Raw genomic sequence first — 116,155 nt, 5'->3', positions numbered from 1 at the left:
AGTTCACTCTGTGCATTGATTTCAGCCACGACTCCTTTCTTTCATAGAACAATGGCATGAACGGAGTGAAGCCTTCTCTCTGTAATGCAGTCATGGTGAGTAGAGGCGGAAGCGCTAGCATACACACAGAGTGCAACATAATAGAAATTATTAGTAGATTGCATACAGATTTTTTTCTATACAGATTTTGAGCACCAACACTCACCAGTGTTGTAGAGATGATTAAGTGATTTAAAGTTATGTAGGAGCATTACAAGTCACAGTTACACCCAGATCAGTGGATTGCCTAACATGAACACTTCTGATGTGCCATTAAGCTAATTTTGTCATGTAAACATAATTTGTAAAGGATATAAAACTAATGGAAAAAACAATTCAGTACTTAAGTATTTATTATTTGAAAAGACTGATTTTAATCATGGTGTGAGTTGAAGTCTTTTATTGTTAATGCCTCCAAAGAATGGCTTTAAAGTCAATAACCAAATCACATGATATTGTGGAAACTCAAATGTAGACCAGTCCAGTATGTCAAATATGATTTGGATTTTATATACACTCCAGTCAGTTTCAAAATTCAATATCTTTATATGTATTTGATATGTAGGTATGTATGTATCTGATCTATGTATTTGATTCTATCCATCCTGACTGACTTATTTCTCCTCAACTTGAAGTTTCAGCGCTAACCAGGAGTCTCTGTGCAGTCGCTCATTCAGTTCCACCTCTTGAACACTGGGTGGTGCTGTTACTTGCATATGCACAGGCAGGTGTGTGAACTCCTCTTCATTAACGTCATAGTTTGTCATCTTGAAGTCCAGAACCCACCAGTGGCCAGCAAAGCCTACATCCAATACCCGTCCAGGTAGGTTTCTCCAAAGTACTGACAAACTAGAACACTGAACTTCATAAAGTGTGCTGTCAAGGTCGTAGTCGGTAGAATAAACAATAGAGAGTATGCCCAGGTTGATGTGTTGCAAACGGCCCTCATTGCGAAGCTTAAGCAGATTCTGCACATGTTTATCGGCAGTTGCACTGCGGATCCATGATGACAGCAGGCCCAGCTGACCAGAGCGCTCCAGCAGGGCGGCCTCAAAGGACGACTTGTCAGGTTTTGAGAGGAAACAGGTCAATGCTCCACCAAGGAGGGTAACATACACAGATGCTTTGACAGGATGCTCATAGATGCCAACAACCATTTCCCGACACGCCTCTTTGTAGTCAGAGGCCAGACTGCGACTCCACACACCTAAACCATGCAAAAAGACGAGGAACAAACTTACTGTAACTTACTGTACATCAATAACAGGAACACAGTGGAAAGTAAAAAAAATATTGAGACCTTGTCGAAATGAAGTTCATGAATATAAATTAATAAATTACCAACATGAATTTTAACTCAGTATCAAATCAGAAAAAGAAATCCGTGGTATCATGTTGTAAGCGAGGCGCTGTGTCACTCCACCAGGAAAATAATTATTTGGCGTTATCTCCTACAATAACAATGTTACTGTAGCTTGGTTAATATGCAGGTCATGGTATGTAAATGCAACACTGTTGACGTTTTGGAGGGAGGTTTGTTTAGAGGGCAGAATAGGTGTGTACCTTTAAATGTATTGTTAGCTACCAAATGCTAGCCCTTTTCCTTCCCTTACAATGTCTGTAATAAACAATAGGATGTAAAAGTGAGTAGCTCCATTTTCTTTTGAAGACTCGTGCCAGCCGCTCTATAATACTGTGAAATGTTAGACTTTAAGTCTTAAAAGACGGATTGTCGTCTGGCCTGACTTACCTTTTGTCCTATTAAGTTACAGCATATCATGCATGTGTTTGGGGGGTTTGTGTGCGTTTTTTGGCATTGGCAGCATTTTCTTGACGTTGACAAACCACCCATCATGAACGAAGTTTATGACTAAAATGTGCAGTTTCTCACCTGCTTTGCTGTTTTTCAGTTTTTCCCAGCGACTTTGTGAGTGAAGAAAGCTTGCTGATTCCCTCATGGCACAAAACATCCTCCTGGTTGTCAAACGCGACGCCATATCTCATATAAATGTGTTTTAATGTTGGTCAATGCGGTCAGTCACTTTCAGGAAACAAACTGCCAGCAATCCACATTGCGCACGCGCCATTTGGCCGCCATCTTAAAAACATTTACGGTATGTCGCTGGTGACAAAATAGCGTACATTTTGGCTAAGGCTTAATCAATAAGTACATTTAAATGAATATTATTTTAAATATACCATCCTCAAAGGGGCTCTTGCAATTATATGTGACCGTCACTCACATAACTGCGGTAAAATTCGAAACATTCACATTCAACTTCCGACCTTAATAGCTCCCACACGAATGTTTGTTACATAGCAAACCATACCCCTGTCCTTCTATTGGTTATTTTGCATATGATATCGAAAGAGATGTACGAAAAAACATGCTCACGTTGGACATGTAAAAAGAGCGTCAAAACACCTTAGTTGTGTTTAGAACTACAAATCATAATAATGGCTATACGAAGCAACAGGTTTATGAAATTATCCCTTTACATAACTTGTATTAGGTTATTAATACATTCATTTCAGTATAATGTAGAACCGCAATATTCACATCACTGAACTTATACGTTCAATAGCTTTTTTTGAGGGGGGGGGGATATATGAAACATTACAGTGCATTTCTTACATCAATCAAAATATAAATTTCCATTATTTACATTTGTATTCAGCTTTCTGATCACAAGGCCAAAAGGTGTAGGCTGAAGCAAAAGCTTATAAATGCCTACCCCTTTTTGCAAGATATAATGATGTTCATGCCACTGTCTTGTTTTCCGTTATTATCATTGTAATATTATTGTTATCATTATCATTGTTATAATTTTTATCATTATGACCATCATTATAATCATCATTAATATTACCATTTCCATCATATAGTTAACAATTTTGGGGTATTTTTTCTTTTTTTTTATTATTAGCTTCACCAAAAAGTTTGGGAATATATGCTTTTAAATAATTTTGGAGAATTTTCATGATAGTAATATAATGTTAAATTAAAGGAGATTCAAGATTGGGGAAGACCTGAGTGCGATTCTCCGCTTGGGCATCTCAGTATGGAGTTTGCATTTCCTCGTGCGTGCGTGGGTTTCTCCGATTACTCCAGTTTCCACCAACATTCCAAAAACATGCAGGTTAATTAGCAACTCTATTTTTGCCCTGCGATTGGCTGGTGAACAGGCTCGAGCATACCCGTGTGACCCTATGAGGATAAACGGCGTAGAATGTATTAATTTTATCAGAATAACGTAAAATCATCAAGAGAAAAAAGTTGTATTCTAAACAAAACAAGAAAATTTTACAATAAATGCTTGTAATATCATGAGGAAAAATTATGTAATTTTAGTAGCATAGAGTAGACATAGAAAAAAGAAAAACATTTATTAAAAAAATATGAGAACTTGTCATTAATAAAGTTAAAATATGAGAAAAAATGTACCCAGACTATGAAAAAAGCTGAAATATTTGGAAATGTGACAAAAAACGACATTTGTGTATCGTTCCAAAATATCAAAGTAGCACTTTTTTTTTTTTTACAATATGGCTCTTACTGGAAAAAGTTTGGACACCCCTGACCCCTGGTCCAAAGGGCATTTAAAAAAAAATCATAACGTGGGAAAAGTGAAGTCCCATTCACCAGAATTCCAGAGTTTCTACAGCCAAGAGCAGCAAGCGCCTGTTGGGCTCACTTTTGCCCACCTTCAGTTGGGCAGTTGGCCTTCGCCGTGGTTTGGTCCAATAGGGAGACTAATATGTCACAAACATTCCTCAGCAATCTTACCGAGAATGTATCATAAAGGCTTCTACACACACAGAGACAGATCAATTGTGTTTGAACAGGAAATTTAGCCATAATTTTGAATAGAAATTATGTTAATTTTTGGAATCAAAATTATTTTATTTTTATTCCTCTTACTTTTCCAATTGGTATGATCTGGTCACACAAAGTAATGCAATTTACTGTGTAAATGTACTTTGTGTGATGCAGTACTTTGTGTAAAAGAAAGCCCAGTCAAAAATGAACGTACTCAGAAGAAGATTTTTATGTATTATTCTTTTCCTGGTTAAATCGGAAAATGTAACACCAAAACCAGACTTAACATTTTTAATTTGCATGTAATGAGTCTAGAGTATATGTAGCTTTCACTTGATAGGTGAAAAATACTGAACCTGTCCAAGCTTATTCAAGCCTGCTGACAAATGGTTACTCTCCAGACCTATAATACTGCAGCGCATTAAAGTACTCTCACTTTAACGAGTTTGATTTTCTCTAAAAAAAAGAAGTTTTATTGGATTTGCATTGAACATGTGCAGCATCACCGTTTCCTCTAACACCTAACCCATCAAATAACAAAAACAAAAATAATGCAGTTGAAGTATTTAACCAAGTCTATGGTAGCAGGCTTATAACCTCTCCTTGTTTAACCCTGTCAAGCATGTATAAAACATCTTGTACAGTTCAGCATGTCTGATGAGGCAGATTAAGACCTGCTGAAAAAGTGAGATCATTAACTGATCAATACTGCCTACTAAACACAGGTAAAGTTCAAGTAAATCCAGTATAAAAAAATTTAGATGACTGAGTTAAAGACAAAAACGCACACATACAAAGGGGCAAATCATGGTGAACCCCCGCTGATTTTGATTGTTAACCATATTACAAAGAAACAACCAAATCTATCATCATTATGGTAGCTTTATTTTAACAGAGACAGTATTTCAAAACAAAATCTGTCAAAATATTTTGATCATTTGTATTTGGTTGAGTGAAATTTGTAATAAGTTGTGTATTTGACTGGTTATGTGTCCATGAACTGGCCATCTGGCCCCAGTTTTCCTCATAGTCTCGGGTATCGTACAACATTACACGCAACAAACAAGTCCATTTGCCCAAAACTGTATCATTCCTTGGATTTGAACTCCCAAACGAAGCACCCAACACATTACTGGCTCACTGTGTGTATTTGCCTGACTACTAATGACCTGCCATGGGGCCATGTAAAGTTGCAAATGCCAGCAATTTCATAAAGAAGTCGACAACCCCAAAGTACAAGTATGGTGTCTGCCAGGATGTATGGAAAGTCTGCATATACAAGAAGTTCCATCCTGGTGAAGAAATCCATCGAGGAAGCTAATGTTGTGAAAGGGGTAAAGATAACAAAACAGAGGTAAAAAAAAAAAGACAGAAACTGTTAAGTTGTTGGTTTGGATTCCCTCCCCTCTTATTGCTCCTTGCCGTCTTTGCCAACAAGTCTTCAATAAACTGTAAAAGTGATGTTGAAAGTTGATTAATCTATTTCCTTCATCATGTATAATTATTTCAGTTTTCCTACATTATATTTCCCATGGCAAAATTTTCTCAGGTTTTCTTATGACTGGTGAAGGAGACAGGTTGTCAGTTAGTGTTTAGGCTAAATGGGTGTAGAGGGGCATTGGTTACAAGTGGGTGTGCGTGCTTACGCACACAGAAGCCGAGGTCCCACTGTACATCATATACAGAGTGTAAACTAAAAAAAAAAAAAAAAGAACAATTCTATGAGCTTTTTAATAATGAAAAAAACAATGATCAAACAATTTACTGAGATGCCTTGAGATCCTTAGGGTGCCTTACAAACTCGTCTATGCTGTTCACAAACAAAGTGTTTCTGAGACTCCGAGGCAATGGTTCTCAGTTGGAAAAGGGTGGATTGCAACCTCCGGGTTGGGGGTGAGATGTTGCCCCATGTGGAGAAGCTCAAGTATCTTGGGGTCTTGATCACAAGTGAGGGAAGGTTGGAACATGAGGTCGACAGGCAGACTGGATTGGCGTCTGCAGAAATGCGGTCGTTAAGAGAAGTTAAAGCTCTCGATTTAAAATATATTCCCACCCTCACCTATGGTCATACGCTTTGGGTCACGACCAAAGAACAAGATTGTGGCTACAAGCCACAGAAACTAGTTTTCTCCATAACGTGGCTGTATTTGCCCCAAGAGGTAGGGAAAGGAGCTCAGTTATCCATCCACATCAAGAAAAGCCAGTTGAGGTGGCTGGGGGACTTAAAGATCACTGAATAAAGTTCTAAATATCACCACTTGACGAAAACACTTATCGGTCAAGCATTAAGACATGTAAACATGTAAAAACTGTGGGCTGCCTGACAGTGGTGCATTTATGCTGTACATTTTAGCCTATATTATCATGTATTTAGAAATTATGAATGAATTAGTGAGAGAGTGAAAAATCTAAATAAAAAAAAGAATTTGACCACATACCAAACTCCAGAATTTGTGGGGCTGTGAATGTTCAATGGCAAGTGTCATCCACTGCATCTGTCAAGAGGAGTGTAGGAGGTATGGGCTTGCCAACAAGGGTTTCTGCACAAAACATGTTTTTGCTTGGGGAGCTCACATGTATTTCACTCAAATACAAATTTAATTATGAACTTAATATTTTCTGCATTTTAAAAAATATTTTGTCTCTGTTAACATAACGCTACCAAAAATGAACTCTTTATAAGGGGGTAATCAGCAGAGGATGAAATAATGATTCCTCCCACTGTCACTGTGCCGATGAAGGCTTCACTTGAATTTTTGTTAATTGTCAAACCAAAGAAGCAATTTCCTCAAGAATTTCTGGAAAGCACATTTTGATGCCACATCCATCTGGGATGAATGAAGCCTTATAAAGACTATCCAACCACTTGGTATTTTTTGAGAATAGTTAAATCCACAGTGTCTCAATATTTCTGCACTGACAATGGATCAAATTAATAACGTTTGTGAATGAATGAATGAATTCCAAATTCAGTACAGGATATTGCAAAGAGGGATTTCAATCCCTTAAAACAACATCCTTGAATGGAGCTTGCATTCAGTCAGAGGGGTGCTAAGCATAAGAACACAATCTACAGCAGACAAAAAGACAATAGTAGGTGCATATTTATGTCATGGCTCAGCATCGACGTTAAGCAACGTCTGATGTATTGTGGGGTACATCAAAAATTAATGAAGGATTGCAAATTTAAACACATGGGGAACCTAACATTCAGTAACGAGCAGAATATAAACCTCAGATTGCCAAGAAGCAAGTCTGTTACACTTCAGGATACGCTTCCATGTATATGAATATACAGACGCTGTGAGTGTCTTTATTTAGGATTTTTTTTGCCTGTCATGGCTTAGGTGATATGATATTAAAAGCAGAGGCAGAACAAAATGGCTGTTGATCATGATCCAATATAGAACTGCCTCTGGCAGCTGGTGTGTTCACTATTGATAACATGATCATGGGAGACACAAGAGACAAGTTGTGACCCCAAAGAAAGGAGAAATTGTTAAGTTAACTGGCAAAAACAAAATGCTGCACTTAAACAGTGCATCGGTGTGCAACGGCCTGAAGGACTCGTGAAGACAGGGACGTTTAGGCCATTTTTAAAATGAGTCTGGACGGATATGAGTGCTTGCATGTTCGTGTACAATAAAGGATAGACAAAATTAGATGGAAGATGTTGAAACAAGGAGCTAAGTGCCAAGAAAGCACTAGTTTTGGTATTGGCTGTGGTCCATGGGTCAACTATGGTGTAGGAGAGGTGGGGCCTAAGTTTTTTTTTGTTTTTGTTTTTTACAGGCAATTGTTTGTCATGCAGAGGTGGGCAAGTTAAAGGGGTCTTTGCAAAGTCTTCATCTTAACTGCCATAATGCATGGTGTTGCTGGGTATGACCATTGGGGACGCCATTGAGATTGCAGCACCCCCCATGGTGAACTGGTTGGTGACTGGATAGTAAGTACCACTGCTACTGGGACCTGACTGGCCTGCTGTGGCTCCTGAAAAACACATTAAAGCATTACATTCAAGATTCTCTCTGACTTTGCATGGTAATTTGATGCTGCTTACCAATATGGCTTTCTGTACTGAGTTGATTATTAACTGGACATACCCTGGACAATTCCTGTGCTCATGATGGAGCCCATCCTGGAGTGGGTGTGGTTCACAATACCTGTGTTGACTGGAAGCAAACAAAGAAAAGTATTGTCAAGTATGTACCACTAAATGACATTATTTAACTGTCATATGAAAATGTTGTATAACACCAGCAATCAAAACAGGACAGTGCCAATCAGACACACACACACACACACACACACACACACACATATATATACACATAGTACACACATACACATATATACATACAAATACACACACATATATATATATATATACACACACACACAGACAAAATTGTTGGTAGCCCTCAGCTAAAGAAAGAAAATCCCACAATTCTCATTGAAATCACTTGAAATTTACAAAAGTAACAATAAATAAACATTTATTCAAATGTATTCAAATTATCAAAATCAGCCATGACTTTTGAATGGTTCATTAACATAATTACTAAAAAAAAATGAGAAAACTAATGAAACAGGCCTGGACAAAAATGATGGTACCTCTTCAAAAGATTGAAAACAATTTGCCCAGAGTCACATGATTATCTCTGGTGTGTCCTTTGATTGACATTGTAGGTGTCTTCAAACTCATAATCAGTCAGTCTGCCTACTTAAAGGGTGAAAAATAGTCACTGTGCTGTTTGGTGACAAGGTGTGTACCACGCTGAACATGGACAACAGAAAGCGGTGGCAAGAATTGTCCCAGGACATTCGAGAGAAAATTATACACAAACATCTGAAAGGTAAAGGCTATAACACCATCTCTAAGTAGCTTGGAAGTTCCTGTGACAAGAATGGGACATATTATTCCGCAGTTTAAGGTCCACGGGACAGTAGCCAACCTCCCTGGACGTGGCCGCAAGAGAAAAACTCATGACACACATCTGAAAGGTAAAGGCTTTAAGACCATCTCTAAGCAGCTTGGAAGTTCCTGTAACAAGAATGGGACATATTATTCCGAAGTTTAAGGTCCACGGGACTGTAGCCAACCTCCCTGGATGTGGCGCAAGAGGAAAATTGATGACACATTGAAGAGATGGATAGTTGGAATTGCATCCAAAGAGCCCAGAACAACCTCCAAAGAAATCAAAGGTGAACTCCAAGGCATCAATGTCAGTACATCAATGTCAGATCGCACCATTGGTTGTTGTTTGAGTCAAAGTGGACTTCATGGGAGATGACCGAGGAGGACACCACTGTTGAAAGCTAGCCTGGAATTTGCGAAAATGCATGTTGACAAGCCACAGAGCTTCTGGGAGAATGTTTTGTGGACAGATGAGTCAAAACTGGAGCTTTTTGGTAGGGCACATCAACTGTATCTTCATAGACTGAAAAATCAAGCCTACGAAGAAAAGAACACTGTCCCTACTGTGAAACATGGAGGAGGCTCAGTTATGTTTTGGGGCCGCTTTGCTGCATCTGGCACAGGGTGTCCTGAAGTTGTGCAGAGTACAATTAAATCTCAAGACTATCAAGGCATACTGGAGAGAAATGTGCTGCCTAGTGTCAGAAAGCTTGGTCTCAGTTGCAGGTCATGGGTCTTTCAACAGGACAACAATCCAAAACACAGCCAAAAGCACCCAAGAATGGCTAAGAGAAAAGCACTGGACTATTCTGAAGTGGCCCTCCATGAGCCCAGAGCTGAATCCCATGAACATGTTTAATTCTCAACAAATTTTTATTTATTGTTACTTTTGTAAGTTTCAAGTGATTTCAGTGAGAATTGATTGATTTTCTTTCTTTAACTGAGTGGTACCAACAATTTTGTCCACATGTGTATATACACACACACACACACACACACACACACATACATACATACATATATAAATACAGTAAAGTCTCGTTATATCGATATTCTCGGGAGTCGGAAAAAATATCGATATTACCGGACTATCGATATATACGATTCTGCGCCGAACTGCATTAAAAGTCAACATTTGTTATTTTCATAACGCACTCTTGCAATAGTGACTCTGAGTAAATATTCAATAATGCACTCAACATTGTTCTATACCAGGGGTGGGCAAACTTTTTGACTGGCGGGCTGCATTGATTTAACAAAATTAACGGGGGGTGGGGGGGGGGCACACTCGATATTTTACACGAAACAGTCCAGCTGGAATTATTGTATCTGTAAAAGTGTCATGCAATCTGCTTTATGGGCACTTTGAGATCATTTATTTCATGTAAAGTGCATTATAAATTTATAATAATAGATGTATTATTATTTATATTATTATTATTTGTATTATTATTATTATTATATGGTTGTGTCCCTTTTTTCAGGAGCACTTTGTAAACAACAGACCACATCAAATAACGAAATTATTAAATCTGTAAAAGTGTTATGTAATCTGCTATGTGTGCACTTTAAGATAATTTATTTGATGTAAAGTGCGTTATAAATTTAAAATCTGTAAAAGTGTCATGCAATCTGCTATATGTGCACTTTGAGATAATTTATTTGATGTAAAGTGTGTTATAAATTTATAATAAGAATATTTTTTTATTATGTTATATTATTATTATTATTTGTTATTATTATTATTATGTGCCTGTGTCCCTTTTTTCAGGAGCACTTTGCAAATAACAGACCGCATCAAATAACGAAATTATTAAATCTGTAAAAGTGTTATGTAATCTGCTATGTGTGCACTTTAAGATAATTTATTTGATGTAAAGTGCGTTATAAATTTATAATAATAAGAATACATTTATTATTGTTTGATATTATTTGTTATTATTTGATATTATTTTTATTATTTTAATTATTATTATTTAGTAAAGTGTGTTATAAATTTATAAGAAGAAGAACAAATTTAGTATTATTTTATATTATTTGTTGTTATTATTTTATATTATTATTTGTTTGTTATTGTTTGTTTGTTATTATTATGATTATTATGTGCCTGTGTCCCTTTTTTCAGGAGCACTTTGTAAACAACAGACCGCATCAAATAACGAAATTATTGTATCTGTAAAAGTGTCATGCAATCTGCTATGTGTGCACTTTGAGATCATTTATTTGATGTAAAGTACGTTATAAATTTATAATAGAAGAAGAATACATTTATTTATTATTATTATTATTATTATTATTATTATGTGCTTGTCTCCCTTTTTTCACTTTGTAAACAACAGACTGCATCAAATAACGAAATTGATAAAAACCGCCAAACCATGAAAATGTCGGCTCACGCCATGATGCCAGCTTGTATGTTGACTTTAAATGAAATACTTTGGAAAGAACGGGCTTGGCGGGCCGGATGTGGCCCCCGGGCCGTAGTTTGCCCACTCCTATAGAATCTATACACATGAGAGAAACCACGAACGGCAGCATGTACATATGAAAAACAGTGATTATTGCAAGCGATAAAAAGATATCTGAATACAACACAATTAAATACATGTATGGAAAACAAAAACTGCAACGTTTACATTACTTATTCTGCAATACTTTAAAAAAATCTCACTTCACAACTCCAATTTATACCTGCTTTCATCCCTTTTGATGTTTACTAGTATTGTAGATTTACTTATCATGTTAATATTTAACCCTTTCATGCATGACCCATGATAAACTGAGTTAAAAAATAAAAAAGTGTTTTTATGTGTCTTTAGACATAAAAATAAGAACTGATCTGGTTCTGTTTTTATACACCAAATTTTCAAGAACATGTCCACATAGGTGGACAGCATGCGTTTGTGGATTTTGACAAAACGAGACAAACAGCAGTGATTCAATTGACAAAACTCATCTAACTGCAGAGCTTCAACTGACAAACTACACAAACTATAGTGCATCAACTGACAACCTCACAAAGTTAGGGATAGGCCACAGATGAGGTGGTACAACCCTGCTACAATGCTGCATGCTTATGCTTATGTACTTATGTAGTCGATTAGTACTGAGATACAGTACGAGATCGAGTATGAGGTCTTGTGTGAAAAATTGCCATGCACCCAGGGCACACAGCTACATTGCAACACATGCAGCTGCACTTTGTTTTTCGTGTGCACGCAGGGTCTTGGCATCTTTGGGCATTTTTTATGTTGTTCAGCTGGGGCAAGAGGTTTCCAGGACCAGGCCTGACCTCCCAGGGTACCTTGGATGCAGGTTTGCACTTCACAGGAATAGGAGGTGGGGAAGTGTCACTTGGTCTCCCCCTTTTGCGGACAGTGCCTGAATTTATCAATGAATGAGCCACAGATGCCTTGAAAGGCAGAAGACCACCCTCCTGCAATCCAGAGAATCTGAGGAGATGCCAGGCATTCACAACGGTTACATCGAGGAAGTGGAAGAACATTTTGATGTACCAGTGTTTGGTCTTGCATCCGTGAGGATACATTGCCACCATTTTGTCCATCAGGTCAAACACTCCCATATAATTGCTGTTGACCTTCACTACAAATGGCCTGTCAATGGTGATGATCTTCTTATCTTTCTTGGACCATCTCTGTGCAACATCCGTCAGGTGCTTGCCAAGACAGGAAGAGGCCAAGTGTCAAGCCAATGTTTGACAGTGAGATCTTCACCATTGGTGACAACAGAGATAGGTCCTCTTCCTCCTTCTTTGAGTTCTGTTGCACTCCTGAGTTTTGTTTGTGCCCCCTGAAGCCTGTTGACCGGCATGTGCCAGTGACATAGATGCCCTGTTCCTTCAAGACAGTAATTAGTGGAATGCCACAAAAGTAGCTATCAAAAAACACCTTGTGGTTCTTGAATTGGATGTCATCACAGAGGCGCAAGATGACGTCTGCAGCCATTCCCAATTCGTTGACTGCACCTGTGCTGACTGCACCCCTGTACACTTCAAAGTGGTACATGTATCCTGAAGCCCCTGATCTTGCCCAAATTTTCACACCCCAGGGTTTTAATTTTTTGGGGATGTATTGCTTGATAGACAATTTGCCTTTGAAGAGCAATATCTCATCTATGGCTTGAAACTCCTCAGGATCCACAGCAGAGAGCAAATTTGCTGGAAAAGTACCTGTTACTCATAATGAATAATGAAAAAATGTACATATTGATATATACAATGCAGCTTACAATCTAATAGCATAAAATGTTGATTTATACAAAAGAAAACTACTTCAGATAAAACATTGTCAAGAGTAATATACTGTTCAGTAATTGCATGTAATTGCATGCAGTCCACTTTGGTGGACATCTGAAAAATTGCAATTTCCTCCCAATCTAAAATCAATACATTGAAATTTTCACAACTATGGTGATTATTAGGTGTTACTTGATGTAGAAATATTTTTTTTACCTGCAGGAGTCTCCTACTCTAGAAGGATTGAGCAGAAATCCCACAGGTGCTAGGCATGTTTTAATTTCTGGCAGCCATCTTCAATGTTGACACAATTATTCTGCAGTTACAATGATTGACCACACAAAGCAGTGTTGGGTGGATTCTCAGGCGTCCACTCTAGAGGCTTATAAGCAACACTGCCATCAAAACCTATTTTCATAATTGAAAATGACGTTTTAATAGCTGTCCACTGCAGTGACTGTCATGCGTGAAAGGGTTAAGATACAAGTGTATTGATTTATTTCAAACAAGAGATTGCTTCTTTGATCAAGCAATACCATAAGTTTACTTTCATAATTTATCAGTAAAGCTAGTGCCAAGAATATTGAACACATCTGAAAACACTAAGTCTATTCACTGAATCTTCCCTCTAAATTATACAAATATTTACTCCTTTACTTCAAAAGATTGTTTAATACTTACCTCATATTAATTACCTGTAATCCTCTAATTACCGTCCGTCGGTGGAAAAGCCGAAACGGTGTTAGCCGAAAATCAAACAATACGCCGTTTACAGATTTCGTTAATGGTGGTATTGAAATCCTTAAGCAAATATTGATTCAGCTTTAAGCTGCTCTTGTATTGATAAAAGCAGACCAAATTGGCTGGCGGGAGATGAAAAGGGCATCGTAGTAACCGGATTATCGTAATAACCGGAACTAATTATATCATAAAAGACTAGAAATTTGCCGGGAAATGAAAATAGCATCGTAATAAGCAGTACTATCGATATAACTGATATCGATATAACGAGACTTTACTGTAAATATAAACACACACATACACACAAGTAGATCACAAGTACAGAAGCCCATCAAATGTGTCACACAACAGCATACCAGTTTTACATTGTCATATAACAAAGCTGTAGGGTGCGACGGGAAAATTTATATTTCACAGGTATAACATAGGTTACACATTGTGTGAATTACTTTACGGCCTTTTGCAGCGCTTCAAATCTTGCACCCGATCAAAGCTCCCCCTTCACAGGACAGGGGACATCAGGAGGTCCCACCAAATGGTTTACCTTAGGTGGTTATCTAGCATGGGTGTGACAAACCGTGCCAGAAGAATGGGTGTGTAGACTAACCCCCATACATGAGGGTGGCATCGGGGGAGTGACAAGAATGTCTCCTTTATCTTGTAATGTAATTAATTTGCATGCTTTGGAGTATAAAAGTTCCCGCCAAGAGGCCACTCTTGGCCAGACACCTACAGACCGCCATATATACTGTGTGTTGTCTGACCCCTTTGTTTTGCAAAGGTAATAAAAACTGCCAAAGTTCTGTATTTATTTCAGGCATTCTCTATCCTACTTAGGATGATAGAATTTTTTTCCACAACAGGGGGTAGCTGTGTATTCAGCTTTTATACTACACTACATAATGTGTAACGTCTGAAATCAAACAATTTCAAACAATTCAGTCACCCAAAACATTTTTTTTTTTGGGTGACGGAGCCTCGACCATCATCATCTTACGAAATTTAAGCAATGACAGAAATAATCTGTCAGTCTTCATTCATTCATTCATTTTCTACCGCTTTTCCTGGTACAAGCTCCAGCACCCCCTGCGACCCTCGTCTTGTTCACTGTATTTTTCTAAAAACACAGCATTCATTAGGACAAGCAAAGTTTTCCAACCAACTATACATCACCAGCCAAATTAGATGTAAGCAGACAAAAAAACAGAAAACAATGGCAGCGACACAATGAGCCGTTTCCAGCTGCTTTCCTGACCAGTTTAAAGCCATAAAAACGAGCACAAGATGGCACATCAAATAGTTATTAATTTCCAAGATATTGTCCAACAATGTAGTGACTCGCAGAAAAAAACAACTTCTTCCACATCCTTGACTTCCATCAAGGCAGGAAGTTAGAATGTGGAAGATTCCCAAGAAACAGATACTATGTGACATGCGAACATCCCCCTTAGCTGGATGCTGGATGTTAGAAAATTGCCTCCCGCCGACATCCTTGGTTCAAATAAAATTCGTTACTCACGACGGGATGCATGGAAATCAGGGAACCTATGCTCTGACACACATAGGTAGATACATTGTGGTTTGAAGGTATTTGTCACGAAAAAGAAAACTCTTAATGTGGTTCCAAAAGCTTGGAACGTGACCACAATCACTTTGGTAAGGACCCACGCCTTGAGGAGGTCCATATTTTGTTCCAATATTTGACAATGTGTGGGGAAATTGCCATGAAACATGAAATTAATGTAATATGACCACAAAAGGTCAGAGCATAGTGGATAAATGTATATTTGCATCGTGTACTTGGATCAGCACACCTCGCTGATTGTGTTTACCTCTGCAAGTCACGATAATAGATAAATGGATTAATCTAAAAATAAAAATAGGTCAATAATGCTGTCAGCCTCTGTCCCAGCAGGTGGAGGTGGGGCTGCTATTGAGTGGATTACTAACAGTTAGCAAGCAAACACTAATATGAATGAAAGCATAAAAGTGCTAACTTCTTAGCCGAATGCCACAGCTCCCGTGTGAATGTGCAGCAGAGCTTTCGTCCCGACACTTTTGATCACCACGTTTGATCGGTGAGGTGACTATAAAACAAAATGCAAGAAAGTGCAAAATGGGGAGCGCTCACAGAGGGTGCCGCTCGCAACATTGCCAAAGAAATGCAACCTTTCAATACAGTTGAAAAGCCAACATATCGGAAAATGTTAGAAATGTTTGACAGACAGTATGAATTGCCTGGTAGAACGTACATGCACGTCACACTCAACAATTCCTGAACTGTATAACTGAGATAAAGAAGTCGTGTTGAAGGACATCAGCAACGTTGAATTTTACTCCACCACTACAGATATGTGGTCCAGACCCCTATATTTTATACAAACATACACTACCCCTTCCATTAGTTTAACAATACACTACAGATACAGATTCATATAGTGGTGGACTCGCTCATCCCTACTATACAGGCAACTTCTGTGTCAAGTTAAACTTACCACTCGTACCGCCGAGTGTGAATGAAGGCACAAATGTGTATTACCCCTCTCATGGCAATAATTAATGAAGAAATTGTCTCCAAAAATGTCAATATTAGTGATTATTGATGATTTAGTTATAAATAATTTTAGTTTAGTTATATTTAGTTAGTTATAATTTGTAGCACAAACTTCCATGATTATTAACATGGTTAGCAGTGTGGAGAGTGTCAGTGACTGGTGTGAGTTGTGACCATCGGGAGTCTCTCCTTAACCACAAACAGTGGCATTAGAGTAGTATTGTACTGTTCCCGATGTATCAGTAACACTACACTGATGAGACAATAGCCACAGCAGGAAGTACGCTGTCAAACGTACGAGTCTATATTATGTATTAATTATGTCTAATGTCTAACGTATGTACTTATTGTCAATTACGACGTATGCCTACTATTGGGTAATATGGATGTAAAAGTGACTATAAGAGGGTTATTTCATGTCTAGAGGGTTCTAATAATGATAAACACCATAAATAGAAACAGGTTTTCTAACTACAAAAATATCCTATTTATAAATAAGGAATCCTACTTCATGGAAATTCCCTTATCATGGTTGGATCTAGAACCAATTAACCATGATAAACGAGTTAGCAGTATTTGTACTATACACATGTAACAAAGAAAGGCTTTTTTTCAAAATACTTTTTCTTGGAAATAAAAAGGAAAAAAACATTGAGAAAGACGTACCCAGAGGGATAAGGTTGTTGTGAGAGACTGATGGGCCACTGCCGATGACTGTACTAAGGTCATAAGCTGCCGGCATTCCTGTATAGGATGATAAGAAAGACAGCAATCACCAATATTCTCTTCAAGAAAAACACCAATTTTATCAATGGCGCCAATGACATCACATTCTTTGATGTGCATGCTGTGTTTGTTTAGAATAAAATTATGGATAACAGTTGGTATTTTTTAAGTGTTCTTACTAGTGCAGAGAATGCGCAACACATGTCTATCATTTCACTCATATCCATCACATCAGTTATTGTGCATTCCTCTTGATTTGAAGCCAAGTCTTCAATGCACATGCACTCCACAAGGTATAAACACAATTTTTTTTTTCTCTTGACTGCTTCTTCCCTCACTAAAGGTCTTGTTCTATAACAGCCTATAAAGCATGTAGCTGTAGAAAGATCTCAAGGATGATCAGTGGAAAAAAGATGCACCTGAGCTCAATTTTGAGCTTCATGGCAAAGGCTGTGAATACTTATGTAAATGTGATTTTTTTGTTTTCTATTTTTAATAAATTCAAAACTTTTTCACATTGTCATAATGGAGTATTTTGTGTAGAATTTTGAGGTAAGAGATTAATTTAATACAAATTGGAATGAGGCTGTAACATGACAAAATGTGGAAAAAGTGAAGCGATGTGAATACTTTCCGGATGCACTGTAACTACCCCAACTACATGACATCTAGCACAATGTAATAAAATGTAAAAACAAAAATCAGCCTTTACAAAAGTAATTTTCAATTGTGATTGACACAGTCAAGCGGAATTAATTTAACAATAGGTCCATTAATGTGGTCTCATATTTCGGCTCTCCCATGTAGTAAGAGCTCCAGTCAAAAACTGTTTGGGAAACAGCATTAATTCAATCAAAAATTTAACAAAATCTGTGTGACATTTTTCTGAGCACTAAATATCACGTTACAACGTTTAACACATGCAGCTGAAAGACAGGTGTGGCCTGTACAAAGGTTTTTTTTCTATTTAAGTTTAGTGGGTGTGGATAATATACCTCTGATAATCCGGAAATTATGGTAATTAGACTTGCGATGTTTATTGCCAACGCACAGATTTGTTTGGCTGGTCAGCAGTAAAACAATGTGTAAAAAAATTGGTGCAGATTGATTTTCATTGTTGATGACACCTACTAAATAGACTAATCACATCAGCATGAGTTAGTTAATACATTTTTAAAGCCCTTTCAAAATAATATTTAAGACGCTTCATTAGATTTTAAAATGATTTTTTACATTTTAAGGCCTTAAATTGAAATTATGAGATTTTACACTTTGACTTCTCTGTTTTTAAATTAAATGTTTCCCGAGGTTCTAGTTTTCTTTATTTAAATATTTGTAATTTTAGGAAAAGAGGGTTTGTATGATCCATACAGTATAACCAGTGTTCTGTATTATCATAACTAACTTTTTTGCATTATGGCAAAAACATTTTTTTTTAATTATCATTCATAATCAGGAAAAACAAACAAAAATTTCCCATATTTCAACAAAATAATTCAAATGTGGTAACGCCAGTAAGTAAAGAATATGCTCTTAAACATTAGATGTATGTAGCAGCCATCAAAGAACTGGCTGAGAAGGCAGAGAAGGGTATGGTAAAATGTGGGGTTCAGCTGGTTTAGTATAAAGTATGAAGTTTATGATTTTGGTCTTAGTGTGCCTTGCGGTACCATTGGATGTGAATTGGCTTTTATTCACTTTACATAACTAGAACAGTGTTGGGCAGTATCTGCTCCCTAAATTTAACGCAAAATGTTTTCCATGATGTCAACATCCTCTTTCTCATACATTGTCTGCACCACTGTTGAATTTCTCCTTTCATATTTGATGATAACGGTGTATTGTATTGTATTGTGTATTGTCACACTATTTCCTACTTTCCATCGACCATTACCAGTTCACTTACAAAGCTAAAAGGTCAACAGAGGACACCATGGTCACAAGCCCCCCCCACACAGCAACGACCCACCTGGAACGTAAGGGAGGTATACAAGGGAGCTCTTCACTGAATTCCAGACTACCAATCACAACTTAAATTACTGGACTTTGGACTGTGACAGACCATCTGTTACTTTTTGGTGAGACTTGCTGTCGGAGTCAAAGTAGTTTCCAACCTCTCCACAGCCATCACTCTTAGCACCAGCTCTCTGTAGGAGGTACTGAGAACTCAAACTACATACACTACATACACTTGATGGTACCACGGTACACCCAAACAACAAAATTATTACATTTGCAGGCGACAGCTGCAGGAGGTCTAATTTTTAAACATGAAACTGCCGTTGTATACTGGTTTCCCCCTTCAGCGCTTCAACACTTTACAGATTCAACTTACTAAATAACTCATGTGGAACTACAAGGGAAAAAACAAAACATGCTCCACATTCTCTCATTGAATAAAACAAAAAATACACAAGAACAATTTTGGGATATTTGGGCTTTTTGACGAAATTTCAGGATGAACTTAAAATGCACCTTCTATAAACTTCTGAATGCGCATTAACTGTTTTAATGTTGCAGTACGTTTTGCACATCTTCTCTAACACGGAGCAAAACAGCAAAATTCACAGGTGGGTTTTTTATGATTTTAACAGAAAGGCATCCAGTCACTTGGTATCTGTACTGCAACCTGCTGATGAGACACTAAGATAGCCGCTTGAAGCTGCGAACATGCAGGACATACCGCAATAATCCATGGTTAAAAAAGGTGTTTAGCATGGCCAGATTTTGATAAAATGAGTAAAATAAGTACTAGTAAACAAATAAGTACGCTGCTACATACTACAACCAATATCTGTGTTTGTGTCCATTGTTTCCTGCTTGATAGTTCTAATTTAGAGGGTTTTATATATCAAATCTACAGGTGTCCAAAAATATCAGCCACCCATAATTATTGGCTGGATATCAGCCTAAAAATCTGATATCGGGATCTTCCCGTTAATGATAACAAATGTAGAGCATGTAGCACAAACACTGTATTTGCAAAGATTGCAATTTTTTAAACCTAAGGGGAGCCACACAAAATATTGACACTATGGACACAATTTGGACATATTCCTTAGTTAATCACTATTGTTGCCAGCGGTTTCAACAATAATTGTTGTGTGTTGATTTATTTGGAGGAGACAGCAAATTTACATTGCTACGCATGCTGTATATTGACTACATTATATCAAAGTGTCAGTTTTTTGTGTTATTCAAGATATAATAAAATACTAGCAAACATGTGCGGGATGTACTCATGTATGTGGCATACTGTATTTTGTCAGCTAATGATTGCAGTTTAACAAGGTTTAACAACTTTAGCTATCATTGAATGTCTGATGCCTATCACAACAACAACAACGTGAATGAAACTTGTTGATACGCTCTCTGGGACCACTAATGGATATTGTTAGCATGCTATTTCATGCACTGCTTATAGCTGAGATGTTGTGTTGCTGTGCATTTGTTTATGTTGCCAAAGGCTGGCTTTAAAAGCATTGCAGTAGATGGCATTGCATGTAGATGAATATCCTTAATTATTCACAATAACATATAGATAAAGGCAGAGTGATTATTTGAGAAGTGTGTGTGTTAAACTGGTAACCCTTTGCATTCATCAGGACCCAAGAAGTAACTCTGTTTCAAGGTTGGTGACCCTGGTCTAAAGCTAAAATGCAAATAGTGGATATTCTTGACACCCCTTTTGGAACCCTTAATGTTCAGTACATTTTACAACATTTAATGAAGCTGGGAAATCCCATAAAATTCACTCAAAACATGCGAATTCACCTTTTTTTGAACACAACACCTCATTGCTCATTATAAGACAGTTCAAGTCAATAATCTGCTATTAAAGGAACCATACATCCATCTTCTGTGCGTATCTTCACTACGGTTGCGGGGGTATGCTGGAGCCTATCCAGGCTGACTTCAGGCAAGAATTAAATAAAGCAGTGCTTGGTAAATACATTTTTAGACATTTGTGCCATCTCTTAAAAGCACCAAATTAAGTGATACATACAAATATATATATATATACGTATATATATATATATATATATATATATATACACACACACACACACACAAATATATATATATACATACAAATATATATATATACATATACATATATATACACAAATATACATATATATATACACATATATATACGAATATATATATATATACACAAATATATATATACACACAAATATATATATACACACACACACACAAATATATATATATATATATATATATATATATATATATATATATATATATATATATACACACACACACAAATATATATATAATATAAATAATATCCTGGCCTATAATTTGTCTTTCAATGAAAATACGGTAAAACGGGCATATTTCAGACATAGTGACACATGGTGATTAATTATGATTAATTAATTTGAAAACCATGATTAATCTGATTAAAAGTGTTAATCATTTGACAGCCCTATTTTTTTGTTTCCAAAGCAATGGAATTGGTAGTATTGGTAGTATACACCTTCAATAACAGAACACAACTTTCACTGCTCATGTACAGTGCATCCGGAAAGTATTCATTCACAGCGCTTCACTTTTTCTACATTTTGTCATGTTACAGCCTCATTCCAAACTGTGTTAAATTAATCTCTTACCTCAAAATTCTCAAAATACGTTTCTTTTTTACCTGACACAGACATCCCTTGACTCATGCTGTAGCCTACACCTGTGTTCCAAATATTCTCCGATGGGGAGGTGTAATGTGACCCAGGAGGTGGGTTAGGGCTGGTACCCGTGTACCTGTAAACACAAATATACACATTTGATATGAGTGAAAAACAGTGCTCCCTACTTTTGCCGGCGGTGCAATGGTGCATGATACAGCCTAATATATGCTCCACAACAGTTGGACGCGAGAGTCTCCCATCACAGCTGTCTCCATCCGTGCATGTAAACATTGAGGAACACACACAATAGTGGACAGGCGAGAGCGGTTCAGTTGCCCAACGTTTGAGAACAGAGGTCATGCCTGTGGTTTCAGCACATCGAAGTCCAGTTCCAACGGCTGTTTCCACATAGTGGCCGTACGAGACCTCCACTTTCTCTCATACCACGCAAATGGTATGACAGACAATATTGGCAACTAGTGTATGCTTAGGGCATTGCCTCCCCCCCACAGAGACAAAGTTCTTCCTGTAGAAGTTGCACTCTGTTTGCCGTTTAATATATGTATGAAGTGTATGAAGCGCCTAGGTGAGTCTAGAGTGAATCCTCTTCTAGCCTGTTTGGAGGCAAAGTATGGAGACCGGCAAAATTATCAAGTTAATTTTACATTATTGTGTGATGACACTTTTTTTTAAACGACAAATCTTGTCACACTTTAATATCCGACACTCCTAGTGACCACCTTACCTGAAAAAGGGGTTCTTTAAATCCAAGAGGTTGCTGGACTTTGAACCAGTCTGGTCCACCTGGGCAACAATACTGATGTCGTAACTTTGTCTGTTGAGAAGGAGTTCAGATATTTGTTTTTCAGCATCTTTCAGTAACAGTTTCACCCTCAAAAGAAATTCAGCAGCATTAAATGAAATCAGATTGGTTAGAAACTGCAAAATCATGAAAAACATGTTTATAAAAAATACAGCTCACCAGTAATCCTCCATCTGTTTATGATAAGTCCATTTGGCAGTTGGTTTGTTGTAAAATATCGATGCAATGCTTTAATTACTGTTAACATTGTGGAAACATCTACATTTTAGCTGGCTACCAATCATCAAAATCAGTTGCCAGCTGTATTTCCAGTAAATGATTCCTGTGCATTCTCAATTATAGTATTAAAAAAAACTACTGGTTTAAAATAAGAGACCAGGGAAAAAAAATGTGGAAAGCAGATATTCACATAAAAGTATTCATAGCTAAGTCAACTACAAAACTACCATTGTAATTTATTTTTGCATCAAATAATACCAAATTAAAATAAAATAACAATATTCAGGCTTAGAGATAACACTGGCGTTTAAATGTGAGTTAACTTATTAAAAAAACAATCATACCGTTTATTGGCCACTAATAGTGCAGTGCCAGACAGTGTATCCCCAGCCTTGGTGAAGAGAGGAGACTGCAGCAAACAGCGTACCTGGTACCAGTGAGTAAGCGGCTCTGTAGGTGCAGTGGACAGCCACACTGTCATACTGTAGAAAAGTTTGGAAAGAGTGGGGGGAGTAGATATTGGACAAGTTAAAGGCAGAATTGTCCTGTTTGTGGGTAATAAAATTACAGTAGATGACGCCAGTCTGAGCAATATGTGACTTACGCTGATCCCATAAATGCCACATCAAACCAGAAGGCCAGACCATGCACAAGACCTGAGTGCAACATGTGGAACTTAAAGGGGATCTCTATCCTAAAGACAAGTAGGGGAAAAAGTCATAAAAATAAACATATTTATATAAAACGCATTTTTATAATATTGAACTTCTGACAAATGTGAATGCAAACTTACCTGTAAAGATCCTCCTCTTTGGCCTCTAGGAAGTTGACTGTGTATTTCACCGACTTTGCCATGAGGATACGGATATCAAATGTGTCCTGTGAAAGGAGATTTCAAGTCATACCATTTGGAAAGGTGCAAGATTCTCAGAAGAAACTTTCAGGTGCTTAAAAAAACTTTTAAGCAATAAAAATAGTATAATGTACAATACTATAATGTGTAGCTGACAAACAAAATGTATATTGACTATTCACTGGAATTTTATGAAAAAATTTCAATTAATCACAGTTATTACCCATTTTTTAGTAATTGCAACTTACAAAACAAAATGATATTATATGTTTGATAAAATATAATATCTTGATATTTAACTGGTCTACAGTTTTCACCACACAGTGAGAGGAAAAAACACAACTTCAGAAAAATACTAAAACTAGGGCTCGACGATATGGACCAAAATTCACATCCCGATACATCCCATCCGATTATGGACACACATAAATTTTTCCCAAACTGAGTTTATACAAAAGTCAAAAGCCAAATACGCATGCAAAGTTTTACAAAAACGTTATGAATCGTATAGAAAATTAGCCGCTGAAGTAAAATAGTATATTCACTTTTGAAATAAATGTAGAAAAAGTTCAATATCATGCTGCAATCTGTTGCTGTTCACTCCCGCTATGCAGCCTCTCCTCGTCCGTATCTCCGCAGAGATCTTGGCGTAGCGAACAGCTGTTCCAGAGTGTAAACAATGGAACAAGTGGCAAGCTACAAACGTAACAAGATGAACATCCATAGCTGCACACTTGCTTAAGGCGCCGGTAAGGGGCAAGAAAAACAATGATAAAGTAATAAATAAAGCCATATTAAACACTAATAATGCCGTAGAAAATACAGAGCTGCCATAACTAGCTTGTACTTGGAGGGCGTGAGCTACAGAGGAATCCCAGCCTAGTGTATTCTGTGTGTATTGAGGTAGTTTAAGCTGTAGGTACTTTGGTTTAAAAAAAATCCTTTCTGCTGAGTGTGCAAACTACAGTGTTTTTTGTCCACCGACTTCGAACTGCGAGGGTCAATATACTGTTTACAATTGTCCATCTTGATCGAGTTGGACGTCAATAGCACTGGAGAACCAATCGCCACGAGTTAGTAGAATTGCAGGAGTTTGAATCACTGCATGTTAGATTTCTTTGGTGTTGTGTGAGAAAGTGTTTGACATACCACAATGGGCTGGCGAAAATACTCATCGACTGCTGCTCCTCGCAAGGCAGAGAGGTCTACACCATGGAAGGAAGGCTGGTACCTGGAGGAACCAGAAAGATTGTAATTATCATCCAACACTTTGATAGTTATAACCTCTTTATATGCAATATGCAGAAAACAAGGATGGAAACCTAAAAACACAGAGGTGGCTGTGAGCTATTTGCTACACAAACATTTGTCACTTTCCTTAGATAAACGAATAAATGGAATGTCAAGTCTCTATCTGGCAATCCCTGTCAGTGGCCACACATATCAATTATATTCCTTCAATTCAAATTTGAATTGCAATTCTACTTAATATTTGCAATCTCAAATTAAATTCATGGAATTAAACTTGAATTTGTAAGACATTCTCAATTCAGTTTTTGCCTGGTTTGAACGCCGACTACTGCATAGGGCTTGGCGATATGACCCATAAGTCCTATTCTGGTACTTTTTGGGCTGAATAGCGATACAGGATATACTGTATTTTCTGGACTATAAGTCGCTCCGGAGTATAAGTCACACAAGGCCAAAAATGCATAATTCGGTTGAAAAAATATACATAAGTTGCACAGGAATATAAGTCACATTTTTAGCGGGTAATTTATTTTACAAACTACTTGACCAAAACAGACATTATGGCCTCTTGGAAGGCAAGTTCTAACAATCAAAGAATAGAACAGGCTGAATAGGTGTAAGATATGCTAACACAATGCTTATTCAGCGACACCAAAAATAAACTTGAACAGAAAAGGTGTCCAGTGTTTATGTAACATAAACAGTTTTTTCCATTTATAAGTCGCTCTGGAGTATAAGTCGCAGGAACAGCCAACCTATGAAAAAAGGGCGACTTACAGTCCGGAAAATGTGGTACTGTAGGCTGTAGGCCCGATACACTCTCTGCCCTTCCCCAGGTTCCCCTAAGCTTTGCTTCTCTGTTTACGAGGCAAGCCCAGGCAGAAGTTATTGGAGCAAGAGAAAAATATTTTCATCCGTTGACAGCATTTCACACGGGACTGACAATGAAAATGTGAAAACGTGAAATAGCCGCCAAACTGTTAGAACCGTTCTCTCGCTGGGAAAGGTGCATTAATGTCAGGCGCGCTGTCCACACGGCACCCACACGGCACCCTCACGGCACCCTCACGGCACCCTCACGGCACCCTCACGGCACCCTCACGGCACCCTCACGGCACCCTCACGGCACCCTCACGGCACTCTCACATCTGGCTTCTGAGCTCAATGGTATATGGTTATCGCTTCAAATCACTTTCTGTGTGTCATGCCCTTCCAAGTGATGGCATCATCTCTGGTACCGCTTTTAGCAGAATGACCCCTTTAAGAGGTTTAAGAGGCACTCTAAGTGGACGGTTCTTATCACCGTGATGCAAAACATTGCAGCAAGCAGTGTCACCAGCCCCAATTGCTAAATTAATTCCTTCCATGTATTCCATTCAGCTACATCATTTCTTGCCTCTTTCTTTCTCCTCACCAGAAGTTGGCTTTTGTGAATTGTTCCATGTACAGCTGCTCGTCTGTGAAGGGGGCGAGGTGCACATCCCCAAGTGTAGGGAACATTTTACCTAAAACACAAGCAACCATAAAATAATACACACCAACACACATACAATAAACAATATACCAACAGAGGGAATTGACATTTCACAAACTCCTAAATAAATCTAAGAAAATAACTCTTACAGTGTGAATATGTATTTTAAATAAACATTTTTTTACCATTGGGTTTGAGGAACTTCTTGGCATGCAAGTAGCTCTCCAGCATGCGTTCATTGAACAGCATGTAGCCCATGGGCTCCGATATGATGATGTCAACCTGTTCAGGGAGTGTCACCTCCTCTACCTTTCCTGGGATAACTACTACATGCTCCCCAAGACGGTTACTGTTGACCAACACCTGCAGGGGATTACATACGTCTAATGAGTGTGTGAATCATATTATTAATCAAAGGTAAGCTATACTGTATTTTGTATGTACCTCAGCATGCTGAGCCATTGTGCTTGCCTCCACAGCATAGACCTTTCTGGCTCCAGCCTGGGCTGCAAAAAAAGACAGTATCCCAGAGCCACAGCCAACATCGAGCACAATCTGGAAATACAATGAAAGCCATGTAATTATTTCCTCCATCATTTCTTTGTAGAGAATAACCATTGAGTGACCGTCAGTACAATACTAGTGTCTACTTGTTATACACTGTGTTTGTTTTTATACGTTGAGCTCCATTTTGCATTTGAGGTGCTGTATCAAAAAGAATGTTTGATAAACAAAAATTTACGAAAGCAAAAGCATATAATAAAGCAAACATATAATCCAGTGTCATGTTGATAGGTGTCTTAAAAAGTTTTAAATCAGTATCTTTCAAAGGTATCTTTATTCATTCATTCATTTTCTACCGCTTTTTCCTCATGAGGGTCGCGGGGGGTGCTGGAGCCTATCCCAGCTGTCTTCGGGCGAGAGGCGGGGCACACCCTGGACTGGTCGCCAGCCAATCACAGGGTACATATAGACAAACAACCATTCACACTCACATTCATACCTATGGACAATTTGGAGTCGCCAATTAACCTAGCATGTTTATTATTCTATTATATTGTTTAAATATATTAATAAATAAATTGGGCAGTTTTACTACAATAATGCATGATAAAGCCCCAACTACTAATATCTTTGCCATCTGCCACTGCTTTCCCAACTGTCCCACATTACTTTGAATGAAATACAGGTATAATGCACGTAAAAGCATTAATGTGCTTTGGGTGGTTATGACACACTTGAAATGCAAAGTGTTATACACACTTTGCATTTCATGTTCATTTGCTCTACATCATCTTTGTGGAACCCTAAATAAATCTCCCTAGCACTACGGTCCACAAATACAAATGTATAGTACATACCCTGGCATACAATACATGCTGTAAACACATGCTGTAACATGACAAAACATCACGTCACATGCAATTAAATTACTAATGGCCACTTATCACATTGCACAAGAACAATGGCGTTGCACCCCAACCTACCACAACCATGTCAGGTAATATCCAGCCTGAGACACGCTTCACACTACACTTCACACATGCAAGCTGCACTAGCTAAACTCAGCTAATCCAGCTAGCTCACATTCATGCTCGTAACAGATGAGGTTTTTGCTGCCATTTCAGCATGTTAAGTAGTGTACCTAGTATAATCCAGCACAGGTTAGAGCAGTACTTCCCATGTAAGGTCCCCACACCATGACACAGCAGTCACGGCATGTGTATATACAGTATATAGAAAAACTTTGAAACAGTCTGTTACCTTGTCTTTGAAGTCTGTGTGGTTCTGCAAAATAGCCCGTTGGTAGGTCCCTGTACGCACATAGTCCTGCATCATGTTTTGCTGTTGTGAGAGGTAGCCATAAAACTGTAAGAAAAAGAGTCACATTAATTAAGTTCAAACTCAACTTAACTTTTTGCAAGTCAAGTCATCAAGTTTTTCAAAATGATTGTTTTGTTTCTGGCCACATGTACACCTTGTCATGAGGACTACATTTTTGATACACCATATGTAATAAATGACAGAAAAACAAAACATCATGAGCCGCATTTATAAATTACTATTTTTCGACTCAGACCAGTATACAGAGTCTGTTTTCAGGCAATTCGTTAGTATTTTCACTGTATTGGTTGGTAACAAAAGTCAAAAACAGTGTCCACAATGGTGGTAGATAGAAACCGTTACATAAGTCACATCACTATATTAGCCAGCCCCATTAGGAAGATTTTGAAGAAAAAAGGAATATAAGATGCATTGGTGCATAAGTTGCACGTGTCCACATCATAAAATGGCAACGTAGGACATGCAAGTCTATGATGACCAGCAGCTCTTTATTTGACAATCATCAAAAAACACACAACAAGCTTGTCAACTCATTGCAAGTTGCAGGAGGTCATTATAACAGTCTGACTCAGAGTGTCATCTTACAAACATCAAACCCATCACACAGCAACTTAACACTAAAATGGTACATTTCATAAATATGCAAACATACTAATACGACTTTAAAATTAAACAAAAAACAGTTTTTCTAGCAACACGTTGTGTTAATCGAGATAAAAGTTTATCATGTTAGTTGCTACAATAATATCACTGTAGCTTAGTCACTTAGGTCCATGGAACACTGTTGGTGGTTTTTTGTGAGGGCTTTAGCGTCAAAATAGGTATTTTCCATGACACCCATTGCTAGCTAGATTATATTAACTTCTTTGATTGCACTAGAATGCACAGAAAGGGGAAATAAATTTGTTCATGTTTCACAAAAGGATTGTGAATGATGGGCAAAATTCCCCAAAAAGTGTAGTTCCTCTTTAATATACTTTTTGCTTGTTTCTTTCTTTCTTTCAGTTTTTTCCTGATTGCGGAGTCGCCACAGCATATGCTACTTAATCAATTAACATGTAGTCAAAGGGTTCTGATTTTCTTTACATACACTTCAAACATATTTTTCAAGTTCAAAAGGTAAATCGTAGTATGATCAGTTTTCAAATATTGAATCTAATCTCTCTCCAATTATGGCATGTTTCCAATTAATACTCTGCCTTTGCAGTTTCGGCAAAGAAGCTCTACGGCCATAATTAGAGTATATAGGAATGCCTAGCATCTAGTGAATGTGTAGTTCTGCTCACCTGGAAATACTGCACAGCAGATGATTCCTCTGTTCTGTCGCTGAAGACTGAGTGCTCACTAAGATGCCCACGACAGTTCTTCAAGAGGTTATAAAAGGATTGAAAGTCTGACGAACATCAAACAGACCAGAAAACAGTAGTTACTTCATGTCAAGGAGCCATTATACGGTATTACATAGCCCTCACATTTTTGCTAACATTGTAGTATATCTTTACATGGCGCAACTCCAAAGAAACAACATTGATTCAGTCGTCAGTGTACAGCTCGTAAAACTGTAAATTTACTGTCCACACAGCCATTAATGTCTAAACAACTGGCAGCAGAAGTGAGTACAAGCCTAAATGAAAATGTCCAAATGGTGCTCAATCTGTTAATACTCAGTGTGAATACCATTATTGGAATCACAGTTCTCGCAGCCAGAGAGGATGCTCCCCGCAGTGCCTGCTGGTTTTGTGTCTGAGTGGTACTTTGCGGCAAGACGGATAGGACCAGGACCACTGCCGCGACGGATCCAGCGTGAACATATGTGCCAGTGGTTATCTTGTCAAAATCAGACCCAATTGGAAAACCATTTTTATATGCGGTCAAAAATGGACACCAGTGTATCCATTTTTTTGGATACACTGATAGTATTGGACAGTATAGCCTTCATGTTCACGTGTTCATTTTGACACAAGCAGTTCTCTGCACTGTTTCTCCCCCAACTCATACTGATGTGCAAATGTGAATAAAATAAGTCCCTCTAAATTATCCACATAATCAAACTTGTGTGTGGATTTCAAAATACCTCCAGGTGAGGAAAACTGAATCAGGACGCTGTTGCACCCCAGTGTGATGATGAACGACTGCTTCCCCACTCTGCTGCACTCCGTCTCCCGAGATACCGAACACTTGAAAACACTCGCCTCCTCATCTGAAAAGGAATGGATCAAGAGGCATCATACAACACATTTTAAACCAGTAGATTAAAACATTTAGGTAATCTAAATGGGTGGACTCCCAGATGACAATCATCTGTACAGTTCAGGTGGGGAAACACTTGTCAATACGCATTTGCTTTTGTGTATACACTGTTTTCACCAGATGGTTAACATAAGCTAAATCGCATTGTGTTTTGCATTCCGATTAGGAAACACTGGCACACTGGCTTCTGGTCCTCCACTTAACTTTATGAAAATGTTGCAGTTGGCACTCCAAGTAGTTTGAATCTTTCCCTGCTTTCTCAGGTCACGTGCTTTCATCGCGATTTCAGCATTACGTTTGGTCAGATGGTCATTCACGTAGACATTTGTACCTTTCAGCTTCTTTCGTTGTTTTAGTACAGTGGTCTTGGATTTCCTGTTACTGAACTTGACGACGACGACGGGTGTGGTTCTGTTCCTGCCATACAGTGGGATGCAAGTGTCGATGGATTCGATGTCAACATCTACCTCTTTAGATGTTAAGAAATCCACTACTTGTTGCTCCGTTGAGGCGACGTCCATTTCGTCTGCTTCCTCACTGTTCCTGACTGCCCTGGCATAAGACCTGTGTTTGATCTTCAGCCCCGTCACTATTATGTCATTCATCCTTGTATTCTGAGCCATGTCGTTGATTGTATTTTTCAGCTCCTGAATTATTTTGTTTTTCTCCTCATTATCTTTTTTGATGTTGGTATGACTCTCTTCTACTTTTTTCTATGCGTCTTTCGAATCTATCATCTCCTTCATTAGGGTTTGAACATGCTCATCCATCTTCTGTTCCGATTTTTCCAACTTCAGAGTCAGTTGCAGTTCATTGCCGTTTTTTCTTAATTTCTTATCCATGTGATCCGTCCTCCGGGTTAAGTAATCCACCTTATTTAGCAGCTTTGATAGCATCTCTAGTATGCTACTCTCCGTTAGTGGCTGCAGCATCAGGGGGAGATCGCTTCTGGTGGATCTTTGAAGACTTCCTCCGTGTCTATAATTGTGTCCGGAGTGCTTCGGCTCGTGCTACATGAGCTCCCAGGTACACTTCGATCCGAGTTACTTGGGCTGAGCGGTTCACCATTTTGTCCACGGGGTGAACCCTTCCCCTTGGATGGCCGTATAGTTGTGGTTGCTCAGCAACGCCTTGTCAACAACGACTGTTAGCCTGTTCACTTGCTTTTATGACTGTCTTAGATATTTAGTGTTCGTTGTTATAGCGAATATAGTCTCCCACCACTCGATGTTACAGCCCAAGGTTCCGAGAGGTTATGGGGGATAAAAGCTGCCACCAGCTAGCTAGCCACTAGCTAGCTAGCTAGCCTTGTAACGGCTGTCGACTCCTTACAGCTCGCTGATGTGGTGAGTTCAGACCTCCCTTGTCCTGAATTAAGACAGAGTTCTCTGCAGAGTAATTTGAGGTGCTGACACGAGTTATGGTAACAAAAACTTAAAAACATTAATTACTCCGGCAGCAAAGCCGGAGCTCATGCCGCCCATGTCCATCCTTGTCAACAGGAAGTGATGTTTCAAAATGATCAAAACAACACAAATGCCATCACCTGTGTATCACTTCACATTTTTGTTGACAAAAAATGCTGCAAAGCAAGGGACACTTTAAAACTGTGCCTAGTTTTTATCATTCTCTTATTCCGAGATGGTGTATAGTATATGTATGTCTTTGCACGCTAAGTGCACATGGGTGTGCATGAGCAGTGGGTGACAAAACAGCCCCCGTTTCCATCCGAACTATAACTCTCATTCAGTTTAACGTGCAAATGTCAGGAATATACATTTTTAACAGTCCGTTATCTGAAACCACTATCTATTGGTGTGTGTGTGTGTATATATATATATATATATATACACACACACACACACACACACACAGTAAACCTCCGATATATCGGATTCAATTGTTCCCACTGGTTTTGTCCGATATAAGCGAAATCCGTTATATGCGTATACCGGAAAATGTCCGTTTTACGCATATATCGGATTTATATCCGGTATATGCGTAAATCGGATTTTATCCGTTATAAAAAGGCACTTCCTTGACTATGTTTCCAATGTACCTGGACGCGCAGGCAACGCTGCAAACGACGTCGTATAGCGGCCTGTCACGATTTGGCGAATCGGAGCGCCACGATGCGGCCATCCGATATATGCGAGGGAAATTTAATGGAAATGCATTGGAACGGGACTGGAGATTTTGTCCGAAATAGGCGAAATCCGTTATAAAAAATCCGATATATGCAATGATTTTTTATTGGAAATGCATTACAGAAAAATTGGTTCTTTTTTATCTGTCCGTTGTGAGCGAATTTCCGATATATCCGAGGTTTACTGTATATATATATAAACATATACAGTGCATCCGGAAAGTATTCACAGCGCTTCACTTTTTCCACATTTTGTCATGTTACAGCCTCATTCCAAATTGTATTAATTTAATCTCTTACCTCAAAATTCTACATAAAATACTCCATTATGACAATGTGAAAAAGTTTTTTTTATACTTTTTTTTAATTTATTAAAAATAGAAAACTAAGAAATCACATTTACATAAGTATTCACAGCCTTTGCCATGAAGCTCAAAATTGAGCTCAGGTGCATCTTTTTTCCACTGATCATCCTTGAGATCTTTCTACAGCTTAATTGGAGTCCACCTGCAGTAAATTCAGTTGATTGGACATGATTTGGAAAGGCACACACCTGTCTACATAAGGTCCCACAGTTGACTGTGCATGTCAGAGCACAAACACCAAGCATGAAGTCAAAAGAACTGTCTGTAGACCTGCGAGACAGGATTGTCTTGAGGCACAAATCTGGGGAAGGATACAGAAAACTTTCTGCTGCTTTGAAGGTCCCAATGAGCACAGTGGCCTCCATTATTCGTAAATGGAAGACGTTTGGAACCACCAGGACTCTTCCTAGAGCTGGCCGGCCTTCTAAACTGAGCGATCGGGGAAGAAGGGCCTTAGTCAGGGAGGTGACCAAGGCCCCGATGGTCACTCTGTCAGAGCTCCAGCGTTCCTCTGTGGAGAGAGGAGAGCCTTCCAGAAGGACAACCACCTCTGCAGCAATCCACCAATCAGGTCTGTATGGTAGAGTGGCCAGACGAAAGCCACTCCTTAGTAAAAGGAACATAGCAGCCCGTCTGGAATTTGCCAAAAAGCACCTGAATGACTCTCAGACCATGAGAAACAAAATTCTCTGGTCTGATGAGACAAAGATTGAACTCTTTGGTGTGAATGCCAGGCGCCATGTTTGGAGGAAACCAGGCACTGCTCATCACCAGGCCAATACCATCCCTACAGTGAAGCATGGTGGTGGCAGCATCATGCTGTGGGGATGTTTTTCAGCAGCAGGAACTGGCAGACTAGTCAGGATAGAAGGAAAATGAATGCAGCAATATATAGAGATATCCTGGATGAAAACCTGCTCCAGAGCGCTCTTGACCTCAGTAGACTGGTCATGTACCTTGACTATATAGACAGTAGACATTAGCACACAGCCAAGATCTCAAAAGATTGGCTTCAGAACCACTCCGTGAATGTCCTGGAGTGGCCCAGCCAGAGTCCAGACTTGAATCCGATCAAACATCAGGGCTCTACATTAAAAACCAAAATGACTTGCCCATGGGGAATCCTTAAGGTGAGAACTACTTGCCCGAACTTGCCCCATGTAAAATAAAAAGACTGCCATAATGATATCATGTAATTTTTTGTGGCATCACATGAGAATCTCAAATAAATAAAATAATAAAATAAATAATACTGTAGCGTTGCGTGTGTGTTGTATTCCGGGCTGTAGTTTTATGCATGGACGCTGGGGGGCAGTCATGTTCAGCTCGCGGTCTTGGAGCGGGCGTTTTGGGACCAAAGAAGAGGAACGAGAGGGAAAAAAGGAGAAGTTCGGTTGCCGTGCGCCCAGCTAGTTAGTTAAGTCTGCAACAGGCCAGTAAGTTGTTTTTCATGCTGCCTTGGAAATAAAAACCATGCAACGATAGAGGTTCATCACTTTTTGCTGTTTCCTTCAGAATTAGACGATGTTGGCAGCGACGCCATGATGGATGTTTTCGTAGTCAAACGATCGCTGATTGGTTGATCGCGAACAACGGGTGTGGGTAAAACGCGGACTATGGATTACAGACCGCGGTCTAAATAAACGATTCTGATTGGTCCATTGCAAGGATTGCTTTGCAAATTACCACCGGAATTACGCAGTCCGTGTTTTACCAACACCCAACAAGAACCGCTTTAAAAAAAAACTCTTGGCAGTAATGGCATGCCAAAGTGCACTTGCCCGACGGGAATATCACTGATTAGATTTACTTGCCCGAATTTTGTTTTAACTTGCCCCGGGCCATCGGTACATCGTTACTGTCGAGCCCTGAACATCTCTGGAGAGATCTGAAAATGGCTGTGCACAGACGTCTCCCATCCAACCTGATGGAGCTTGAGACTTATTGCAAAGAAGAATGGGCAAAACTGCCTAAAGATAGGTGTGCTAAACTTGTGGGATCATATTCAAAAAGACTTGAGGCTGTAATTGCTGCCAAAGGTGGATCAACAAAGTATTAAGCAAAGGCTGTGAATACTTATGTAAATGTGATTTTTTTGTTTTCTATTTTTAATAAATTCAAAACATGTAAAAAAAAACTTTTTTCACATTGTCATAATGGAGTATTTTGTGTAGAATTTTGAGGTAAGAGATTAATTTAATACAGTTTGGAATGAGGCTGTAACATGACAAAATGTAGAAAAAGTGAAGCGCTGTGAATACTTTCCGGATGCACTGTATGTATATATATATATATATATATATATATATATATATATATATATATATATATATATAAAAATAAACAGAGAAACGGAAACGGGGGAGTGGCGTTCATGGCTGTATGTACATATATATATATATATACACATATACATATATACACACACAGAAATATATATATATATACACATATACACACATATATACATACTTACACACATACATATATATATATTTTAAATAATAATTTTGAGCCAACTCTGTTGTTGTTAGTTAGGCCTATGGACATGCTTTTACATGCAGCACAGATGACCTATTTGGAGAAGTCTATACTTTGTCCCCATCTGGTGTGCTTACGTTATAACTACAGCTTTCTGTTGTGTTATACCCAACTGCAAAATATAAAATTCCTTCCCATTTCCACTGAATTGCTCAGTTGCCCCTGAGCAAAAAGGTACGTAGATTAGCTGTCACAGGTTCAATAAGCATCAGTGTTGGGTTACCTGTTCTATTCTATCATTTCCACACGTTGACACCACTTTTAATGAGTGTTCATACTCAAGAGGACCAGCAAATAAAAAAAAGGGTGGACACTACTGATGTCACAAGATCTTGCGAGATTAAACCATGAAAAGATTTCTCGTTCAGAAAAAAAAGTGTCCCGTGGGCACAAGGCCTGGGACAATACAAGATTTATTACATAACAAATGAAAACCAACTCAATAATTTTGCCAGCCTCAATACATTGCTGGATGGAGTTAAAATCTCATCTCACTGCAATTGCACGCAATTTTGTGTCTCGTCACACATGCTTATCTGCAACAACTTTCCAGAACCAACATCTGTAATATACAGCAGAGCCTTGCTATTCATTGGGTTACATTCAGACCACCTTTGAAAAGCAAAAAAAAATTGAGAAACTGATTTAAATGTCAGCCTCGACCATCTCTGTGTGCTGTTTGCATGTTCTCCTTGTGCATGCGTTTCCTCCCACATTCCAAAAACATGCTAGGTTAATTGGCGACTCCAAATTGTCCATAGGTATGAGTGTGAATGGTTGGTTGTCTATGATTGGCTGGTGACCAGTCCAGGGTGTACCCCGCCTCTCGCCCAAAGACAGCTGGGATAGGCTCCAGCACCCCCGCGACCCTCGTGAGGATAAGCGGTAGAAAATGAATGAAAGAAAATAAATTTAAATGTCTACTTTTGACGCTCTAAAAAAGCCTTCATTATGCCTCTGCATCAGGGTGCCACCGTGTGCTGCGCCCACTCCCTATTCCCTCAAACACTCCTAGCTTCATGTTGTTCTCCTCCAATTTCAGATCACCATTTGCAATAAAAGGTGATAGTAGTAATTATTAGATTTCGCTTTAGAACCTTTCTTGTCTCTCTTCAATAGTTCACTCGTAATAAAGGAAGCTAACCAGCTAAATGAATAGCACATTCCAGGTTTAAGCCCTGAATATGCCTCACATCCCTATTTATGCTTATTTTTATTTTAAATTATAAAATGTATAGGTACTCACCACTAATGAATAATAATGCAAGATCATTGATTGAAGAATCGGGAGTCACAGGCCTTTCGCCTGGCTAGCGCTACAACCGTAGTCTGCTGTGGCGGTGCCTCCATCTCCCCCTAAAGCAGCTAGCGGTGGTACGCTGCTCCGCAGGCCACTGGCTGTCCCGGCTAGCTGTCAGAGAAGGAGTTTCTCCAAGCCGGGTCTACATAATCCACACTGCTTGCCTGTTGTAATTCCAGTAACCAGTTACAATCATATATTAACTTGTGTTCAGGGCACTGCAACTTTTGTAAGAAAGATTGTAAGAAAGCTAACGGTAGGAGCTCGGGCTCCACCATCCTGCACTGACTGTTACATTGATATTTATGTGCGTTACACTAATGGCATCATGAAATCAGCTTTATTTTTTAATGGTTTAGAATTATGTTTGGATTTTTTTTCTATTTACACTTATTTTAACACCATTCTGTGTGTGTTTTTTAAATGAAAAATGTCAGTTAATTAAATGCTAAATTCCTTAAATTAATTAATGCAATACCTCATTGGACAATATTGGCCTGAATTTCAGAAACGGCTGTAGCCACGCTAACTTTTCTAATAGGATGTCAGCATCTGCACGCATTACTTTATGTCTGTGCTTGTGCTTAAGGAAGTCACAGACGCAATTCCAATCACTTTATTAACAAACGGTAAAATAAGACAGTAGAAATATATCCATACTGCCTGAGTCACACACACACGCACACATGTTCATGTGCTGCTAAACTAAGCTAACCCTGCCAGCTTCCACCCACGCTCTATGACGAGTAAGAGATACCTGCAAAGTATTTTAGCTGACTTGGTCAGTGTTTTCAGGTGGCCACTTCAACATATGTTTACTTCAAGAGGGAGCAGGTTAGTGTTTTCTACTAACCGGATTCTACATTTTACAGTGAACTGTTTTTATTAGCCAATTCCACAATTCTGTCCACAATTACATAAATTATAGGGCCCTATGCTATATTATTATGCCAATATTTGTTTGTATGTTGTATTGTCATGTATTTGCATATTTTTGTATTCACAATTTTAACTCAACTTACGACAAATGGCATGTGTTTTCTGCAGAATATGATAAAATATATTTCTAACTATTTTTAATTCAAAATATAATTCAAAAATAATTTCAATATTATTTTGTTTAATCTGCAAATTTGCAAGAATGCAAATGTGGAATTACAAATATGGGGGTTAGGGTGCATCAAATTTGAATGGGAAATTTTAAATTTGGCTGGCATTCCATTTTTTTTCTAATGAACATAAAAATGTCTTTTGCAAAGTTTTGAGGAAATCCATTGAGATTTAGGGGTGCTATCTCACACATAAACTTTTGTAAACTTTCAGAAAATGTGCAATTTCTAGTGTAATTGCCAAAACGTTGACCTGGAAATGTTGGGTACAATGAACTTCTATACAGCATCATTTTCTATAGGGTTATCAAAGGGGGCCCACACCAAAGACCAAGCTGAGACTGCTAGTCTGAAAGGAACTAGTTGTTGAGGGCAGCATCTTAGGAGAACTGGTGGGTTGTGCTGCACAGTGCCTAAAATAATAAATGGACAAGTGTATATCAGATTATGTAGGACTACAGTACTACTCAATAAATATGAAGCATCAGCAATACTGCCTACTCTATATTACTGTTGTTGATGTTATGCTTGCTCAGCTATTAGCTAACTGTCATTAGCAAACTGTAGCTAGCTAATGTTAGCTACCGTAGAGGCAATGAGCACTAAATACCTATAAATATGACTACAAATCATTCAAATTACAAAGACAAAACCACAAATTTGTTAGTAATATGTAATAGGAGTATAAATACCAACAAATACATAAAGATCACCTCAGCGTTCTTGAGCTGCTGACCTCAAATCTCCATGGCGACCATTGAACTGTTCACCACTTTATTCCACAAAAACAGATGTATGGTGGCACCCCTAAATAATCATGTATTGGAAAAATATTTTGTATGTGTTGGAACACTTTTAGTACCCAGCCATATCAAAATTCAATAATTGTGTTTTTTGATGCACCCTAATGGGGGTATACACAGTATCAATATTGTCAGAAAAATCAATAATACAACAAAATATTGATATATCTTAAAAACATGATATACTGCCCACTCTACCCAACAAAATCTTCCATGCTGAATCGTACTTTTAAATAACTAAAGATCTTTTAAGTTGAAAGATTAGAAAATAATCACAAATCTGACATTTTCATTATTTGCCAATTAATTACACTATTGTTGGGTACAAACATTTTGAACCGCATCATCCTAATACTATCTTTTAGGAGGGAAGGAGAGACTGCTATTGTTACAATGAGAACAAAGATGAATGCATAAGTAATGATGGCCTAATATCGCTATGTCACTTACCATGCTGAGCCTACTCACCCATAACCCTTGTGGAACGTTATATTTTACGCTTTTTCATGTTTCTCAAAATCTAACAACGATTCTTGTCTTGTAATTAGACATTTGAGCAATGTATTCTATTATCCTAGCCCCCGAAGGGCAGCAGCAGGACCTGCTGGCAAGCCTTCTTCTGCTCCAAAACAACTTGGTAATTCCAACTTTAGGTCAAGCCGACAACTCACTGAAATAAAAATAAGTACTATGTACGATCTGGAATGTAATAACTTGTTAAACGACTTGGAATGAACCCTTAAGACAACCACTACATTATATTTTGACAAGGTACTGTATGCTAGTGCTTTACATTGAAGCAGCCTAGCGGCATTGTTTTGCCAACAACATACACTTTTAAACACATGTACGCTTTGTTAGCTAAATAGCCTACAAATACAATCCTTTTCGGGTCATTACAGTTTAAATTAAGTACTGGAGTGCGACAAATTGCCATTTTATTGTTACCCACAAGCTAAGCATCGAGCGAAAGATTAGCTTTGCGGTTCCCTCGTGAAACGCAGTGTTACAGACGACGTGGTCCCTCATGGGTTACCGTTAGCCAAGGCTATCAGACGAGCTGTTTAGCGTAGCATAGCATTGTATCGCATTAGCACTGGTGATTCAAATGCTCCAAATGAGTTAATGGTGAAATGCGAAACTCACCATTGGATAAGTTGATTAGCGCAGCATCTTGTGTAGTTTTGACTTCCAACCGCAAAGGCTGCTGTTCTGAGTGTCGCTGTATGTCTCCATTTGCGTCTCCGATGGACAGGAGCCGTACGCCGGGAAACACCGAGGCCGCCATTTTCAATGTGGAAGTACAGGCAAGTCTGTGCGTAGCCTGCTCCACATATTAGACATAAACACTACAATAGCGACCCCTGTTAGATTGACTGAGGTATTGCGTAAACATGACTGCTGATGTACCACATGTACTCTTTACGTTGTTTCGTTGTTTTCTCTTAGCTAAACATTTGGGGAGAAAAAAAAACAGGACAATAATAACAACCAGAGAGGCTGTAGAATTTGGGGTACAACCAGTACGATGGTATTAACAAAATACTTTTGCTACTTGTAGGCATGTAAGAAATGCTGTGAAAATAAATACTTGATGCAGACCAAATTCAACCAAATCGGTATTGTAACAGTGCTGGGCGCTTAAGCGGCAGTACTTTAAATAGTGAAACATACAGATGTTGTCCAACTACAAGCCCTACATATTTTTGTGACATACATGAATAGTACATTAAAAAAACATTACAACAGAAAAAGTTATCCGTCACCATTTCTCACCCAATAAAGGCTTTTGAAACTATATCAATCATGTAAATCAAGTTAAAACAAAAAAGGATGCATATTTAAACAAATGTTACATGTTTTTGCCTAAATCTTGCAATTTTCAAACATACAATTTGAACATAAATGAACTAAACTACAAAGAAGGCATTCACAAAACATTCAAAGAAATTGGATTATGTGTTTTATTCTTCAGTGGTCACAAGATATCAGTAATGTTGCTGTTATATTCAATGAGACACACGCACCAGACCTCATCACAGGTACAGACTTTTATTTCACGTTTGAGACACCCGATGTGACTTGCCGGTCCAAATGCCATTTCAGCAAGTCATATGAGCATGAGTTATTTATGTCGTAAATGGCTTATTTTCTTTTATTGTGTTTCACTATATTGGCTAATTCGACTGTAAAGGTGATTGGAGGTGTGTTATTTCGACCTGCGTAACGTGTGACGTCAGGGGCGTCAGTTTTAAGTTATTGAGGGCAGATGGGATGGACGCCACTATGAAGTATTATTGTTATTGAGTATTTACAGTACGTTCAATTAAAAAAAGGACAGCCGCGTGAGCTGAAATTGGACACTCAAAGCGCCCGATTCGGCTTAGACTGTAATAATGGAGTAGAAACTCTAGGAGGCAGCAACGGAGCATTTAGAATTTATTTAGGCTGCCAGTAACCCCCAAAGAAGACGAAGAAGCAGCGAAGAAGAAGTAGCAGCAGCAGCAGCAATCGACCGTCAAAAACGTCCAAGATGCTTTTCACGGTGAGTAGTACGTTTTACTATTTATTTATCCATTAACAGCAGGGCCTTTTATTGTGAAGAATGTGGAAAACTATATGTCATTGTTATTGCCTTATTGGATTATGTGTCATCAAAGTTTAAACGTCAACGCGCATGTGCATTATTGCACTATTAGTGCACTATTGCATTAAAAGAAGACGTTGCATCTATGTCAGCACATTAATATGACCATGCTATTAGTATTTCACACTTCTAGACTATATTTTATTTCAAACTAAATTTATTTGTGAAAGACGTCACATGGAGCGGCATCTGCCGTTCTATTTTTTTTGTAACGTAATTGTTTTACATATTAGATTGATATTTTTTGGTTTGCATTTTGGATAATAAGGTTCGTTAATGGTCATGGTTATGGGGAATTGTTTTATTGTGGGAGGGCCATGCTGTGGGAAATTCCAAAAAGGAAAATTCTGAGTGTGTATGATATGTGTTTTGTTGTAAACCACGGCTCAAAGTACAGGAAATATGACCCAATAGTCATATCCCGGTACTTCTTGTTAATGACCATTTTGGTCCTGGTATTTTCTTGGTAAATGTAAGTTGGGTGCGTTAAAATTTTAATTCAAAATTAGTTATTATTAATGGTAATTTTATAATAATTATTAACGTGATTGCTTCCTGATAGTTATAACCATCATCCATCATTAAAAATACTTAGAAAGACTCCCAAATCATAAGTCAAAACTGCAGATGTAATGAAGACCTGTCATATACAGTAGAGCCGTGCTTTTTGTATATTTTGTATTTTCATATTTTGTATTTCATATTTTGTATTTTTCATTCTTTTTTAATAGATGTGTATGCACCTACTATACCAAAACAAATTCCTAGTATGTGTTTGATCATACATGGCAATAAACCTTTTCTGATTCTGATTCTGATTCACTGGTAATTACATCTAGGACCAGCAGCGAATTGCAAAAAAGTAATTGATACGCCCATAAAGACAGCAGCATACCCCCGTGACCGTAATGAGGATAAGCAGCATAGAAAATGCATGGATGGGTGTATAGGTACTCTCCACAAATGAATACCAAAAAAGTCTCTTATTATGTGCCGGATATCAACATAAAAATGTCATATTTGTATGGAGATCAACATGTAGCGCATGAGGTTGCTGTGTTATGCAGGTAATACTGTGCTGCTCAAATGTTCTTTGTGAAAGAGGTGTCTCTTTTCAGAGCAAGTAGAATAACAACAGAGCTCACAGTGAACTTACCAGCTCAATTGAAATGGCTTGCAATATAAAGTGCGGAAACATCACACAGCAATGTAATAAGCAAATAACAGATAAGACACTATCAATGAATAATGCAGAATAACTATGTGAGATCTAAACATGTAACTTATTCGCAATTTACAACAACAGTACAGCAAAGCATGCTGTAATAGGTCCCCTTCAACTTAAATGCTTTTGTAGAAAGGCGCTTAATGAAAAATAAGAACTTTATTGATCAAGTAGTAATAATTCACATTAGCTATAGGGCACAAAGTAGTACCTTTAACTAAAAATAACATAACATAAATCAAGGCACAGGAAACACAAACGTTTTCCTATATAAAATATGTAATAAATTGATTATCTATTCGGAGATGCAAAGAAATGGGAAAGATATGTGTTTCACATAAGTATAGTGAATGACGGGCAACATTTAAAACATAAAGTGAAGTTTTCCTTTAACACAGATTTAACATTTTAGGATTTACATTCTTTTACATTTTCTTGTTTTCTTTGTCCTTTTTGTCTTCTTCTTTGTGATAGAGGGTGTTACAAACTGTGAGACTGGGACTGAAGTTCAACAGATCTGTCCACCACAGCCCTGCATGGAGAAGTCCTCTTATACCCATAGTCATCGAGCAAACGGTCAGTGAGATCCCCAACTTGATTGGCACACACATACCACAAAGTATCTTTTTCTGTGAATCTCATTCATTCAGGTTCACACAAAGCATCTTTCTGTGGTGTTCATAAAAATGGTGGCGGCATGTAGAGTAATCGTCCGCCAGAGGTGCACGTTGGGAAAAGTTTGAGAATAGCTGATTTGATGAAAGAATCCTGAAGAAAACTGTTGCTCTCTAGTTCCCACTTGAACACGTACAGTATGAAACATTTAAGACATTATGCAAATGAAATGTGAAAGATTCCAAAATATATGATTACTTGACATTACAGTTATGGTAAGAAGTTTACATTCTCATTATTGACCTAGATGCCTATCAAATCCGCTTTGGCTGTTTGTGCATTGTCTTTCTGCATATCTAAATCTAAGCACATATACTGATATTACCAATAACGTATTTGTTGCCTAAATGAAGTATTTTCAAGCAGAAAATGACTGAAAGAACTAAAATATAAATATGGCATTCAGAAGTTCCTAATTCCTAATGCTAACATGTGAGTCCGCATTGTGTTTTATTTTCTCTTATGTCTATTATATTAGGCATTACCAGTGTAAGGGTGATTGTTGGCGCGTAATTTCATGTGTTGCCTGCTGTAAATGTTAAAACCATATTTAGGGCATAAACAACTTGAATAACTTTAGCATAGCAGAAATAGCATAGCAGAAATTCACTTATCACAGTCAGATTTGGAATCTAATTAACTGTGATTAATGAGGAGTTTCTGTAATCAATACACATTGTTGCTTGAATATGCATGTCATTTGTTTGCACCTGTCACCATAAATGTTGCTTAATTATTTTATGAAATAATGCTTAATAGTAACTCCTTACACACTCAAATACCCAAGCTTTCCAACTTTTTCCAAGTGTTTTCAAAAAGGATTCTTTATTTGAAAATGTTTTTGTGAATACCACAGTTTAGGACCTGATACGTAACTGTTTGTGGATTGTAGATGAGAAGAATTATGCCGTTTCATTTCAGGGCAGAGGAGAAAGAGCTTATGACATCTATTCTCGCCTACTAAGAGAGAGAATCATTTGTGTAATGGGTCCTGTAAGTATCCTGCATGGTATTGATTTTTTTCCCCCATCTATTTTGTTCAATGCTTTCATGATGCTTACCGATTTTTTTCCCTACTTTATCTGAGATTGATGACTCTGTGGCCAGCTTGGTTATTGCCCAGCTGCTTTTTCTTCAGTCAGAGAGCAACAACAAGCCAATTCACATGTATATCAACAGCCCTGGTAAGCAAATAGCTCATTTCTGTTTCAATGGTCTACTACTATTTAAGAGAAAGCCTCTTAACTTGCATTCATTAATTTTCTATACCCCTCGTCCTCACTTAGGTTGTGCAGGTACACCACGTCAGCTAATCACACTCACATTAACTCACATTTTTATACTAAAATACATTGACCAAAAGCTTAAACTATGGATGTTTTATGCTGCCGATCCTGATAATCCATGAGTGCAATCGTCCGATACCAAAACCGATCAGATACCCCCCATCCATTCATTTTTTATGCCGCTTATACTCATATACAGGGGTATGCTGGAGCCTATCCCAGCTGTCTTTGGACAGTTTGTTATTGGACCTGTGTGCTAACCACAGTCTGTTCATAACAAACTCAATGTTTGAACATAAGTGGTACCAGGACACCTGAGGCCACAGGTCCACGATTGACAATATCAGACCAGCATCCACATGTTTTGGACATATGAGGGAAGAGAGGAGCTATGGATTAGAAGGCGGGGGTAAGATGTCGGACAGACCCAAGTGTATAGTAAGCATGTGCTGGGAATGTTGGGTAGAGTCTCTTGTTCGTGATTAAAAAATATGCTGTAATGTTTATATTAACAATGATTGTTTGTATTTGAAGTACAGCCTTTCAATGTTATGCACATAATAAAATATGATAAATTCCCCTAGGTGGTGTCGTGACAGCTGGCCTAGCCATTTATGACACAATGCAGTATATCCTTAATCCCATCTCCACTTGGTGTGTTGGTCAAGCAGCCAGCATGGGTAGCTTGCTGCTTGCAGCAGGGACGACAGGCATGAGGCATTCATTACCCAATGCACGCATCATGGTCCACCAGCCATCTGGAGGTGCCAGGGTAAGTCGTCCTTCTGAAATTCACTTTGTTCCCCATTTCAAATCACTATCAGGGGAAATCTGACATTTCTAAAATGAAATCAATCTTTTTTTTTCAGGGTCAGGCCACTGACATCGCCATCCAGGCTGAGGAGATCCTGAAATTAAAAAAACAAATCAACAATATCTATGCCAAACACACGGGACAACCGCTAGAAACCATTGGTGGGCTTTCTCCAAATGTTCATCGACAGCCCTTGTGTTTTGATGTTTAAACAAAAAATGTTTCTTAAAGGGGACAAAACCATTGATTTTATGATATTTTTAGTTAGACAAATGCTTTAAAATTTGGTTTTATTGGGGTGGCAGCAGCTCATCTGTACAGGCTTGCACTTTGGAACTGGAGGACCACACAACTTTATTGCCCGTATGTATTTAACCACGGATGAGCAAGAATGCGCTGGGTTCTCCTAGATTGTTTTGAGTCACCACAGACTGTTATTTCCTGTGCCTCGGATCAGCACCATAACCCCAAGAACCAAATCCGATTTATTTATTTAAACACACGTGACCAACAACATGAAAGAGTTGTGGAATGTTATGTTATCAATGGCTTTGGGAGTGATAGCTGTTAGCATGTAGCTTACTCTTCCTCCACCAACAAAACTAGACAATGACCTTCTATCTTCAGGACTATCTAGAGTGAGAAAATGGTGATTGTTTATCATTTTGTTCCGTTTTTCAGAAAATGTGATGGAAAGGGATCGTTATATGAGCCCCATGGAAGCCCAGGACTTTGGCCTTGTCGACCGGGTTCTGGTCCACCCACCTCAAGCTGGGAAAGATGAGCCTGAACTGGTTCAGAAAGAGACTGCCACAGCAGCCGGTCCAATTGCTGCCCTCCAGTCTCCAGCTCTTCAGAATGCCTCCCCTGGAACAGTGCCTCCCTCCTCGCATAAACCTGAACCATAAATGACCAAAGCAGAGTTGTGAATATTAATATTGATATTAATATTTTTAATAAATACTTTGACTGTAAACTGTTCTACGCTGATTTGCAGTAACGGGCAATGAAGTTGTTGTTCCAAGTAAAAATATATATTTTAAAAATAATTATTTTAGCATATAGATACGATCATAATGCCCCCTCTAGACCCAACACCTGTGGGGGTAAATGTAAGGGTCCTGTGGGTTTGGTGATAGTCGAGGACGTGCACCTGAGCAAGCTGGTCTTAGTCTGCCAAATCTGTTTTTAGGAAATGGAACGTCACCTCCCTGGTGGGAAGGAGCCTGATCTTGTACGTGAGGTTGAGAAGTTCTTAAGACTGATTCAGACTCACCTCGAACACAGGGCTCTGGAACCCAAAGCCAAACTCCTCGAGAAAAGATGGACCTTGTTGTACTCTGAAGTTTGTGCAGGAGAGACAGCAAGCTGGTGTGGGTTTATTACTAGCCCTCCAGCTCAGTGCCTACGTGTTGGGGGTCATCTCCAGTGAACAGAAGGGGTTACTTCCCTACAAACCTATGGGCCATGGAAATGGTTTTATGAACCAAATGACAGTTCCAAATAACCAGCCTTCTAGGGGTGCTTGGAGGGACGTGATTTGGAGGAATGGCCTCCAGGTGGTGTTATATTAGTTACCATACATGCCGTGGTAGGATGCTGGAAAGACCTGGCATACCCAAGCATACAGTGAGGGTGAGGCGTTCGTCTCTTTTGTCAAGTCTTCAACTTAAACATCCAGCTTTCACTTTGCATCCCATGGAATGACAACTGAGGTGGCACGCACTCCAAAAACAAATTATTGTATGAATTGATAAAACCAGTTTTTTTAAAACCCCTAAGACCAAACGTTTGGGGAGTGACTTAAATTGTCTCCTTCAATAACTTTGCACTTTATTTTTCATTGCCTGTTTGTATCAGTTAACATCCTTAAGCAACAGAGTTATTGAAACAGAATTTAAGTCACTACTAATTTTTAGCCCACTACTGTAATTGATTGATCGTCAGGACTTGCATGCACCAGTTTAAACAAAACTTTTAAACAAAAAGCTTTCCTTTGGTGAGTAACTGAAAAAAGTACTGGATTCAACTCTAACCAGGAGTTAGAGTAACCAAGTGTAAAAGACAGAACATTTATAAAAGATGATATAACCAGTGGTTAAGAAAACGCAGAGGAATTATTGCTCGGTGCAAAAAAATACAGATAACACAATGCCATTTATTATTTAAGTAAAGTTTATTAAGTAAAACTTCCATTTAAAATAGAAAACAATCATTTCTGAATATCCTCTAAATGACATGAAAGGAAACCCAAAGACGAATAACAATAAGATAAGCTAAAAAAAATCAACATGAAAAAAACATTCACACAAACATTGAAGGTATGGCTAAGCTAATTACAAGGCATCTTTGAATACGTATTAATGCGTATTGAATGCTGAAGCTAATGTAGGTAACTCATACAGTGATGTAGAAGCCATAAAGAACAGTTCATTTTCTGTATTTATACAATAAAGGTCACTTTAAAAAGTGAGACTATAACCAAATGTGTCAAAAGCAGATTTTCTTATGATTTATAAATTCAAGTCATGACAATCAATAAGAGAGATATCAATTATTACATGGTCTGTTGTCACATAATTGAGCAAAAAGTCTTGGGTGCAGCGGTCCAGCGCAGCCAGCTCAGTTTATCATCTCGGTATGGTGGGTAGCGTAGGCCGTTCAGTCTTTCCAAAGCCCAACCACGCAACATGCAGGCCCTCCGATGGCTGAATGTCTCAAAGCCCCAGCGGCCATGGTATGATCCCCAGCCACTGGCCCCTAAGGGTGGAAGCATGGTTGGATGTCACTATTACACCACACATTCATGTCACAGAAAAAGAGTTTCCAAGAAGCCCAAGTGAGATGACCCGCCCATAATTGCCAAGTGGGAGAATGTATTGGTGTATACAGTGGTGTGAAAATTATTTCTTATTTGCGTGTTTGTCTCACAAGTGTTTCTGATCATCAAGCAAATTTAAAAATAACTCAATGACAACACAACTGAACGGCTGAGTGGTTAGCGCGCAGGTCACTCTGCTAGGAGACGCGAGTTCAATTCCACCCTCGGCCATCTTTGTGCGGAGTTTGCATGTTCTCCCCGTGCATGCGTGGGTTTTCTCCGGGGTCTCCGGCTTCCTCACATTCCAAAAACATGCTAGGTTGATTGGCGACTCCACACTGCCCATAGCAATGAATGCGGGCTCCAGCACCCCGCAACCCTCATGAGGATAAGCAGTAGAAAATGAATGAATGAATGAATGAATGTTTAGTGCAGTTTTAAGCTGTAAAAACTGCCACAAAGTGGCAGGAGTGCATTTGATAAAAGATCAGCATGGCTCTTTTACAGGTATTGAAGCTCCACAACAAGGAGGAAATGGAAAAGCATGGAGGAGTGTGCAGAAGACTACCATTGAAGGGAAATTTTAATGCATGCACACACGCGCACATGTGCACAAACACTGTTCAGTTACAAATACTTCATGGTGGTATATTTGTAAATAAATTTGTATTTTGATGTAAAACATTTTTGTGTTGTTTATGTTGTGGCAGAGTTGTTTCAATATTTTGGCTCAATAAATATGGCTAAGTTTGTGTCAAAGTGAAAGTTATACTTGAAATCTGTCTTCACACAAAGCTGTTTTTCACCCTTTTTTTGTTGAGAACTGATATTTTGTTGAAACTTACCAATGTTGTACTGCTGATTACTAAAGAACAGAAAACAATAAAAAAAAAATTCTGAGGAAAAACGAAAGTCTAAGCTTTCTTTTGGTATGTACTGTAGCCCTAGAACGCAATATTGTATGTGCCTTGAAAGATCAGCCAAAATCCTCTAAAATAGCCGGTACCGGGGGCGGATGTCTTTTGAAAAATGTCTGGTAATGAATGAGTTAATAATAAAAGGTTTCATTTATAAACACCATCAGTTGTGTTGTCATTGACTAATATTGAAATTTGTGTGACAAACGTGCAAAGAAATCTAATCAGGAAGGGTGCATCTTTGTTACATAGGGATGTCTCGATCCGATTTCCAGGATTGAGATCGGCTTCTGATCTGCTGTATTTTTGAAAATCGAATAATATTGGCTTGCGCCACCACATTGGGCCGATACGGTTACCATATCATGTTTGGAATTGAGCCACACTGCACATGGTGGGTGCGGTAATGCGCCTCAAATCTGGTTGCCTCTCGACTCCCACAACCCACAAGAAAAAGAAAACACAACATGTCCAAGACACTTTCAGACATGTCCTGAAAGCACCATTGTTTCTGCAAGGTGAAGCTCACAACTTAAACACTGTGACTATAATTCCATCTTTCATGCATCATCTTACATTTTACATTATCATTCAATAGTGATGAGTACATACACTTTTTATCATTTAAAATGTGTGCGAGGCATATTTAAGAGAGAAGGGGAGGAATCTAAGAATTACTGTGCAACAGTCATTTTTTGTGTAAATGTTGATCCAAATGCGCTGGAGAGCATCAATGCAGCAATGGTAGCAAAAGTTTGGAGGGGAAGTAGCAGGCTGTGTGTCAATAATACGTTTACCTGTGTTATACCTGTGTATAAATTATTCAGGACTTTTCCCCATCCGCTGGTTGCCCTGAACATAACTTCCCCCAAAAGCTGGGAGCCACTGTACATTAAAAATATATATTTTTTGTCTTTTGACACTTACCTACACCCCCGAAAGGCAGTCCTGGGAGCGACATGTGGACAATTCCATCATTTGAGCAGAACCCACCACTGCTGGTTTTCTGCAGCACTGTTTTTATAACCTTCAAGAGGAAAGAACACTGAAATAAATGTGGAAACCAAAGACAAAAGATGACAATGATGTGTTCCCTTACAGAGGTTTCGTCAGAGAAAACATAGAGGGCCAATGGCTTCTCCTTGTCATTGACAAAGTCAATGGCTTTCTCCAGAGACTCAACACTAATGATGGGAAGAATGGGGCCGAAAATCTCCTTTTCCATTAGCACGTCATCTTTAGCTACATCCACCACCACTGTGGGAGCTGAAAGAAATGATACACATTTTTATTATTAGTGCCTCAGTACAAAGGGCCGTCTTGGAATCACAGTGTTATTTCTTCATTATATTATTATCGTACGTGTGAAGAAATGTATACTAAAATGTAGAAATGTAATACTATTAAGAAGAAATATAAAGGGCTAATTTTGTGGCGCAGAGCAAGGTGGCGCATGATGGCGTAGGGTGCAGCAGCCCACGAAGTGGGAATTTGGTCCAGTGCACCAGCAAATTGAGCGCAGCCAATTTGTTAGATTGGACTGCGCACATTTTCAGTTTGGCACAGTGACAGCCTGCCAAAGGTGCGGAGAAAGCTTGCCAGCTCCAACCTGGTCTATTCGGGGCGCAGGCGAAGCGCAGCCTGTTTAATGGTAAATTGGCTGACGGTGTAGACACATCACCAAAACCTCACAGGCAGAGTTTTGCACACATTTCAGTGGAGAGAGAAAAAGTGACAGCAACCACTATTTAATGTGAACAAAGCATGTATTAATTGTCCCATCACATCTGAGACTTCACGCACAAATTCAACCTGACTGTACCTCAAAGTACGATGCCAACGGGGCAGACTCAACACTGGGGCGGGGAGGGGGGGCTAAATAAATGGCTTGTGAAAAGTGAAACTCCGGTAGAAAAAAAGCACAAGACAGCTCCACTGACATCTCTGTAATTGTGCTAGAAGCACGCCAGATAGCCACTCCCATAGCGCGGACTTTGTGGAAACAGAGAGTGACCCATAAGACAACTAAAATCAAGGATTAATATAAAGTTGGTTGTTAAAATCTGGCTGTAGGATAGATTTTTTTATTGTTGAGTTTTTCTTGAGGAGGATGAGGAGGAAATCAAAGGTTCTCCCTTTTGGTGATGTAGAGCAGGAATGTTGGTGGAAAACAAGATGCTTGGATTAGCCTGATGTAACTGTCAGGAACAGATGACGTGTCTCACGAGGTGGTGTATGTGGTGAATGACATGCACGGTGGCCTCTGATGTGCAGTCCAGTCTGGCGCATTTAAAGGCAATGAAAAAATAAGAAAAAATAAGAATCTACAAAATCACTCTTTGTCTGGCCTGTCCACCTTGGACCAGTATGCCTTGGGAGACTATACCAGGGCCATATAAACCTGTCAACAAGACGCTTATGCAACAGGTAGGGCTCTAGAACCCCGTTAAGAGAGGTAGCACTTTGGCTGAAATGAAAACAGCTGTGCTCTCGCGCTAACATCAAAACCACGTTTGAAAGGAAGTTATTAGCAGATCCGCTCAGTCTATTCATGTACGTTGCCGACGCTAAAGTGTCTCTGTTAGCCCTATGGACTAGAGAAAAGTAGGACTACAGCCTACCACTCTGAAGGGTGAGAGAGATTGAGACAGTGTGAGAGATTCAATAGAACACTCCACGATCTCCTGCGTACGCTTCCATATGTAATATGGATTTTGTAAATTGAACTCGGTAAGATTGAAATTATTGCAAGACAAATTCACCAATGTATTTGTCCTCCTGGTCACTTTGTCCTCCCATGACAACCTTGGTGCTGGACTTCTTCAGTAGTTCTGTCAGATGAGTCCAGTGTCGCTGTGACACAATGCGACAAAAGTCGGGAGATGTTTGAGGCTCCTCGCCATAAAAATCCTTAAGCGTTTCACACAAGGCTGGGAGAAGGGCATCGCATGTGGCCTGGGAGCACAGTACATAGTCTGGTGCAACACAGCTCTGTCCAGCGTTAAAAAACTTGGCCCATGCTAAGCGGCGGGCAGCAGCCGCAATATTCACTCTTCCATAAATTAAGCATGGACATTTGCCACCCAGCTCCAGTGTAACTGGGGTCAAGTGAACTGAGGCTTGCTGCAGAATACTGCGGGCCACGGTCTGAGAACCTGAAAGAAGAGGAAAGTCACAGCTACTTTGAAATTAAATAATGGCCAAATGCACATGTTAAATACCGCGTTGTATAAAGTATATTGTACAGTATATACAGACACCAGAAGATTTTACCAGTATAGAAGATATGGTCAAAGCGATTCTGCAGAAGTGCCTTTGTCTCTTCTGCTCCACCACTAACCACTGCATAACAGTCCTGTGAAATGAACAATAATTAATAAGTACAAACAAATGGCTAAAGCCATGTTTTTATAATTTTAATTATAAAAGCTCCTCCAAAATATACCTAATTTACTCATGAAGAAGAGACAGACAATAAACAATAAACCTTCTGGACATTAATATATACAGCACATATAGAGCAAATATGCAGGAAACCAACTCACACTGATCAGTATCTTTTATGGACATCAGAAACAATTATTTCACAGTTACTAAGAAAAAGTAATCCAATTACTGATTACTGAATTAAAAAGTAATGTAATGGTTACCATTACTTTTTCATTCATTCATTTTTTACTGCTTTTTCCTCACAAGGGTCGTGGGGGAGCTGGAGCCTATCTCAGCTGTCTTCGGGCGAGAGGCGGGGTACACCCTGGACTGGTTGCAGCCAACCATAGACCCACGCATGCACGAGGAGAACATGCAAACTCCACACAGAGATGGCCGAGGGTGGAATTGAACCCTGGTCTCCTAGCTGTGAGGTCTGCGTGCTAACCACTCGTCCGCCGTGCAGCCCCCATTACTTTTTAATTCAGTGATTAGTAACTTTTTCTTAGTAACTTTAGAGATTACTTTATTTTGAAAGTAACAAAGTTACATTACTAGTTACTTAACAGCGGCTGCCTGCAACATCAGCAATGTTTTTAAAGTTGAACTTGAAGTTGAAAATTGGCTTTCTATTTGCTGAAAAATAGTGTAGCGTTGGGGGTGTTGTCGAAGCTGCTGTTTGTGTGGACACTAGAGGGCAAGTCGGGTTCAGGGTTAGGGTTGGAGCGGGCATTTGGAAGAAAATTGAGTAGAACAAGAGTTCTAAGGAAGTGATGCTGTGTGTTCGCATGAGTAGTCTGCCGGCAGGACAGTAAGCGCCTTATGTTGTTTTTGAAAATAAGCGGCCAACTGAATGCAGCCATTCTAACTACCGTTAATCAGCCGCCGCTACAATAGTAAGTGACTGTGGATAAGTAACATTAATCAGACTACTTGTTTTGAAATAGTAACGTGTTAGATTACTTGTTACTGAAAAAGGTTATGCAAGAGTAACGTGTTACTTAGTTATTTAGTAACACGTTACCGACATCACAGATCAGAACACCCCATCGCTCATAAACTCTCAGTAGTAAGAATGCTGTATGACAGAGTATGCGTGGTTACAGAGAAAAAAGACCAACAAGAGGAGGACAGACACATTAAAACGGTCTCAATACCCAAAACGGGCAACACAAGGAACTAAACAGCAGGCCACACAACCCCATATATCAGGAGCATCGCACAAAAAATACAGATGGCAATGAAAAAAAACCACAAAGTCAATACATTAATTGAACCACATAAAAAGTTCAGGCATTTACTGATACACCACAAGGATAAAATAGAGCCAGAACAAAGAGGCAATTGAAATTCTGAAATGTGCCCATTGAACCATAAACCGGGATGAGGGGGCGTTTGTACTGACTGTCCTCTCTCTTTGTTTGGCATATGTGATTGTTAGACCAAATTAACCTCATTGGACAATTTCTGCAAAGTAGGATTCAATATTAAAAAACTGAATATTTTCAAAAAACCTGTTTGACTTTCCAAAAACATTCTTTAACCATAATTAGAGCCCCACAGACACCCCTATAGTCACCTTTACCTGAGTATTACAGTAGTACAGTATAATAATTATTATTATATGATTCTTTGTTTACAACACATTGCTCAACTGTAATGCAGAGGCTACGGGATCACTGCAGGGACATTCGAGACATCCTCTGCTCTAAACATAGCATGCTACATACATAACTAGTTCGCCTTGAATTTATTTATTCTAAATTTAAGAAAGGATTTCAGGATCAAGGATTGGAGAAAAGAGCCAAAAACCCAAACCCTGTGTCATGTGTTACTCCATTCACCTTACTTGTGTACAATGGTGAAGTTAGTTTTTACTGACATAGTAGTTGAACACATATTGTGATAATGATTATTTCTGAGCAGTTACCCTGGGATTGCCACAATTTAAGAGAAAGGATCATCAGGAAAACCTGAAGGGCCTGTAACATCATTAGAAGACAACAGCATTGTTACCCCTCAAAAGTTTCTTTACCTGTGACAGGTATTTCGGGATGAGCTCTGCGATCAGCAGGTCTGTGGCAGCACTGACCTCAGAGGGTTTGATGATCACACAGTTTCCTGGTTGGATTCACAAAAATGAACAGTAAAAACAAAGACTCTAACACTCTAACACAATGAAGAGAAGAAAAGAACACTTATATACAATTCAGTTTATAATTATGTTTACATAATTTAGGGCATAGACCAAGATACACAATGCATCCGTAAAGTATTCACAGCGCTACACTTTTTAAACATTTTGTTACGTTATAGGCTTATTTCAAATTGGAATACTTGAAATTCATTTTTCCCCTCAAAATTCTACACACAACACCCCATAATATCAACATGAAAAACGTACTTAACACACAAGCAGTATGTATTTACAGCCTTTACTCAATACTATGCATGCACCTGTTTCCTTAAATTTGTGGGCTGCAAAGGTCTGAAAGTCAGCCACTGTCCCTTTTGGCAGACTAACAGCTAGCAATGGAGCTATCAGCTCACTGTTAGCGCTTTTGCATCTATCCATTGTCTTTGCAGCTTGTCCTTAAAGGTGCTGGAGCCTATCCCAGCTGTCTTGAGGCGAGACACGGGGTACACCCTGGACTGGTCGCCAGTCAATCACAGGGCACATATAGACAAACAACCATTCACACTAACATTCAGTTTTCACAATTTAGACTCTCCAATTGACCAAATATGCATATTTTTGGAATGTGGGTGGAAGCTAGAGTACACTGGGAAAACCTATACACGCACAGGCAGAACATGCAAACTCAAACGAAGATTCATGATTTCCTGACTGTGTGGGCAAAATGCTCAAGACCAGGCTAACCTGTTAGTGAAAAAAACAAAGCTACTATGAGGCACATTATGAAGGCCATGGCATTGGACGACCTGTTGCTTTACTTTTGGAAAGAGGCTCACATCAAGTCTGCAGTGTAACCCACTGTGTAAGTTTTGATAATTTTGTGAAAAAATTCAAAATGAACTGATGTACAGTAATTTAGTAGTTTGGACGGCAAATTTCATTATTTTTACTGTACTACCTCATGTGCAGTTACAAGAAGTTTGTAAGTTTTCACAGGTATTGTTCAATGTTTTCCACCGATTGAACCATTGAAGGTGTATGTCATCAGTTCATTCATCCATTCATTCATTCATTCATTTTCTACCGCTTAATCTCACAAGGGGGTGCTGGGCCTATCCTAGCTGTCTTCGGGCGAGTGGTCGCCAGCCAATCACGGGGCACATAGTATAACAAACAACCATTCACACTCACATTCATACCTATGGACAATTTGGAGTCACCAATTAACCTAGCATGTTTTTGGAATGTGGGAGGAAGCCGGAGTCCCCAGAGAAAACCCACGCATGCATGGGGAGAACTTGCAAATTCCACACAGAGATGGCTGAGTGTGGAATTGAACTCGGGTCTCCTAGCTGTGAGGCCCGCGCTAACCACTGGTCCGCTATGCAGTTGTTTTAGAAAACAACAATGACAAAATATAGGACCAGACAAACACACTTTTATTTAACTGAGTCCCAAAATACTGCAACTACATTTTGAAATGTTTTAAAACTTTGCATGCACAACCTTAACTGTTTGTAACACACATTGAAACAAAACCTAAACTAACAAAATTATCAACGTTAAAATAATGACAGCAGTTGGTTGTGACTTGAAGATATGGAATTGGAAACATTTCCCCACACTGACCATGAACAAAGGATTTGAAAATGGTTATAGATGCAGAACACTAATTTATTTTCCAATATTAGCAACAAATACTTTTACTACACGGAGAGACACGAGAAAATAGAAATAAAATGAATCTGAGAATGAATTGTGAATATTATATCAGACACTATGGTTCACAGTATTCTGCTTTCTCCTTAAAAGGCAACCCATTATGCTTTTTCCACTTTTCTGTGTGATAAAACTGCCCCTTTGTGATGTCACTGAGGGGCGGACTTCCTTATATGGGCGTGGCTGTACGCCACATTTGTTTGCAATGCCTAAAGACACCATCATCAGGCATTCATGTCTATTCGAGAAGAAAGAGACAAGTGCTCTTACCTCTAGAGCACGTCAATGGAGTGTCAAGACACTGCAAGTTTTCTCTCCAACCAGTTTCTGCAGCTGGTGATTTAATTCATGAGCTCCTTCGCTCAAATTGAAGGAGGTGTTAATCATTAAAATCACCTGTTTTATGACTGGCTGGAAAGAAAACCTGCCGTGTCTAGGCCCTCCATGGCATTTGGAGTTTGACACCCCTGCTCTACAGCATAGCCTTTCCATAATGTATGTGTAAATTGTAGCAATGCAGCAATTGTCATTGACCTAGTTTTGCAAAAAGGGAGGGGGAGGAGAGGAGATTACGCCGAGAGGGCAATCCCTTTTTAAAAAAATAACTACAAATAACAATGCCACAAACATGACATGATTGTGAAATTGCCACAATGCATACGGTAGATAAGTAGCAAAGAATTAAATCTTTAAAAAAAAATCTTGTCAGAAAACCCCACAAAAACATAAATTAAGAAAATGACACAAAATGAACATTATTCTGCTGCAACCACAATTTGCAAAAATACTACAAAAATAAATAAATATCAATGTTTTAGAACTAATAAACATGTACCTTGCCATTATAGAAAATTAAAACAGATACTGTGCAGTCACATCATGGAAGTGCGCCGATGTGTGCTATGTTTCACTCCCTACCGCAAAAATGCTACGGTACGTTTGAATGCCTATGTTTTGTTGTTGGAACAAGAAATGAGTGTTATGGATGTAAAATGAGACAGGCGGAGGGTGACCTGGAGTAGATGTGTATGCATTACATACGTACCTCTAAAATGACGGCGGTCTTCTCTTTAAGCTGTAAAATTCAGAGGTCTTGCACTCTTCTCTTGGTACAGTCCATCACCTTTTGTCTTTTGTGCGGTCAGTTTGTCATGTTGTGTATCTCTCTCTGGCAGCTCAAAGCTCTAATATAAACAAATCACGGTCTTGTCTCATCTAAGATGGTGGTGTAAACAAACCCGACGCTAAACAAGCGGGACAACGCAAACCGAGGCAAAATTTTAGGTAAAAGTTTGAATGTAAACTTGGACCATGCAAAGAAGTGTGAAAATAATGGAAAGAATGAACTATGTGGCTAGCAGTTGTGTTAAAGTCCTGTCTCATGTTTTACAATGTACTTGAAAGAGGGGGTGCTGTGATTTTCATTTGACCGCACAAGGTGGCAATTGACAAAAACAAAGCAAAACAAAGATTTTGTCACTATCTCTTTGGATGGAGGTTTAGGTTTTTGTGAAATTATTGTACAGTACATCATACCTGCTGCAATGGCACCAACCATGGGTAAAAGCAGTAACTGCAACGGGTAGTTCCATGTTCCAATGATAAGCACAACTCCCAATGGTTCTTTCCGCACAAAACAGTCATCTAATTTTGTGGCCTGCAATTAAACATAATATACAATATTACAATCACTTAGGGTCACTTTCAGGTTAACTGGCAACTCCAAATTGTCCATAGGTATGAATGTGAGTGTGAAAGGTTGTTTGTCTATTAGTGCCCTGCAATTGGCTGGTGACCAGTCCAGGGTGTACCCCGCCTCTCAGCCGAAGACAGCTAAGACAGGCTCCCCGCAATCCTAGTAAGGCGGACAAGCGGCATAGAAAATTGTGACTCAATGAAGAATCACTTTGGTTTGTAGAACACCTGAAGCAGCTGACAGGTACCGGCTGTTCCAGTGTGTTGGAGAAAAGGGTATGACAATTAGTCAAACCTCAGCTATTGGAGGTGCAATGTGGTTTTCATCCTGATCATGGAACACTGGGCCAGCTTGTCTTACTTCCCTACGGAAACAGCAGCCCCTGGACCCAGATATGTGAAAGAAAAAGGATGGATGGACAATCAAGTTGTGATTCACCATTGAACTGATCTTCTATATCACATATGTCAGAGTCAAGGCCCGCGGGCCACATCAGGCCCACGAGAGGGTTTTACCTGGCCCGCGTGATGATATTAATCTATTATTAGATTCGGCCCACAGATAAACTGTACTACATTTCCCACAATGCAACAGGGACGCGGGAGCATAGCGGGAGGCGGCTTAATTTATTCAGCAGTCATTCAGCATCAGTCATTAGCATAACAGCAAAAGTTAATTTACAGATACCCATCAACAATGGCAAAACGGAAGGTGGACGGTGAAAACAGGGTCTTTCAAACAAGGTGGGATTTGAGGCCTCAAATCTCGACAGAGTCTGTTCAGAAAAGCCCAGTCGAAAAAAAACTCATAACATAAATTTTATGTTATGAGTTTTTTATATAAAGGACATTTCTATTTTGTGCCTGCTGAAATTAAAAATGACTGACAGAGTCATAAGAAAATATTGCTTTATTTATCCAATCATATTGTAATATATTTGTTATGTTTTCAGTAGGTTAAATCTTGGTTTTAATGAAGATTGGACAGTCCGGCCCTCGGCTTGTGGCCAAATGTTTTATTTGGCCCTCCGTCCATTTGACTTTGACAGCCCTGTTCTATATGCTTAACCTGTTCGGGTCACAAGGAAGCTGGTACCTACAGAGGGCAAGAGGCTGGGTACACCTTGGTCAGTTGCAGAGCTCATAGGGACAATTTAAACTCACATTCACACCCACGTATACTTTAGATTAGTCAGTGTACAGCTTGCATAGCACTATAGATCAACTCAAGTACCGTAACTTCCAGACTACAGAGTGCACCACTTTTTAAGCCGCACCCACGAAATCGCTCTCTCCTTTCGTTGTTGCAACTATTGTCACCTCACCCCAAGGCACTAAATATCTAAATGATATATACAGTATCGAATTGGGAAAAAAAATCGGCGGTATCGCATATCACTAATGATGAACACTTATGAATCACTATGAGCTGCAGGGTTCAAAGCGTCAGAAAAAGTAGGGGTTTTTTACCCCGGACATTACGGTAGTGAACATACATCCATCTCCCAGGCCCTAGGAATCCAAAGTACTTCGAGAAACTGAACACATTTGAAGATGGCATCCTTTTTTTGAGTGGCTTCAGTACAAACAGCCAGGTTTGAGCATGTCTGCAACTGTCATTCACACTGAAGCACGGCACTGCCCACACCTGCTTAAACCTGTCAGAGAGCGCCTCATTGTTCAAATAGTTGGCAGGAGAACATAAAAAGTTTCCTGCTTGGAGTAACATGTCCTTGGACCAAGTTCATATTTTTAGACATGGTAGAAATGAAGACAAAGACTTACCAGAGTCTTATTGACATAGTCAGACTGCATCCAGCTTGGTAGGTTATTGATGGCATAGTGTATTTCATTGATCACGATATCAATCTCAGCCAGAATGGCCTCAAATTTAGGCTGATGGGAAAGAGAGCATTGAAGAAGTGACAAAAGAAAAAAAATCATTTTTCTCTAATCTATCAGTAGAAGTATATCATACTGGCTTAAAATAAGTACAGTAAAGTCTCGTTATATCGATATTCTCTGGAGTCGGAAAAAATACCGATATAACCGGACTATCCATATATCCGATCCTGCGCCGAACTGCATTAAAAGTGGGCGGATCTTTGATATGGCATGTAATTTTCTCCTTGAGTTCATGGATTGCGTATCTAGCATGCTTTTGTACTACAATAAATTTTGTACTACAGTAAATAAAAATAAACTTACGCTGTAGTGATTACCGGTTACCGGGACATAATTCACCCCGGAACTATCGATAGGAAAGGTGTTGCCACCCGGAGGGGTAGGCGCGAGGGACGGGTGTTTTCCGCTGTGTGTGCTGCACTCTGGTGGTGGAAGTGTGAAAAATAAAGTTGACTGGAAGCAGCCGTTCGCCGTGTTCTTTTTTGGTATTGACATCCTTAAGCAAAGATTGATTTACGCTGCTTTTGTATCGATATAAGCAGACCAAATTGGCTGGCGGGAGATGAAAAGGGCATCCTAGTAACCGGATTATCATACTAACCGTGTATCGTACTAACGGAGCTAATTATATCATAAAAGACTAGAAATTTGCCGGGAAATGAAAATAGTATCGTAATAAGTAGTAATTCGTTTTAACCGATATCGATATAACGAGACTTTACTGTATGTGGATGCATGAGTACTACGGGTATGAATCGTGAGTATTACCTTGCCAAGGTCCTTGTGCAATGCACTCAAAATATCCTTCTCGTTGTCTTTAATCATGGACATTAGTTTAGAAAGCTGTGCACAACGAAACTGCTCCGACAATGTGATGCCAGAGCGGAAAGCCAACCGCAATCTGTCCACAATTTCCCTCTGGGTGTCCATTCTTTCATGTAGAAGACCCACAGCTAAATATTGGCACAAAAAACAGTGCTTACAACAGGAAACACTGTATCACTGTAACACTGTAAAACACTTTCAGTTTGAGTTGAGTTTGCAAAACAAAACACTTGGCTTTTGCATGTTTCAAAAGAATTTATTTTTTCTTTTCTTTGTCCTTTCCTTCTTTGCCCTCCACAAGCTACGTTTGCCTCAGTTTGCCTTATTTGCTTATTCTGCATTTTATTTATTTCCTTAATCACTGCCATAAACGGTCAAGCCGTTTTTATTATTTTTTCCTCTCATTAGTAAGTATATGGTAACACTTACAGGTTTTCAAAGTCAAAACGTATATGTCAATTACATAAACTTGGCTTCTTCCTTTTCCATGTTGAATTGTTCAAGTGTAAATGTTCCTAAATGTAACGCATGTCTGCAACAAATCAACCATGACCATAATATTTTCTTATTTACAATAGGGGCGTCCTTGGTCACCTGATTTGTTGACAATCGCGTCTGAGTGACCGAACATTGACCCACTCCAGTTCACAACAGATGATAGCCGAACGCGGAAGTACTCAGTTACAGTATTTTGCTAACTTGACGAAATAGTAAAGAATTCACGTACCCGAATTGTTTGTCCCTGCAGTTTTATCCACCCTGGAGCAGCGATGAGATGATCACTGATAAGTTGTACTTTGAAGAGCTCCCACTGAGGGGGTGTGACGCTTTTCGACGGATCTTGAAAAACGTGTCTTACTGCTTGTAAAAATGGACTTCCGGTTCATGGTTACGAAATCTCGGGCAAGGATTGTAGAGTTAAGAACGGAAATGCCGACTCTACGGCCAGCGAATTGAACAGAGTGAAGTATGGCATGGAGCTGAAACTCCGCCATGATAGGGTGCCAGAGAGGTGGGCGGGGCTAGAGGACGACTGTACCTACATGTGGATGTCAATCAAAGTTGAACAGCAGTATGAAAGAAACTTTTTCCTTCTGTAATTTGTTTTTTTGCCTTCTTTTAAATGTTACCAACACTTAACAACCAACATGCAAACTCGTAATAATAAATAATCAAATAAATACATTATTTTAAAAATCTATTTGTTAAAAATCCAACCTTAGTGTTACTAGGCTTAACAAGCAACATTATTTATATAATACAGTATTTATATTGTATGCATATTAAACTGGAAGTATTTACACAATGCAACATTTATTTCAGTAAGGGCATTGTTAATACATTTGTTAATACATACATGTCTTTAATCTACAGTAAATCATCATCACTGTCTTGTCATTAATTCAGATAATCATCTAGGGAAAAATAAATTAACTTCAGGATATATTGTGTGGGAGTTTCATACAATATACACTTCTCCAATATTCTGTTTATTTACAACAACCAATGTTATAAATCTAAAACATTTTAACACACTACTTTTCTTTGTTTGGGGGGCACTTGGTAATACTCTGTAGTCTGACAAGACAAAAAAAAAACAAATGAAGACTTTGGAGTGGCCTAGTCAAAGTCCTGACCTGAATCCTATTGAGATGCTGTGGCATGTGCCAAGGCGCTTCATGCTGGAAAACCCTCTAATGTGGCTGAATGAGAACAATTCTGCAAAGATGAGTGGGACAAAATTCCTCCACAGAGCTGTAAGAGATTCGTTGCAGGTTATCACAAACGCTTGATTGCAGTTGTTGCTGCTAAGGGTGGCCCAACCAGTTATTAGGTTTAAGGGGGCAATCACTTTTTCACAAAGGGGCCATGTAGGTTTTTTCTACTTTAGTAATAAAATGTTCATGAAAAAACTGCATTTTGTGGTCAGTTGTGTTGTCATTCGCTAATATTTACATTTGTTTGATTTTAGTGGAACAAACATGCGAAAAAAGAAATCAGAAAGGGGGCAAACACTTTACACATATATGTATACTGTATATACTGTATATAAACATGTATAAGCCAGATTTTGGATTGTCATATTTATGTGTGAGGGTGCTGTCAACTCAAAATTTTATACAGTATAAAACACCTTGTAATTCGTTAATTCCATCACCATTTTATGAAGTGTTATTGATGATAATACGTAATCATGGTAATACAGCACAAACTGCTTCCCAATGCAGAAAGTGTACTCTTGTTTCTAAATACGGGATGATTAAATTTTTCCAGGGAAGGTTGGCAACCCTATTTGGGAGATATGTGTGTTATAAATAGTGATATAAACGGGGCCCTCAGGGCAATTGAATCGATTGCAACGGGACTGGTCTTAGTAAACAGGTTTTGCTACTTCATCCATGAACTCATCCACATTTTATTGTGATCTTGTCCACAACACAAAAGAAAAGCATCAAGTATTTTTTATTAATATACTTTTGATTGAAGTATAATATTAGTGTTATAGTGCTAATATAAAAGTATGAGGTAGGCATTAGTAGACAATATAGGCCCTGGTCAGGCCAAGTATTAGGATTGGGGTGGAAGGTCAGGGTTAGCATCAGCATTAGGTTTAGGGTGAACCCTAGATAGATAGTAGATACTTAACTTTGCCTGTGTACTAGTATAAAGGGTGTCAGACAGTGTGGCTGTGCAGAAGTTTTGAAACCTCACTCACTGATTGGTTTTCTATGATATCGAGCTGTTTTGCTCGATATCATTGGATGGAAACTGTGGGTATGTTGAGTAAGAATTGTGAGATATACAAATTGCCCACACTGTACACATTTAAAGTGAGGGACAGGAAGTAGTCTGCACAAAAGTGGATGAAAAGAAGAAGCATTCAGCGTTGAAGCGAAAATCTCTGTGATAATCAGTACAAAAGGAAATTTAAAGTTTTAATGTTTTGCATTTTGTTCCCATTCTCTACAGAACATGAACAGAAGCATGACCTTTCTACTGAGGTGTATACCAAACCGTGAAGATGTCATACTGTTACACCCCTGAATCAGACCCTTTCCCGTCTTAAATTTTGTTCTTGAATAATCTTGCTGGCTGCACGGTGGACAAATGGTTAGCTTGCAGACCACACAGCTCAAAGACCTGGGTTTGCTTCCACCATTGGGCATCTCTGTGTGGAGTTTGCATGTTCTCACCGTGTACTCCGGATTCCTCCCACATTCCAAAAATACTAGGTTAATTGGCGACTCCAAATTGAATGTGAGTGTGGTGTGAATGGTTGTTTGTTTTTCAAGACAATTTGTGATTGGCTGGCGACCAATCACAGGTGTACCCGCCTCTCGCCCGAAAACAGCTGGGATAGACTCCAGCATGTCCATGACCCTCGTGAAGATAAGCGGTAGAAAATGAATGAATGAATGAATAACCTTGCCGCTTCATTTCATCTACTATGTGACTCCAACACAATATGTAACAAAGTTGTCAATTGTTTTCTTAAAATATACTGGAGCAGCAGACTAACTGAGACACCCAATTTAAGTCAAACCCAACACTTTTGGCTACGGTTGTAAGTTAAGTTAGGAAAGAGGGTTTGGAGGCTGTGCAGTGAACTTCACGGGAGGAAATCATATTAACTAGGTGGAAGGAATATTTAAATTATTTTTTAAAAATGTATATTTGAACTGATTTGAACTTGATTGTTAGAGCTGTATTTCATATTCAAGCATGAAGTTGATTGCTGAGCTGTACACCACATGAGGAAGTGAAGGAACTAAAGTTCCATTCATCCATACAAAATACTGGAATTTCTTGTTTACCCTTAGCAATGAAAGTGAACCACACTGCAGCTCTTTGATTTTACAATGTCTTCACATTGAAGGACTGTCTGTTTGTTTGTCTCCTATATTTTTGTGTCTCACTCATATAACTATGCACTACATTTAATCAAGTAGAACCAAGCAGCCTCAGGCAACTCACATGACACATAATTACTTCCAGGTACATACAGCTTCGGTACTCTCCCACACATCCACACAGACACGCTTTTGACTAACTACAGATAATGGGAGAACCTGGCATCTGCAGCTGCGGCCTGCTGATAACGGCTGGCTCCACCGCTCCACCCCACCCGCCCTGAGTTGGTGAGAAGATGTCTGCCGAGGAGAGGAGGGGGGCCGCCTGTGATTCGCCAGAGATCTACCGACATTTCTTAGCATAATAAAAGCCGGGCAGGGACAGTTAGCTGTGCTCTGTTACCTGTAAGTAAAACCAACTTTGCTGTAGGTGCAGGAAAAGACTTATGAGCCTGGAGCTCCGTGTAATCTGACTGGTCTGAGAGTAAACCATATAACTGACAGGTTCATTGTCTTCTCTTGCCTCCAACACGACACCCACGGGAATCACTGACCTAAAGATCAGAACAAATTCCAACAACTGGCAGATTTCTTTTAAGTTAAAACATGTTCTCAAATAAGAAAAAGACCCAAATAGGTCTGCACTGAATATTACAGTTGAAAATACTGTACTTGTATAATTAAAGGCCTTGGCAAGATCCAAAAAAGCAGCTATGCAGACCTTTTTATTGTCCATGGCGGTGATGATGTCATCAAGACTTTGAGGACTTTGAGTTCTGAAACCTGACTGCTGATCTAGGATATGATTGGTGTCAATGAAGTGAGTTAACTGTTTGAATTACTTTTCAAAAACATTGGAAAGGCAATGTGGATGACTCAAAGTTCTGAAAAATTTGATCAAGCAACAAATACAATAAAGTAAAACACATTTTAAAATAATTTTTAATGTTATTATTTGCATAAACAAATAAAGATTATTGCTCTTTTAAATCCATCCATCTGTTTTTCTATATCGCTTATCCTCATTAGGATTGTGGGGATATGCTTGAGCCTATCCCAGCTAACTACGAGACTGGTGTACACCTTCACACATTACAGAAACAAAATGTTATAACCTACCACTAGTACACTGTTACTGATAAAATTTTGTTAAGATATTATAGCACACATTAACATCATCCACATTCCATGATGATCAGCTTTAACACAACTCAACATACCCAATTATACAAGACAATGGTACAAGACATGTCATTCAACCTGTAGGCTGCAGTAGAGCGACACATGAAACATAACAATTTGCAGACAATAATAAAAATGTTATTAAAAGCAGTGCTCATATTTGACTGCACCATGAAGGTGACAGTGACAAAAATCATCTCATTACAAACTCTTTACATTGTAAAGAGCCACATGCACATCAATTCCCTAACACCAAATGGCACATATGGGACTGAATCAAACACAAAATTTCAACTCACCTTCACCGCTATTTGATCTCCTTTTAGCCTTGTTTTTCTTCCATTCTCCTTCATTCTTCTGTCTTTTCCTTGGGTTATGTCACGATGTGGGCGTCACCCTCTCGTGACAGCTCCTTTAGTTTCCTTCCTTGCCTCTGTTCATGCCCTTATTTTGGTACTACTTCCTTTCTTGTTCCCTTCTGCTTTCTCTGACTCTTTTCACACACCTGTCTCTAATTTCCACTCTCCCTATTTAGTTCAGGTGTGTGCTCTTTCGTTTGTGGCTTCATTGTCTTTGTTTGTTGACAGGTTATTTGTTATATCAGCTAGCTCATTCATGGTAAAACTGCACTAGGATTGTATAAATTGCAGTATTTTTGCGACTTCGTATTCGATCAAAATGTACACAAAACAAAACAGGATGCGCACTGATACTGGCTTTCTGTATGTGCAGTGCCAATTGTATTCTTCTCTCTGATTGGTCAGATTATCAATAGATGGGAAACTTGGGCCAATCAGAATAAAGAAAGGGATTTAGCTCCTTTTGGTTGAAATTTGAAATGGAAATGGCGCCTTTTGGTTGAAAGCATAAATTTCATATCACTTTTTTTCATATTTTTAAAAATAATTTCAAGACCAAAATATGTGATTTGGATACACATGACAGAGATCTATTAAACTCAAATTAAATGCAACTTAGTGAAAATTGGATTTAGCGCCTTTTGGTTGCAAGCTCTTCATATGTGTACCCCGCCTCTCGCCCACTGGGATAGGCAGATAGACAGCTGGGATAGGCTCCAGGACCCCCAGCAACCCTTGTGAGGATAAGCGATAGAAAATGAATTAATGGATTTAACTTTAAATTAATGCTGCACATTTTTTAGCCAAATAACTTTAGACAGTTCATCATTTGCATAAATACATAGAGCTGTTATTTATTATTTGTTACAGCTTGTTGTTTTCTGTGTTGTATTTTGTGTGCTGCATCGATTTGAAGCTTTTTCTAAAATGGTGCATTCAGGTGCATAATGTAACACTATAACACAGACATCAATGTTAAACAAACCTTTGGACAGACACTGTCTTATTCTGATTGTTAAACTTTCCCCTTCAATTTGGTATGAAATGAGTATGCAGACTTAAAACATAGCCATCCTGAGTGGGCAAAAAAGTGAAGCTTAAATTAAGTCTATTTAAATTAAATGGATGGATGGAAAGGATGCCAACATCTGAAAGAAATAAAGGATATGTGGGATGATAACTATCTGTATGTGGGATGATAATCTATTTATCAGTGCTCATGTCAAACTTTATCCTAATTTCACCATGTAAATTACTATAAAATTAATGAATCAATGAACTATTGTCAACATTTCAAGTTAATTAACATAATAAGGTTTATGTTTTTGCCTCGCCAGGGAGGCGTCCGGGAGGCATCCGGACTAGATGCCCGAGCCACCTCAACTGACTCCTCTCGATGTGAAGGAGAAGCGGTTCTACTCTGAGCTCCTCCCGGATGGCTGAGCTCCTCACCCTATCTCTTAGGGTGAGTCCAGCTACCCTACGGAGGAAACTCATTTCAGCCGCCTGTATCCGCGATCTCATTCTTTCGGTCATGACCCAAAGCTTGTGACCATAGGTGAGGGTGGGAACATAGATCGTACAGTAAATTGAGAGCTTTGCCCTCCGGCTCAGCTCTCTTTTCACCACGACGGTCCGGTACAGCGACCGCATTACTGCCGAGGCTGCACCGATCCGTCTGTCGACCTCACGCTCCCACTTTCCCTCACTCGTGAACAAGACCCCGAGATACTTAAACTCCTCCACCTGGGACAGGACCTCATTCCCGGAGGGAGCACTCCACCCTTTTCCGACTGAGAACCATGGCCTCTGATTTGGAGGTACTGAGTCTCATCCCAGAAGCTTCACACTCAGATGCAAACCGTCCCAGTAAACGCTGAAGGTCGCAGCCCGAAGAAGCCATAAGAACCACATCATCTGCAAATAGCAGAGATGAGATTCTAAGGCCCCCGAACTGGACTCTCTCAACACCTTGGCTGCGCCTAGAAATTCTGTCCATGAAAATTGTGAACAGAATCGGTGACAAAGGGCAGCCTTGGCGGAGGCCAACGTTTACCGGAAACAGGCTCGACTTACTACTGGCAATGCGAACCAGACTCCTGCCCCGTTTGTACAAGGATCGGATAGCACATAGTAACGCGCCACCAATCCCGTACTCCCGGAGCACCCCCCAAAGGACGCCGCGAGGGACACGGTCGAATGCCTTTTCCAGGTCCACAAAGCACATGTAGACTGGTTGGGCAAACTCCCATGCACCCTCAAGCACCCTCGTGAGGGTGTAGAGCTGGTCCAGTGTTCCACGACCAGGACAAAAACCGCATTGGACCTCCTGTATCAGAGGTTCGGCCAACGGTCGTACCCTTCTCTCCAGCACCCTGGAATAGACTTTCCCAGGGAGGCTGAGGAGTGTGATCCCCCTGTAGTTGGAACACACCCTCCGGTCACCCTTCTTAAAAAGGGGGACCACCACCCCAGTCTGCCAATCCAAAGGTACTGTTCCCGACTTCCATGCAATGTTGAAGAGACGTGTCAGCCAAGACAGTCCCTCAACATCCAGAGCCTTGAGGAATTCTGGGTGGAACTCGTCCACCCCTGGAGCTTTGCCACTGAGGAGCGTCTTAACGACCCCAGATACCTCAGCCACAGTGATGGCACTGTCCACGTATGTGTCCTCAGACTCTGCTTCCTTTATGGAAGGTATGTCAGTGGGATTGAGAAGGGCCTCAAAGTATTCCTTCCACCGTCCGACTACATCCCCAGTCGAGGTCAGCAGGCCCCCGTCTCCACTGTAAACAGTGTGGACTGGGCACTGCTTCCCTTTTCTAAGGCGCCGGATGGTTTGCCAGAACCTCTTCGAGGCCGACCGAAAGTCGTGCTCCATGGCCTCACCGAATTCCTCCCAGTTTTTGCCTCGACAACCGCCGAAGCCGCAAACCGTTTGGCCTGACGGTACCTGTCAGCTGCTTCCGGAGTCCCACAAGCCATCAAGGCTCGATATGACTCCTTCTTCAGCTTGACGGCAGCCCTGACCTCAGGTGTCCACCATCGGGTTCGGGGCCTGCCGCCGCGACTGGCATCGACCGCCTTGCGGCCGCAGCTCCGTTCAGCTGCCTCAGCAATGGAGGCACGGAATATGGCCCATTCGGACTCAATATCCCGGTCCTCCCCCGGGATGCAGGTGAAGCTCTGCCGGAGGTGAGAGTTGAAGACTCGACGAACGGGAGACTCTGCCAGACGTTCCCAGCACACCCTCACTACTCGTTTGGGCCTACCAGGTCTGTCCAGCATCCTCCCCCGCCATCTAATCCAACTCACCACCAGGTGGCGATCAGTTGACAGCTCAGCCCCTCTCTTCACCCGTGTGTCCAGAACATGTGGACGCAGGTCTGATGATACGACTACAAAGTCGATCATAGACCTGCGGCCTAGGGTGTCCTGGTGCCAAGTGCACTTATGGACATCCCTATGTTCGAACATGGTGTTAGTTATGGACAAACTGTGGTTCGCACAGAAGTCCAATAACATCACACCGCACGGGTTCAGATCAGGGAGGCCGTTCCTCCCAATCACGCCCCTCCAGGTCACACTGTCATTGCCCACATGGGCGTTGAAGTCTCCCAGTAGAACGACGGAGTCACCAGCTGGGGTGCTCTCCAGCACCCCTCTGATGGACTCCAAGAAGGCCGGGTACTCCGAACTGCCATTTGGTGCGTACGCACAAATGACAGTCAGGACCCTTTCCCCAGCCCGAAGGCGTAGGGAAATGACCCTCTCGTTCACCGGGGCTGACTCCAACACAGAGGCACCAAGCCGGGGGGCTATTAATAAGCCCACACCAGCTCGCCGCCTCTCCCCTGCAGCAACTCCAGAGTAGAACAAGGTCCAGCCCCTCTCGAGGAGTTTGGTTCCGGAACCCAAACTGTGGGTCGAGGTGAGTCCGACTATGTCTAGTCGGAATGTCTCAACCTCTCGCACAAGTTCAGGTTCCTTCCCCACCAGCGAAGTGACATTCCATGTCCCAAGAACCAGATTTGGCTGCCGAAGACCAGGTTGCCTACGCACCCGCCCTTGACCGCCACCCAACACACATTGCACCGGACCCTTATGCTTGCCCCCGTAGGTGGTGGGTCTACGAGGGGGAGATCCCGTGTGGCTTCTTCGGGCTGGGCCCGGCCGGGCTCCACGGGTGAAGGCCCGACCACCAGGCGCTCGCCTGCGAGCCCCTCCCCGGGCCTGGCTCCAGGGTGAGGCCCCGGTATCCCACTTCCGGGCGAGGTACGGTTTCTCCTCTTGTTTTTAATCATATGGGTCTTCTGAATCACTCTTGGTCTGTCCCGTCACCTCGGACCTGTTTGCCTTGGGAGACCCTACCAGGGGCATATAGCCCCAGACAACATAGCTCCTCGGATCACTGGGGCACTCAAACCCCTCCACCACGATAAGGTGGTGATTCACGGAGAGGGGAAGGTTCTGTCTCATCTGAAAACACTGACCTCGGATATTGTGTTTTTACAAGAGACCCATTTAAATAATAAATCACACGGCAGATTCAGAGCAAAGTGGATAGGCGAGATTTACCATTCGACTTTTTCTTCCAAAGCAAGAGGCACAGCAATCGTAATTAGGAAAGGCACACCCTTTGTGCAGAAAAAAACAATAGCTGATAGAGAGGGATGCTATGTTATAGTGATTGGAGAGATTCGGAATACCCCATTCACTCTAGTAAATATATACGCACCTAACATAGGTAACCCGATATTCTTTCAGAAAGTCTTTGCATTAATACCAGATATTTCACAGAGTAATCTTATAATTGGAGGAGATTTTAATACCGTTTTAGATACATATCTAGATAGATCCTCAACAAAAAATCTCCCAAAAATGCTTCAAGTGAATTCCTAAACACATACATAAATAATACTAATATTCTAGACATTTGGAGGATGATGAACCCCTCAGGCCGGGATTTTTCTTTCTACTCATCGGTGCATAATTCTTATAGTAGGATAGACTACTTTCTGGTCGATGCCAAACTGGCACCTTATACAGTAGATGCTCGGTATCACAGCATTGTGATCTCAGATCACAGTCCACTCTCCTTCTCAGTCTGCTTAGACCATATAGATAAACCACACACTTCTTGGAGGCTGAATCCTTATTTGCTTACAGATAAAAAATTCTGAGATTACTTATAGGACCAAATTTCATTGTACTTTGAGATGAATGATCTCCCAGAGACATCTCCCTCTATTCTGTGGGAGGCGTTTAAAGCCTATATTAGAGGTAGCATAATTTCATTTGAAGCTTCAAGGAGAAAAGAAAACATATCCAAATTAAAAGATCTAGAAGAACAGATCAAAATGTTGGACCAGGAAAATGTGCATTCTCCATCTGCATCACTACACAGAAAAATAACAACATTAAAGTATGAATATAATCAAATTATGTCTGTGAAAATAAGCAAAGCATTCCTGTACACTAGACAAAAGTTTTTTGAATTTGGTGATAAACCACATAAATTATTAGCTCGGCGACTCCGGAAAATGGAAAGTGATAGGACAATTCATAAAGTAAAGGCCCGTGACAACACTATCCTTACAAAACCCAAAGATATTAATTACAGGTTTCTTGAATTTTATACTGATTTGTACACTTCTAAATCCATGTCAGAATTTGAAATCATGAATACATTTTTAGACGAATGTGAGCTGCCGAGGTTGACAGCTGAAGATTGTGAATCTTTAAACGCAGAACTCACAATCAAAGAGGTTCAAATTGCTATTGCCTCAAAAAAGTAATAAAACACCAGGTCCTGATGGCCTCCCTGGAGAATTATATAAAACATATAGGGAAAAGTTGTCCCCCTACTTATTAAAAGTATTCCAACACGCTCAGGAAAGCAGAGATTTACCTCCAACACAAACTGAAGCTGTGGTCACCGTAATTCATAAAAAGGGAAAGGACCCTCATGAGGTTGGTGCTTATCGCCCTATTTCACTCTTAAATGTGGACGGGAAGTTATTTGCCAAAATACTAGCAAACAGACTAGGCCCCCTGTTGGGGAGGTTAATCCACCCAGACCAAACGGGTTTAATACCAAACAGACACTCCACTTTCAATTTGAGACGCCTGTTTAATATTCTCTATACAGAGAGACTATCACACGCTAGATGCTGTTGTGGAAAAAATTTCTATCATCCTAAGTAGGATAGAGAATGCCTGAAATAAATACATAGCTCTGGCAGTTTTTATTACCTTTGCAAAACAAAGGGGTCAGACAACACACAGTATGCATGGCGGTCTGTAGGTGTCTGGCAAAGAGTGGTGTCTTGGCGGGAACTTTTATAGTCCATAGCATGCAAATGAATTACATTACAATAGAAAAGAGACATTCATGTCACTCCCCCGATGCCACCCTCATGTATGGGGGTTAGCCTACACCAAGAACATAGAAAAAAATAAATGAGCAACACAACATTTTACATCTACGTGATACATGTCAGATGTGTTCTCTACACATGACTAATCTCGCTAATCTCGAGAGCAGTAGGCAACCTAAGAGCAGTAGGCAGCCATCATGTAGTGTCTGACTGAATACTGACACTTTGTTCATATTTTGGCCATTGACGTTGATTGTAAATGAGCCTTAAAATTTTCTAATCGTCAGGAGAAAGCCTGCGTAAGCATGAGGAGAACATGAAACTCCACACAGAAAGGTTTAGACCAGGAGCCCACAGGGGTCAGGGTAGCCGGAAAGCTAACAAATTCCCATGTGCACAGCATTTAGAACACGGGTCACTGTCTAGAGAAATGGACATCTGCCGATCTTGCTCTGGTGGGTGTGGTCATGAGGGCCATGAAAAGGCACAGAAAATTCGAGCCAGATTAGCTCCACCTTCTTTTTTTTTTTTTTTTTCTTCTTGTCCCGTCTAGCCATTGGGGCAGATAGTATTGTTGATCTAAATGCCCTTACATGCTAGACAGATTTGCTCTGTCAGGAAAGGTGTTGGCTACAACTTCCCTGTACCATGAAATTTTATTTGCCGTTATTTGATGTTATTGTTATGCCATTTGGAGCGACTGGACCGGAGCAAGAAGAAAAACAGAAAAGAAGAGGAGAGAAGCTACTTACCAATGGGATTTTCAAGAATGCGCTAGCTAAGTTCCTTTTGACTGAGTGGCAGAAAAACCACTACTGGAACTTTTTTAGGGGAAAGACTGTGGTTGTCTCATTCGGTGGTGAATGCTACCAGTACATTCCTAGTGATGAGCTTGAGAACATCTCTGTGACCTGCCCAGCAAACCTTCAGGCTGACCATGAAGAGGCAGACACCCTCATTGGATTCCATATCACCAACATCAATTCTGGTAGCATCCTCATACGAGCATCAGATACGGATGTCCTGGTTATACTCATTGGTGCCCTAGGACAGCAACGCCCAGAAGTTTGATCCATGACCAAAATCATCATGGACTGTGGACAGGGGAACAATAGACGTTACATCAATGTAACCAACATCACCAACGTCCTTGAAGAATGCCGAGCGGGACTTGCGAGAGCACTCCCTGGATTCCATGCATTCACTGGGTGTGACTTAACATCTGCCTTTTTCAGGCGAGTTGACAATATATGTAATTTTGACAACTGCTAGGACTAGTTGCAACTGCAACTAGGAGAAGTCCGCCATCATAGACCTGAGTGTAGCTAAGCGGAAGCTCAGTTTCCGTTACTGGCTCTGTCTGTAATTCCTCAAGTTTATTTAACAGGGCTGACTTTGGAGTTTTGATGTGTGTGCCATCACTGTGTGCAAGTGCCAAAGGATGGGTGATGATTGGGAATGCTAGAACTTTCTTTAGATCAAATCCAGTCTTCTCTGCAATGACCACAACCATTCGAATGAATGTGTTTTGACCTATGTATAGGTTAACAAATCTTTAAGGTATTGAACTTATTTTGTCGCATTTCAGGATGACCCATTGGCAAATGTCAAACGAGTTGACTGTGCTTTGTTGCCACCTTGTCAACGTACTCTTCAGATGAAGGTTAAGAGATCGCAATATGTCACAATATTGTTGATCCAAGCAACAACCGCACATCCTGGGAATGGATTATCACCCACAGACTATGGCTGGGCTGAAAGCAACAGCCTTCTCATACCTATATGGTTCCAAGGATCCGCAACACCAGATGCTCTCTTTGATGAAGAATGCGCCGACAGAGACAGCGATGAAACTATCATTGTTGGAGAGGAGGCTGATCCTGACGTCGCCGAGGGTGAAGAACCGATTGATTCAGATGAGGCATGGAGTGAAGATTCTGATTTGGAGGACGATGAAGGCTTCGAATAATTATAATCAATGTAGAAATTCACAAGCTCATGACTGTAACAGTATTATTAGCCCCATTGATCTTGACATGGTTAATATTTAGCAAGTGGTCATATTTTGTAAGGTGGAATGGCTAGCCTAGCTGATCTGGGTCATCCAAGGGCAAGGCCATTTACATTGCATTACATTGCATCTGGCAGGGGTACCCCACCATACAAAATGTCTGGCAATGGTCATTTGGGATAAGCATTAACATGGTTAACATTTTGCAGGTGGTTTTATGTTGTTAGGTGAATAGCTGATCTGGGTTATCCAAGGGCGGGGCCTATACAATGCATCTGGCAGGGGTACCCCACCATATGAAATGTCTGGCAATGGTTATTTGAGATAGACATCATCATAGATAACATTCTGCAAGTGGTTTTATGTTGTTAGCCCACAAGCTAATCTAGGTCACCTCCGAGGGTGTGGCCCTTTCAAAGTGTCTGGCGCGGCCATCCCACCACAAAAATTATCTGGCGTTAGTGATTTTTGAAAGAGTTTGCAGTACTGAACAATTTAGCATCGGTTTCAATTTGTTAGTCACAAAGCTGATCTAGCTCAAACTTTTCTTGTCCTATTTTGGTATTGTTGGAATTTGACCACCTGTTCTTAGGTCAGTGATTCCTGTGGGTGTCGTGTTGGAGGCAAGAGATGACAACGAACTTGTCAGTTATATGGTTTACTCTCAGACCAGTCAGATTACACGGAGCTCCGGGCCCATAAGTCTTCCCCTAACACCTGCAGAGACGTAGGCTTTACTTACAGGTCAGAACAAATGAGTGCAGCTAACTGTCCCTGCCCGGCTTTTATTATGCTAAGAAATGTCGGTAGATCTCTGGCGCATCACAGGTGGCCCCCCTCCATTCCTCGGCCGACGTCTTCTCACCAACGCAGGGCGGGCGGGGTGGAGCGGTGGAGCCAGCTGGAGCGGTGGAGCCAGCTGTTATCGACAGGCCATGGCTGCCGACGTCATGCTCCCCCGTTATCTGTTGTTAGTCAAAATTGTGGATGTGTAGGAGAGCTCCGGAACTGTATGTGCCTGAAAGCGATTATGTGTCCTTTGATTTGCCCAAGGCTGCTTGGTTCTACTTGATTAAATGTAGTGCATAGTTATATGAGTGAGACACAAGAAATAGGAGACAAACATACATGAGACACAAAAAATAGGAGACACACATATATGAGACACAAAAAAATAGGAGACCAACATATATGAAATCCTTCAATCCCCCTCATGGCCTCAACAGAGGCCACAAGGTGAAATACCGGATCAGAGTTAGGGAAGAAGCACCCGGTCACCCTGTGGGGGCGGTGGATGCAGGCGGGCCAACTGATATTGACCTCGCCCATCGGCCGCCATCACCCTGGACAGGATGAGCTGGAAAAGGCACTTGGAACACGGGAGACAACAGCAAACTGACAACGAACAAACGAAAAGAACAGCCAAAACAAGAAACATTAAAACTGTAATAATAATGCCGGAGGCCAACTCTTTGCCCTTACCAAAGTAGCTCATCAACGAGTCCCACGGGCTGGTGTCCACACCGACATGTGTTTTCATGCGTTTATTCAAAGCTGTGAGACCTTCAATTGCACAAGACAAACGACCACCCGGTGCCGTAATGTTTGGGATGAAAGTGGAAAGTACATTCCGTACCAATCATTGCACACACACCATGTTTTTCTGCCAATAACATATCGAGAGCGATACGATTTTGAAAGGACATCAAAGACGTGGCCCGCAACTGTTCACTTACCGCTTTGGAGAGGCGCTGTAGATTGTAATGCACATGATTGATGCGATCAACACTTTTTATTAACGGTGATCCAAGGGATAATTGACTCAAAACCTGCCGCAATCTGATTGACTAATTTATATTCGTCTGGAACTCTCTCTTGTAACGTTTAGAAGCACTGGTGGACACCATTCCGTCTGGGACCGCCATGGCAGTTATTGGGCCTCTGACCACACCTACAGACGAAAAAAACACAGAGTGAGATAAAGAAGTATAGCTAATGACAAAAATGTCAAAACAAAGCCAGGAAGCTTATCCTAAGTGGCATGTAATATAGTTTGCCGCTTGCATGTATGTTGTGCAATATCAGTGTAATCAGGTGCTGAACTATCAGTGTGTGTGTGTGTGTGTGTGCGTTAGTTAATCCAGAAATCGCCTCAGTTGTTGGTTGGGGAGGAGGAGCCCCCAGGGCTCGGGATATCGCCAAGGGCAGCGACATCTTCACCACCTCCTCCCCTCCTCACGGGCTGCATCCAATGCAGGCCAAGGCGACCTAAGAGATGAGACATCCTCCGGGGCAGGCCGGTCTTTTGGATGAGAGTCGCGACCCCCGCGGTGTAACGAGTACACAACGGTTGTCTGCGCAGCCAAAGCAGAGGCCAGCGACTGAACTAGGGTCACGAAGGCTAGTGAAGTCCCCGAGTCCCAGTCCAGCCTGGCGTTGGCATGCTTAGAGCCCTTGGCACTCACTAACGCGCGCAAGGGTGCAGTGCGTTCCGCGTAGCAGGGGATGTACTGTCGACTGTAACCACACAGTCCCAAAAAGAACAGCATTTCACCCACCGTGGAAGGCTTAGGATGCCTGAGGATGGACGCACGATGGGCGTCCGACATGGCGTAGCCAGCAGCTGAGAGAACACGACCCAGAAAGGTGACAGTTTTCCTCCAGCATTGTAGCTTTTTGCGTGAGACTTTGAAACCCAATTCGTACAGGCACAGCAGCACGGCTTCTGTGGCCTGCAAACAACAATCAGCAGAGTCAGTGGCGAGGAGGAGATCGTCCATCCATCTGGAAGCTGCAAAACTGACAACACCTGGCGCAAATGATGATTGTACAAACCAGGGTTGTTGTTGGAACCGTTGGCCATGATAGGTGAAAGCACAAAAACCTACGTCAAATGGACCGTTGGACCACACCCCCTCCGGGATGGTGTCCAACATGGGTCCGGAGAGTTCGTGATCTGTCAGTGTTTTTAGCTTGTACCTGTCAATCAAACGATGTTGAACAACGGACACGTCTGTGCATTGGCACACCACACGATACGCCGACTCCGAGGGAGAGTGTTGTACCTGCGGTACCTCAGGGAGCGGCGTCCAGTCTTTAGCTGCCAACAACCGTTTCACCATGGGACCCAAGGACCGTTGTTCATGTCCTGGGGCCACAGCCAAAGAGATATGTGGCGCCGAATCAGGGGTGCCTTTGTACCAGGCCTGTTCCAACTTAACAAAATAGACGCTGGCCGCCACTCCCTCAGGACCTGCGAAAAGACGAGAAGAATTTAACCACTGCTCCATACCTTCCTGATATGTCATATCCTGTTGTGTGTCGTAAAACAATGTGCAATGTAACGGGGTGGTGGGAGGCATATACGTGGCCTTGGACAGGATCCATGGTTTCCACGTCTCATAGACTGACACCACACTGCTCGGTGACGAAGTCCGAGTCAGAAGGCACCAATAAATGTCGGCTGTTGTGGTTGCCGGCAGTTCTTTGAGCAGGTATTGTCCTCCTGTACTTTGGTTGTTGCAGTCCACTGTCGTGCCATCTGGCAACGTCAGGGTTAAACCAGAGTCGCCGTGCTGGTCTTGGTGGTATTGACCAGCAGGGGAGGTTGAAAAGCCGCTTGCTGTTGCTGAGGTCGGTGGAATGGGCCGACCCGCCCATGTGAGCCTCCTTGTGACTGCATGCCTTGTGGTTGATGAGCCCATGGTTGCTGCTGCTGTTGTTGTGGGAGCGACTGCGGTGGTCCTGATGGTGGCCACTGTCCAGTGCAGGTGAGGCAATCTCGTGCCCAGTGGTCAAGAGCTCCGCACACGAAACAGCCAGTGTAGCCCTGAGACGGTCCACCCCTTCTCCCACCTCGGTTAGATATGCCACCACGCCCCTGCCACATTATGTTTTTCTCTTTTTGTCTGAGGTGAATTCTCGTTCTTTAGCCGATTATAATTTCAATAGTTGTGCTGCTGAATCCTTTTGTGTTTTATCTTTTTCGTCCTCCTCCTCACGGTGCCTGCGCATGTGGTGTAACAAGATCGCTTTGTATGATTTTTCTATTTCAACTGACAGATTAGGAACATCTTTTAATTTATTAGCCACTGATGAGGGCATTCAAGCTAGCACTGCCTGAAACAGTGTGGTCACAGACAGCGGACGTCTCCCCAGGCCAAACCGAGGCCAGCTGTGAGGCGCAATACCTCGTTGATCCATGGGTCTGCTCCACGGGCTAGTGGAGGCCACTTACGACACATGCCGTCAATGTCTGTTATGGTAAAAGGTGTGTATTCTGTGTGCTGGCCCGCCACGTCAACTTTTAAAGGCATAACTGTTTTAGATCGAGCCCCTGTGTTGTCCCGTCTCACAGGGGCTGGTGAAGACGGCGTTAGGGATATGTCATCTTCCGATTGGGTATCCCGTTCTGCCGTAGGTGTCGCTGGCTGGCGCCTGCCATAATCTGTCTCAGCAGTGTATCGGCGCCTGGTACTGCCTTCTGGCAACACATTAGACATGTCAATTTGTTTTAAAATCTTAAATATGCTTTTACTGTGTCTGGCCGAATCTATAAGGGACATGTTTTGCGCCGCACCCGTGCAGGAAGTCGCACCACCAGTCTCCACTGACGGGTCGCCAACCTGTGGCACGGGGTCTGCCTATGTATGTTGGGGGATGGCGCCTTGCTTGTTGTAGGGTCGGAACGTGTCTATTTAACTCCTCACCATTAATGTCGACTTCTCCCTGGAATCTTAGAGTAGGATAGACTCCACTGGGAGGGTTTGAATTGGGCGGGGGTGCCGATGGCGTGACCACTAGGGCCCTTCTCGCCTTCGACTGATTTTCCCGCGTCATGTACGGGGCGGCCAAAGCCAAGCTTGCCATCCCCATCGAATGAATCATTCGCCTGGAATCTTCCAATTTTTTCAGCGTCTTCTTAAGTTCTGACTTCTGCCAGAATGACGCCTGCTCAATTTTCTCCTCCACCTGTCTTATTTATTTCATAATCTTTTCCTCCTCCTGTCTGAACTTACTCTGAACCTTCACAATATTATCCCAACTCTGTCCATCACACACTTCCCATGTTTTACGTACCATCTGTCTATCTTTATTCTTATCCTGACTTACCAAGCCACTCATAACCTGACCTTCCACAAGACCAAACAACTCACTTTCTGACACCCTCGGGGGACCCCCACACATTTCCCACTCCTCACATTCTCAGTTCAACTCACCTTCCATTCTATTCCCACAACAATTAAAACAAAAAAACAAATACAAAACTGATAGTTGCAAGAATGTTGAGCAATAATGAAAGTTATCAAATAGACCCTGTCTATTTAAGCATCCATGTGAAGCGTTCCCCTCACCGCCTGCTGGTGTACTGCCCTTCACAGGACCTGGAATGGAGCGTTACATTTACGGCCCTCCACCCAGTAAAATTAGCGCAATAGACCCTGTCTATTGTTAAGCATCCAAGTGAAGCGTTCCCCTCACCGCGCTTGGTGTACTGCCCTTCACTGGACCCGAATGGAGCGTTACATTTACGGCCCTCCACCCAGTTGGGTACGCCGACCCTTAGTGGTCCCGGACCACGCAGTATACTGGAACACACACCGGTTTTCTCAAAACTTCACAATAATGTCACAAAACACACACTATGTCAACACACCTGCTCGCGTAATAATATTCTCAGACACACAGACACAATGCTACCAGGTTTCCACCAAATTTGTTATTGACCAATAGCAGAATTTGAATAAACAGGTTTCTGCTTACCTTTTTATTTGTAGAGGCGCGCCTGTAGTGGAAGCCCAGAGCATCGAACTGCAGCCTAAAGTAAGACCAAACCACACAACACAACTCCCCCTCCAACCACGTTGGGCGCCATTTGTTGGAATTTGACCACCTGTTCTTAGGTCAGTGATTCCTGTGGGTGTCGTGTTGGAGGCAAGAGATGACAACGAACTTGTCAGTTATATGGTTTACTCTCAGACCAGTCAGATTACACGGAGCTCCGGGCCCATAAGTCTTCCCCTAACACCTGCAGAGACGTAGGCTTTACTTACAGGTCAGAACAAATGAGTGCAGCTAACTGTCCCTGCCCGGCTTTTATTATGCTAAGAAATGTCGGTAGATCTCTGGCGCATCACAGGTGGCCCCCCTCCATTCCTCGGCCGACGTCTTCTCACCAACGCAGGGCGGGCGGGGTGGAGCGGTGGAGCCAGCTGGAGCAGTGGAGCCAGCTGTTATCGACAGGCCATGGCTGCCGACGTCATGCTCCCCCGTTATCTGTTGTTAGTCAAAATTGTGGATGTGTAGGAGAGCTCCGGAACTGTATGTGCCTGAAAGCGATTATGTGTCCTTTGATTTGCCCAAGGCTGCTTGGTTCTACTTGATTAAATGTAGTGCATAGTTATATGAGTGAGACACAAGAAATAGGAGACAAACATACATGAGACACAAAAAATAGGAGACACACATATATGAGACACAAAAAAATAGGAGACCAACATATATGAAATCCTTCAGTATCTGCCGGGGGTAGGCCACCACCAGAAATGTCTGTCTTTGCTTATTTATCACACAATACAACATGCTGATTGAATTTCAATATGCTTCATTTTGTTAGAAGGTGGAGCTAATCTGGCTTGAATTTTCTGTGCCTTTTCACGGCCCTCATGACCACACCCACCAGAGCAAGATCGGCAGATGTCCATTTCTCTAGACAGTGACCCTTGTACTAAATGCTGTGCACATGGGAATTTGTTAGCTTTCCGGCTACCCTGACCCCTGTGGGCTCCTGCTCTAGTTCTCTAATCTTTGCCGTGAGACAGCAGTGCTAACCACTCTGCCATCATGCCACCAATATATATTTTAACTTTAATTTTAACATCCACTCTCCGCATTTAAGTTTTTGCCAAACAACACAAGGTTTCACTGAACCAATACACCGTCTGGTCTCTGCCTGAATTTGCATTGTCACACTGTAGTAGTGTTCCTTGCTCACAGCTGGAAATTTGGGTTTCAATGGACCATTTGCTCTCATTAGCATGACCATTGGCACTATGGAAGGCAAAGTACCAAAATACAGTAATATAGAAAAAACAAGATACAGTAACTTACCAAAATCTTCAGTGTGTTGTACAATCCATGTAGTGTCAATGCCACTGCTGATCACTGATCATGATCAACCTCTAATGTTAGAACTCATACTGTTGGAATTTGACCTCCTGTTCTTAGGTCAGTGATTCCTGTGGGTGTCGTGTTGGAGGCAAGAGATGACAACGAACTTGTCAGTTATATGGTTTACTCTCAGACCAGTCAGATTACACGGAGCTCCAGGCTCATAAGTCTTCCCCTAACACCTGCAGAGACGTAGGCTTTACTTACAGGTCAGAACAAATGAGTACAGCTAACTGTCCCTGCTCGGCATTTATTATGCTAAGAAATGTCGGTAGATCTCTGGCGCATCACAGGTGGCCCCCCTCTTCTCCTCGGCCGACGTCTTCTCACCAACGCAGGGCGGGGTGGAGCGGTGGAGCCAGCCATTATCGACAGGCAATGGCTGCCGACGTCATGTTATCTGTTGTTAGTCAAAATTGTGGATGTGTAGGAGAGCTCCGGAACTGTATGTGCCTGAAAGCGATTATGTGTCCTGTGATTTGCCCAAGGCTGCTTTGGTTCTACTTGATTAAATGTAGTGCATAGTTATATGAGTGAGACACAAGAAATAGGAGACACACATACATGAGACACAAAAAATAGGAGACAAACATACATGAGACACAAAGAATAGGAGACAAACATACATGAGACACAAAGAATAGGAGACAAACATACGTACATGAAATCCTTCAATACCTACCTTTGTTTCACTCACTTTGGTTTTGGAGAAACCAATTCTAGCAAAAAAAATATATCATGTCCATTTGTTAACAATGATTACTCAACAAAATCACAATCTCCCCCCTTTTACTTCCCATGTGTCAACTTTTAAAAGCATTGGCAGTTCCCTGTAAAATCAAATGATGGTTATATTTTTTATACATCTGCAACCAGTAATCTGTGAAGCTGGAGAACATCAAACAAAGTTCAACAATTCAAACTCTGGATCCTGAAGAAGTGTCCTGTGGAACAAACTGAAGTTAAAATGATGACACACCCTGCCAGGTGTGTGAATGACTTCATGTGTTACAGTGTTATTGTTAGTACATGTTAGTACTGTTAAACAGTTTTCGACAAAAAGATGTCATGTTTCGGCCACATATGACATTTGTCTTCTCCTCCAGGAGAATGTGCTTTCCTAAAGTGGAACAATGAAGGTTAGGCTGGAATAGTTCATAGTAGTTGATGTCTTTTCACAACACAATAACAACCCTGAAAGAACAATCACATTTAAATTTCAGTCTATTTAAATTTTTGTCACAGTCCACTGTCCCCCATGAAGAACCCTGCTGTCGGTGTGTCGCACTCATAGTCGTCATGTCAGGATGTCATTTGCAACACTTAAAAGGTCCAAATTCCTATGAAGGTTGGATTGTCCTAATTTACAAGGCCTTTTTCGTAATAGCTAATTTTTAGATGGTTCTGCATATTGAAGGATTTCATATATGTTTGTCTCCTATTCTTTGTGTCTCATGTATGTTTGTCTCCTATTTTTTGTGTCTCATGTATGTTTGTCTCCTATTCTTTGTGTCTCATGTAGTATGTTTGTCTCCTATTTTTTGTGTCTCATGTATGTGTGTCTTCTATTTCTTGTGTCTCACTCATATAACTATGCACTACATTTAATCAAGTAGAACCAAGCAGCCTTGGGCAAATGACAGGACACATAATCGCTTTCAGGCACATACAGTTCCAGAGCTCTCCTACACATCCACAATTGGTGAGAAGACATCGACCGAGGAAAGGAGGGGGGCCACCTGAGATGCGCCAGAGATCTACCGACATTTCTTAGCATAATAAAAGCCGGGCAGGGACAGTTAGCTGTACTCATTTGTTCTGACCTGTAAGTAAAGCCTACGTCTCTGCAGGTGTTAGGGGAAGACTTATGAGCCTGGAGCTCCGTGTAATCTGACTGGTCTGAGAGTAAACCATATAACTGACAAGTTCGTTGTCATCTCTTGCCTCCAACACGACACCCACAGGAATCACTGACCTAAGAACAGGAGGTCAAATTCCAACAACCCTAAATGAACTATCTACATTTTAGCAGATTTAATTTATGCCTATTGATGCTAAAAGAGCAGAACAACCTAATATGTTCTTTGCATGCGTCTATTAGTAAACTAATCATTGGGTTTGTTCTGTATTGCAATACATTTGTTTCCCTTTTCCAAAGTGATGGTCGGGGATGGCTTCAGCCTCACATTCACACTCACACAGACAAACAAGACAACACAACAATGAAAAACCAGCTGGACAGTTCTTTCTGAGTGTATTTTTGTTGAAAATACTTTTCAAAAAATCCAATTCCGGACTGTAATAAATTAGCAAATTGTTTGTGCATTCCCAATCGAATGTAAAATAGCATGCTTGTACAAAAAAGGCCCACATTATTCCATTTGTCACTGTGTCTCTTTTAGATAGAGTCCCGTGAGGAATGGAATCATTGACGTAAAAAAAAATGTCCTCCTTGCAGGCGGCCATTTGTTGCCACCCATGAATTCTGGTGCATGGCTTGTCCTTGCATCAAAAGTGTGATCCATCCAGTCAAAAGTGTGATCCATCCAGTTCTAATTCGGCCACATTCCGCTTTAGTGGCTGGTGATGTGATTGTTGTCACCGTGAACACCATGTCAGCAAACGTCTTTAGAACTCTTCAGTCGTCAGGGAAAGTGGGACAACTTCACTAAACACAAGCAGGGCTGTTATGGCCTCCCCGCACGCCTTCCTTACACCATTGTCCCACTCATGGTCTCCACCGTCATTCACAAGATACTTGCTAAGCATCCATTTGGGTACGAGTGACAATGCATGTCTGGAAGGGATCGTTTGCAGTTAGAACACAGCTCATGTGTTGGATCTTCTTCAGGTCTTGGTGAAGATGAAACTGGACATAATGGCATGGCTGATGATATTGGACTCATCGTGCATGTTGTTGTATCAGGATGTTGTTGTCAGGTTGTTGGCAGAGCAAGGGTGGAGGTGTGCGATCAAGATCATGGTCCACTCTGAGACACTGAGGCACTGTAGGAGAAAGAGAAGGAAGACCTATTCTGAGAAGTCTTGTCTGTTCCTTTCACGTCAGTGTGTGTTGCAGATCTTGCCTATGTAACTATCACCATTGCAAGTCTTAGTTGCAAGTCGTGCTCTCTGCCCTCAATGGTTTTTAACCTTTTTCAATTTTTTTTTATGCCCTAAACAAAATTCTTGAATGTTGTTTGATTTTCTCTCAAATAATATTTTTTCTTTTAAACAATGCAATGTGATGTTTTCCCTTATCACCATTTTTCCCAACAAAAATCTCACTTATTTTTGTTTTGCTCTATTTTGTTTAACTCACTTTCTCTTGTTCATACAAAACTCACTCCTCTTTTTCTCAAAAGTTCCCAATATTAGTGTTTTTTTTATGCATGCTTTCCATTTTTTTTTCTTTACCTACAGTGCATCCGGAAAGTATTCACAGCGCTTCACTTTTTCTACATTTTGTCATGTTACAGCCTCATTCCAAATTGTATTAATTTAATCTCTTACCTCAAAATTCTACACAAAATACTCCATTATGACAATGTGAAAAAGTTTTTTTTGACTTTTTTTGAATTTATTAAAAATAGAATACTAAGAAATCACATTTACATAAGTATTCACAGCCTTTGCCATGAAGCTCAAAATTGAGCTCAGGTGCATCTTTTTTCCACTGATCATCCTTGAGATCTTTCTACAGCTTAATTGGAGTCCACCTGCAGTAAATTCAGTTGATTGGACATGATTTGGAAATATAATAACTGTCTATATAAGGTCCCACAGTTGACTGTGCATGTCAGAGCACAAACACCAAGCATGAAGTCAAAAGAACTGTCTGTAGACCTGCGAGACAGGATTGTCTTGAGGCACAAATCTGGGGAAGGATACAGAAAAATTTCTGCTGCTTTGAAGGTCCCAATGAGCACAGTGGCCTCCATTATTCGTAAATGGAAGACGTTTGGAACCACCAGGACTCTTCCTAGAGCTGGGCGGCCTTCTAAACTGAGCGATCGGGGAAGAAGGGCCTTAGTCAGGGAGGTGACCAAGGCCCCGATGGTCACTCTGTCAGAGCTCCAGCGTTCCTCTGTGGAGAGAGGAGAGCCTTCCAGAAGGACAACCATCTCTGCAGCAATCCACCAATCAGGCCTGTATGGTAGAGGGGCCAGACGAAAGCCATCAGACCAGAGAATTTTGTTTCTCATGGTCTGAGAGTCATTCAGGTGCTTTTTGGCAAATTCCAGACGGGCTGCCATGTTCCTTTTACTAAGGAGCGGCTTTCGTCTGGCCACTCTACCATACAGGCCTGATTGGTGGATTGCTGCAGAGATGGTTGTCCTTCTGGAAGGCTCTCCTCTCTCCACAGAGGAACGCTGGAGCTCTGACAGAGTGACCATCGGGGCCTTGGTCACCTCCCTGACTAAGGCCCTTCTTCCCCGATCGCTCAGTTTAGAAGGCCGGCCAGCTCTAGGAAGAGTCCTGGTGGTTCCAAACGTCTTCCATTTACGAATAATGGAGGCCACTGTGCTCATTGGGACCTTCAAAGCAGCAGAAATTTTTCTGTATCCTTCCCCAGATTTGTGCCTCAAGACAATCCTGTCTCGCAGGTCTACAGACAGTTCTTTTGACTTCATGCTTGGTGTTTGTGCTCTGACATGCACAGTCAACTGTGGGACCTTATATAGACAGGTGTGTGCCTTTCCAAATCATGTCCAATCAACTGAATTTACTGCAGGTGGACTCCAATTAAGCTGCAGAAAGATCTCAAGGATGATCAGTGGAAAAAAGATGCACCTGAGCTCAATTTTGAGCTTCATGGCAAAGGCTGTGAATACTTATGTAAATGTGATTTTTTAGTTTTCTATTTTTAATAAATTCAAAACATGTCAAAAAAACCTTTTTTCACATTGTCATAATGGAGTATTTTGTGTAGAATTTTGAGGTAAGAGATTAATTTAATTCAGTTTGGAATGAGGCTGTAACATGACAAAATGTAGAAAAAGCGAAGCGCTGTGAATACTTTCCGGATGCACTGTAGCTGCAAGCGCAACTCACTCTTTGTTATTACAGAGATCTTGTTCGCCCAATGGTGCGCGACTCACTCACAATTTTTAATTTTTTTTTTATATTATTGAGGTCTTGTCCACCCATACCATGCGTAACTCACTCAATGTTGTTACTGAGATCTTATTCGCATGAAAGTATACCCAGCATACTCTGATACGCGACTCACTCATGTTACAGAGATCATATCCAGACCGACGACTGACCAAATGTGCATATGGAAAACGCTACAACACCTACATATAAACATGCAACTAATGTTCAAATATAGTAATTGTTTCAGGATTCTCACCGTCAAAAAAAAAACGTAGTTCCACTCTGATAAGAGATTCCAGTGGTAATGGTCTGGAGTCCTGGACGGTCAGCCCTGAAAATCTATGAATGTCAATGACAGAGAGGCTGGAGGAAAAAATTAATTCCAGAATGATCAGTCGCTGTCCGCCACAGGTCCAGATCCAATCAGCCAAGGAATCCCACTTCTGACACCAAATTGTTGTGGAAAAAATTTCTATCATCCTAAGTAGGATAGAGAATGCCTGAAATAAATACATAGTAACTCTGGCAGTTTTTATTACCTTTGCAAAAGGTGTCTGGCCAAGAGTGGTATCTTGGCGGGAAGTTTTATACTCCATAGCATGCAAATGAATTACATTACAAGAGAAAAGAGACATTCATGTCACTCCCCCGATGCCACCCTCATGTAGGGGGGTTAGCATACAAACACATTCTTCTGGCACGGTTTGTCACACCCATGCGAGAGAACCTCCTAGGGTCAACCATTTGGTGGGACATCCTGATGTCCCCTTGTCCCATGAAGGTAAAGCTTTGATCAAAGAATGACCTCCTCCGACACTGCCCCTAATCCCAGGTTACAGATAGCCTCCTGCTGTGCCACCATCCTTGAAGGAACAGCAGGATGTGCTCGGATGCAAATGTTGAAGCTCTACAAAAGGCCGTAAAGTAATTCACACAATGTGTAACCTATGTTATACCTGTGAAATATAAAATTTTCCATCACACTTGTCAAGGTAGCAGAAGTAGAGTGCAGGGGCCCCCTGTCCAAATCCGGCATTCGCCAACCTCCGATCCGAGCCTTCATGGAAGACCTGACGGTCACAGCAACATCAGTGACAGGGTGCAGGTGGCTTCTCCGTGGGCTGGAAAGGAGCATCACTTGGGCGAGGATGATGTTCAAACCAGTCAAGTCCAGTTCCCTGGTCCTGAGGAAGGGGAAACTTGAGGACAAACACCGCTTCAACTTGAATGGAGTTCCCATTCCATCAGTGTCGGAGAAGCCTGTGAAGAGCCTGGGGAAGATCTTCGACAGCACTCTGAAAGACAAGGCAGCGGCGCAGTCAGCCAACGCAGAGTTGAAGACCTGGCTATCAGTAGTGGACAAGTCGGGCCTCCCGGGGAAGTTCAAGGCATGGATATACCAGCATGGTATCCTGCCGAGACTCCTGTGGCCACTACTGATCTATGAAGTCCCAGTATCCATTGTGGAGGGCTTTGAACGCAACATCAGCCAGTACCTGCGCAGGTGGCTAGGCTTGCCAAAGAGTCTAAGCAGCATCGCCCTGTATGGGAATACCAACAAGCTGCAACTCCCCTTTACTGGCCTGACCGAGGAGTTCAAAGTCACCAGAGCCAGAGAGGTGCTGCTGTACAGGGACTCAGCCGACACCATAGTCTCCTCCGCAGGCATCACGGTCAGAACGGGGAGGAAGTGGCGGGCGCAAGAGGCAGTTGACCAGGCTGAAGCAAGACTAAGGCATGGCGTCTTAGTAGGGTCAGTGACAGTTGGACGAGCTGGTCTTGGTAGCCACACAAGACCACGCTACGACAAGGCCCAGGGACGAGAGAGACGTCAGATGGTGCAGGGAGAGATCCGTGCAGAGGTGGAAGAGGAACGCCGAACCAGGACAGTGGCCATGCGCCAGCAAGGAGCATGGACTAATTGGGACCAGGCATCGGCACGGAAGATCACCTGGTCAGAACTTTGGAAGTCGGAACCAGCCAGACTCAAGTTCCTGATTCAGGCAGTGTACGATGTGCTCCCAAGTCCATCAAACCTTCATTGCTGGGGGCTAGCAGAAACCCCATCATGCCCACTGTGCTCGGCACGGGGTTCCCTGGAGCACATCCTGAGCTGCTGCCCGAAAGCCCTGGGAGAGGGGAGATACACGTGGCGCCATGACCAGGTGCTGAAGGCAGTAGCAGACACCATCTGCACCGGGATCCAGCAGAGCAAGCACCAGCCCCCGGGTAGGCAGAACATCACCTTCGTCAGGGCTGGGGAGAAACACCCGGCAGGACATAAAGTCCCGACCGGACTGCTAGCCACAGCCGGTGACTGGAAGTTGCTCGTGGACCTCGGGAGGCAACTTAAGTTTGCAGAGCACATAGCCAGGACGTCACTGAGGCCAGACCTGGTCTTAACGTCGGACGCAACAAAACAAGCGGTGCTGCTGGAACTTACAGTCCCCTGGGAAGACCGGATGGAGGAGGCCCACGAGCGGAAGAAGGCCAAATACCTGGAGCTGGTGGAGTTGTGTAGAGAGAGTGGCTGGAGGGCCCGCTGTGAGCCAGTAAAAGTGGGCTGCAGAGGCTTTCCAGGGCAGTCGTTACATCGAGCACTCAAGCTCCTTGGCATCAGAGGGCTGCAAGCAAGAAGGGCCACCAAAAACATCAGCGAGGCGGCCGAAAAAGCCTCGAGGTGGCTGTGGATCAAGAGGGGAGACACATGGAGTAGCATAGCATGCTGCTTGGACACAAACCGGGGCCTGATCACCCCCGGTTGGGTCGCCTAGGTGAGGGTGTCTGAAGATCAAAGACCCGAAACACCCAATGACCCTAGGTCCTTCACTGAGGATGTGTCCAAGCCACACCCTTGAGGTGTTTCATCAATCTAACGATAGAACAGGAAGACTGCCATCCACATTCACTAGCTGCAATTCTGTTAGCACCAACTCCGATCAGTAGATCATTATACAACAATAACCCTCTTATCCACAGCATGATTTGCATTTGGAAACAAATTAAAGCCAGTTATAACCTCAATTCTATATCCCCTGCTCTATCCGTAGCATGGTCTTGTGTGGCTACCAAGACCAGCTCGTCCAACTGCCACTGACCCTACTAAGACGCCATGCCTTAGTCTTGCTTCAGCCTCTGCCTCTTGCGCCCGCCACTTCCTCCCCGTTCTGACCGTGATGCCTGCGGAGGAGACTCTGGTGTCGGCTCTATCCACAGATAGAAGGAAGCTTTGCCAAATGGAGTCAGAAAGGTATTAAATGTGTTGGAGATCTATATATACAGGGTATCTTTGCCTCATTCTCTCAACTACAGCATACATTTGGATTGGAAAATAATTCTTTCTTTCAATATCTGCAAATTAGGGATTATATACGTAAACATATGGTGGACTTTCGGAATGAGTCAAAAACATTAATAAATGATTGCCTGAAATTGACAATAGACGAACCAAAACTGATAACATGCATTTATAATGCCCTCCTGTCAATGACTTGTATATTTGTGTTATAAAAAAAAACAAAAAACAATAAACATACATGGGGAAAAAAAATGTGTTCTAACACTGTTTGGACTTGTCTGGTATCTTTTATATTAATTTCATTTGGAGCTGTTAATACATAAAAATTAGGGCTATCAATCAATTAAAATATTTGATCGCAATTAATCGCATTTTATCCATAGTTTACTTTAATCGCATGTAGAAATAAGTTTTTATCTATAAGTAGAGGAAATCTCTTCATGGTAACGATTCCATGTGCAACTACAACGATAGTTATTACATTTTATGTGAAAGGATACTATGGGCCATTATTTAAAACAATACAGTCAGCAAGTATACTTTCACTATTTTTCTTTATTATTAGCATATTAGCTCTTAAATTCCCCCACAAACCTTCAACAAATACAAACGGTGAGTCAGTGAGACCTCTCACACTGACACAAACATGTTTTTGTTTATTTGCGTCAACTAAAAATAATATTTGTTTATGATACTGGTTTTAAATTCTAAATGGTTGTGAGTAAAAAAAAAAAGCCTATTTAGGAACATTCAGAAATTATTATTAAATATTTGCCTCGATGCACCTTTCCTTCATGAAATGTACAAATGAAAATACCTAAAACACAGGGCAATAGTCATAAAACATTTAATGAAAAATTCCAACTCAATATAATTTAATTTCCCTTTTAAAACACATTAAAATACACAGAAATGTAAAATTATATTACAGTAAATATTTTATTACAATACTAGAACTATTAATTAGAAATCCCCCAGTTTGTGAATGCTTAATGTCAGCTGCAATTTGTCCTACATTTTGGATGGTCAATGAACGCACCATCACACCTCCAAATGCTGATACTATGTAGGAATACATAAAGATTTGATGACTTTGAGCACTAATGTGCATAATTGTGGTGCACAACCTCTCTGAAAAACAAAGTCTACCAAGCTCTGTATTTATTTAGTGCTTTTCATTTGATGTTGTTCCTGCCATAGTTGTATACAATACATCATAAATAGGATCAATCACATCACTGTAATGTATGTATGTTTTACCCAGATGTTGAAAATCTTCCCCTAGCTAGTTGGACACTAAATCGCTAATGCTAGCACAACACTCTTCATCCACGGTCATCAGTCACATTGACAGTCCGTCAATGGCAGGTGTAACTCTAATTTTAAAGAGATGTAAAAATGTAAAAAACACTAGTTAGTTGAGACACTTTAATGCCAAGGTGGCACTGTATACGATATTAAAACAATGACTGCACTGCTCCAGTCTCTGGCAGGCCATGTAATAAATCAAACACAGCGACAGTAGATACAAATAACTTTGGTATTGCTACAAGAGCCATCTGCCAGGGCTTTGAAGCTAACTTTACCAATCTAAATACTCTTTTGTTTGTCCATTTCTGCTCAATATTTGTTCCAGCTTGTGGCAACAGTTACACGCTTCAATCAAACTACCAAAACCAAAATCAAACTAACGAGTTAAATATAACAATAATAATACATATAAATAATAAATAACTATTACATAATAAATAAATAAATTATAAATAAATTATAAATAAAATTAAAAAGCCCTAATAAAAATATGTATAGTCCCGTCGTGTCTTTTACATTTCTGTTCATTAAGAGTAAAAACCAGCACATTTCAGACAGTCGCTAATCATGATTGATTTAAAAACTGATTAATCTGATTAACATTTATAAAAAAAAAAACAAAACATGCAAGAACCACATATGGACGACCGATGTGCCAAGATTGTCTGTACTTAGTAAACATGGACCGACGTTATCACTCTGAATTCATTTGCATGGACATTAGCCCAACGAATTAAATGTTTTTCCTGAATCCCTTATGATGCTGTGTTAATACAATTATTGTCCCAATCCTAACCCTCACATATTAAGCCTTCATTGTAATATCTACTGGGTTTACAGTACAAATCCCCTATCAGTAGAAATCACCTTCCCTGGGAGCCGCATGCCTTCATACGTTGAAAAAGATGAGTTACTTTATTATCCTGTAAGGCGAGTCATTGGTTTAATTAATTTAATTTGTACATCACGACTATACTTTTACCTGATTGGTTTGATGGACTGGAGAGCTGACCCACAAGACCGAACCACAGCAGGACCATTTAGAAAAGGTTATTTGTTCCACTTCCACTGTAAATGGCCAGGTCAGTTTAAACTTGACCAAAGGAACCGCGCATTGTTGTACACATTAACAAGTGACATGAAGACCACCTGAACAATCTGCAATAATACAAAAACTTTATTATCACAATATCAAAATGGATAGATCTAAAGAATTGAAAATTAAAAAGGAAAAAGACAAAACAATAGTGAATACAGTGGCTTGCTTTGGCCAGCTCTTACAAAATAAATTGCATAACCTACCGGAGTATTTTTCTGGAAAAAAAATATGCTCATTACATGCTAGCTTGAAAATAAACTTGAGTGAGGAGAGGACTACAGAGTAGCAAAAGAGGTATGAGAGAAGAACAAATGATCTGAAGTTGACATTGCCAGAGATTAATGGGATTTCCAGGTTTCCAGTCAAACTGCAGTGAGTTCTGAATTGCCCAGAAGCAGGACATCCTGTCCAGCGCCACATAAGCTTGGGAGAAAAAAATCTTCACAGGAAATAGTCTGCAACTGGCTTCTTTGATGGAATGCCTCTGGTCTCCTGCGGCGCTGCTTCAAATATGATGAATTCTCGTTGTAAATGTTCATCCAGCTCCAAAATGGCAGCCACGTTACCACATCTGCGTAACCAAATAGAAAAGATGGCTGTGATAATTCATTAACAAGAGATCGACAACTACAATGTTTATCCAGCTTATCCGGTTTTTAAAAAATGCATAACTCCAGTATCTCCCAAAAGTAATGTAAGTAAAAAATATAAAATAAAATCCTGTACAATATAATGTCTTCTTTCTTTTTCGGCTTTTCCCTTCAGGGGTCACCACAAATCAACTGCCTCCATTCAACCCTGTCTTCCGCATTTGTCTCTTTCACACCAACTACCCTCAAGTCCTCCTTCATCACATACATGAGCCTCCTCTTTGGTCTTCCTCTACGCCTCCTACCTGGAAGCTCTAAACGCAGCATCCTTCTACAGTAAACCTCGGATATATCGGACCCGGATATATTGAAAATTCACTCACAACGGACAGATAAAAAAAGAACCAATGAATTTCCAATAAAAATTCATTGCATATATCGGATTTTTCCGGTTTACGCATATAACGGATTTCGCTTATATCGGACAAAACCAGTGGGAACAATTGAATCCGATATATCCGAGGTTTACTGTACCAATATATTCACTATCTCTCCTCTGAACATGTCCGAACCATTTCAGTCTGGCCTCTCTTGACTCCAAGGTCAGACTGTTAAAGACTGTTATGGAATGTTAGGGACTTCAAGGTCTCTAACAGAGCTTGCAACCAAAAGGCGCTAAATCCAATTTTCACTAAGTTGCATGTTTTTCATGAGTTTAATAGACCTCTGTCATGTGTATCCAAATCACATATTTTGGTCTTGAAATCATTTTAAAAAATATGAAAAAAATTGAGGTGAAATTTATGCTTTCAACCAAAAGGCGCTATTTCCATTTCAGATTTCAACTAAAAGGAGCTAAATCCCTTTCTTTATTCTTTATTCTGATTGGCCCAAGTTTCCCATCTATTGATAATCTGACCAATCAGAGAGAAGAATACAATTGTCACTGCGCATACAGAAAGCCAGTATCAGTGCGCATCCTGTTTTGTTTGTGTACATTAAGTACACGTATGATAGTTACAGTATGTTATGCAATGTGTTTTTACAGTATTCTGTAACATGGAAGTTTTTTTTACGCCATAAAAGGCATGTCTCTACCTTGACACCTCCAACTTTCATGAGAAACATTATTTTACTTGTACTAAAAAACATACAATGTAAAGAGTTTGTAATGAGATGATTTTTGTCACTGTCACCTTCATGGTGCAGTCAAATATGAACACTGCTTTTAATAAAATTTTTATTTATTTAATTAATAATAATTATTTTGTATTGTATGTTGAGATTGGCTTCTGTGTTGTAATTATTTTATTAGCATAGCACATTAAAGCACCTTACATTCTTTTACAACAATGCCATTGAAGAAGTTAAAGGTGACTTCAAATTTATTTCAGCCAAAAGGCGCTAAATCCGAAAAACAAATAATTAAAAAATATATATAAAATACATGGTGTGTGCAGGATGTTTATAGCATGCATTTTTATGATCTATATTGATAGCTCTTTCATTTGCAATATAGACTTGATGTGACCAAATAGATTGATATGTGCGTAGTTAAAAATCATTGATTTTCTCAGTCAAAATGGATTTAGCGCCTTTTGGTTGCAAGCTCTTCATATAATGTCCCTCTGATGGATTCGTTCCTGATCCTATCCATCCTGGTCACTCCCAATGAGAACCTGAGGATCCTCATCTCTGCTACTTCCAGTTCTGCTTCCTATCTTTTCCTCAGTGGCACTGTCTCTAGACCAAACAACATCCCTGGTCTCACCACAGTTTTGTGAAGCTTTCCTTTCATTTTAGCTGAAACTCTTCTATCACACCTGACAGTTTTATCCACTTTTCGCCTGCACACTAAGAGTGTGGAAAATAATCAATTTAATCGATACATCGATGCGCGCGATGCGAGTGCATGGGCTCATTCAATGACAACGGATGCAATTGACGGGTGAAATCTAGATTCATCGTGATGCGTTTGTGGGTATCGGTAAAACCCGATGCAAGCGCCGTACTTTTGTTTAGCTCAATCAATCAAATTGAGCTCTACTCAAAATACCCTAAAAACCCATTTTATTAAATTATGTCACTGTTTTTGCTTACAAAAATACAAAATGTGTTAGGTGGCAGCGGCTCTATGTCAATCTTAACAATGTGTAACATTAGTATTACATTTTTTTTATGCTTTATTTTTTTGCAGAATTAGAAAATAAAGTTCCATTGACTTCCCATTATAAATTAAGCATTTTGTAACACATTGTAATTACAGAGCATAAACATGCATTTTCTAATTTCACAGTTTCAGTTTGTTGAAAAATCCTCCAACATGTCATATTTACAGTTTAGGACAGATTGTAAACTTTTCAACAGTAGGTGATAGCGTTTCCTTCAGGGAAAAAAATATATATATATTTTTGTAATTGAGAACAGAAACATGAATTTTGTAATTTCAGGGTTTAATTTTGTTCAAGATTAGTCAAATTTTAAATTTACTATCTAGAATGAGATTGGACAATTTTCTCTTTGTAGGTGATAAGTGTTTCCTTCTAGATTGCCGTCAGGTCAGTAGCTTACATAGCTGACTTGTTGATGCCCATACAAACACAAATTGGAAGAAAACGGAACATTAAAAATACTCTATATCTTACCTGTAGCAGTAGTTGGGTGCTGACCAAACAGTGAGCACAGTTTCATTGAAGTGCCACTTATAGCCTTCCATGACCAGTTGATGTGCTCGGCAAATCATGTGAATGTCATTAGCAGCATTGAACTGGGCCACCACATCGCTACCAAACAAGTAACCAGCACCCCTTGGACTCACCCCCCATCCTGTAGTGTCTAAGAGCAGGAACACAAAGTGAGACTACATTTTTTACATTGGAAGCTTCAATTACACTGAACAAAAATATAAATAAAGTAATCTAAATAAATTTTTTGCTCTCATTATTCATGAGCTGAACTCCCTCAAATATTGTTCACAAATCTGTGCCAGTGCGTTCTATGGGTGTGGAAAATAATCGATATTAATCAATACATTGATGCACATGCACGCGATGCGAGTGCAATCGGCTCATGGGTATGGATGCAATTGACGTGTGAAATCTAGATTCATCGCGATGCGTTTTGTGGGTATCGGTAAAATCCAATGCAAGCACCATTTTATTAATGTTCACCTTCACCCCATATGCCGTTCCCCAGGTGCAATGAATGCACCATCATTATTTCGCGCTTTGTATTGAATACGGACGGAAGCCATGAGGCACATAGAACTACTAGTAAAACAACATGGACGTTCGCACACAAGCAGCAGCGAGGAAGTTTCTATATTTAACCCCCCCCCGCAACGTTTAAATGGTATGTTTGGAAACACTACGGATTATCAAGAACAGCGGAAAGCTCCACAAAACGTCCATCATTTGCAAAGAATGCCGCGTTAAGAAGCCATACAACACCAGCAGACAAACATGCAGACCCCCACCCCCAAAAGGGGACACCATTTACTGAATATACTGCCAAGTGCCTATTCCCTTTGCTTATTTGCATCATGTTGAATTGCATCATATCACAAGAAATTGCATCATATTGGATTGCATTGCTTTGAACTAAATGATTATTGCATCGTATCGTGAAGAGGGTGAATCATATCGCCAGAAAATTCAATGTATCGTTAAAGTATCGTATCGCTGGCAGTGCATCGAGATGTGTATCGAGATTCACACCCCTAGCGCATTTATGCTTAATCTAATCTAGCCACCTTGCAGGTGTGGCATATCAAGATGCCACTGACACAGCATGTATATTGCACAGGTGTGCCTTCGGTTGACCACAATAAGCAGCCACTTCAAAATGTGCAGTTAAACTGTATTGGTGGTGGCCCAGACGGGTTCCTCAAATACCATATACACCAATCCAGTGCATCCCAAACATGGTCACTGGGTAATACAGTGCATCCGGAAAGTATTCACAGCGCTTCACTTTTTCCTACATTTTGTCATGTTACAGCCTCATTCCAAACTGAATTAAATTAATCTCTTACCTCAAAATTCTACACAAAATACTCCATTATGACAATGTGAAAAAAGGTTTTTTTTTACATGTTTTGAATTTATTAAAAATAGAAAACAAAAAAATCACATTTACATAAGTATTCACAGCCCATGAAGCTCAAAATTGAGCTCAGGTGCATCTTTTTCCCCACTGATCATCCTTGAGATCTTTCTACAGCTTAATTGGAGTCCACCTGCAGTAAATTCAGTTGATTGGACATGATTTGGATATATAATAACTGTCTATATAAGGTCCCACAGATGACTGTGCATGTCAGAGCACAAACACCAAGCATGAAGTCAAAAGAACTGTCTGTAGACCTGCGAGACAGGATTGTCTTGAGGCACAAATCTGGGGAAGGATACAGAAAACTTTCTGCTGCTTTGAAGGTCCCAATGAGCACAGTGGCCTCCATTATTCGTAAATGGAAGACGTTTGGAACCACCAGGACTCTTCCTAGAGCTGGCCGGCCTTCTAAACTGAGCGATCGGGGAAGAAGGGCCTTAGTCAGGGAGGTGACCAAGGCCCCGATGGTCACTCTGTCAGAGCTCCAGCGTTCCTCTGTGGAGAGAGGAGAGCCTTCCAGAAGGACAACCATCTCTGCAGCAATCCACCAATCAGGCCTGTATGGTAGAGTGGCCAGACGAAAGCCACTCCTTAGTAAAAGGAACATGGCAGCCCGTCTGGAATTTGCCAAAAAGCACCTGAATGACTCTCAGACCATGAGAAACAAAATTCTCTGGTCTGATGAGACAAAGATTGAACTCTTTGGTGTGAATGCCAGGCGCCATGTTTGGAGGAAACCAGGCACTGCTCATCACCAGGCCAATACCATCCCTACAGTGAAGCATGGTGGTGGCAGCATCATGCTGTGGGGATGTTTTTCAGCAGCAGGAACTGGCAGACTAGTCAGGATAGAAGGAAAAATGAATGCAGCGATATATGGAGATATCCTGGATGAAAACCTACTCCAGAGCGCTCTTGACCTCAGTAGACTGGTCATGTACCTTGACCATATAGACAGTAGACATTAGCACACAGCCAAGATCTCAAAAGATTGGCTTCAGAACCACTCCGTGAATGTCCTGGAGTGGCCCAGCCAGAGTCCAGACTTGAATCCGATCGAACATCTCTGGAGAGATCTGAAAATGGCTGTGCACAGACGTCTCCCACCCAACCTGATGGAGCTTGAGACTTATTGCAAAGAAGAATGGGCAAAACTGCCTAAAGATAGGTGTGCTAAACTTGTGGGATCATATTCAAAAAGACTTGAGGCTGTAATTGCTGCCAAAGGTGGATCAACAAAGTATTAAGCAAAGGCTGTGAATACTTATGTAAATGTGATTTTTTTGTTTTCTATTTTTAATAAATTCAAAACATGTAAAAAAAACCCTTTTTTCACATTGTCATAATGGAGTATTTTGTGTAGAATTTTGAGGTAAGAGATTAATTTAATTCAGTTTGGAATGAGGCTGTAACATGACAAAATGTAGAAAAAGTGAAGCGCTGTGAATACTTTCCGGTTGCACTGTATGTTAGGTGAGTATGCTGGCCATGCAAGTACAGGGGTGTTTTCAGCTTCTAGGAATTCTGTACTGAGCCTTGGAACATGGGGTCATGCTTTATCATGCAACAAAATGCCATTAATACTGTAAAATGCACCTGTGTTGTGGATGGAATGACCCATGGTGGCAGTGGGGATATGGTGTGGCCAACAAACACAGGTGTATTTTATTGATGGCATTTTTGAAGATAGCAGCATGTTTAGGATGGTCTGTATTAGCGTTGGGTGATATGGACCACAATATTTTTGGGATGCATCACGATATGATGATCTAAAATATTAAATTTAATATCCTGCAGAGTCTTGTAGAAAGTCTTGTAAAAAGCTACAAACCTTAATTCATATAATGAAATACACTCAAATTGCAAAGAACATTTATTTATTAGTAACACACAGGCTAATTTTTCAAATGGGATGTCAGCCTCTGCACACGTTGCTATTAAATCTTCAACAAACTGTAATGCCTGTGCTTGGGATTAAGAAAGATGTGGTCACCTATGCAATTCCAACTGCATATGTAAGATATTTTTATGACACTCTTATTTACACAGTTCGATGACAAACAGCTTTTATTTTGAAGGCCAGTAGTATGTCCAACGACGAGTTGGGTACAAGAATAAATGTGCTTCCCGTCTTCACTCTACATTTAAGCGGTGAAGATATACTCATCTAGGCTGAGTCATGCACTCAACCACCACTAAATGAAGCTAACCCGCTAGCTTCCATTCGCTCTCTGAGCTGCCACCAACCATCGCCAGTGTTTATCGCCGTTTCAACTTGTTTAATTCTGTAGGAGGCAGTTTTATTTGTCTTATGTAGCAAAGTTCGCAGAGGCAGGCAACTCTGCTTGTTTCTGTTTAATTTAAAAGTAATTTTCTTGGAATTGGAAGACTCTATACCAGTACATAAAAAATATCAGCCAACATCTTAGAGGCCAAAGATGGTCACACCAGATTCTAACTGATACTAACACCTGTGAGGATAGGATAGAATGATGAATGCTCACCAACACATATTTCGACAGATTGTGAAAAATATTTGAGAGAGGTAGGCTTTTTGTGACTTGAAGTTTAGCATCTTTGAGTTCAGCTCATGAAAAATGAGAGTAAAAACAAAAGCATTATGTTTAGATTTTTGTAGAGTGCAAACTTAATCCCTTTGAAAATAGACACTGGATTACCTTCTGGGTCTGACCAAAGCAGGTCACACATGGGCCCATCATGGGGCACTTCCTGTTTTCTGTCAATCGTCCTTATTTGATCCAGTGTCTGGATGGAAGGAGACAGGCCACCATGCACACAAAATATCTGAGGGGACACAAAGGACTGAATGAAAACAGATGATCCACATTAAATGAAACCAGAAACTAAAAATAAGCACACACAGAAAATGTTTGAAGAAAGAAGAAGACATAACGTTGCAAGGCTCAGATTAACAACTTAAAAATGCGTGGTCGCAGACAGCCAGACTGTATCTCCCTCTGCACCTTCCAGTTGTTTATAAGGCTGTATATGTCTATGTACCTTAAGAAATAAACTAATTTACATTTTTTTATCGCTTTACACCAAGTCCTGAAGGTCTTTGAGGCTGTCACGTGGTAACTCAAAGTTTCACATTCCTGCCCAGATTTTACATGGGGTTTATGTGAGACTTGGCTGTACCACCTCTTACCCATACCGTATGCTGCGTGTCAAGGCAGAGAAAAGAGGAGTAGACATATAGACACATTTCTCGTTTGATGCAATGGTGAATAAGAAACTGTGGTTCTCAATTATATTCTGTCACTACATTCTGTCATGGGACAGAATTTTTTTTTTTTTTAACTCAACTGGAGGTTTTATTGAGAACCCCATTACCTGTCTTCTGACCTAGTAAGCAGACACCAAACCAAACGCCATGCAGGGGGGACGCACCCCTCTATATGACAAGCACTGGTGTAAACCATGTAAGCAATTACATGGTTACACAACAAACTTGAAGCGTCATATGGAAGCAAAGAGAAGTGACAATTTGCATAATAATCAGTTATTTTCATGTTATGCTGTTGTCTTTACTGCTAAGAAAGCAGAGTTGTGTTGACTAGTACATTATGTAGAGTTTATACTACTTCATAGAGTAGTTGCCGATACTGATTTTTTTCCATCACCCTTAGCCAATGGCCGATTTTGCTTGGGCCGATATTGCTTTTGATCCCTTTTTACATGAAAAAATGACCATGATAACAAATATTACATGTCTCATGTTTAAACAAATATTTATTGAAATGTAAACACTGAACACAGTAGGATTCAACTTTCTTAAACACACATTTAAACGGAATTATCAACTTTAAAAGGAATAAATATACAACTACAGTAAAGTCTCGTTATATCGATATCGGTTATAACGAATTACTGCTTATTACGATACTATTTTCATTTCCCGGCAAATTTCTAGTCTTTTATGATATAATTAGTTCCGTTAGTACGATACCCGGTTATTATGATAATCCGGTTACTATGATGCCCTTTTCATCTCCCGCCAGCCAATTTGGTCTGCTTATATCGATACAAAAGCAGCTTAAATCAATCTTTGCTTAAGGATTTCAATACCAAAAAAGAACACGGCGAACGGCTGCTTCCAGTCAAATTCTATACACACGAGAGAAACAACGAACGCAGTTGGTTCTTCTGTTGCAGGCATGTGTTTGGCCAGCTATGTGGGGTGGGTTGAGCATGACCTGTGAACCAGGAAGTGCGGGAATCGGTGTGTGTGCTGTGCTCTGGTGGTGGAAGTGTGAAAAATAAAGTTGACTGGAAGCAGCCGTTCGCCGTGTTCTTTTTTGGTATTGAAATCCTTAAGCAAAGATTGATTTGATGAAATGTGATGGGCTTAGTAAAGTGTTAAACGCGAGCTAACTCTATTACTTGTGAAAATGCGCCCTTGATGTGATTCAACAGTGGGGATGGGGTACCGCGACTACGTGTGTTGCGGGGTCCTCTGCCGCCGGGTAACACAAAGCTGCCCCGGCGGATGCCTGACTGTAAATCATGCGGTGGAAAAATACATCCGCAAACCTACGCGTGTATCGGCCGATATCAATAGAAGGAAAAAACGCAAATATCGGCCGGCCAATGTATCAGTCGATCCTTAGTGCTAACTAACAATGCTATGAGGAACACAGCGATGAGGTTTGCAAGGCTAACGGATAACGTGCTTTGAAATGATAAATTAAGCGAGTTAAGGTCAAGGTGTCGACAGACATTAAAATGTTCAATTTTTATGACAAAATAGCCTGGAATATCATGTTGCATGATCAGATAATGAAGTTAGCAGAACTGCACACAGTCAATTTTTTCGGTCAAAATGAAGGAACTAAGGATCGATCGATACATCGGCTGGCCGATATATCGGGCCGATATTTGCGTTCTTTACTTGAATTGGTATCGGCCGATACGCGCATGGGTTTGCCGATGTATTTTTCCTCTGCATGATTTACAGACAGGCATCCGCCGGGCAGCTATGTGTTGCCGGAGAACCCAGCAAAACACACAGTCGCGGCACCCCACCGCCACATCATAACAAGGGTATGTTTTCAACTTTTATTTAGCCTCTAACAGTTAGGCTTAGTTGAAATATTGACCATCTGCTTTGAAATAGGCGACATGAATGCCAAGTAAAAGAATAAGCTTGCTTTTTACACCATACATAGCCCTTCACATTTGACTGTGATCGCTGGGCATAACATCACATACCAAAACAACAGACAAATAAAAGCACTCACTAATTGAGCAGACCAAGAATGAACAACTATGCAACTAGAAACTGATGAACTATTTACATCGACGGTGCAGCACAGCACGCTGGACACCCGGAAGTGCTCCCAGTGACGCTACAATATAGTTTAGCAGCCGTGTCTGCTTATGAGAGGTCTTTAGCATGCACAACACGAACTTTAATGATGAGAGAAATGTTTTATATATCTTTGAAATAAATTGTGTCAGTGTGATGTGTTTGTGTGTGGAGGCGAGGGGGGGGGTGCACGCGTCACACTGCGGAGGAGCAGTCATCACATCATGCCAGATAAAACTTAAACTACGACAGAAATGGTTTGCACATGGTTGAATATTTACTCCTTTTAAAATTGATAATGCTGTTTAAATGTGTGTTTAAGAAAGCTGAATCCTGAATTTTTTCATATAAATTGAGGGAGCAAAAGCAGTATCGGCCACAAATATCGGCCCAAGCAAAATTGGCTATCGGCTAAGGGTGATGGGAAAAAAATCGGTATCGGCCGGAAAAAAGAACAAATACATTTAGAAGAAAAAAGTCAAGTGCATTATTGTCATGTTATTCCATGGAGGGCCACATCTGGCCCCGGTGCCTTACGTTTGACACTTGTGCATTACTTTACAATAAAGTTTTCTACACAACTTAATTTCTTGAATGTAGTGTTTACCCTATTACTATGTTACAGGGGTGCATCAACATCTCTTTCTTGTTCAAAACAATCTGACATCAAAGTTGGCTCTATATTACGCTGTAGCATCGTATGGCTCTGCTGTTGAACACATTTTTATTTCCAGATTTGTAAGCAGACCAAAGTTAAGCCTGAATTAACTGCACCATATGCTGGTTGCTGCTTCTTATAAGTGGCTGCCACAAATAATCCTGTTGACACAAAAAGCTCAACTTCCACATAATATACAGTATTTTTTTACAATGGTCAACTCATTTATTTTCTCTACAAAGTATATTGTTTTTGACATAACGGAGCATAAAACATGATCTCACCTTGCCATCAATAATAGCAGAGAGGGACAGGTAATCAAATATCTCAGTGCAGTATCTCCAAACTGTGACAGAGCCATATTTGCGGAGACACTCATCATAAAAACCGTAGACCTGGGTGATTTGCCGAGACTCGTGATTTCCACGAATCAAAGTTATCCTGTCTGGGTAACGAACCTGTGAATGAAACACATGACCATGGCGAGAATTAAAAAGACACCATTTGTTACGTGACCCCATGCAGATAATTCATGGGAAGCATATATAAGCTTATATTACATACAGTAGTGTGACAAATTGTTTGCCCCCTAGCTGATTTATTTTTCAAGTCAAAAGTCAAAAAGTCAAAGTCAACTTTATTGTCAAAAATATGCTATACATGCTAGACATACAACATACATGAAATTTCAGTCCTTTTGGACCCCCGCTGCAACAAGTGATAAATAAAATTACAATAACTGAACTAAATAAAGTCTACCTTCAATACTACAATTACCAATTAACAACATAAACAGTATAAACAGACATGAGGTATGAAACACAGTTACAGTGTCACAGCTAATGACAACACGACTGAACACCAAATTGCAGTTGATTTAAACTTTTTATGATTAAAGGGGATCTATTATGCTCATTTTCAGCATTTTGTATTAAGTTGTGGACTCCTACAGAGCAACACACAATAACCTGCACAGAAAACTTATTTCCATGGACTTCCTTCTTCTGACCTAAACGGTCTGATTCATTTATATAACCCCCCCCCCCCCAGCCCGCCACTTGGTATGCCTACTCTGCTGTCAATAAATAGGATACTCTTTATACAGGAGTACACATTTACAAATCATTTGTATTTTTAAAAAGCTTATCAAAAAACAATGGCATATATCCTGTTGTTTATGAGTTGGACAGTGTTGTATGCAAAATAGTGTCAAGTGAAACAACCATGTTAGTGAGTTCCTACTAACCTGTGTGGAGGAAGTTGGTTTGAATTAGAATATATTACAAATGAATGGCTGAGTGTGGCTTATTGTTGGTCAAAAAACATTGAAAATCGCATGTAGTATTTTGGTCACTAGCGGACAGTAATGTTAAACGGATGATCCCAGTACCTTAATGCTGCATGGAGTCAGGCATGGCATAACCACCATGATAGCGGATTCTTTGGATTCTTACTTTGTCCTTCTTTCTCACTTGAAACACTAAGTTTTGAACAAGTAAACAAATCGACAACTCAAGACTCAAAGAGAATGGAGCAGAAAGCATGAAGCTCTTCACTACGCTGTGTGCATCATATAAGTTTGGTTATTTTGTTGTTCATGAAGAGTGTTTCATCTTGAAAACGTCATTTATATTGGTATTCCAATCCCTGAACACAACATACACCATCCTCCACTCGCACCTGTCAGGTTGACTGGGAATTTGCCCGAAAATTAGGCTTTTTTTTAACTTCGGATACTGCTTTATCATGATTTTCAAAATCCATACTCGCCCAGGTACTCACCATTATTTTTATACCCGTACAATCTATTTTTAGACGCATATGGGCGTAAAATGCTCACAATGCGCAGCGCTTCATTAACCATTCTTTTCTTAAACAGGTTAATCCAGGTAAATCAGTGAAACAACATACTGTCCTTATTTTGTCTGTAGTGCTATTTTCTATGCCACTGTCTGGGCATGTTACTATATGACAATGTTTTAGGATAGAAGCAGGTGTGTACCTTAAGAGCAAGAAGTAGAAGGAATGTTTCCACACTGTAGAAGCCCCTGTCTACAAAGTCACCCATGAAGAGATAATTTGTCTCTGGTACATCTCCACCAACCTGTCATGTAAAATAAAAATAAAAATATGACAATGTGATAGAATTAAAAATTGAAAACATTCTTAAACCATCAAAATATATAAATTACATGATGAGTTTTATTTCAATTTGAGAATATTTTAATTTTAAAATTACATGTTAAGAGAAAGGATCAAGAAATAACTTACTCGAAAAAGCTCTTTCAAGTCATAGAATTGGCCGTGTATATCGCCACAAACCTGTAAAATTAATGCTGATTGTCACATATATTACTAACTGAAAAACAAGAAAAATACGACAATGACACTTACTGTAACCGGTGAATCAACTCTCTGGACATTGCTTTCTTCAACCAAAATCTCTCTGTAGATACACATCAAAAATGACAAATTATTTATCGTGTATAAATTACGTTAAAATTAATTTCAAAATTTCAGTTGAAAAAAAATAATAGTGTCAAAAAGAAGCTGGAGCTCTAAGTCTCACGTTTTTACACCTTACCTTTAACTTGAAATACATATACAAGTAAAACAAAACAAAAACTATTTAATAAAGCAAAAATTATTAAACACTGTAGTTATTTAACAAATAGATTAGGAATTGTCAAATGTGAGGTAATGGGACAAAATTATGAATTATAATTAGTAAAGCACCTGTTCTGTATAGATAAGAGATTTTCATAGCATTCAGTGGTGTCTATTTGCCTTTTAAAAGTGTGATTTGTTCACATTAATGCCTGGTAAAACTAAAGGTCCATTTGATTTACAAATATAATGACAACAAAAATTGCTCCTAAGAATGTAATTTAAAAGGGTGTATCGAGCCATTTCCATGGTACAGTTCTTACATCTATAGCTATGGAATTGTACAGCAAAAACAGGGTTTCGTTTATTGTATTATTCAGGTATCATACCATACTTGTAGTGGTACCAGCAAGACATTGAAGATTTTTTTCCATGACTACATATAACATTGAGTATATTGGGCTTTCAGATTAAATTTCCGGGTGAAAATGCACTCCAGTATAATCTTTTACAGGTGATCCTTAATTTGTCCAACTGTTAAATGTTTCAGTACTTTTTAACAAGGCACTGAATGGCAAAATTCACAATGCACTTTGTGCAAACTGTACGTTTTAGGTTAGTCTGGAATTTCACCCAAATGAAGCGTATATATATTTATACAAGTTTATTACCTTGCTTTGGCACAAAGTGCTTTCACTTCATTTTCCTTAATAAGTTCACAGCGTCTGAGCTGTTCAATCTGTCGGTCCAAGTCGCTGATGTCGCCCATCGTCACACACATATGGGAAGCTCCTCGCTTTCAATGACCTCAGACCGTTATCCCACCCGGGTCACAAGTAAGCAGGCTCGCAGACGTTGCGGAAAGACCACTCCTTGGACAGCTAATTCTTCGACTTTTTCGAGCTCGGCTCTCACTCGATGGCACTGAAGATCTATTTGGATTGGCGAGAGAGAACATTTCCAGACTTGAACAACATTATAGACATTAAACACAAGTCAACTTAGCAACGTCCATGCAGTACAGTTGTTTCTTGTGACAGCACAGCTCGCAAAGAAATTATGTTGAGTAAGGACTTAATCTTATTCATTATTTGTGTTCATTTATACCAAATGAGCAAAACCTATCACAAAGAACACTCGAGGGGCCGCGAGCGTGAGGCCTATGCTAACTAGCGAGCGTTAGCATGATAGTTCCCCATAACCGATGTCAAACAATTGTTTATTTCATAAGAGAAGCCTTGATTTACTTTGTTACATTTTAATAACAATCTATGCAACGTTATACGCCGATTAAATAGTTACTTGGCCAGAAATTGTGACGGTTAACGAGTAACATGCTCTGACGACATAAACATTAGCAGCATTTGGAAAGACGGGTAGTAGTTTGTAAACAGTCAATAATAGCGACATATCAAAATGATCAACAACAATGTGATATTACTATTACCGCGTGGCATAAGAATGAATAAGCACCAGGTTGTTTCATTACGTAGAGAGTTCCTTCTTCATTCACCAGCTCGTCTCCTTTTCTGCTTGTGTCGTCATTTCCGGGAATCGCTTTTTTTCCTTCGACAGATACCGGATAGTGCATTATCACTCCCAGGAGTCGGTGTGTCATAGGTGAACACAATATCGATCGCAAAGGTGGTGTCAGGATGTGATAGAATATTAACTGATAAAATAGACATTTTTCAGTTGTCTTTTTTAGTTATTTCCACAAATATCTGCATATTTTTATTCAGTTTGATAAATTGTTGATTTCGCTTATTTTTAATATATTATAATATAACAATATTCATTCATTCATTCATTTTCTACCGCTTTTCCTCACGAGGGTCGCGGGGGTTGCTGGAGCCTATCCCAGCTAATATAATAATATATTTAATATAAAGACATATAAATATTGAATATATTATTATTATTATATTATATATAATATTATATATATATATACCAATATATATATAATATTTATTTTTTACAAACCAATTCTCAGCACAGGAAATATGCCCTAATTGGACGAGAAGATTTGAAAGTTGTAAATCAGAGCTGACAGTAGTTTTTTTTTTTGCTTTTGTGTAGTTATTTTGACTTAATTTTTCGAATTAATTAATTGATTTAGTTATTTATTCTGATTTATGCTGATGATGTAAAGGGGGAGTGATATATTCCTACCAGTGCCGACATGCACATGGTAGCTGGGCATTCAGTGGGGACACAGCGAGGGCTATTATTAAAAAAAACAACAAAAAAAACATTTCATTTATGAGCGCCTTTCTAAAAACCCAAGGATACTGCACATTACACAGAATACAAAAAGAAAATAAAGATAAAAACAGCACTGACAAGTCAGAGGGAGCATGCAGTAGACATAGACATAGACTCCCTTTATTGTCATTGCACAAAAACACAGTAGTGAAATTGCCAACGAAATGTCGTTGCCTGGCTCCCATATAATAACAGACACAAAAGAAGATAAGTAATAATAAATAATAATAATAATAATATTGTGGAGAATAGATAGAACAGACACCAAATATGAACAACATAATGTAAAGTGCAGCGTGAACAGTAAATTGCCCAAATAATTTAAATAATTTAAATAAATAATAATAATGTAAGTAAGGGTAGAGGGGCTTATTTGGCATTCAGCAGTCTGATGGCCAGGGGGAAGTAGCTGTCTCTGAACCTGGTCGTCCTACAGCGGATGCTGCAGAGCCTTCTCCCCGATGCCAGGCGAGAGAACAGTCCATGCTGGGGGTGTGTGGGGTCAGAGCAGATCCGATGGGCTCTAGATACACACCGGCTGTTTGCTATGTCCTTAATGGGGGGGAGCTGGGTCCCGATGATCTTCTCCGCTGTCCTCACCACTCTCTGCAGTAACGTCCAGTCCGAGGCCTTGCAGCTCCCAGACCAGACAGAGATGCAGTTGGTCAGCAGGCCCTCGATGGTCCCTCTGTAGAAGGTGGTAAGGATAGGAGGGCAGAGGGAGGCTCTTCTCATCCGCCGCAGGAAGTGCAGTCGCTGCTGTGCCTTCTTCGCCAGAGCAGAGGTGTGGAGTGACCAGCCGAGGTTGTCCGTGATATGCACCCCCAAGTACTTGGTTGTGTTCACAACTTCTACGGCTGTGCCGTTGATGCTGAGTGGAGTGTGGCTGAGTCTGGATCTCCTGAAGTCGACGATGATCTCCTTTGTTTTGTCAACATTCAGGATCAGGTTGTTCGCCTTGCACCAATCCACAAGGTGTCACACTTCCTCCCTGTAAGCCAGTTCGTTGTTGTCCTGAATGAGGCCCACAACTGTTGTGTCGTCCGCGTACTTCAGGATATGGTCTTGAACAGTCTTGAACAGATGAGTTTTGAGTCTTGATATGAAGACATATGTGACATATGTAAGACATATAGTATGAAGACATCAGTATTCGAGTTCCAGAGTGTGGGAGCAGAGTGGCTAAAAGTTCTGCTTCATATGGTATGGAGGCAGGCAGAGGGCACAGTGAGGTGAACGGAGGGAGTGAGCGTGGGTGGCAATGTGGCGGCTGAGATTGTGTAAGGCCTCGAAGGTATGTAGAAGGATTTTGTACTGTATTTTCTGTTGGACCAGGAGTCAATGAAGTTGCAGTAGGATGGGGGTGATGTGATGAAATGAAGAAGTTCTGGTTCAAATCTGGATGCCAGAGTTTTGGACCAGTTGGAGTTTATAGAGGGACTTCTGGGGGAGACTGAAAGGGAGTGAATGTGAAAGCCTGACAGTGGACGTATCAGTGTGATATCAGTGTGCACAGAGCCCGTTTCAAGTGCGGGGCAAATGGTCACTTGTCACACTCGTCACACTCATCACACTCGTCGCATGTAACACATTATCTAGAGCAGGGGTGCTCACACTTTTTCAGCATGCGAGCTACTTTTAAAATGACCGAGTCAAAATGATCTACCCACTACAAAAATGCAAAACATCTATTTATTTTCAAATGTATTGAGGATTATTTGTACGTACAATGTATGTTGATGTACCTTACATAACCAAATGAGCCAATATTGCAAAACACACATAATTAACTATTAACATTTTTTGTAATTACCTGAGTTTACTTTGATGACTTGCACTGAATTGAATCAGCCAGGGATGCATAGTCCGGACAGTAGCTGCTGATAGCCAGGTTAGCCAGGCAAACGCACTTCGAAAAAGACATTGTGAAAAAAAAGTCCACCTCCCATTCCGTATGAAAGTGATATGTTTTTGCCTTTTTACTTGGTCCAGCTACTTCACTCATTTATTGACCATAAACTTTAGGGGCCATCCATAATTTTCAACATTTTCACGAGCATACAAACCGTACGAGGGGGGGAGGGGGTTAAGACATCAACGTATGCTTTTTTGAAAACCAGAAAATGTCGATGTCTTTATGTTCGAACCGCGGGACGCAGTCAAATTTTAGCGCAAATAGACTGGTCCCCTGTCATCGTATACTATCGCGAGAGCGTACCAGTCCACGCGATACTCCACGTAGCTCTGCGTGCTTCGCATTCCAACACAACAATCAGACAATGGCCAACCCCGGTGATTTCGATTACCTATTTTCGTTCATCAAAAAGATAATTACTGCCATTCATCGCTCACCGAGTAATGCATACGAACAATACATCAATGTTTACTGCTTTGTGTGTTCGAAAAGAAAGCGGAAGGACGCTGTAGCGGCTGGCCAGGCGGCTTGGAAAGGTTCCAAATCGAAGGAATCGAGCAGGGCGGATTTGTTCCGAAGTGCCGTTGCCAAAATGGAGAAGATCAAAACTAAACCGACCATCCTGAATCTATTCGCCAGCTCTGTGTTTATTTTCTATATTTGGGCATGGACCTGGCTGTGATTGCCATTTTCTGAATTACTTCCAATCAATGTGATTTTCACTTCCTGTGATACACTGACTAGACTATAGGGTTGATTGTTAAGCCTTTTCAACAGTTGTGGCATCTTTATTGCGTACTTCGCATAGAGTTGAGTTCAAGGGTTGTGTCCATCATTTCAAAGAAGATTTTATCTCCTCAGGCTTTTGGAAACCAGGGTCAACTATTCTGCTCATTGAGTAATCATGTGTGTATACAAGAAGTATTCCCTTGATTAAAAAATCCTGTGGAAAACAGTTGTTGCATCAGGACTTTTCTACATGTATCATTTGATAGAAAGAACAATACAAAAAGACCCAATTTGTAATTCATTTGTATTTTCTTGAAAGAAAAATACAAAAAAAAGGCATTTGATATAATTTTTTATCTTGTTCGTGTTCAATACAATGTTGATGGGCAGTGACTGATTGACCATAGTCCCAAAATACAGCCAGACAACACTATTGGACATGTTCGAATTTCCTGGCTGTATTGGGTCAGTTGGTCATGGACCTATCAACATTTTTCATTTGGGATTGTACTCTTTTTAGGGGGGTGGGGGGGTTGCTCAAAAGAGTACTCTTTGTACACTTGTGAAAATGTTGAAAATTATGGATGGCCCCTTAGCGAGGGCTTAAAATCTGACGCTATTCGCCGACTAGCTTAGCACTTTGCATCGTTGTTTACGCATGAGCGGTGACCTAAAGGTCAAAATTCAGTTGTCATCTGACTGGTTGTCCTGTATGTCAATCAAGTAACGGGGATGAATGATAGGCTGATATCGTAAGTTCTGCTGCATTTAGAGACGTTGTTTGATTTGATTGGTCACCCGAAGGGCAACATTCAGTTGTCATCTGAATGGCTGCCCTGTATATCAATCAAGTGACGGCATTGATGCTAGGATGATATTTTTTTAATGTCACGCCGCGATCGACCGGTAGATCGCGATCGACTTAATGAGCACCCCTGATCTAGAGTCTGACGCAGCCCGGCACACAACAAAAGTTCCTCCTGCACTATAAATGCTACATAGTGTCTGTATGCTCCCAAATCTGTACTGAGGCATACTCATCCCCCAGACCGGGGCTTTAACAGCCGCCTGACGAATGACCACATCGTGAGCGTTGAAAACTCACCACACCCTGCCAAGTGCTCACCCACCAAATGCCGCACCAATCAAAGCCACCCCGGTGAGATATTTTTTGTGGCGCGTTTTGCAGGGTGTACCCGCAGTACCTGTTAAGTTTAATTGGCGACTCCAAATTGTCCATAGGCATGAATATGACTGTGAATGATTGTCTATATGTGCCTTGAAATTGGCTGGCGACCAGTCCAGGGTGTACACAGCCTCGTGCTCCAACCTCTTGCCCAAAGACAGCTGGGCAGATCCAGCCTGTGACCTGTGACCCGAGTGAGGATAAGCGGCAACGGATGGATGGATGTATATATTTTGACAGCACAACATCAGCATGTTTAATCATCCTCTTATGTAATAGGATGATTACTTGGTGAATACTTGGTGTTAGCCAACTCTTTGAGGTGAACCCACAGGGTGTCAGGGATGTACTGTGTAGGACCAATGTCAGGGTGGAAGCTGCCACAGTCTTGTTATAGTGCTTAAACACAATAGGAATGAACCACTGTGTCATAGATAGATGTATTAGTATAGTAGATAGTATGGTTATTGGATATTTAAGTTCAGAAATTTAAAAAATATTGTGAGACCGGCTGTCTCACCTCTGGCGTTGTCACCCTGGGCGGTTCTTCCTCCTCGGCTGGGAGTGGCAAACGTCTCACTTCAGTCTCTGGTGACGCTGGGGCCCACCCTTTGCATTCCCTGGTATGGCGCCAGCCGGTCGCGATGAAGAACCACTTTCCTTCCTCGGCCTGGCAGCTGCACTCGGTACACAACCTCCCCAACTCTCTCCAGACTTTTGCATGGTCCCGTCCAAGGGCTGTCCAGTTTGGGGCACTGCCCCTTTTTGCGCTGCGGGAGGTAGACCCACACCTGCTCGTCCTGTCCTCTGTTGCTGCTGCCGGACAAACTCGTGAGCGGCCTCCAGCCGGTCCTGGAGTTTTCTGGAATACTCTGGGCCAGGGACCGGCTCTGTGGACTCTGGAGGACGTCCAAAGGACAACTCGGCAGGCGTACGAAGCTCCCTTCCCAGCATGAGCAGGGCTGGCATGCAGGCTGTAGACCCCTGTACGGCAGAGCGACAGGCCATGCACACGAGAGGAAGATGATCATCCCAGTCCTTCTGGTGCTGTGATGTCAAAATGGCCAGTTGCTCGGCCAGAGTGTGGTGAAATATTTCCACCAACCCGTCACTCTGTGGCCGCAGGGGGGTTGTGCGCGTCTTTCTGATGCCCAGTCACTCACACATTTCTGCAAACACTTGTGACTCAAAATTTCTTCGTTAGTCACTATGCAGTGTCTCTGGAACTCCAAAGCGGCTAAAAAAAAAAGGCGTTAGCGACTGTTTCTGCTTCCTGGTCAGCCAGTGGGTACGCCTTTGGCCACCGTGTGAAATAGTCGATGGCGGACAGGACATAACGATTCCCCCGGTCGGAGCGTGGCAGCGGACCCACAATGTCAACTGCCACTCTTTCCATGGGTGCTCCCATAAGGGCCTGCTGCAGTGGGGCACAGGAGCGGGCGGGCCTTTCCTCGCTGTGCACAAGTCGCAGCGGTGGCAAAAATCCTCCACATCTCTCCTGCGGCGGTCCCAGTAGAAGCTTTGGCAAAGGCAGCGCAGGGTCTTAGCCTCGCCAAAGTCTCCGGAACCAGCTGCCCCGTGCATGGCAGCCAGCACACCTTGTAGACACCTTGGGACAACCACCTGCCACCGCTCTTCTCCTGTGGCTGGCTCCCTCCACGCTCGCTGCAGCACCCCTTGACTCAGCCACAGTGTGTCCAACTTGGACCACAGGCCTTTAGTCCCTGCTGACATGTGGGCCATCTCCTCCCATGCTGGATGCACCCACCTCTGGACTGGCTGCAGGTCTCCATCCTCCTCTTGCCTCTGCTCCCACTCAGCGACTCCAACCGCCTGGAGTTCTCTGGCTATCGCCCCTGCGACCTGCCACTCCGACAGGCCGCCACCAGCTTCCTCCAACAGCTCCTCCTTGCAGGCCTCTCTTCTTTCACAATGGCGACAGCTCTCTGCCGCACACGGACAGCGGGACAATGTGTCCGCGTTGGAGTGACGCGTCATCTGTGTCAAGGATGAAGGGCAAGTCAAGATACGCTGGTGCCAGTACTGGGGACTCACTCAGGGCTCGCTGGAGGCTGTTGAATGCTTTTTGGCATTGGTAAGACCACTCAAAGACTCTGCCCTTCTGGAGCAGCTGGAAGAGGGGTGCCGCTGTGCCAGCAAAACCTTGCACGAACCTCCTGTAGTACGAGGCTAGCCCCAGGAAACTTTTCAGCTGCTTCGGGTTGGCGGGGACTGGCCATTCCACCACCGCCTTCACTTTCTCAGGCAGGGTGCTGACTCCTTCGCCTCCCACGCGGTGACCCAGGAATGTCACTTCGCTTTGCATGAAGTGGCACTTTTCTGGGTGTAACTTCAGGCCAGCTGCCCTGATTTTCTCTAACACCACCATCAAGGACTTTAGCGCTGCTTCGAATGAGCCAGCACTCTGTCCATCTGTCCATCAACCTTGAAAAGGTCCCCCACGCATTGCACAGTACAAAAGGGAGGACCTTAAACTGCCACAGGCCCCTCCTGGTGGAAAATGCAGTTTTGGGTCGGGCCTCCTGGGAAAGGGGGACCTGATAGTAGCCACTGCAGAGGTCCAAGGACGAGAACCAGGATGAGCCAGAGACCAGGTCTAAGGACTCGTCAATGCGCAGCAGTGGGTACGCATCCTTCTTGGTCACCCCATTGACAGTCCGGTAGTCTACACAGAGCCGCCACTCCCCAGACTTCTTTGGCACCATGACAACTGCTGATGTCCATGGGGGGTCTGAGGGTTCAATGATACCCTCCTCACAAGCTGTGTGCCGGGCGAAAGGAAGGCGACAAGGGTGACATTTAATAGGCCTGGCATCCCCTGTGTCAATCTCATGCTGTGTCAAATGAATGAGACCCCTTCATTGTCATTCTTGGCGAACGTATCGCTGAAGTCCGTCAGCAGATTTAGCAGCTGTTCTTCTTGCTTGGGGGTCAGGCCGCTGCAGTTCATTTTCCACAACTCCCAACAGCATCCCGTCCACAGCTCCCTCTTTCGCGGAGTCCCCTCCTCTCTCGAAGTCGGCGAGGTTCCCTCGGAGGTGGGCCTGCGGCCTCCAGTGCACATACCATCTGCTTGGCACGGGAATCGAGGGAATCCAGGGAGGTCATAGGAATGACAGGGCCTCCCTGGAAGCTGATCCACCCACTTCCAATGTTCATTGCACAGCCAGCCGCCTTCAAAAAATCCAGACCCAGGATGCACGGGTCTTGTATGGCTGCTTTCCATACTGGGTGATGGAGTGACACGCCCCCCACCGACAATGCCAGTTGTCCTTTTCCTTGGAGAGGGGACTACTCTCAAGACCACTCACAAGATGGGCATTCTTCGGCCACACGTCAGACCTTATCAGCGTCACCGTTGCCCCCGTGTCTATGAGGGCCGGACAGGACACCTTCCACTTCGATTATTACGTAGCTTGAGCCCTTGTCTGACGTGCGCCCCACAGCTCCAATTGCCTCTACGCCCATGTTCACTTGAGACCCCCTGGAGGCGGTAGACACAGTAGCTTGTGGGGGGTTAGCTTCTTGGGTCTGCACATCCCCCACTATGCAGGCCCGTGGCTGTTTCCCGACCACTGGGGCGAGCGAGGGCATTCTCTGATCTGGTGGCCAGGCTGGCCACACCCCCAGCACACCCTGACCCCAGGACGTGGGCGTTGTAGCGACTGTAATTACACAGACCTAATCAGTTCTGTGATTTCAGCCACCCAAGAGGGTTTATGGTCATCCTCTTGACTCCTGCTGCTGACCTCACCGTAGGTGGCAGGACCCTCTCCTCTGCTGCGCTGGAGCACTCGACCATTTCCCTCTCCACAGCCAACTCTAGGGCTTCTTGCAGGGTGCCGGGGTGTAAAAGGTGAACTTGAGCTCTTCATTCTGGAGGCCGGAGAGCTCTGACAAACTAGTCACGTGCCAGCTCACTTTGCACCTCTGGTGGCATGTGAGAGTATACCCGACTTGAGAGACTCCCAATGGCATAAGCGAGGGCCCGCAGCGGTTCTCCTGCTGTGCGGCATCTGTAACTCAGTTCATTTCTCAGGAGAACCGGCTGTGTGCACTGTCAAAAGCGTCTCTTTAGCGCCCCCACTAGCGCATCATAATGATGGCGACTCTCTGGGTCAAGGAGCAAAAGGCAGGATAAGGCTCGCTCTGTGTGACACACCGCCAACTGTAGGGCTTTATCTTTATTTGACCACTGCTGA

General features: G+C 41.0%; 5 protein-coding genes and 1 pseudogene across 11 annotated transcripts; 2 read left to right on the top strand and 4 right to left on the bottom strand.

Moving 5' to 3' along the window:
* Window positions 1–424: 424 nt before the first annotated feature.
* Window positions 425–2,154, bottom strand: timm29 (translocase of inner mitochondrial membrane 29). Its single transcript, XM_058049430.2, has 2 exons — window positions 1,931–2,154; window positions 425–1,246 (listed from the first exon to the last, which is right to left on the bottom strand). The coding sequence occupies exons 1-2, from the start codon at window positions 2,034–2,036 to the stop codon at window positions 654–656; spliced, it is 699 nt and encodes a 232-aa protein (XP_057905413.2). The 5' UTR covers window positions 2,037–2,154; the 3' UTR covers window positions 425–653.
* Window positions 2,155–4,052: 1,898 nt separating this feature from the next.
* carm1 (coactivator-associated arginine methyltransferase 1) lies at window positions 4,053–40,000 on the bottom strand. 2 transcript variants are annotated; one of them, XM_058049356.2, is made up of 16 exons: window positions 39,831–40,000; window positions 30,245–30,370; window positions 29,457–29,563; window positions 28,090–28,194; window positions 26,770–26,880; window positions 26,511–26,688; window positions 26,266–26,356; window positions 24,750–24,831; window positions 23,541–23,626; window positions 23,352–23,441; window positions 23,092–23,229; window positions 22,451–22,540; window positions 21,726–21,838; window positions 16,994–17,071; window positions 7,963–8,031; window positions 4,053–7,849 (listed from the first exon to the last, which is right to left on the bottom strand). In XM_058049356.2, exons 1-16 carry the CDS (start codon window positions 39,970–39,972, stop codon window positions 7,710–7,712), a joined length of 1,746 nt encoding a protein of 581 aa, XP_057905339.2. In that variant the 5' UTR covers window positions 39,973–40,000; the 3' UTR covers window positions 4,053–7,709. The 2 variants fall into 2 exon arrangements, with proteins under 2 accessions (XP_057905339.2, XP_057905340.2); XM_058049357.2 differs by having other exon boundaries at window positions 7,701–7,849; window positions 7,920–8,031; window positions 39,831–39,999.
* An 808-nt stretch (window positions 40,001–40,808) lies between these two features.
* Window positions 40,809–46,307, top strand: clpp (caseinolytic mitochondrial matrix peptidase proteolytic subunit). Its single transcript, XM_058049358.2, has 7 exons — window positions 40,809–41,229; window positions 43,031–43,132; window positions 44,153–44,224; window positions 44,319–44,415; window positions 45,102–45,289; window positions 45,387–45,492; window positions 46,013–46,307. Exons 1-7 carry the CDS (start codon window positions 41,218–41,220, stop codon window positions 46,237–46,239), a joined length of 804 nt encoding a protein of 267 aa, XP_057905341.2. The 5' UTR covers window positions 40,809–41,217; the 3' UTR covers window positions 46,240–46,307.
* Window positions 46,308–47,490: 1,183 nt separating this feature from the next.
* aldh3b1 (aldehyde dehydrogenase 3 family, member B1) lies at window positions 47,491–61,852 on the bottom strand. The gene is made up of 10 exons (XM_058049972.2): window positions 61,507–61,852; window positions 60,723–60,907; window positions 59,835–59,945; window positions 57,891–58,011; window positions 54,534–54,619; window positions 52,343–52,424; window positions 51,832–52,224; window positions 50,169–50,335; window positions 49,997–50,096; window positions 47,491–48,091 (listed from the first exon to the last, which is right to left on the bottom strand). Exons 2-10 carry the CDS (start codon window positions 60,882–60,884, stop codon window positions 47,904–47,906), a joined length of 1,410 nt encoding a protein of 469 aa, XP_057905955.2. The 5' UTR covers window positions 60,885–60,907; window positions 61,507–61,852; the 3' UTR covers window positions 47,491–47,903.
* A 25,755-nt stretch (window positions 61,853–87,607) lies between these two features.
* Window positions 87,608–89,583, top strand: LOC131103431 (uncharacterized; annotated as a pseudogene).
* A 3,017-nt stretch (window positions 89,584–92,600) lies between these two features.
* Window positions 92,601–107,421, bottom strand: LOC131103405 (serine/threonine-protein phosphatase 4 catalytic subunit B). 6 transcript variants are annotated; one of them, XM_058049682.2, is made up of 9 exons: window positions 107,308–107,421; window positions 106,506–106,766; window positions 105,622–105,673; window positions 105,499–105,549; window positions 105,230–105,331; window positions 103,512–103,685; window positions 99,919–100,045; window positions 95,776–95,965; window positions 92,601–93,111 (listed from the first exon to the last, which is right to left on the bottom strand). In XM_058049682.2, the coding sequence occupies exons 2-9, from the start codon at window positions 106,613–106,615 to the stop codon at window positions 92,982–92,984; spliced, it is 936 nt and encodes a 311-aa protein (XP_057905665.1). In that variant the 5' UTR covers window positions 106,616–106,766; window positions 107,308–107,421; the 3' UTR covers window positions 92,601–92,981. The 6 variants fall into 6 exon arrangements, with proteins under 6 accessions (XP_057905665.1, XP_057905664.1, XP_057905666.1 ...); XM_058049681.2 differs by having other exon boundaries at window positions 107,282–107,415; XM_058049683.2 differs by having other exon boundaries at window positions 107,324–107,415.
* Between the last annotated feature and the right edge of the window lie 8,734 nt (window positions 107,422–116,155).

This window comes from Doryrhamphus excisus, linkage group LG16 (assembly GCF_037039965.1).
Source record: "Doryrhamphus excisus strain RoL-2023G ecotype Guam linkage group LG16, RoL_Dexc_Guam_v1.1, whole genome shotgun sequence".
Lineage (NCBI taxonomy): Eukaryota > Metazoa > Chordata > Actinopteri > Syngnathiformes > Syngnathidae > Doryrhamphus > Doryrhamphus excisus.
This window is presented reverse-complemented; position numbering and strand designations above follow the sequence as displayed.

What these genes read in the sequence shown, in the direction of transcription:
- timm29 (XM_058049430.2), bottom strand. Translation starts at nt 2,036, where the DNA reads ATGGCGTCGCGTTTGACAACCAGGAGGATGTTTTGTGCCATGAGGGAA. An exon ending in ACTGAAAAACAGCAAAGCAG is followed by an intron (nt 1,247 to 1,930) that starts GTGAGAAACTGC and finishes TGCATGGTTTAG; the next exon opens with GTGTGTGGAGTCGCAGTCTG.
- clpp (XM_058049358.2), top strand. An exon ending in CATGTATATCAACAGCCCTG is followed by an intron (nt 44,416 to 45,101) that starts GTAAGCAAATAG and finishes AAATTCCCCTAG; the next exon opens with GTGGTGTCGTGACAGCTGGC. An exon ending in AGCCATCTGGAGGTGCCAGG is followed by an intron (nt 45,290 to 45,386) that starts GTAAGTCGTCCT and finishes TTTTTTTTTCAG; the next exon opens with GGTCAGGCCACTGACATCGC.
- aldh3b1 (XM_058049972.2), bottom strand. Translation starts at nt 60,884, where the DNA reads ATGGACACCCAGAGGGAAATTGTGGACAGATTGCGGTTGGCTTTCCGC. An exon ending in GGTTGGTGCCATTGCAGCAG is followed by an intron (nt 54,620 to 57,890) that starts GTATGATGTACT and finishes GAATCCAACCAG; the next exon opens with GAAACTGTGTGATCATCAAA. An exon ending in CCAGGAGGACAAATACATTG is followed by an intron (nt 50,336 to 51,831) that starts GTGAATTTGTCT and finishes CATTTCTTTCAG; the next exon opens with CTCCCACAGTGGTGGTGGAT.
- carm1 (XM_058049356.2), bottom strand. Translation starts at nt 39,972, where the DNA reads ATGGCGGCCTCGGTGTTTCCCGGCGTACGGCTCCTGTCCATCGGAGAC. An exon ending in GCTAATCAACTTATCCAATG is followed by an intron (nt 30,371 to 39,830) that starts GTGAGTTTCGCA and finishes ATTCCTTTTCAG; the next exon opens with ATGAGGAGGCGAGTGTTTTC. An exon ending in CTATTAGTGGCCAATAAACG is followed by an intron (nt 22,541 to 23,091) that starts GTATGATTGTTT and finishes CCTTCTCAACAG; the next exon opens with ACAAAGTTACGACATCAGTA.
- LOC131103405 (XM_058049682.2), bottom strand. Translation starts at nt 106,615, where the DNA reads ATGTGTGTGACGATGGGCGACATCAGCGACTTGGACCGACAGATTGAA. An exon ending in CTGCTATTATTGATGGCAAG is followed by an intron (nt 100,046 to 103,511) that starts GTGAGATCATGT and finishes GTGTCCCCTCAG; the next exon opens with ATATTTTGTGTGCATGGTGG. An exon ending in GCACCCAACTACTGCTACAG is followed by an intron (nt 93,112 to 95,775) that starts GTAAGATATAGA and finishes TTGGTTACGCAG; the next exon opens with ATGTGGTAACGTGGCTGCCA.